The sequence below is a fragment of the Arachis hypogaea genome, chromosome 14 (genome assembly GCF_003086295.3).
Source record: "Arachis hypogaea cultivar Tifrunner chromosome 14, arahy.Tifrunner.gnm2.J5K5, whole genome shotgun sequence".
Taxonomy (NCBI): Eukaryota; Viridiplantae; Streptophyta; class Magnoliopsida; order Fabales; family Fabaceae; genus Arachis; species Arachis hypogaea.
The window spans coordinates 2676149-2801277 of NC_092049.1; the positions used below are offsets into that span (position 1 = coordinate 2676149).

The 125129-nt window shown below is 33.9% G+C and overlaps 10 protein-coding genes, 1 long non-coding RNA gene and 1 pseudogene across 44 annotated transcripts; 6 read left to right on the forward strand and 6 right to left on the reverse strand.

Annotated features, from left to right (window-relative positions):
* Positions 1 to 2679: 2679 nt before the first annotated feature.
* Positions 2680 to 5318, reverse strand: LOC112740568 (uncharacterized). The gene is made up of 5 exons (XM_025789221.1): positions 4853 to 5318; positions 3507 to 4700; positions 3191 to 3395; positions 2940 to 3106; positions 2680 to 2828 (listed from the first exon to the last, which is right to left on the reverse strand). The coding sequence occupies exons 1-5, from the start codon at positions 5316 to 5318 to the stop codon at positions 2680 to 2682; spliced, it is 2181 nt and encodes a 726-aa protein (XP_025645006.1).
* Positions 5319 to 14448: 9130 nt separating this feature from the next.
* On the forward strand, positions 14449 to 25522 carry LOC112740952 (SART-1 family protein DOT2). Of its 3 annotated transcripts, none has more exons than XM_072213573.1 (13): positions 14449 to 14778; positions 14914 to 15787; positions 17441 to 17564; positions 17655 to 17709; positions 19056 to 19169; positions 19248 to 19344; positions 19443 to 19509; positions 20130 to 20189; positions 20428 to 21040; positions 21387 to 21781; positions 22758 to 22978; positions 24246 to 24330; positions 24961 to 25522. In XM_072213573.1, the coding sequence occupies exons 2-13, from the start codon at positions 14970 to 14972 to the stop codon at positions 25033 to 25035; spliced, it is 2724 nt and encodes a 907-aa protein (XP_072069674.1). In that variant the 5' UTR covers positions 14449 to 14778; positions 14914 to 14969; the 3' UTR covers positions 25036 to 25522. The 3 variants fall into 3 exon arrangements, with proteins under 3 accessions (XP_072069674.1, XP_072069675.1, XP_072069673.1); XM_072213574.1 differs by having other exon boundaries at positions 14468 to 14778; positions 14964 to 15787; XM_072213572.1 differs by having other exon boundaries at positions 14487 to 14778; positions 14926 to 15787.
* A 728-nt stretch (positions 25523 to 26250) lies between these two features.
* On the forward strand, positions 26251 to 40846 carry LOC112740953 (DExH-box ATP-dependent RNA helicase DExH3). 2 transcript variants are annotated; one of them, XM_025789694.3, is made up of 19 exons: positions 26251 to 26678; positions 27129 to 27283; positions 27455 to 27542; positions 27640 to 27876; positions 28836 to 28931; positions 29645 to 29833; positions 30022 to 30181; positions 30281 to 30411; positions 31503 to 31673; positions 32544 to 32816; positions 33202 to 33396; positions 35462 to 35665; positions 36229 to 36298; positions 36396 to 36544; positions 37177 to 37485; positions 37589 to 37648; positions 39302 to 39454; positions 39554 to 39664; positions 39848 to 40846. In XM_025789694.3, the coding sequence occupies exons 1-19, from the start codon at positions 26502 to 26504 to the stop codon at positions 40316 to 40318; spliced, it is 3399 nt and encodes a 1132-aa protein (XP_025645479.1). In that variant the 5' UTR covers positions 26251 to 26501; the 3' UTR covers positions 40319 to 40846. The 2 variants fall into 2 exon arrangements, with proteins under 2 accessions (XP_025645479.1, XP_025645482.1); XM_025789697.3 differs by having other exon boundaries at positions 26309 to 26678; positions 27455 to 27563.
* Positions 40847 to 47182: 6336 nt separating this feature from the next.
* On the reverse strand, positions 47183 to 49447 carry LOC112740954 (multiple organellar RNA editing factor 8, chloroplastic/mitochondrial). The gene is made up of 4 exons (XM_025789698.3): positions 48906 to 49447; positions 48606 to 48703; positions 48442 to 48507; positions 47183 to 48227 (listed from the first exon to the last, which is right to left on the reverse strand). Exons 1-4 carry the CDS (start codon positions 49301 to 49303, stop codon positions 47461 to 47463), a joined length of 1329 nt encoding a protein of 442 aa, XP_025645483.1. The 5' UTR covers positions 49304 to 49447; the 3' UTR covers positions 47183 to 47460.
* A 5795-nt stretch (positions 49448 to 55242) lies between these two features.
* LOC140178797 (uncharacterized) lies at positions 55243 to 58167 on the reverse strand. The gene is made up of 3 exons (XR_011871724.1): positions 58094 to 58167; positions 57753 to 58020; positions 55243 to 57642 (listed from the first exon to the last, which is right to left on the reverse strand). It is a non-coding gene; the product is annotated as an uncharacterized lncRNA (long non-coding RNA).
* A 2903-nt stretch (positions 58168 to 61070) lies between these two features.
* On the reverse strand, positions 61071 to 66857 carry LOC112740955 (uncharacterized). Of its 28 annotated transcripts, none has more exons than XR_011870529.1 (13): positions 66763 to 66857; positions 66511 to 66636; positions 66364 to 66426; positions 66086 to 66152; positions 65860 to 65960; positions 64218 to 64262; positions 63840 to 64136; positions 63350 to 63452; positions 62608 to 62695; positions 62456 to 62505; positions 62284 to 62359; positions 62056 to 62151; positions 61071 to 61391 (listed from the first exon to the last, which is right to left on the reverse strand). XR_011870529.1 is itself a non-coding variant. In XM_025789701.3 (12 exons), exons 1-11 carry the CDS (start codon positions 66787 to 66789, stop codon positions 62089 to 62091), a joined length of 1047 nt encoding a protein of 348 aa, XP_025645486.1. In that variant the 5' UTR covers positions 66790 to 66857; the 3' UTR covers positions 61071 to 61391; positions 62056 to 62088. The 28 variants fall into 28 exon arrangements, 13 of the variants coding, with proteins under 13 accessions (XP_025645486.1, XP_025645484.1, XP_025645485.1 ...); XR_011870521.1 differs by having other exon boundaries at positions 66511 to 66645; XR_011870522.1 differs by having other exon boundaries at positions 62052 to 62151; positions 66511 to 66645.
* On the forward strand, positions 61085 to 61793 carry LOC112740957 (protein RALF-like 32). Its single transcript, XM_025789710.3, has one exon. The coding sequence runs from the start codon at positions 61085 to 61087 to the stop codon at positions 61439 to 61441; it is 357 nt and encodes a 118-aa protein (XP_025645495.1). The 3' UTR covers positions 61442 to 61793.
* Positions 66858 to 77675: 10818 nt separating the features above from the next.
* Positions 77676 to 79395, forward strand: LOC112740958 (probable xyloglucan galactosyltransferase GT14). The gene has a single exon (XM_025789711.3). It carries the CDS (start codon positions 77879 to 77881, stop codon positions 79331 to 79333), a length of 1455 nt encoding a protein of 484 aa, XP_025645496.1. The 5' UTR covers positions 77676 to 77878; the 3' UTR covers positions 79334 to 79395.
* Positions 79396 to 93679: 14284 nt separating this feature from the next.
* LOC112740959 (histidine--tRNA ligase, cytoplasmic) lies at positions 93680 to 98832 on the forward strand. Of its 3 annotated transcripts, none has more exons than XM_025789714.3 (8): positions 93683 to 93867; positions 94075 to 95498; positions 95824 to 96003; positions 96179 to 96436; positions 96941 to 97075; positions 97320 to 97601; positions 97804 to 97944; positions 98289 to 98832. In XM_025789714.3, the coding sequence occupies exons 2-8, from the start codon at positions 94167 to 94169 to the stop codon at positions 98586 to 98588; spliced, it is 2628 nt and encodes an 875-aa protein (XP_025645499.1). In that variant the 5' UTR covers positions 93683 to 93867; positions 94075 to 94166; the 3' UTR covers positions 98589 to 98832. The 3 variants fall into 3 exon arrangements, with proteins under 3 accessions (XP_025645498.1, XP_025645499.1, XP_025645497.1); XM_025789712.3 differs by having other exon boundaries at positions 93753 to 93989; XM_025789713.3 differs by having other exon boundaries at positions 93680 to 95498.
* Positions 98833 to 100973: 2141 nt separating this feature from the next.
* On the reverse strand, positions 100974 to 106773 carry LOC112740960 (uncharacterized). Of its 2 annotated transcripts, none has more exons than XM_025789716.3 (10): positions 106502 to 106773; positions 105107 to 105188; positions 104966 to 105031; positions 104522 to 104866; positions 103928 to 104177; positions 103746 to 103803; positions 102809 to 102895; positions 102564 to 102695; positions 102298 to 102436; positions 100974 to 101317 (listed from the first exon to the last, which is right to left on the reverse strand). In XM_025789716.3, exons 1-10 carry the CDS (start codon positions 106557 to 106559, stop codon positions 101092 to 101094), a joined length of 1443 nt encoding a protein of 480 aa, XP_025645501.1. In that variant the 5' UTR covers positions 106560 to 106773; the 3' UTR covers positions 100974 to 101091. The 2 variants fall into 2 exon arrangements, with proteins under 2 accessions (XP_025645501.1, XP_025645500.1); XM_025789715.3 differs by having other exon boundaries at positions 100974 to 101320; positions 106502 to 106750.
* Positions 106774 to 110122: 3349 nt separating this feature from the next.
* On the forward strand, positions 110123 to 112177 carry LOC112740964 (cysteine proteinase inhibitor A). The gene is made up of 2 exons (XM_025789721.2): positions 110123 to 110212; positions 111953 to 112177. Exons 1-2 carry the CDS (start codon positions 110123 to 110125, stop codon positions 112175 to 112177), a joined length of 315 nt encoding a protein of 104 aa, XP_025645506.1.
* Positions 112178 to 120196: 8019 nt separating this feature from the next.
* Positions 120197 to 121126, reverse strand: LOC112740963 (probable mitochondrial adenine nucleotide transporter BTL1; annotated as a pseudogene).
* Positions 121127 to 125129: the final 4003 nt, after the last annotated feature.

A 125129-nucleotide genomic window follows, 5' to 3' on the forward strand; every position in this document is an offset into this window, starting at 1 on the left:
CGTTCTTCTTCTTCTTGTTACTGCATGTTCTTCTTCTTTGTTATTGTCGTCATCAGCACCACCTTTTCTTCCTTTTTCTCTTCCTCCTTCTTTTTTCATTAGAATTTCTTTTTCTATTTCTTCTCCATCATTAGTTATCTCGTTGTTGAAGATAATGAATAATTCAGGTTCAGATTGTCAATTGAACCAAAACGTGATTGATTATTATTTTGAATCCAATCAACTGGCTGAGGTGTGGTTCAATTCAGAAGAAAAAAATGTAGTATTAGAGGAAATATTTTTTTGTATTTGCAGCAAATTTGGGTGTAACACGAAGATATTTGGGTATATTTTTATTCTAATAAGTTCTGCATAATTCAAAACTCTTCATCTTTCTCCTTCTCATCTTCTGCTGCTTTTCTTATTCATTTTTTTCTTTTTGTTTTACCTTCTCAAGTTTCTTCTTGTTTTACTCTCTTAACAAGAATAAAAAAAATTAAACAAAAAAGAAGAAGAAACATAATGCTACAAAATTACTTGGAAAAAGATGAACTTACATTCATTTAACTAAAAGAAATAAATAAATAAGAAAAAAAAGAAGAAGAAAAAATGCAGCATTAGAAGAAACATCTTTCTGTATTTGCAGCAAATTTGGGTGTAACACGAAAAAATTTGAGTCTAATATGAAGATATTTGGGTGTATTTTAAGAATTTTGGGTGTATTTTTATTCTGATAAGTTCTGCATAATTCAAAACTCCTCCTCTTCCTCCTCCTCCTCCTCATCTTTTGCTGCTGCTTCTTTTTTTTTTCATCATCATCACCATCTTCTTCTTCTTTTTTTCTTATTCATCTTTTCCTTTTTGTTTTACCTTCTCAAATTTTTTCTTGTTTTACTCTCTTAACAAGAATAAAAATAAAAATATCAAACAAAGAATAAGAAGAAACACATAATGTTGCAAAATTACTTGGAAGAGGATGAACTTACATTCATTTAACTAAAAGAAAAAGAAATAAGAAAAAGAAAAAAAAAAATACAGCATTAGAGGAAACATTTTTCTGTATTTGCAGCAAATTTGGGGTATCACGAAAATATTTGGGTGTATTTTTATTCAGGGGCGGAGTTAGATAAAATATTAGAGGGGGCCAAAAATATTTATACAATAAACTAAGACTAAAATAAAATTTTAAGGGGGTTAAACTGAAATTTATATATAATCTACATGTAAAAAATTAAAATTAGGGGGCCATCGCCCCCTTTCCTACCACCTGGCTCCGCCCCTGTTTTTATTCTGACTGCATAATTCAAAACTCTTCCTTTTCCTCTTTCTCATCTTCTGCTGCGTCTTCTTCTTCATCTTCTTATTTTATATTCTCATAATTCTTCTTGGGAGGAAAAATCAAACAAAAAAGAAAAAAAATACATAATGTTGCAAAATCAATAGAAAGAGAAGGAGGAAAAAAATGCAGCAACAACAACAATAGTAAAAAAATGACAATGAAGATGAAACACGTGAAGAAAAAGGAGGAGAAACGCAAAAAAGAAGGAGAAGAAAAAGGAAGAGGAGGAGGAGGAAAAACACAAAGGACGCTATGAAAACCATTGAGTAGCGCGCGTGTTGACACGCTCGTATGGGTGAGCGTCTTTTTTGTTGGATTTGGCCTAACTTGTATGACTTGTAAATCAAAATGACTTGTATGCGTAACACTTCTCAATATATATATGTCATTTTTAATGTGTATTTTTATATTTCAACATATATTTTATACTGTTGCTGAATTTTGATATTGACAATACGATGACGTTTTCGTGCCTTATTAAAGCTTGTTGTATTTCAGCATGGTGTGGAGTTAACTTTCACAAATATGACCCTTAGATTTGTTAAAAACACTTGTCTATATATAATTTTCACAAATTTGACTCTTATATTTGTTTCATCAACAAACACAAATTGGACACTTCTGTTTAGAACCTCGGTTTAGACATAGAACATCCATTGTCCGAACTTATGATAAGCGGTTGAGAGTGAAGTCTCCAAGAATTAGTTACCAAAATCCTGTCCAGTTTCTCCTTGGTAAGGCTGCCTCAAAATTATCGATTACTCCATGTGAACTTTCTCCCAACATATCCCTTTGTTGATAAGATTAGTAGTGAACTTTATAATTGATCTTGCTGACTTCATTTTCCCACCCTCTTTTCCATTATAACTAACAATGTGTTAAAATCCTCTACATTCATTGTGTCTTTATCTCCTTGTTACTTTACAATGACTAAAATACTCTCAAATTGATTTTTCTTTTAGCCGTCATCGGTATGCAAGTGAACAGTCACTACATCCAATTTCTTTATAGCAAATAATCTTTTTATTTAAAGTGAATGAAAAAATAGTATAACCCATAGTTGTAAGAACCGGACCGATAATCGAACCGGTCAGGTCACTGATTCACTGGTTTATTGGTTCAACCGATAAACCGCTGGTTGAACCGATAAAACCGGTTTCACATAAATAAAAAATATAAAATACTAAAAATAGTCATAAAATTGATAAATTCAAAATACATATCGTTAGTTCTTCACCAACATTTTAAAAACAAACAAGTTTCAAAGTCTAAATATAACTAATACAAAGATAAACATGAAAGTAGTTAATACTAGTACATTAGTATCTTAATTAAACACAATATGGATAACAATTCATAAACTAAATCCAAGGAGTGATTTCAAAGTCGGCAAGTTGCTCTTCATCTGACAAATGTGGAGCTACATCCTGATTGCTTTCATTTTGATTTGCATTTTCCACAGAATTATTAGCTCCATCTTCATCCCGATCATCTTCCAAATCCAATTGATCTAGCATTATAGATAATGTTTCACAAATCAAGATAAAAAATAATATAAAACATGTTATAAGGCATACAAAAATCATAGTTGATCAAAATTCATAAATAAATAAAAGCATACCTAAATCATCTAAAGGTGATTGAAGAGACATATTTGCAAGATCATTTCGTAAAGCATCAATTTCTTCAGGAGTTAAAAATGGTGGTGAATCTTCCAGTATCCATTCCGAATGATCCTCAAATGCATCAAGACAAATTGGATCATAAACTTGGTTTCTCATTTGGTTCCTATGTTATCAATATATTTCGTTACTCATGTGATGATTAAGATTTTAAAATAATGCTTTCAACTTAAAACAATCAAAAAAGTACCTTTGTTGTAACCTTAAGTTGTAATGAACATAAACAAGATCATTAAGTTTTTGATGCTCTAACCGATTCCTCTTCTTTGAGTGAATGTGTTCAAAAATACTCCAGTTACGCTCACAACCTGAAGAGCTACAAGTCTGGCTTAAAACACGAATAGCCAACTTTTGCAAATTTGGGGCTCCACAACCATAAGATTCCCACCATTGATCTTAACATAAAAAAACAGATAAATAATTTATCACAATCATAATATCACATAAAAAAACAGATAAATAATTTATCACAATAGTAAAAGACCAAATTTATGAAGAAATTTCACCTGGCATAACAGTGCTTCGTTCACGTATTGCAGAGGGTCTTCCAAAATCTTTCTCAGCATTCTTAAAGATCCTCTTCTCACTTGTCAGCTTAGAATTCAGTACAGGATCATCATAAGCATATTTCTCAATGACATCCAACAAGCCAGAAATCGTTTCTTTGTGCTTTTCAAATTCTCCAGCATTAAATCGAAAAGCTGGATTTAACCAATAACCAGCGGCATGAAGATTTTTCTTAAGTTGTGCATCCCAACGGGTATCCAAAATCTTCAAATAAGGATCAACAACCTTCTTTCTTTTCTGAAACCTCTTCACCATTTCTTCTCTAGCCTTATAAATAGCTTGATAAAGAAAACCCATGGCAGGTCTGTCTTCACTATCCACAATACGTAAAACACGAACAAGTGGCTCAGTAAGCTTAACAATATCAGTGCATTGACTCCAAAATTTAGAATCCAAGACTTGATCCACGAATTTCTTAGCTTTGGCTTCTTTGGAGTAAGCCGAGCTTGTAAATTCTCTAGAAGTCACCATAGCTCTCAAAGGATCCTTTTGAGCTAAAATACTTTGCAAAGCAATGAAATTAGTAGCAAACCGAGTTGGAGCTGGACGAAGTATTTCCCGCTCACCTGTAAACTTTCTCATCAAGAACAGTGGATAGCAATGATTATAGATATACTTAGTGATCAGTGAAGCTTGTGACACAGTTTGACTCACTTCTTGCAACTTCCCAATATCTTGAAACATCAGATTAACACAATGAGCTGCACAAGGGGACCAATATAATTTAGGAAACTCAGCCTCCAACAACCTTCCCGCAGCAACATAGTTTGCAGCATTGTCCGTTACAATATGCACAACATTCTCAGGACCAACAAACAATACAACATCCCTAAACAACTTAAACAAATTTTCAGCAGTTTTTGAGATATTAGAAGCATCAACCGACTTTAGAAAAACAGTTCCTTTAGGACAATAAACTAAAAAATTAATCAAAGTACGCCTACAACGATCAGTCCATCCATCGGCCATAATAGTGCATCCAGTTTGCTTCCAAATCTCACGATAACCATCAATCATTTTCCTCACATCCTCAACTAATTTACTCAACAAATACCCACGGACTCTTGGATAACTTGGCCCTTTATACCCTGCACCCATGCTTGCAATAACATCAATCATTGGCTGATAGTAAGCTGAATTAACCGCATTAAATGGAACAGAGGCATCCACCATCCATTTCGCAATAGAAATATCACACTTCTCCACAATTTCTTTGTTTGAAGAACGCTTTTGATAGTTGGTTGAGCTCCGGGTGTTGTTGCCGGTGGAAAATAGGATTGTAAACCTTTGACTTGTTTTCCTTTTCTAGAGTTAGGTGTTGGAACCCTGGATTTTTGTTGTTGTTGCATCTCATTACGTTCGATCTCGTCAAATTCTCTTTCAACATCATCACAAGCATTATAACTTTCGGCATATTGTTCTTGAGTTTTTCTTTTCTTGCTTCGAAGCTCTTCAATACTTTCATGGAATTGGTGTCTCACTGCAGCTGGCACCTTTCGACAAGACTCAACATCTCCTCCTTTTCCAGCCAAATGAAGCTTAAACCGATGAATTCCTCCACCCCTAATAAGCTTCTCACAATATATGCATAGCAGAATTGTTTTTCCAGACTCCACAACTTGTTTACAATGACCCCATGCAGGATCATTTTTTGCTCTATTATTGTTTTTTTGGGTTCCGATTGATGCATCAGCAGTTGATCCTTGTTCTTGCGAAGATGGTGTTTCTGATGGTGTATTCGCAGCAGACATTCTAAAAGAATATGGAGTAACAAAACCGCAAAATTATAAAACAATAACAATCCTAAATTAGTAAATTCCCTAGTTCCTATTCCCTATTCACCAAGACAGCAACCTTAAATGCTTAAATAGTTAAATTTCCTATTCAGCAAGACAAACATATTCATATTTCATAGATTCAAATCAAGCATATAATTCAACAGTTTCATATTTCCAGTACAAATCAACAAAACAAGTAAACAACAAATTTACAACTTACAAGTCAGCAAGGATATTCAGCTTAACAATTTCAATAAGCATATTCAACAATTTCATATTTCAATCTTTCAACAAGGATATTCAGCTTAACAATTTCAACAAGCATATTCATATTCATAACAGCAAGTCAGCAAGAAGTGTAGAAACAAAGTAAGTTTTTCACAGAACAGAGCGGGTGTAATGCATTTTTCACAGAACAATCATTAAACTTCTAGTGCAGAACAGAGCAGAAGCAGACAGCAGATTACAGAACTGGTCAACTGGAGCTTACCTGTTTCACAGAGTCACAGAGCAGAAGGGCGAGGCAACGGCGAGTTCGACCGGAAAAGCAACAGCGACTGGGCGAGGGCGACGGCGCTGGAACGGCGAGTTCGACTGGGCGAGGGCGACGGCGCTGGAACGGCGAGTTCGACTGGGTGAGGGCGACGGCGATGGAACGACGACTTCGACTGGGCGGCAACGGCGACTTCGCGGCAACGGCGAGTTCGCGGGTGGCGCCGTCGCGGGTCTGTATCTGTCTGTCCTGTTCCTACTCCCTTGGTTGAGTTGGTTCCTTCAGAGTTCAGACCGGCGCTCGGCGGTGAGACGAAGAGGATGACGGCGGGCGGCTGGGGGCTGGGGGCTGGGTGAGTGAGGTGAGGGACTGAGGGGGGCTTAGGCGCCGTTAGGGTTGGGGCCTTGGGGGGAAAAGGGGAAAGTGAAAACTGAAAACTGGGGTGGGGGGCTTAGGCGCCGTAGGACTTTTCTTTTTTTTTTTTTTTTTTAAAAAAAAAATAAACCAAAACGACGTCGTTTTGGAAAAGAAAAAAAAAAAAACATTTCCGAACCGGTCGGTTAACCAGAAACCGCCGGTTTTCCGGTTTTCATCAAAACTGGCCGGTTCAACCCGGTTCGAAACGGCTCTCTTCCTTATCCGGTTACAGCACTCAACCGGACCGGTTATAGGTCCGGTTCACCGATTTTCCGATCGAACCGGCCGGTCCGGTCCGGTTCTTACAACTATGGTATAACCTATAATTTGAATTTTAACATCCTCATTCCATTACCATCACTATCCTTCGTAACAAAACAAACTCATAACCCATAGGATCAACACGAAATATCTCCTTGAAACCAATATTATAACCATTGTTCTTGGTTTAGCTTAAGAACATTACCTCAAAGGAACAAGATTTTTTAATCCCTTTAATGTTATGACTATTCAAAAAAATTTTCAAAATCACACCATCATCTTTATAGCTCCTTGGGTGTCATTTGTTGGGTGACATCGTCTCCCATTGCTCATGTGATCATTTCTTTTTGGAATTGCTTCTTAACTCCCAAACTCTCCCCTCTCTTCTTCTGGCCTCTTCTTCCTTTCAACAATAGATCTATTTTGATTCTCTCTTGTTATTTGTTTAATTTTGAGTAATACTCCAAATAGGTCCCTAAATAATTCATGGTCGGACATATTTATCCCCAACAAAATTTAACTAAAATTTTGACTTTGACGCTTTTAATTATACACCAGATACGTCCCTATATCAGTTTGACCCGGTCAAGACATCCTACGTGGAGGTTAACGGGCTGACGTGTCGGATTAACTGCCACATGTCACTTCTAGGACAATTTGGTCCCCATCCAAGCTGGACAAAACGACGTCGTATTGGATCATGAGACGAACGACGTCGTTTCGTGGAGGACAAATTCGTCCCCACCATGGAAGGCAGAGTTGCGAAACAGCAATATTTTAAATGGGGACCTATCTGCCTATTCGAGGGGATCTATCTGTCCGATGATTATACTTCTATAGGGACCTTGATGATTGGATTTTTGACGGTTTAGAATTTCACAAATGAAATCTCGTTGCAAGTATAGTTTCTAAACCAATCACTAATCCTTTCATACAAAAAGTTGTCTGTCACTAACACAAACCCTTAAAATTTAAAACCGAAGTATTCAAACCTCGGGTCGTTCTCCCTAGGAATTACAATAAAGTGTCTTGTTATTGGTTATGAGTTATTTTGGGGTTTTGGATAAGAAGCATGAAAAGTAAATGGCAATGAAAATAAACTAACAACTATAAAAGGCTCTTGGCAAGGTATGAAAATTAGAAGTCCTATCCTAGTTATCCTTCTCAATTGTGATGAGAATTGTTCATTGCTACCACTTAGTTAACCCTTACTAATTAAAGGAAAGTCAAGTGGATGAATTGACTTGAGCCACAAGTCCTAGCCAACTCCCAAGGAAAGACTAGCTTTAGTGCACTCCAAACCAATTAGCAATCTCTCCAATCATCAATCAACAAAGGGATTAGATAACTCAAGTGTCACTAATTACTCTACTTAGGCCAAAAGGAACAAAATCTACACTAAAACTAGAAGAGGCATTTCAACAAACACATAGAGTGCAATAGAAGTAAACATTATTAATTGCAAGAATTAAAGGAATCTAAAACTACAAAGGCAAGAGATCAACAATAGAAAATCAAAGAAGAACAATTATTATGAATTACCTCTTATTGAATTGGAAGAAAGTAGAAGGAACAATACTAGATCTACAACAAAATATAAGAACAACATAAAGGAAATTACAATAAAAGAATAGAAGAAGATGAATGTAACAACAAAGAATTGAAAGGTAGAAGTATAAGAAAGCAAAGATTAAAACCTAGATCTAAGAACTAATCCTAATCCTAATCCTAGAGAGAAGTGAGAGCTTCTCTCTCTAGAAACTACTTCTAACTACTAAACTATGACTAATGATTAAAGTATGAAAAGTATGAAAAGTCTCCTCATTCCCCCTTCAATCCTTGACTTAAATAGCATCAGAAATGAGTTGGATTGGGCCCACAAGGCTTCAAAATTCGCTGGCCACGTTTTGCTTTAAGTGAACCAGGTGGCAGCAACGGCGCGTGCGCGTACTTTGCGCGTGCGCGCCACCATACGTATAGCAACTATGGCAAATCTTATATCGTTTCGAAGCCCCGGATGTTAGCTTTCCAACCCAACTGGAACCGCATCAATTGGACCTCTGTAGCTCAAGTTATGGTCGTTTAAGTGCGAAGAGGTCGGCTTGACAGCTTTCTGGTTCTTCCATTTCTTCATGAGTTCTCCAACTTTTCATGCTTTCTTTCTTCATTCCCTTGATCCAATCTTTGCCTCCTAAACCTTAAACCACTTAACAAACATATCAAGGCATCTAATAGAATCAAGGTGAATTAAATTTAGCTATTTTGAGTCCTAAAAAGCATGTTTTCACATTCAAGCACAATTAAAGGAGAATATACAAAACCATGCTATTTCTTAAATAAATATGGGTAAAAGGTGATAGAATCCCCAAAAATCAATACAAGATAAACCCTACAAATGGGGTTTGTCAGACCTATTTATCTGATAACCTAATGTTTGGGGACCTATCTGACCTATAATTGGTGGCATTACCCTCGAATATATTCATTGCCCTTTTTTGGTTTCATTGAAAACACAGGCTGATGTATCTCGACCTAGTAGCTTGCAAAATTTTAATCCTCCCTCTTATGACACTCAAATTGAAGATTCTCCTTCACATGCCACAAAAAAAAATGTCTCAGGCAATTCCAAAGTATGCTAATTTTGAATGACTTAATGCGTATGTTGAACGATGGCTTGGAAGAGAGAGTGAAGCAGTTGGAGAATTTGTTGTTGAAGAAGAATGAGGATAGCCAAGTTATGAAGAAGCATACTATTTTTGCTTTGTTTAGGGGTATAATAAGTGGGGGGCATTGGTAGTTGTAGTTGTGTTTTGTATGTATGTGGTGGCTGTTTAGGCAAATTTTAATCTGTGTTGATGATCAAATTGTTAGATTGAAATGTCTCATTATATTTAGATAGATATGCATGAAATCAATTGTGGTGAAATAGTATAAAAAAAAAAAAACACATTGCTTTTTGGTTTGTTTCATCCATTTATCAAAATGGTTACATAACTGATAATTAAAATATTGTAACCACACAAGTAGCTAAGTTCAGTAGTAACATAAACCAAATCTCACAAAAGAAGATTTATTTCCTTCAATATAGACTAAACCAAACCAACCCAAACAACAAAAGGTCTATTTCCTCCAACGTAACAAAATATGGTATTGGAATCCTTAAAAGCATCATTTCTTCGTAGACTACTTCAATCCCAGTGTTGGAATAAATTTAAACAATTTAGATGCTGTGCCACTGGTTGCAGCTGCCATGGTCTCAGCACTAACACTCTTCTGAGCCTTCGACGTGATTACTGTTTGCTTTGGACGTCTAAAAGGTTGCTGAGCCTAGAATTAACAAAATTATTATGAGGATGTTTCATACAGATTTCAACATACGCATTAAGTCAATTAAAATTAGCATACTTTGGGATTGCATGATATATTTTTTTATGACATTTGAAGGAGAATCTTCAATTTGAGTGTCATGAGAGGGAGGATTAGAATTTTGCAAGCTACCAGGTCCAGATATACCAGCTTGTGTTTTCAATGAAACCAAAAAAACAATGAATATATTTGAAGATAATGTCACCAATTATAGGTCAGATAGGTTCCAAACATTAGGTTATCAGACAAATAAGTCCCTATAGAAGCATAATCATTGGGCAAATAGGTCCCTCGAACAGGTAGATAGGTCCCCCATTTAAAACGTCGCCGTTTCGCAACGCTACCTTCTATGGTGGGGACGAATTTGTCCTCCACGAAACGACGTCGTTCGCCTCATGATCCAATACGACGTCGTTTTGTCCAGCTTGGATGGGGACCAAATTGTCCTGGAGGTGACACATGGCAGTTAACCTGACACGTCAACCCGTTCACCTCCACGTAGGACATTCTGACCGGGTCAAACTGCCATGGGAATGTATTTGGTGTATAACTAAAAACGTCAAGAACAAAATTTTAGTTAAATTTTATTGGGAACAAATCTGTCCAACCGTAAATTCTTTGGGGACTTATTTAGAGTATTACTCTTTAATTTTCTACCTTCCTTGACAAAAGACTTTCCTTCTACATCAGTTTAGCTGGAAAATGTTCCTTCAATTTGACGCAAAAGAAAAACATTTTCAACATCCAATCTGACCTTCCCAATTTCATTAATATCTCTACTACTGTTTTGTCTAACTATAATCTATTGCTTCACCTGACTCAGCACCTACCTTCTTTATGTTTTTTGAACCTCTTATTTCTCACCACCAATGTGAGAATTACCCTCCTGCACTGAGAGTATTAAATCCCTTGATCAACCTAACTGCCATTGGTTTTCTTGATCTTTCTTACCAACCATAATTTTTTAGGAATATTTGGGTATTATTTTCTTTATGTTCCTCGATTCTTCTACCAAACTGCTCGGCTCTCAATCACGTTCCCCATTTTTCCTCCTCTATCACTCCCTTGGCCGAAGCTTACAGAAACTTGTTGTAGCATATGGCTTCATGGCCAAGGTGGCCACATCAATTGACAAAAATTTTTAACTTTCTCGTACTTAATTTATTGCTCAATTATCTTTTAAGAGAAAGTTTAGGAACTAGTATTTTTGTTAAAATTTGGCCAACACTTAACAATCAAAGAAAAAATGATTAATTTTATACTATTAGATGTCATCTTACACCATTGAAAATATTAATAATGACTAATTGATGGCTAAACATCACAAATTCTACTAGCTCTTAGCACTCCTCATCTTTACTAGTAATTTTTAGAACTCTCCACAACAATTTGTGATATCTATATTGATCATTAACTTGAGATTTTTTTTCTACTTACTCTAGTAAACAAAAAAATCCCACCTCCTTCACTTCTCCCATTAACTCTCTTACTTTCTTACCTAATTCTTTGGATTTACAATGTTTTCGCAATCCCTATAACTAAATCCAAATAAGGACATGAGAAAATTTACTTTTAGCCATAAAAATGTCCTCATATGCCTCTTTAGATTTAAAATGTAATTTTTAAAGACCGATGGAGTCCTTTCTTTTTCAATTCGGCGAAAATTAATTTTACGGTATAGACGTTTATGACCTCCACCTATATGTCCTGCGGTAATGATTCCTCTGACATTACGGCCTTTATCACAACGATGTTATCCATAGTTCAAATTATTTCGTGGATTGGATTTGACTTGACTGTGTACGACTCCATTGTGTGTGCTCGAAGTAAAAGTTTTGAATAAATGTATCGCCATGCTATTAAATATTTTGATTTAAGTTCATTTCTTTTTAAGAGGTAGAATAGAATAACCCGGTTAAAGCGTAATGATCATACGTCTGTAATGCATTGTATGTCCCATAATACGTCGCATTCTTCTACCCTTTACTGGTAGTCGATGACTATTCATAGCTATTACCTTGACACCAAAAAAGAGTTCGACCCAATACTTTACTTTTGTCCTAGTTAATCCCAATTCGGCATTAGAAGTATATTAATTTTTCACCAATAACTAAATACTTCTTTATTTATATATACTGCATTTTTAATTCCATTCATATTTAATTTCATTCATAAATATTTTTTTTTTTGTTATGAATTCTAGTCTCTTAACCTTTTTCAAATCAATTTTATTTCAATAATAAAAAATTAAAATAAATTACTACCATGATTTAGGATGTTAAAGTCCTCTAATTGTCTCCAGATATAATATAGCACTACTCGCTGCCATGGCTAGACCCGATTAATGCTTAGGTGGAATGTTCACACTCAAAATTAGGAATTTAGGATTACTTAGCTAAATTTTAACATAGCAAAAAAATTCTATTAGGACACACTATTAGTACATTATCTATTTATTTATTTATTAAATAATAATAATAATAATAATAATAATAATAATAATAATAATAATAATAATAATTTATAGTAATAAATATAATGTTAGTTAACACAACAAACAATTTTAAATTTAAATAGACCATGCTCTTCGGCCACCTTCCTCCCTAGGCCCACCACCTCATCTGCACCTCATCAGCCTCCATTCTCCCTCAACCTCTTCTCTATAGAGAACCCTTTTTCGACCAGATGCCTCTTCAATCCGATTCGCTTCAAGTTCCAATTTTACTGATGCCAAGCTCCTTGATTCTCATGTTAGGGGAAGTCAGGTACCAATGGAAGTACGAGATTAATCGCAACCCTGAATTTTAGCTTTGGCAAGAAAATGAATTAGAACAATCCAAAAAAATCTCCATTACTCGCAGAAAACTCTGCCCTGATTATGAACTGAATCGAATCTAACCAATCCAAATTGAACTGATATATTATTTTAGTTTTGTATTAAGCTTTTGAAAAGGGAAAAAAAGAGAGTGGAATAAATTCGAGATCTCTGGGAAGAGAGTGTGCTGCACGGATAGGATTCAAAGCTACGTTGGAGAGGGAGGGGGAGGGGGAGGGATTAGGGTTAGGGGGTTGGCCACATTGACATCGTGTTCACCGGAAATGTGTCTGGCGAACTCGGGGCACACTTGTCAAATTTTAAAATTTTTTAAGGACTATTTTGTCAATAATAAAAGTCAGGTACAATTTTGTTAGCACCATAATCTTTCGGGTATCGATTTGGTATTTACCTCAAATAATAAAAAGTATGGTAAATATCCTTTTTGGCCACTAACCTTTTTTCCGTGAGACATCGCACACCTTAAGTCCTTAATCATCCTTAAAACTCAGCCAAACCCCCACCCATTAAGAAAAATAGACAGATCGACCTCTGCTATTGGTTAGTAAATAGTTTTCCGTTTGACGTGTCAGATTGAGTCTGATGTGTCAATTAACAATGTCAATGTCAACTCCAAATAGTTGTAGGGACTAAAAATTTCCTCCCTGCAAAAAGTAAAAAAACTCTCATCTTCTTCTCTTATCCACTTCTTCCCCCTTTTCTTCATCCTCTTCTTCTCCTTTTTCTTCGGCCAGTCACCATCATCTCCATCACTGTCATCATCGAGTTTCACTTTCACCACTATCATCTCCGCATCACCATCGCCGAACCAACCTCTCTTTTCTTCTTCCTCTTCCTTTCCTCTTCTTCCCTTTTTCTTCTTCCATCATGCCATATCTAGAACCACCATCTTATCCCTCTATTTCACCACTGACAGCCACTACCACTGTGGTTCCCTCTTCCTCCTCTTCTTCTCCTTCTCCTCCTCGCCCAACCTCCATCAATAGTTCGCGCCTTTCTGTCTCAAGCTCACTGAACCAGAGCTCAATAGCCCTCGTCCGCCTCAAGTCTCTGGCAGAGTCCAACTTCACTTCCTCTAAAGACCTCAACGCCGCCTTCAATTATGCCAAGCGCATCTAGCGTCTCGCCTCAAGTATCCCTAGCGTCACCATGATCCTCGCCGCCCCTCACCATCCTTCGCCTCACCGCTGTTAACAACTCCTCCTTCCTTGACTGGTACACCGTCCTAGATGCTGAGCCTTTCGCTTCTGTCTCCGTTCTCCGCAAGCGCTACCAAAAGCTGGCGCTCTTACTCTACCCCAACGAGTGCCCCCACATGGCATCTGGTATGGCATTTAAGCTCGTTGCCGAGACTTTTGGTTGTCCTCAAATCTTGTCTTCTTGCATATGCATGAAGTATATGCTAAATTATTAATAATGTATGTATTAGCTTTATTGATATTGTCAAGATTAATGCAAGAAATGTTTTAATTTTTAAGATTGTGGAGGTAGGTAGTAATGATAATGGTCTAAAGAAGAGAAAAAGAGAAGAGGAAGGAGAAGAAAAAAAAGAGGTAAAAAAAGAATGAAGAGTGAGTTTATCCCTCGCCCAACCCAAATCGATTAGTTTAAAAATGATTAACATGCGATATGTTTCACGAAAAAAAAAAAAAAAAGGTCAGATGGTGTTCTATTCAGCCAACGGCCCAACTCGATTGGGCTTATCACGGAAAACACTTCTACAGTAACACCGGATTTATATTTCCCTAAAATGTTGAGAATTAGAAATAATCCTGACAAAAAAAAAAAGAAAAAAAGAAATAACAAGGTTCAACCGTTCAAGAGAATTATCGACCCAAAAAAAGAAAAAACCGTTCAAGAGAATTGAAATTTAATTCTCTTTGATCCTTTCTTTCGTTGCATCCTTTGTTCTCAGCTCGCACTTCTAAAGTTCCCGAATCTCCGCCGACTGTGTGGCTGAGACAGGAACAGGCAGCATCGCATCTTCCCATCTCCGGCGACGGTGACTCTGTCTTCCAGCGGCGCAGCGACCTTCGTCAATTTGAAACCTCTCGAGAGAGGTAAGCTCTTTTCGTCTTCAAAGGGTTCCATCAAACTCTTCCTCTTCTTCGTCATTCAATGTTTTAAGGCATTCGCAATGTCCTTCTTTACTAGCTTTTCTAATTCGTTAACTTTAACTTAAGAATTCACTCTAGTTTTTGAAATAGGGTTGTGGTTATATATTAGTCTGGTTCTATCTGTAGAGGTTATCATGGATGTGGAGTGGTCTGAATCGCGGTACGAGGCCCGTGAAGGTAAAATTGATAAAGATGATTCTCCGGTGAGAGAGCAATATGATGATGATTTGGATGAGAAGTCTAGCAAGCACAGAAGTAAGGATAGGAAGAAGAGTAGCCGAGGAGATGAGAAGGAACATCATCGAAGTAAAGACAGGGAACATCCAAAGAGGACTACCGACGAGGCGAGAGAGGTAGAGAAGGACAGAGTGGCTGGCAGGGAACGGAAGAAGGAGGATAGGGACGAGCGTGAGAAGGACAGGGGAAAAGATAGTAAGGCTAGGGACAAAGATTATGATAGAGAGAAGTATAGGGAGAAAGAGCGCGAGAGGGACAGGGATAAGAAGGACAGGAGTAAGGATAAAGAAAAAGATCGCGAGGCAGAGAAAGAGAGTGATCGGGCACGCGAGAAGGAAAAGGGAAAAGAGAAGAGTAGGGATAGGGATAGAGAAAGGGACAAGGCGAAGGAGAGGGAGCGCGAGAAGCATAGGGATCGAGAGAAGGAGAGGGAAAGCTATAGAGATAATGGAGACAAGGATAAGGGGAAGGATAAAATTAGAGAGAAGGAGAGGGATACAGATCGAGATAATAAGGAAAGGTCAAGAGATAGAGGAAGTAGAAAGACTCACGAGGATGATTATGAATTGAGTAATGATGATAGAGCAGACTATGATGACAAGAGAGAAGAAGAGGTGGGCAAGATAGCAAAGGCTTCAAAGCTCAACGAAGATGAGAAAGATGGTGAATCCTCAGCACATCTGTCATCAGCAGAACTTGAAGAGCGCATCCTGAAGTAAGTTGATTTGTTCTTACTTGATAAGTTTGCTTGCATTTATTTATTTAGTTACTTATTTTTGTAGTTTGAACTCTTATCAACTGGTTTAATTTGCGATATAAGTTTGAGATGTATTGCTTTTTGCTTCTGGAAAGTTTATTACTATTGGGATTATGTTCATGATGTCAGGAGTTCTTTTGTAGGAAGCAGGAAATATGAAACTCTTTGTTTTAGGATACTCTTATTAAGAGATAACTTTTGATAACTTACGTACTACATTATAGAGAACGTTCAAAAGTATTTTCTTTGAAGTTTTTGTTTTTAAGATGTCGGTTAAGCAAATAGCATGTCTTGCCATGCTATCAAATCAGTAGAACATGTAACAAGTAACATTTAACATAGTGGAAAGATTTAAGGAAGCTACATAGAATAATACAATAAGTTGATGTTAACATCTAGTGCTTCTGTATTAGAACCAGAATAAAAGGAATGGTAAAGTCCTTTCTTTTTAAAGGTTAAAAAATGAATGTCATTTTGTTTTGCTTGGGTCTTTCTGCTTAATTAGTTTGTGTAGCGTCATTGAGATTGCTTATAAACTACACCCAATACTTTATTGCTATGTCATCACAAGGATGGTAGAATTCACTTCATTTTGTATCACCAGGTTGTATAGAATGCCATTGTAGAACTATCCTTTACTATAATATTTTTCTTGTAAGATAGATGGTTTTCATATTCCTAAAATATTCTTACCCTTGATATGAGTTTTGAATTATTTATTTTTTTGTTTTAAGTGCAAGGATTTTTATTGTATCATACATTCATACTATCATATATCATATAATTAAGGTAAATACATTTACCTCCTCTGAAGTTTGGTGCATTTTGAACCTTTTTCTAAATATATACATTGAACTCCTCTGATGTAAGTATTACTCATGTACTCTTTTGAAGCATAAGTAATGAGTAATTAATTAAAGATAACAGTGATTCAGCAAGGTATATGAATATGAATATTAGCCAAAAGTTTGTATATATAGACGGTAGACCAGTTATAATATGGAGGTTCTTTTAGCAGTAGGGAAGAACAAGGGAAGGCACTGAGGGAGTGTTATTTGTGGGTATTATAAGTACAGAGAAAGGAAGGTACTTGTCATTACTAAAACAGAAGTATACTCTTTTCCTCAGAACAAATCCATTTCCTTTCTTCTTTTCTTGAAACCTTCAAAATTCAGCTCAATGATTCCAGTCACCTGTTCCCTTCCCATTCCTCCCTTACCATTTGAATATTTCATAAAATAATTTTCTCATTGAAAAGATGGTAGAATCGCGTCTCAGGTGGTTTGTACATGTGGGAAGAAGACCGACAGAACACCCAGTCAGGAGGGTGGATGAGATGGAAGATGGACAAGGGGTGAGAGGCAGAGGAAGACCATCCATGAGATGGTCAAACGAGATCTACATGTAAACGGTTTCTCTGTAGACATGATACATGACAGAACTCAATGGCGTCGTTTGATTCATGTAGCCGACCCCACCTAGTGGGACAAGGCTTTGTTGTTGTTTGTTGTTTGAATTTTATCTGTCTTGAATGTTGATACTAGCATTTTATGTCAACCTGTTGGTTTATTGTTATATGAAATTTATTCTTTTGGCAATATTCTTTTTAAGGATGAAAGAAACGAGGACAAAGAAGCAATCAGAAACTGCCTCGGAGATCTCGTCATGGGTCAATAAAAGCCGTAAGCTTGAAAAGGAACGAGTGTTACAACGCTCAAAGATGTTTGAGGAGCAGGTTAGTTTCTTTATCTTCAAATACAATATGTTTGCAAATTGGTATTTTCACAATTTACATATGTAATCAGTGAAACACAATTTTTTATAGGACAACATTGCTGTAGAGGGAAGTGAAGATGAGGATACAGCTCAAGACACTGTTGGTATATTTCTTTCCTTATTTTCATCCTCCCCATCAATGAAAAATGATAAGTTGGAAACTTAAGGTGCGCCTGATTTGCATTTTCATCGTCTATTTTCATTTTCAGAATTTTCTGTTCTTAAAATTTGTGAAGGAAAAAGAGAAAACAAGAGGGGAAAACAGAAAATAGGATTTTATTGTTTTTAGTGTTTTCTCCTTTTCCTTCATAAAATCCTAAAAGCCGAAAACACTGAAAATAAAGACAGAAAATAAAAACGTGTGCCAAATGCACCCTTACTATTTCGAACACTCGATTTGTTGGCATTTTTGGAAAACCTTTAGGAAACAGCTGCAGACTTTTTATGTTAAGGTGTAGTTTCTGATATCCCAAAACCATAGTTTGGGTTAAAGCTTCAGGAGACAAGCATTGTTTTGAAATACTAAAACCATGTTTCGGATTTAAAGCTACAAGCATTTGTGCAAACCATGACATGGAGCTTTTCTAAATGCTAAAGATGATATAAGTTGGCTACTTCTGCACCTTTCAAATATGTGGATACAGAAAATTATATTGTAGATAAATGAGTTTAAATAATTAATAAAGCATAATGGATTCATTATCAAAAAAAATAACGGATTCATATAATTATCTAAGGAGCAGTATTTTAAGCATCATCACATATTTACTAAAAGATAGTCCCTTGTAAAATAAAATGATATAAAGAATGTTTAAATTATACGAGTTTCTCTCCTGGTGTGTGTGTTATGTGGGCAAATTCAGAGTCAAATTTACATATGTTTTTCATTGTCCTATAGCTGTTGTTTTATGAAACAATTTATTTAGCATCTTTGATGAATGTTGGGTGTGCCCTGTAACCCTAGTCCAAGTCCTGTTAACTGGGATTGTGGTAGTAGAAAAGAGGCAAAATTCTTGTGCTACTATTTCGACTATTTGGTCGGAGCATAATGCACACCCCTTCAATTACAGATCTTTTAGTAAGCATGCTTTATGGGATAGGATTAGATGTCTAGCATCTATTTTTGGTGTAAAGTTCTTGATCTTTATAAGGAAATCTTTTGTTTTGTTTTGCTTTTGTATAGGGAAACCCTTATCAAATTTTTTTTTTCTAAATAATATAAATTTTATAATTTCTCTATTCTTACAATTTCAAATATTGCTAAGAAAAATTATTCAAGAATAAAGCTTAACTTCAACGATACTGACACAATTATTAGTTGTGATAAACTCTGCAATAGAACTGCTACAAAATTGGATTTATTGTCATTTGAGACTCATTGATGATGCCGCATATCTCTGATTGTTGATAATTATGGGGTTAAACAATGTATGTTGACTGCATTTGGCAGATAATCTTGCGGGGGTGAAAGTTCTTCATGGCATTGAGAAAGTTGTGGAAGGTGGGACAGTGGTTCTGACCATCAAAGATCAGCCAATACTAGCAGATGGTGATATTAATGAAGGTACTCTAGTTGGTTCATTTTATAGTATTCAAGTACGAAATCTGTTAATGACATGAGTTTTTTGTTCTCACATGGCAGATGTTGATATGCTTGAGAATGTGGAGCTTGGAGAGCAAAAACGACGAGATGAGGCCTATAAAGCTGCAAAAAAGAAAACGGGCATATATGATGATAAGTAGGTTGACCAGTATATGTATTATTATTATTATTATTATGAAAATAAGGGTTAAAATATAAATCAGAACTTTCATGAAGCTTGGCTCTCAATTTCAGGTTCAATGATGATCCCTCTGTGGAGAAGAAAATACTTGCCAAATATGATGATCCAGCTTCAGAAGAAGTAAGCTTTTCTTTCTTTTTACATTCTGATGGTCTAGAGCACGAGTCACTGAAGTATACTAAGTATTGCAATTCCTGTTCTCTTAGGAGGGAGAAACAGCACAGCATAGATTTAAAAAAAAAAACTTTTAAGAATAGGAATATTACAATAAATTCCGAGAATTCAATAATACAGAGCACAGGCACTTTGAGGTCTTGTTCCTTCCTGCCTAAAAGAAAATGAAGAGAGGAGAAAAAAGGGGGAATCTTCTCTTCAATTGCTTTGATGAAGAGAAAATGAAAATTATTTCAGAAAATTATAGTAAAGAACAGGATAAAATTTAAAAAATCTCTCTCTCTCTCTCTCTCTCTATTTTTGTCTTGGAAAGTGGAGGTACCCTCACTAATATTTTTTTTTAAATTTCTCTTTTCACATCATTCTCTCACATTCAATTATAATCCCCCAATTTGAATATTCACATTCCTTTTTTGGTATACCACGTGGCCTGATACATTGTGACCTCTATTTTCCTTCCTAGACTAATGGAGAGGCCCAGGGGTCCAGCACATTCCATAGCCATAGATGTTCTGCGGATTCTTTCTTTCAATGCTTTGACTCCTCTGAGTTATTTTTTTATTCAGGGTATAACTTTGGATGAAAAGGGAAGATTCTCAGGTGAAGCCGAAAAGAAACTTGAAGAGGTTGGTTATGATTTTTTCCCCAGTTACATATATATGAAACATGTTGAGATCAGTTAAAGATAGAGATCGAATTTTCTGGGTATAGGAGCTTGCTATGACCAGAAGATTGTTTTCTTATCGTTTACATCGATACCTATCTATTATTCTTTTATTATCACTTCTTCCTCTTGGATACAGCTCAGAACTGTTTTGGTCACATGATGTATCTGATGCATATCCTTGTTATCCCTATTGCCAGTTGCGAAGAAGGTTGACAGGTGTTTCAACAAATACTTTTGAAGATCTTAATTCATCGGGAAAGGTATCATCAGATTACTTTACTCATGAAGAAATGCTTCAATTTAAGAAGCCCAAGAAGAAAAAATCTTTGCGCAAGAAAGATAAGCTTGACGTCAATGCCCTTGAAGCTGAGGCTATATCTGCAGGATTGGGTGTTGGTGATCTTGGTTCTCGGAAAGATGCAAGGAGGCAAGCTATCAAGGCTGAGCAAGAAAGATTGGAGGCTGAGAGGAGGAAGAATGCTTATGAGGCTGCTTATGCTAAGGCAGATGAAGCCTCCAAATTACTTCGTTTAGGACAAACAAACACTATGAGGACAGAGGAAGATGAAACTCCAGTTTTTGCTGATGATGATGAAGATCTTCGCAAATCCTTAGAAAGAGCAAGAAGACTAGCTGTCAAAAAGCAGGAACAAGGGATATTTGGTCCTCAAGCTATTGCAAAGCTGGCCACATCAAATCACAATGATGAGACTGTAGATGATCAAAACACTGGAGCCGGAGAATCACGGGAAAACAAGGTGGTCTTCACTGAGATGGAAGAATTTGTTGGTCGTCTCCAGATTGACGAAGGTAAATTACAATTGTGTATTTCTTATTTAATTATATCCCCAGAAGTGTGAGTTCCCTTATTAAATATAAAATCTAACCATTATCTTTCTTGTGCTTTAGACATGTTTTTGGATGTTCAAGATATTCGGATCAATTAGCAAGCAAAATGCTGTATTTGATCATAAGTATTCTCTGGCTTATACGAGTTCTGTTGTTCTTTTGACAGTCTTCTGTCGTGTTCTTGTTGACATTTATGTTCAGGGTGCAATAATTATGAGCAGTAAGCTCATGGAACTGTTGGAGAATAAATTATCTAAAGAGAAAGTTGATAATAGGTATATGACATTATAACTTTCTATTTTTTCAGAAGCACGTAAGCCAGAAAGCGAGGATGTTTTCATGCATGATGATGAAGATGCAAGTGCAAATGCAAATGCAAATGCTCCTGACGAAGGAAAGACTGATGAGGCTGGTGGGTGGACTGAAGTTAAAGAAACAAATGTGGATGAACAACCTGATTCAGAAGACAAGGAAGAGGTAGTTCCCGATGAAACTATCCATGAAGTAGCTGTGGGGAAAGGATTGTCAGGGGCATTGAAACTGCTTAAAGACAGAGGGACACTTAAAGAAAGCATTGAATGGGGTGGCAGAAACATGGACAAGAAGAAAAGCAAATTGGTTGGGATCGTAGATGATGAAGGAAAGGAAGAACAAAAGAAAAAGGAGATTCGCATTGAGAGAACAGATGAATTTGGGAGAATTGTGAGTCTTACATGTCCTTATCTTTTGCTTTAATTATAATTTTCTTTTCTAATATTATTTAGGTTCAGGGATGAAAAAAGATTCACATTAATTTGCATTGAATGAGCTGATACCAAAACATTACGAGTTTGACCTCAGTCTACTAATACCTAGTCAATGTTGCTGTTTTATAACTGAGTAGTTCCATATCAATTCATTTGAGCATAGAAATCCAAAATTTTAAGGGAGGATAACTAGGTGAAATGAAGCACTGTCAGGTAATCATTTTATTGGGGGAACATAAATAGAGCCCACAGTTCCCAGATGCAGTTGGTCTATGTCTGTATGCTCTATTGATATGTGTAGGTTATGGTGTGATTTCTTCTAATAGCCAATAGGAATGATGACATTTTGTAAATATGTGAGTAGTGCAATTCTTTTGCATGTATGTGTTAGGGACTTGGGTATTATGCAGTGTCCAAAGTCCAACATCGAATAGTATGAGATACTTGACGTTGTATTTAAGGGGAGTGGTTCTTCCATTTTAATAGTTAGCTTTAAGGTGTGGTTCCCCATTTTCTTGGGTGGTTAACAATGGTATTAGAGACTAGGTTGTCGGTGGCAAAGGGCTACCTTTAGGTTGGATTATGGTAAATACGAAATACGTCGGTTCTTTAGGGCCGGTGTGTTGTTAGGTACTTGGGTATTATGGGGTGCCCAAAGTCCCAAATCAAATAGTAAGGGATGGTTGATATTGTATTTAAGTAAAGTCGTTCTTCCTCCTTAATAGTTAGTTTTTAAGGTGTGGCTCCTCACCTTCCTTAAGTACTTAACAGCATGTGTGTATATTTAGGTTTGTGTTTTTATTTTTTGATATTTAAGTTTACACACGTTTGAGTATTTTTAGTCAATGCCTCGCACTATACATTACAATGTTTTATTTGGAAATTGTAGTGGAACATTAGATCTTAATTTGATTTCCCCTCTACTGCTGCAGTTGACTCCAAAGGAAGCCTTTCGGATGCTTTCTCATAAATTTCATGGTAAAGGACCTGGTAAGATGAAGCAAGAAAAGCGTATGAAGCAATATCAAGAAGAATTGAAGATGAAGCAGATGAAGAGTTCAGATACTCCCTCACTGTCCGTGGAGAGAATGAGGGAGACTCAAGCTCGATTGCAGACTCCTTACCTTGTTCTTAGTGGTCATGTCAAACCAGGGTATGTTCTTGACTTCAAAGACTAAAATTTGCTGAATTTTCAATAAAATTAGTTGTTATGTACTTTTAATAAAATTCCTGGATTGGTGAAAAAAGTTGGAGCTGCAATGAGGGACATGCTTTCTTAAATTGAGACTATAATTTCTCCCTTCCCCTAAAGGATACTTCTTTTTTCAGTAACATGTTGCAGTTAGAACACTAATGTTTGAATGCTTAGAACACCAGTTGCTGGTGTTAGTTTACTGTTCTATATCTCATTTATGGTTTTCTGTACAAGAGTTACCTAGATAATAGATATAGCATAGGTTTAGGCTGCTTTTTAAAAGTGTAGTTGTTTGGGGATATAGGTGCCCTCAAACAACACTACTCATCACCTGAGGGGTATTTCTATTATGTTGAAAGATTCCTTGTCAGATTACAATTAGTATATGATTGGTTTCCTGCTCCGTTTTCTACTTATTTCATTTTATATTTCCACATTATTACTCTTTTCAGAGCCTTCATTTCATGCTGGGATAAGTGTTTGGCATTGCATATTAGCAGTTCTGTAGGTGGTGAACTTGTTTTTGTTTGGCTACTTGGATAAAATTACTCTCATCTCAAAACATCAAAAGCTATCTCATATTTGAATTCCAATATACAGTGGAATAATATTTGGCTTGAAACATATGAGGGATGTATTTATTGCTCCGACAAATTCCTTGTCTTCACTGTACCAATATGATTGGATCCATGTCCATTAAGGGTTGCTCTGGAAAATGTATCCAATGAAATTTTTTCTCTTTGTCTACTGTCTGATAAATTCACTTCTCATTTCAAAACCCCAACTACTATAATAGTGTATCTTATGTTTGATTTCCAGTATTCACTGAAAGTCTAAATTGTTTTCAGCTTGAAACAAACTCTCTTATCCTGGTTTTGTCAGTGATAAATTCTTCTGTCTCTGCATCTGAACTCTCTCCGAAATTCCAGAACTACGTTTTCTTAAAGAAGTGTTTTACTGTTTTTGAGATCTGTTATGCTATCAACTAAGCTACAAACCTCAAAACCAAAACATCATCAGATTGTGCTGGCAGTTGGAATCTGATGAAAAACTAGTATTTTTCCTGACTGATATCCCAGTTAAATTAAAGTGTTTTTTTCCTGTATTGTGCACATTTCTGATAATTTCAATATTTAAATAAATATAGCAAATATTTTCATGGTAGGTTTTCTCTTTCTCTCATTTTCTCAGTCAATATACTCACGGAAGTTGTTTTTATTCACAGACAAACTAGCGACCCAAAAAGCGGTTTTGCTACAGTTGAGAAGGATCTTCCTGGGGGCTTAACACCCATGCTTGGTGATCGGAAGGTAATATAAAGCGTGCAATATTTTGTTCTGTCGTGCATAATTTTGCATTAAACCAAGAAGGAAACTACAATAAGGATATACATAGGTATAACTGCATCTCACCATATTTGTTGCATTTTCATTTTCTCAAGATTCTATTATATTATATTTGGTTTTCATTCCAAGTATTGTTATAACAAGCCCTGCCAAACTGCCATGACCTATGAATGTTCAAGTGTCCCAGTGAATTCTTGTGGTAGCTTTAAGCTAAAAGATATATGATTTTTTAAGGCTAGAAGAAATACATTTGAATGCTTACCCTTCAAAAATTGATATATCTTGTTTCCTGTATAGGTGAATGCTATTTGTAGGAATGTTTAGAATTCCTAGGAAATCTGAGACGCACTTTTGATTCGAGTGTAGAAGCATACTACTGTAATCTTGTTTTATGCACTGCTCTATGCTGATTACATTTGGAGCTTGTTCAGTATCTTTGATCCTGGAACTTCAAATCAGTTTTTAGTGTTAGAGATGGTGAATGTTATAGTTACCTAGCATGTGGTTGAGTCCTACCCATCTTTAAGCATAATTTGCATTCAATTTGAACAGATGCATATTTTCTTATTAAAGTTCGTTTTTCACTTGTTTCAGGTAGAGCACTTCCTGGGAATTAAGAGGAAAGCTGAGCCATCAAACTCCGATACCACCAAAAAGCCCAAGACTTGACTCCTTTTTCATCTAATTATGTTTATGTTATGCTAATAGCCTAATACATGACTGTATAATGCCTTCATCTATTCTCTTGCTGACAGCAGAGATGAGCGGAAATTTCATCCTGTTTCGGAACTTCAGATTTTGTTGGCAAATGGCAAATGGCAAATCATGATATTCTGGCAAGATGTCCATTGGTAACTTGAATGTAATTAGCTGTCTGAGACTGACGGCTGGGCTTATGTTTTGTCTCCTAAGATCCTAGATTCCTCTGTAAAAAAAGTTCTAAAAAAAGGAAGAGCTTCGTTTTAATCCCAAGCTAAATTTTTGGATATCATCTATCTTGGGTTGGAACACCTTTCATTCGTTTGTTTCTCGTGTACATTTACGAAGTAATCTATCTGCAATCATGGTATCGTAGAACTAATTGTGACAAATATTAATCTGGGTTCCTAATCCCATGAAAATTATGTCTTAAATAGAATGAATACTACTTTTGATATGAGCGTTTACAATTCCAATTATAAAGGATGTAAATTATTTGTAGGAATGAATTTTTTTTTTTCAATTATTTGGTAAAGTGTGATATTTTATTTTATATTTTTTAAGTGAGATTAAGAAAAAATATATGAAAGAAAATATTAAATGGTAAGAGATTATATTTTATCAAATAATTAAAAAAATTGTGAAAATTCACTTTAGGTACTAATCGATGAAACTTAATTATTATTTTTAATACTTTTTAAATGCACTTAAGTTGGATTACTAGTATTAGACCTAGAGAAATAATTTGGAACAAATTTAAATTGTTCCATCAAATTCAAATCGTTGTGCTTTTTTGTTGCTTTATTAATTTTTTTGGTTACCTAGGTATCTTTTATCTCGGTAAATTAAGGACTAATTTATTGTGGTACTGAACTTCATTTAAGAATTGGAAAAGTATAGGTAGACAATGAAAATACTGAATAATATGAACAATGAATATACTGGATGTTTAATTCACTGGGTGTGCAGATGGTTATCATAATATTAAGATTTAGGTGAGTAATTTAAGGTGTAGTGTATTTTTATTTTATTGAGCCAATTTTAAAGCATATTGTTTACAAAAGTTATTGTCTACCTAACAAAGTCAATATCTAATACTTATTTAAACGAACTAATGAGCTAACTATTAGATGAATCTAATTTGGTTTGTTGGTTTATTATTAAGTCTTAATTGGCATTAGATTAGGGAATCAAATTGTTTTCCGTATAATCTATAATTAAGCAACTCATTTTTTGAGCCTTCGATTCTAATTTTTTTTTTTTTTGCAAGAAAAAAAAAGGCCGATTCGACTCGCTACCTTGATCGGCGGGTTGGCTTGCCGTATTGACAGCTCTAAATTTATTACTTACTCCCACGGAGCAATCCACCTTATTCAGCTGAAACACTCAAACGGCGGTTGAAGGTAAAGCCGCATCGACATGCCTGAACCTCAACAATGCATACTTTTCTCATAGCACGTCTGAGGTGCCTCCATCTTCCCAAAAATCACCTTTCTGTTCCTTACACTTTCAAACTCAGATTCCAACGTTTCATTTCAACGCGCCTCTTCTCTCGTTATGCATTCGAGCAGTTCTCCGACGATGAATATGACTGCGATTTCGAGAACCACCACGTATCTTTCTTTTCTTAATTTTTATTTTTATGTCTCATTTTTTTGAAATATACTTTGGTGCTTGGTTTTGCTGGAATTCTATAATTTAATACTTTATATCTGTCTTTTGATTGCTTAAATCAAACAGAATTCGAATTTGACCTGAAGTTTGTTCTTTCATTACTGAAATCTTCTTGGCATGGCAACGTAGTTGCTATCATGTGACAAATGCTCCTTTTTTGGTTTTTTTAATTTTTGTTAAGTAGCGATTTTTTATTTGAAGTTAATGTTATGATGAATGTTTGCTTCTGATACTGTTTTGATTTAGCAGTGGAGTTGGAATTTTTGTTATTCTTCCTATCAATATTCTATTCTTAGTGATTATCTTCTGAAAACCATGATAAGCTTTGTCATAAGGTCATTATTTTGTGAATTCATTAGTTAAAAGAAAATGGATTGGTTATATTGCAGGCATCGTCCACAGTGGTCAACGTGGATGAATGGAAATGGAAACTCAGCATGCTGTTACGCAGCGAAAAGGACCAGGAGATTGTATCTAGAGACAGAAAAGACAGGAGAGACTATGAACAGATAGCTAATCTTGCCAAACGAATGGGACTTTACAGGTACATTAACAGATATTTATTTAGGCGGTGTGGAATGAGCTGCAAAGTTGTCCCATTGCTTGAAGTATCTTCACTTTGATTGACTTTTGATGGTTAAATTCAAATTGCAAATGAAGATCTGCGTGTTTTTATCAATCATTGAATGTTATTGTCATTTACTGTAAAATACAGTGAGTTGTTTGGGAAAGTGGTTGTTGCAAGCAAGGTGCCTCTTCCTAACTACCGACCAGATTTGGATGACAAACGTCCACAAAGGGAGGTAATAACTTGGGTTGGATAGGTATGGTGGGGTGCTTCAAATTATAACAAGATTGGTGTCAGCATAGAATATTAAACCTAATACTTCATTGTTGCAGGTGGTGGTTCCACTAAGCTTGCAAAGAAGGGTTGAGGGTTTGTTGCAGGAGCACCTTGATAGACTTCATTTGAATTCTGAAAAGGCAATTGGCAAGGGGGATTATGTTACACCCCCTGGTCAGGATAAAGATATAGATTTGGATGAAAATGCTGATTCATTTGTGGATGGATCTGTTATGGAAAAGGTTCTCCAGAAGAGGAGTTTAAGGATGCGTAATATGCAAAGATCTTGGCAGGTTTTGCTTTTTTTTGTTTAGTTTATTGATTCTGTGTTGCATATTTTCTTTGGTCTCACATGCTTGAATTAGTGAGTAATTGTCACAAGTGCGACTCTGTTGTGTTTATTCTTATAATTTGTTAATTCATTGCTCGTTTTGGATTTCATATCTGATTTATCAATTGAAAGGGGTTAGTTATTCCAAGTTAGAATACAAATGTTGACAGCTGAAGAAAATGCACCCTATATCTCACTTGATTCATACATGCCACAGGAAGAACCCTTGTTCTTATTTCCATTTTCTTGTCAACTATATTGTTGTTCTTTATTGTTTAGTCTCTTTCATAACCTGTGGTTATTTAGTATGAGGAAAAAGGAAAAATCGTTTTGTTAAAAAATATTTTTTTAATTGGTCATAATTGATATTGTTGCTGCTCTATTTCTTGGCTTGGAGCACTCTTGGTAAGCTTCTATAAAGGAAGTATTGTAATTGGCAGAGACTTTGTTAATCCAAATTGCATTTGCATTTTGCATTCCACCTTTAAAATTTTCCCTAGAAGGCTCACCGATTAAGGTTTTTGCTTGTCTGTGTTAAAAAGTTTTCAAATGAAGCCATTTGGTAAATGCGGTTCAATAATAATATCATAGATTCAGAACTCACTTTTCTCTATTTTGTCTCTCTTTCTCAAATTCTTGATAACTACTCTGACATAAGGTATATAACTATGATGTCTTGGTTTCAGTATGTTCTGTTCGGCCTTCTTTGTGTATATCCTCGTCAATCTCTGGGTTTTCTACCAACAACTCACATTGAATTGATATTCTCAGATGACATTTTAAAGTAAACAAAAAGAAAGGATAATACACATATTTTACTGCATGGCTGCCCTTATAATTATATTTTATGAAGTAGAATGCCCTTGAAGTAATTTATACATTTCCTTGGCTCAACATTATATATTTTGTACCCATTTATAGGACTCACCTGAAGGAAAGAGGATGCTGGAATTCCGGAAGTCTCTTCCAGCATTCAAAGAGAAGGAAGGTTTACTTCAAGCTATAGCTCGGAATCAGGTGTGTTTGCCAATTGTATTTGATAAAATGTTTTCCAGGATCAGCTATCTGTGTGTTTTATTAGTTTGGACTTTGAAAATCAACAGTGTATGATATTCAATTCTGTATGTTAATGCTTAATTTGGAAGATATGTACGTCGACATTCCTATCTATATCTATATTTATATATAATACAAAATAAGAAACAAATACAGCTTTTACTTGCAAGAACAATAATAAAGATTCAACATAGCTAAATAACTTAAGTCACATTATTTCCTCCTAAAGATTACTATGCTTTAAGCTTGTGAGAAATACCCTTTACCGATAATAAAAATAAGGAACACCATTAAAGATAGCTGAGGCAGTAGCTTGAAGTTTCCTAGCAATGTAACAATAGACACAAGTCCTCCAAGTTCAAGAAAATTTAAAATCCTGAATAAAGTAGTAAATTTACCATTGAAAAACTTTGAACTTTGAAACAAAAGGCTGCTAAGCTATGTACTTAATAGAATTCTCATCATGATATGCTGTTTTGAGACGAGAAGCAGGTTGTTTTTAACAATTTAACCTCATTTTGTAATTATTTAACTTGAAATCTTTCAGCTAATGAACTTCAAGCACTCCTGTCTGTGTTTGTAACTTTTCATGGGATGAATTGAAAGTAGTGAACAAATTTGGGGCTCCTATGCAATTAATTGATTCCGTATCTTTATGAATATTTGTCATGCAGGTGATAGTAATATCTGGAGAGACTGGCTGTGGTAAAACTACTCAAATTCCTCAGTATGTATTAGAGTCAGAGATAGAGTCTGGCCGTGGAGCATTTTGCAGCATTATTTGCACACAACCTCGAAGGATATCTGCCATGGCTGTATCTGAGAGAGTGTCATCTGAGAGAGGCGAGCCTCTCGGTGAAACAGTAAGCTCTGCCTTTTAAGGAAATGGACCAAAAGACATGCATGTAATGTATGGCAATCATGAATACAAATGTAATTTTTCATGCAGATAATAAAACATGGATATAAACTACTGTTTCTTTTCAATGGGTTTTTAAAATTGGGGATATCTTTGTGTTGCTGCTATACGACAACAGAGGTTTTTTGATAGGTTGGTTTCAAAGTTCGATTAGAAGGAATGAAAGGAAAAAACACCCATTTGCTCTTTTGTACCAGTGGTATATTACTTCGAAGGCTGCTGAGTGATCGAAACCTGAACGGTATAACACATGTTTTTGTTGATGAAATTCATGAGCGAGGCATGAATGAAGGTAGTTTCCCCTATTCACATAATTTTTAATGACTTACAAATAGCTAGGGAATTAATCAAGTAGGTTTATGTTTTCTAACTATGATGTTATCGCTGTCAGACTTCTTACTGATTGTGTTGAAGGATCTTCTTCCACGTCGTCCAGATTTAAGATTGGTTCTAATGAGTGCTACCTTGAATGCTGAGCTTTTTTCTAATTATTTTGGAAGTGCACCAACGTTTCATATTCCGGTATGCTGATCTCAAGTTTATTTTTTATTTGAGCTTTATTTGTATTGACTCTTAAACTTTCGAGTATATTGGCTTACCTATCATAGCTATTGGTTACTTATCTGTATTGAGCATGCATTGACAACTTAAGATATATGCAGGCGGTTGGGTGCATGCAACCTTATCTCCAAATCGATGCTTAATCTGTACTCCATTAAAGGCTATTTTAAACCATAATATATCAGTTCTATAATCTGTTTGTAACATAGGTCTTAGTGTGTACTTGTCTAAGCTTCCAAAAGCCCCAAAACTGTTATCAGCCAGAGTAAAATGTTCTGTATTCTGTTTGTAACATAGGTCTTAGTGTGTACTTGTCTAAGCTTCCAAAGGCCTCAAAACTGTTATCAGCAAGAGCAAAATGTTTTGTTTTGGAGACTTCAGTCATTTCCTTTACAGTGTCCAAAAGCTGACACATTCACTTTGGTCACCAATATTTGTTTAGAAAACTAAGCAGTTTTGGGTATCTCAAACTTGCTTGATTTTTCTACAGATTCTTTCAATGGTTTTTATTGCTTTTTAAAATTTAGAGTAATCCCCAGACACACTACATACTGTAGCAATAGAAAACTTCTACCTGAAAAGTTGTGAAATGTGATTAGTGCATAACATGATACTTTATATCATTTGCTTTTTGTTTCATGAGAATTTTACTACGGGGCATTTTAGTTACAAAGTTAGTTAATCTGTTGGCATGTGGTTACAGGTAGCCATACCAGTTTGTGATTTACAACACATGTATAAATTCTGTTTTGATGCTTCAAATTCAATATTGGATACAGTTTAACATTATTATAGTCTCGAGTTTTCCTCACTACTCACCCCTCTGCTTTTCTTTCTATGATTATGAAATCTAATATAATAGAACCAATACAAAGAAGTCTATTGATGGTATAGCTTACTAGATTGTGGAAACGAATTGTGAATCTGTGCATTCATCATTTCCTTTATAATACTACAATGCTTATATATCTCTTCCTGTAATTTTAGTTACATATGTGATTAATGTTTATTCATGAAAACAAATGTTTTGAGTTAATATGTTCATTCCTCAGGGCTTCACCTATCCTGTGAGAGCTCACTTCTTAGAAGATGTTTTGGAAATGACTGGGTATAAGTTGAATTCTTTCAACCAAATCGATGATTATGGTCAGGAGAAAATGTGGAAAACACAAAAGCAGCTAGCACCGCGAAAAAGGAAAAATCAGATCACTGCCCTTGTTGAGGTATGAAACTTAATTTGAATGACGGTTGAGAAAAGTAGTGAGGGTCTCCCAAATCCTTAAGTGAGAAAGATTTGTTGAGTAGAAACAAGGTTACTAATGTAGGTAGAAGAGGAGCCAGTGAGTATAATGTCATCAACATACACAAGAATGTAAGGATGTGTGAGGGGTTGCTTTCTTACAAATAAGGTGTCGCACCTAGTGTTAGTGAAACCGAAGCTACGAAGGGAGGCTTTGAGTGTCTCAAACCAGGCACGAGGGGCTTGTTTGAGCCCATAAAGTGACTTGTTGAGTTTACAAACAATGCAGATCCGTCTGAGAAGCCTTCGGGGTTCGGGCTTATTCATGTAGACGACTTCTGTTAATATCCCATTGAGAAACGCATTATTAAAATTCAGTTCCCCAGTGGCTAGCAATGAGTTAAAGCTAAGGTCAGAATCACTCAAATGGTGGCTGGCTTCACCATTGGTGAAGATGTCTCTGAATAATCCACACCAATCTTTTATGAACCTTTTGGCAATTAGTCAAGCTTTGAATTTATTAATGCTGTCATCTGGGCAGCTCACTTTATTACTTGCATCCCCCATCACAAGGTTTGGGTGCCAAAAAAATTGTATTTTAATTTTGGACTCAAATATCTTCTCTCGGAACACTGACAGATACAGCATGAAGTGTTCTTATTGTTTTACAAGTTCAATAGTATTCTGTGAATGATATGCAATTGTTTTTTTTTTTTTTTTTTTTTTAATTTAAAAGAAAAAAGAAACTGACCAAGCTTTTAGATATTCTATTTTCACTTAAAAAACTGAAACTGATTTCTGTGAACTGCATTATGTTGAAAAATTAAGATGTTTCTTTCGTAATTTTGGACAGGACGCACTTTCTAAATCGAGTTTTGAGAGCTACAGTTCCAGGGCACGTGATTCACTAGCAGCGTGGGCACCTGATTGCATTGGATTTAATCTTATTGAGGCCGTTCTGTGCCATATTTGTCGTAAGGAGCGACCGGGTGGTGTTTTAGTGTTTATGACTGGATGGGAGGATATAAGCTGTTTAAGAGATCAGCTTAAAGCACATCCTCTCTTAGGAGATCCGAATAGGATTCTGCTTCTAACATGTCATGGTTCAATGGCAACTTCCGAACAGGTTAGATATTTCCTTGCTCATACTTTTGGATGTCATTCCAATATCTTGTACTGCCTTACTCTTACTTTATTCTTTCTCTTTCTTCTGATTTGTTTTACTAATGAAACTGTCCTATCTTATTCTAATAACTAATGGAGTTAAGTTATTTCTCATTTTCTTAGATTATCTAATGTTTCACCATTAAAACTTGAATTATATAAAATAATAATGGATTGTTCTGTTTCATTGAAGTACTTTTTGGCTAAATGATGATATATAATCTGTTGTGTATTTTGAGGGACATATGTAACCTTTCCATTTTTGAAGGTTATAATTGATAATTGATGATTAATTTTTAATTTCGAACTAGATAAGTGATTTGTTCTTTTGTCTTCTATTTATGTAGAAAATCATATTTGAGAGACCACCTCCTAATGTAAGGAAAGTAATACTTGCCACAAATATGGCTGAAGCAAGTATTACAATCAATGACGTAGTATTTGTAATTGACTGTGGAAAAGCAAAAGAGACCACATATGATGCTTTGAATAACACCCCATGTCTACTACCTTCTTGGATTTCACAAGCATCTGCTCGTCAGGCAAGTATGCATTCTCCTAAGTTATGTTCGTTGCATTTTCTTTTATTCTAATTGTTACATGATTATTGACGATGCACTCCTATTGAATATCTCTGTATTGCCTATTACGTATTTTAATATTTTTCTTTTCTTTTTTCCTGATAAATATAGCTAGGTTATTCGACTGAAAAATAGTGTAGCCTTTTGTTGCTTCTTTATTTTATAAAAATGTTTGCAGTCTCACCCTTGGTGGCGGCTACTGTGGCTCCCTGACCTAGAAAAATCTGATTACAAGTCCTAGGTCACTCTCAAGAACTCATGTTCCAAGTCTGTCTACCCTTGTCTTCCATTGCCATTTACATTATAGGAACTGTGGTTAAAGTCTATCCACACTATCACTTCACCTCCATTGGAATTGTAGTGGTGGCGGTTTATCTGTGGAGGCTACCCACTGGCCATGTGGTGTGCACAGGTTGGTGTAGGTGAGTGTGGTGGTTGGAATGGAGGAGTAGGAGTAAGAGGGAGATGTTACTAGGAATGGTGAAGGAATGGAAAATACGGTTGAATTAGACAGAGTGAGATGTGCATGTAGTTTGATCTTGGGTTATTCGAATACCAATGCACCATCAACTATCACCTGCCTACAAGGAGATAGTTCAAACAGGCTGTGCTTTAGGGTTTGCTGTGCTTTAGGGTTTCCAGTTCAGTGTGTGACGAGAAGACTTAGCTGTTTGAGCTGGAAACTTGTTTGCAAGGGTTTGTGGAAGTTGAAGATGTCTCCAATGCTCCTTGAGGTCTACTACCTGATAGACATTATCATGCCATCACACTCTTGGGAGCTGGAATCCCAAATATTTGATCCTACTGGTGGTGCATTTTACAGAAAGATGGAAAGATTGTTGGTGATATGTAGAATTTAGTATTATGTTGCCTAGGAAAGGCCACTACTAAAGCCTTGTAATTTTAGTAAATAGCAAAGATGAAGGGTGGAGATGGTGTGGTTTACAGGGCTTTGAGCAAGGCACCTCAGCAAAGAAATTTTCCCAATCAGACTATAGATTTACTTGATTAGTTGAGAGGGACTAGTTGGTGAATGTCACCACAGGCTTCCTTTCTGATAAAATTTATTTTTCTATAAATAAATAGAAAATGTAAGCTGTTCTTGCTTATTGCTGTTCTGTATTTTCTCAATTGAAGGGAGTGACATTAGCTTGTACTCCACACTGTATCTTCTCAATTGGTGTTCAACTTTATTCTTCCATTTGATCCAGAAAATTTCATGTAGTTATTGTAATTTTTCTCCCAGATTTCCAGAAAATTCCCCAACAATATAGATGAATTCTATGGGGGCCAAGAACTTTTGGCAACACTTAACAATGTAGGTAAATTTAAGGTCATATATTCAAATAATATAAAGTGTGACCTTAAGTTTAGCTACACTTTTTAAGTGTTGCCAAAGTTTCATAGCCACCATAGAATGTAACTATATATATGTTAAAAATAAAAAATATTAGAAAAACAATCTAAATCTGATGGGAAAATAAATATAAGGACTTAAATAAAAGTTAATACCAAGAGATTGCAAAATAAAACCCTAGGATCATGTATCTGAAATACGTCCCTTAGGATCAATATCCATTTGGATAGACCCAGATTGCAATTTTTCTGTCGAGCTTTTTTTTGTTGTTCTATAAAACACAACAGTAGGATCTTTATCATCCCTTTTAGCCATGTTTTCACATGAATTTCAGATTGATTGGAACAAACACAAGTGAAAATCCAATTGAAATAGACACTAAATCTCCATATAGGAGCACCAATAAACTCATAACAAGCACACAAATCCACAAGACACGATCTTATTTTATGGCACGAGTAAAAACACCACAAAACTCATAATAAGTACTAAATCTCTAAAATTCGAAATGTTAAGAGAGCAAGAAACGGCTTCACCCATTCACAATTGAATGTTACAAGTAATTGTAAATGTTGAGTCATTTTGTGCTGTGTGTTCATATGGTATACTTGCGTATTGTATACGCCCACACTTGCAACTAACATTCTTATTTGGCTTCATTGATTGCAGAGAAGGGGTAGGGCTGGTCGTGTGCAGCCAGGAGAGTGCTATCACCTTTACCCTAGATGTGTTTATGAAGCTTTTTCTGAATATCAACTTCCTGAGCTGCTCAGAACACCCTTAAATTCGCTTTGTTTACAAATAAAAAGTTTGCAGGTTGAGAGCATAGGGGAGTTCTTGTCGGCAGCTTTGCAGGCACCAGAGCCACGGGCTGTAAGTGCTATTGTTATTGTCCCTATTTTATCTCTATTGCCTTTCTTCTGTATGTTAATATTAGATAGTTGTTATATCTGAAGGAAAATGTTATGCAAGAGATTGATGCATCATTGGTTTAAAACAATCATTTCTTTGGATGAAATTGTGAAAAATATTTAATTGAGGAACTATTTGCTGCTAGATCCTTCAATAAATATTGATATTCAAAGAATAATAATGTGTAGTATATTGTATTAACTTAATCAATCAATCAAGTGGTTGGTAAATTGGAAATAATTCTGGCAAGAGTTCCACTCATTTTTTTTCCTGCACAATCCATTTGGAATTCAAAGCTTTTCCTACTGTAAAATCTTTTGTTTGGACAGTTGTACTTAACAGGAATGATACTAGACGACATGCTATAACAGTACAGGTCTCCTACTATTTTGTCTCCTGATATGTGTATTATGTGTTCTATTATATGAAACTAGTGTCACTGTTTAGTTTCACTGTTTATTTCTATCCAGATTTGGGATTGTTAGGCTGTTTCTAAACTTTCCAACAAAAATTTAATGAAATAGGTCCAAAATGCTATTGATTTTCTCAAGATGATTGGAGCATTAGACGAAAAAGAAAGTCTTACCCACCTCGGTTAGTCTGTTAATTCTGTTCATTTGTGTTGACTGTTATGTGTCTGTGGCTGTTTTTATTGATTATAATTATTTCCTTTGTCTCTTTTATTCATCAGGGAAGTTTCTCTCTATGCTTCCAGTAGATCCCAAGCTAGGGAAAATGTTAATAATGGGAGCTATATTTCGTTGCTTTGATCCTGTTCTTACGATAGTTGCTGGCCTTAGTGTCAGGGACCCATTCCTTTTGCCCCAAGACAAGAGAGATGTAAGGCAGCTTATTAACTTTTGGTGCATTGTAAAATCTTAATCATTCGTATATATTGATTGGGCTGCATAGCAAGGCAATGATACCAACTCTTGTTTCAATCACTTTATGATCTAATTTTTTGGTAAAACTTGTGAGATTTTTATATGGAAATAATTTGAATGTGGTTTTATAAGTCCTTTTCGCTAATCACATTTTTAACATGATGTTGATAGCATGATCCTCTAATCACTTGCAAGCATAGCGACCTGCCTAGCATAATATGCTGGTAGTTAACATCAAATGCATTACTGATCTTATAAACCAAATGTGGGCTTGAGGAATTATTAACTTTTCTTCTCTTCGTTGACTGAGTTTGCATTTCCCATTTTGGTCACACAAGAACTCTTCTCCTGCATAAAATTCCCCCTTTCTTGGTATGTGATATTTGACGGTTGTTTCCTGTAATAGTCATTATATAATATGGTGGTGGATAATTGAGGCATTATCAATTATTTGATCCTTTCTCACTTTTTATTAGATATGCCAATTACCTTTTAGAGTTTGGCATATTATTGCTTGTTTCAAGCACTGATACAATATAAGTTTTAACTATTACTGAAACTAATTATGACTATCGTGTTTGTGTTCAGTTAGCCGGAACAGCAAAGTCTAGGTTTTCTGCTAAGGATTATAGCGATCATATGGCTCTTGTTCGAGCATATGAAGGATGGAAAGATGCAGAAAGAGAAGGGTCTGCTTATGAATACTGCTGGAGAAATTTCCTCTCTGCCCAAACCCTTCAGGCTATCCATTCACTTAGGAAGCAGTTTAACTTCATTTTGAAAGAAGCTGGCTTGGTAGACACAGATGCTAGCCTCAACAACAAATTGAGTCACAATCAAGCTCTTGTGCGTGCAGTCATTTGTTCTGGACTCTTTCCTGGGATAGCATCAGTAGTGGTGAGCGATTTTCTCTTGTAAAACTATTCTTTAATACCTATTCTTGCCTTAGAAGTTAAAATTTCATTGTTTGTTATTTATTTTTTAATTCTTCCTCTTACAGCATAGGGAGACATCCATGTCATTTAAAACAATGGACGATGGCCAGGTTTTATTATACGCAGTAAGTGCCAAAACAATACTTAGATGCCTGTATTCTTGTCGCTTTCAATGAATGTTCATTGGTTATCTTGTCCAACAAAAATCTGCCCCATATTTTTTGGAATATCCTTTCGCAGTCTAGGTTATTATTGAATTGTTGCTGCCCTTATTTGCAAAGCATCTCTGTCTGTGTGAAATGTGGCATACATTAATTTGTTGTCTACGTAAATATTGTGGGTGCTTTTTATTATTCTACTTTCACAAATATTTAGGCATGAAATTAACTATCATAGAGAATATTCTTTGCTTTATATTTCCTCAGGATCACAACCAAACCTTTGGGAGTCTTCGCTTGAAAACATTTGTTGCACTGGTTGATTTGTTTTTGGGTCTGTGTTTAACAATTGTTGTTGATATTAAATGAAAAAGTTCAATTTAAGCCTCTCTGGCTATCTTTTGTGGAAAACCTTCGGACTTGTGTTGCTCTACATTTGAGTATTATTACTTTATGGAATTATGGACACCAGATTCTTGTGGTATCAAGCTTTTAAGTGGCACCTTTTCTTATTAGTTGTTTTATATTGTATAATTATGACTAAAAGATTAATGCGTGCGTGTGTGCGCGGGCGCTCTCTGTGTGTAATCTAATCATGTTTGTTGTATAACGATTAGAATGAGTTAACTAAAATTAGAGATTTCAGTTCCATTTTCATTGAAATTACCTTGTACAATGTAATTTTACTTTAGGTAGAGTTTGTTTTGAGGTACTGAGACTGAGACTAAGAGACTGAGACTCAGTATCATGTTTGTTAGTTTAGAGACTGGTACTAAAATTTCTGTCTCTGTCTCTAAAATTTTAGTATTTCAGCACCTTCAAAAAGTAGGGACACAGGAGACTAAAATTTTTAGAGATGGAGACTCAAACTTTAATAACATTTTATATCTAAAATATCCTCATTTCAATTAATTAATTAATTCCAATTTTACCCTTTGTACAAATTAAATTAGAGTTTCATTCTTGTTTCAATTTCTGTATCCCATTTTGCACCAAACAGAATACTGAGATTTATTTCAATCTCTGTCTTTTAGTCTCTATCTCTCCGTCTTTCCGTCTCTATCTCTCTATCAAACCCTACCTTATAAATTAGTGCTGAGTGTGTAATGCTTTCATCTGTCTTTTTTGCATAGTTAAGCCAATCTTTTCTCTCTGAGACCAAACATTTCCTAGTATTTTCACCATCTTGGAGCCTTGGAAACTATTAACCTACTGTTGCTTTTACTTGAATATATCCTTGTCTCGGGATATTAGGATTGGAAAGTCATCCCTTTATCAGTCTCATTTGTTCTGCTCATGACTCTCTTTAGGGAGTTTATTTTAGATACAAAAAAAGACATTGAGCTGCCTAGGTTTATTCTTGTGTTTTTTTTATCTTCCTTGATACAATGTTTCAAATTTTAGATGGTATATTAGCATTGCATAGTTAATTAGTTATACCCTCTTTCTTATGATAATATGCTTGTCTATTAAAAGAAAAGTATTTGAAGTTATATTTCTCATCAGGTTTGAGCTGTGCTACCACTTGACAATTTTCAGTATATTATGAGATAAATTACCCTGTCCCTATATTATTTTTTTTTGTTTTTGCTCTTTATTTGTTTCTTTGATTTTGAGCAGAATTCAGTGAATGCACGTTACCAGACCATTCCTTACCCATGGCTGGTTTTTGGTGAAAAGGTGAAGGTCAATGCTGTCTTCATCCGTGACTCCACCGGTGTATCTGACTCAATACTCATCCTCTTTGGTGGCGCTCTAAGTAATGGGATACAGGTGACTTGTTCATTGATACATATGTATCTTTCTGCTGAACATGCGGCTCCATGAAATTTCAATACCTTGACATGCCTTTCCCTGATTTGATGGTTTTAGGCTGGGCATCTGAAAATGTTGGATGGGTATGTCGACTTCTTCATGGATCCTAATTTATCTGATTGCTATTTGAAGATGAAGGAAGAGCTTAATAAGCTTATCCAAAAGAAGGTTAGCATATATACATTTCCTTGTCTTTCAAATCCTTATTTAATTTTCAATTCAAGAAAGTACTGCAGGATGTCTGTAAATTTCAAATTCGTCTAATAAAAGTTATTGTTAACGTAACATAAAACGCAATTTGTGATTGCTGGTGAAAGTTACATCAAGAGTAACAATTTTGTGCTTATGCAGCTTGATGATCCTAGCATTGACATTCACAAGGAAGGAAAGTATTTAATGCTTGCAGTTCAGGAACTGGTTACAGGGGATCAATGTGAAGGAAGATTTGTATTTGGCCGTGAAAGCAGGAAGCCCAAGCCCTCTAGCGACGAGAATAGATTTACAAAAGATGGTACGAACCCCAAGAGCTTGTTGCAAACACTGTTGATGCGAGCGGGTCACTCGCCACCTACATACAAAACAAAACATTTAAAGACAAATGAATTTAGAGCATTGGTGGAGTTTAAAGGCATGCAATTTGTTGGCAAACCAAAGAGAAACAAGCAGCTTGCAGAAAGAGATGCTGCTATAGAGGCATTGGCTTGGCTGACTCACACCTCTGACAATTATCAACAAGAAGATGATAACTCTCCTCCTGATGTCACTGACAACATGCTGAAACTCTTGGGGAAACGTAGAAAATCAAAACGACGCTCTGGTTGATTGGTTTTCCCTGGTGAATGTGAGTCTAACTCATCCGTTTTATTTTTCCCTTCGTGATGAGTAGCAATGCATAATACCATTAAATGCATGATGGTGAACAAAGCAGCTGATATTCTTGGGTATAATATTCTGACCACAAATCACCCTAGTTTCCCTTTTATACCATAACTGATGTGTGAAGTTGTGAATTATATAGCCACAATTTTTTCTTGCTGTTGAAGCATTTTTGAGTTTCTTTAGAAATCCATCCAGGAAACCTGGCATTAACTAAGATCCAATTTATCTGATACTTTTCTAGAAGGGGGGAAATGGTTTGGGAACACAATTTATCTGTACAATATATAAATTTTCCCCTTTTATGGGGAGAAGGGTCGTTTGATAGGGGGAGTATATGGTATTTGACTTATGTAGTCATCCCTATTCAGTGAGATCAAGCATAGTGGTTTGATTTGATACAAATGGTATCAGGGGTGGCATTGCATATAACTTTTTGTAGCAAGAGTCATTGAAATCTATTATATTCTCCTAGTTGTCTGTTTCCACTTAATATAAAAAGTATTCAATTGTCTCTTAGAAATTATGTGATTTGCCTTTTCCGGAGGCTGTAAAGTGTAGAGCGTCAATGCTGGCATAAGTTAATCATGGTGCATGAAGTTACTAGAGTGATTGATCCTTACAAGAGGGAACACCTGCTAAACAACTAGAAAGGCAGAGCGATAGACGGAAGGTGTCCATTGACGGCACGCTACCAGATCCGAACGATGAGTCGCAACCCTACCAAGCTCCTCTGCATGATCCCTTTATTCTAACATATCTGTAACTGCCATAGCATCTCCAATGTCTTGTGTTGCGATCAACTATCTGTGACAGGGCGTATCAGATCTCGTTGCTGCTCTTAGCCAACAGTGCTGTTGTGGGTGCTGCTGCTCAATGCCAATAGTGTTGCTTGCAGGGTTCTGATGGACAGCCAGATCTGCACGTTCTACTCGTGTTCTACTCAGATCTACGCCCTTGAAGATCACAAAAACGTCAAAGATGGGGTTTATGTTTTTGGTGAATGTGAGGGTTTGAGAGTTTGAAGATGATAGAAGGAGGTAATTTGAGCATTTAGTGTAATATTTTAATGGAATCAATAAAAGTTTAACGTTTAGATATTTTCGTTAACCAAAATCTATATTTTACGGTAAGGTGAATTGCATTTTTTAATGAGTAGTTTTGTTATTGTTTTGAACCTTTGTGGTTAGATACCGTAGCTTTTCCTTATTAGAATTCTGATAAAATAGCCGATTTCTTACTAGAGTTTAATTCCTAGTTGTAATTCGTCAAATATAGTACTGGTTATGTACTTATGTTACATTTAAAAATTGTGCCAAAGGAAAGCGGGACACAAAAGTAATCAAATTTTAAGCTATTAAGATTGGTCTGGTAGTGAGGAATCTAATAATATATAGTAAGCAATTAGTTTGGATAGTTTGTATAATTGCCAAAAAAATTTGAATTTTCTTCTTAAAAAAATGCATAATTTGAGTTTGTTTTATTTTTTTTTTAAAAAAAAGTTATACTTGTATATACTCATTTAGGACGACAAGGAGTCTAGCTTTCCTTAAAGGTGTTGCTGCTCCCGTTCAGTGATGTAAAACCAAATGCAAATGCAAAGTATACTATCGTACTAATCTCTTTTAAGGAAATAAAGCTCCTCTCCCTAAACAACAAAAAAAAAAAAATGTTATTTAGTCAAATCCAAATATTCAACTACAAATATGGTTGGCAAATAATTGGTAAAAGTCTGTAGCTTAGATTATTAGCCTCTTGTATGATTTTGCATACAGTGTGAATTGAGAAGAAGAAAATAAATTGATTTTCATCATTTTTTTTCTCTTAATGTTGTCAAGTGTGATATTTTATTATATAATAGTTTTTATATATTTTTAAATTCTACTTAAAAGCGTGTATTTTTGGTGACTACTTAAAAGAGTGTATGGTAAGAGATTATATTTTATAAACTTAATTGGAAAACAATTTGAGAGTATCGATTTTTGAAAAAAAAAAAAAAGAAATAAAAGAAAGGAAAAGCAACAACAATGGGTTGGTTGTGTCCTCATTCCATTATTGAGTACTCACATAAAATCAATACACCACAATGACCTAACAATTAGTTGTATTTTCACTATTTTGAGAATTGGTGAAAACAAATGCTTAAAGAAAAAAGCAGCATTCACGCTTTCGAACATTTACCCACTTTTCAACAATTTGATTTGGTATTAGTATAAGTATCAATGGAACTCAAGAAGTCTTCATTAAATCATTAAGTCAAATTAAATGGAAACCAGACTTTTTTCTACCTAACTACCGACCACAGAGCAGTCATTGACTCATTGGATACTTTTTTTTATTTATTTTTGATTGTCTCCCAACTTAATAGATTAAGAATTAATGACCACGAGAGCTTTTTTATTGTAGTGTTACTCCCCACAAGCTCCACGCATTTCTAGGCCTTGTACACACTGCCTGTCACACTATGAGAGTAGGTCATGCCCGAAGTCGTTACCTTAATCGTAAGGAGGGAGATGCCGAAGGCAGGATTAGTGATTGGAGTAAAGTAATAAGATATCCGTACTGAAAGATGCGGCTGGATCACCTCCTTTTTAGGGAGAGCTAATGTTTGTTGCCTAGTTCTGTTTGACACGACTTCACACCCTAAAAGAAGCGAGTAACGTCTGAGTTAAATTTAGGGATGGAAGTTTTCTTTTGTTTCTCGGAGGTGAAATAAGACTAAGCTCATGAGCTTATTATTTTAGGTCGGAACAAGTTGATAGGATCTCTTTCTTTTTTTTTTCTTGCCCCATGTTGCCATACGAGAGCGAAAAGAAAAAGAAAAAGAAGGATGGGATTTTTCTTGCTTTTGGCATAACAGGCTATTAGCTCAGTGGCAGAATGCGTCCCTGATAATTCTATCGTTGTGTCTGGACTGTGAGGGCTCTCAATCACATGGATAATTCAATGTACTCATCGGCGCTTGATCCTGAGATGTGGAACATCCAAGGCATATTAGCATAGCATACTTCTCCTGTTCAAACCAGGATTTGAAACCAAACTTCTCCTCAGGGGGATAGATAGGACGATTCAGGTGAGATCTAATGTAGATCTAACTTTCTACGTACTCACTCATGGGTTCTGGGCTGTCCGGGGGAACCACCACGACTCCTCTTGATACGAGCACTGGTGAACAAATTGAGAACTGTCATATGCCAATTGATCCAATTACAAGAGCAAAAACTAAGAGAAACCAAAACAATGGTTAACTATTATGAAAAACCAAACGTCTTACTATTTACAAATTGCATTGAAGACTCTCGTTAGTCAAGTTGAATCAAATAGACATCACTTTATTAGTATTTATTTTAAGACTTATTTTATGTTTATTTTATGTTTATTTTATTTTGTTTATTTTAGGCCTAATTGTGATTTGACCCATTTTTATTTTAGTAAATTTATGAGTTGGAGTTTTAAACCTAAGAGGTATAAAAATCTCTACCTTGTAACCATTTTTTTTTTGATGAATGAAAATCTTTTTGAATTTCTTTTAGAAACTTTGGTATGAACAGGAGAGATAGAATGATTTTCTTAACTGTTACATTATGAAATCAAATTAAGGTAGATGAGTCATTTTCTTTGATTTTCATCTTATCTTAGGTTCTGTTCCGTATCTCCTCTCTTCTCGAGAATTCATACATCCCTTATCAGTATATGGACAGCTATCTCTCGAGCACAGGTTTAGGTTCGGCCTCAATGAAAAAAGAAAAACTAAGCACCTAACAACGTATCTTCACAGACCAAAAACTATGAGATCGCCCTTTTCATTTTGAGGTGATGGCGGGATCATACCATTCGAGCTTTTTCTTCCATACTTTTTCGGGGTTCTGAAAAAAATTTCAATAGAATTTTCCTAATCTTCCCTTCCCAAAAGGAAGAACTTTAATTTTTTTTTATACTTTCCGTAAAAATCAAGAGATTGAATCTAGCTATAAGAAGAAGAATGCTTGACTAATAAATAACTCATTTCTTGGTCTTCGACCCCTCAGTCACTACAAACACCCCCGATCAGTACAATGGAATGTGTCTATTTATCTATCTCTTGACTCGAAATGAAAACAAGTTTGAAAAAGGATCTTAAAGTGTCTAAGGTGAGACCAAGAGGGTCTCTTAGTGCCTTCTTTTTTCTTCTCATCAGAATCTTTTCACAAAAATTTGCCAAGGTAAGGAAAAAGGGAGAGCAAGCACACTTGGAGAGCACAGTCCCGCGGATAGTTATATGCTGTGTTTGAGAATGATGAATCGCTCTTGAAAAGGAATCTATTGGTTCTTTCCCAATTGGTTGGATTGGACCATAGGTGCGATGATTTACTTTACGGACAAGGTCTCTGGTTTAAGTCCAGGATGACCCAGCTGCACCAAGAAAAAGAATAGAAGACTTCCTTCATGCATGTTCCACTTGGCTCGGGGGGATATAACTCAGTTGGTAGAGCTCTGCTCTTGCAATTGGATCATTGCTATTATTAGTTGGATGTCTAATTGTCCAAGTGGTAATGATAGTTTCTTGTACCTGAACCGGTGGCTCACTTTTTCTAAGTAATGGAAAAGAGGACCGAAACATGCCACTAAAAGACTCTACTGAGACAAAGATGGGTTGTCAAGAACGTAGAGGAAGTACGATAGGTAGTTGGTCAGATCTAATAGGGATTGTAAATGGACGGTAGTTGGAGATGGCAACTCTCCTACCTCTGATCTTGGGGGAGAGGATCAAGTTGGCCCTTGCGAATAGCTTGATGCACTATCTCCCTTCAGTCCTTTGAATGAAATGCGGCAAAAGGAAATAAAATCCATGGATTGGCCCCATCGTCTCCACCCTATAGAAACAATGATATCATCCCAACGATATCTTCGGCATCCAAAGGGTTGCAGACCGACCATAGAAACCCTATTCAAAAAGCGAAGCACATCATCTATCTGCTCTTAAGTTAGGCAGTAAGGGTCGAAGCATGGCAATCACTCATTCTTAAAATCATAATTCTTAAGACCAAAGAGTCGAGCGGAAAGGGGGATCTCCATTCCCGGTTCTCTTATAGTTGGATCCTCTGGAACCACAATAATCTTTAGTTAGAAGGGGATTCCAACTCAGCACCTTTTGAGATTTTGAGAAGAGTTGCTCTTTGGAAAGCACAATACAATAAAAGTTGTAAGCTATGTTTGAGAGAGAGTTATTGTCTATCGTTGGCCTCTATAATAGAATCAGTCAGGGCCTGAGAGGCGATGGTTTACCCTGTGGTAGATGTCAGTGGTTCGAGTCTGCTTATCTCCAACTCGTGAACTTAATCGATACAAAGTTATGCTATATGATAACACCCAATTTTTCTGATTTGGCAGCATGATCTGTGCTATGATTTATTATTCATGGACGTTGATAAGATCTGTTTATCTAACAACACTTTAGGATGGCATAACCTTCAACTTACGGGCGAGGGTCAAACGAGATTGAAAATAAGCGTAGATCCGGAGATTACTGAATAGGTCAACCTTTCGAATTGCAGATGAATCCATGGGCAGGCAAGAGACAGCCTGGCCAACTAAAACATCTTAGTAGCCAAAGAAAAAGAAAGCAAAAGTGACTCCCGTAATAGTGGCAAGCACAATGGAAGCAGCCTAAATCTTGAAAACGAGGTTGTGAGAGAGCTATACAAGCATTGTACTGGGCGAAGCGGTGGAGTGTTGCACCCTAGATGGAGAAGGTCCAGTAGCCGAAAGCATCAGTAGCTTACGCTCTGACCCGAGTAGCATGGGGCACGTGGAATCCCATGTGAATTAGCAATGACCACCTTGCAAAGCTAAATACTCATGGGTGATCGATAGTGAAGTAGTACCATGAATAAAGGGTGAAAAGAACTCCATCGATGAGTGAAATAGAACATGAAACCTTAAACTCCCAAGCAGTTGGAGAATCCCAGCCCGGGGATCTAACCGCGTGCCTGTTGAAGAATGAGTTGGCAACTCATAGACAGTGGCTTAGTTAAGGGAAACCATTGGAGCTGTAGCAAAAGCGAGTCTTCATAGAGCAATTGTCATTTCTTATAGACTCGAGCTTGAGTGATTTATCTATGACCAGGATGAATCTTGGGTGAAACTAAGTGGAGCTCTGCACCAACTAATGTTGAAGAATCAGTGAATGAGTTGTGGTTAGGGGTGAAATGTCATTCGAACCCAGAGCGAGCTGGTTCTCCCCGAAATGCGTTGAGGCTCAGCAGTTGACTGGAGATCTAGGGGTAAAGCACTGTTTCGATGCAAGCCATGAGAGCAGTACCAAATTGAGGCAAACTCTAAATACTAAATATGATTAAAAATATCATTAATTTGAAAATGAGTGATAAAATTAAATTGAATTGATATAGTTTATTGAATGAAAGTCTTATTCATTATCACTATATATATAATCATTATCACATAATATCAAGGTTCTGAAAACTAGACGATCATCGAATCGCTCTAATCATTGTTTTACTGGTCTAACCGGTCTAACCATGGTTCAATCAGAAAAGCCATTTTAGAATAAAATAATAAATCATGTGATGCATACCCACATAGCCAAAATCATCATCACTACCCAGGCCTGCTAAGTTGTGAGGAATGAAACTTTTTTGAATTCAAATAAGACACTTTAAAGCTTAAGGACCAAAACAAGATTCTACCCAAACGTAAAGGACGAATTTAATACTTAACCCTAATACTTTATTCTAATCTTATATTTCAATTATGTTATGAATAATAACCAATAATCTGAATCGTTTTCCACTTCTCAAATACACAACCGGATGTAAGGGGAGATTTTGCATTATAAAATTATCTTCTCACATATACATTGAAAATTTCTCCTAGTTCAATTGCATTTTCGTGTACAATATTATCAAGTTTGCAAACAAATGACTGTATCTAGCCATCAAAAATTGTGAACTTCAATTCCATGACATGCAGGTTCATTAGAAAGTAAAGTAATAAGTGAAGTAAGACTAAACCCGAAGTTGTCCTCAAGACAATTCTTCTTTATCTACATTGCAGCACAAGAATTGCACAAGAAACTCTATCGTCACACCTCAGCCAGTGTACGTGTTCCCACCAGCCGGGCCTCTGAAATCCCTGTTTGGAATGTCTCTAGGCTGGTAGTCCCTGTTGGAAGCATTGTTCGACCATCCTGCATTTGGTGGAACCCCGCCCATGTTCTGGTTTGGTGGAACCCCACCCATGTTCTGGTTTGGAGGCACTCCTCCTCCCATGTTGCCGCCATAGTTATTCTGTGGCACACCTCCCATTTGACCATAACCACTGTTTGGAGGAGCAGCCCCTGTGTTAGGAGGTGGGTTGCGGGGAGGGTAGGCACCCGGTGCATTCTGTGGTTGGTATCCGCCAGCATTTTGAGCTGCATATCCACCTGCATTTTGAGGTGCATATCCACCTGGCCCGCCACGAGGAGCATATCCACCTTGGTTGTTGGGAGTGTATCCACCTGGGCCACCAGGAGGAGCATATCCACCTGGGCCGCCAGGAGGAGCATATCCGCCTTGGTTGTTGGGAGGGTATGCACCTGGGTTGTTGGGTGGTGCACCACTCATGTTAGGACCAGCACCAGCACCAGCACCAGCACCAGCACCAGCACCAGCACCAGGATTTGGCATGGGAGGCCTACCCTGCATGTCTCGGTTCACCACATTTTCCCTCCTCCTATCAAAGTTTCTTGACCTGTCAGCATTTCGAGGCCTGTCATTGCGCCTGTTCCTTTCATTTGCTCGGGCATTGTTTCTAACCCACTCCTCGTGATACTTGGGATCATATGGTACAGCTTGTCCATCGATGAAGGGTTCACCTGGTGATGGAACCACAAAAATCCATAATGCATTAGCCAATAGCCAACACCATAAAAATTAGGCATCATGACATACCATGTTATAAAGCCTAAGAATTGTTTAACTTGATTTCCAGTTGGGGAAGTACAAGAATTAAGAGAAAGAAACATAACAAGTGCACACGAGTATATACACAAATAAACATGAGCAAGGTGACAAAACAAGGAACCTTACCTCCATAATCTTTTTCCTTGACATTCAAATACGAGTCAGGAAGTACCCAACGAACTCTAGGCAACTCTGCAAATTTCAACCAAGAAAACAAAAATCAAAACCTATTAGCAAAGACAACATAAATAGAAACCAAAGAAAGAGAGTTGGGAAGCATATTTATTAACCTTTGATTTTGTATGAAAGTTCTTCGGATACAAGTGCCCCAAACGCAAAGTAGTGCCTAGTTGAAACCGAATATATCTTCATCCTTGCTTCTTCTTCACTACACCCCAAGAAAATAAAAATTAAAAAGATACCAAATGATCAGAGCTAAGAACGCAAAACCATTTTATACAACCATTACAATAATAATCATAAGAATCCTCATCTCAAATAGCAACAGACACACAGTTCCAAACTTTAACAGACACAAATAGAACCACAAAAAATGAAACTTAATAAACATTTAGGTTTCTGATTATCACCTTCCAATGACTTGAGCCAGGGTTTTGATGTAGGAATCAATGATCTCATCGCGGGTTGGGTCTCCTTCAGGCTTCTCCATGACGACGAGCCAGTGCTCGAAGTCGCAACCATCGAGGAGGATAGTTTCCTTCGGTGGACGGTTGGACCAGTTGGGGTTAGGGTCGGTAAGCGAGGAGGTGGAGGCGCGGGTGGAGAAGAGGGCGGAAGAGGAACGAGGAGGGAGGAAGAGGCTGCGGAGGGTGGGGTAGGCGACGGAGGCGAGAGGGCGGAGGCGGCGGAGGAACGAAGCAGAAGCGAGGGAGGTGGAGGTGGAGGTGGAGGAAGAGAGTGAGCGAGAGATGAAAGGGGTTAGGGTTAGGGATTTGGGGATGATTCGAGAGAAGATCTGAGTCGCCATAGTTTCGAGGAAGAAGAAGAAGAAAAAAGTTCAGAGCTCAGAAATGAGTGAGAGAGTTTAGGAATGGGGTTTAGGGTTTTGTTGATAGAAGGTGAGGAAGGAGTGAGGGGACTGGGTTTGTTGTTGTTCCAGAATAGTTATTAGAGATAGAGACCGAGAAATTAAGATTTATATCATCTTTGTTGATTTAAAGATTGGTACTAAAATTTTTGTCTCTCTCTTTTAAATTTTAGTATTTTAATACTTCCAAAAAGTGAGGATATAGGAGACTAAAATTTGTAGAGATGGAGGCTGAAACTTTAATAATATTTTATACCTAAAATACCTTTATTTCAATTAATTAATTCCAATTTTAACCTTTTGTACAAATTAAATTAGAGTTTCATTCTTGTTTTAATTTCTGTCTCCTATTTTATACCAAATAGAATACTGAAATTTATTTCAATATCTGTCTCTTAGTCTCTCTCAGTCTCAATCTTTCCGTCTCTGTCTCTCCACCAAACGCTACTTTGTGCAGTGGCGGAGCTTGAAACAAGATTTTGAGGGCAAAAATTTATAAAAATAATTATTCTTTAAGTTTGTTATTAATAAGATATTAAATAAATAATTCTATATGATAGATGATAATTGTCAAAATGATTTTAATATGGATCCCATTTAAGATAAATTCATCTAACCTCATCTCTCTGGTTTGGGTGATATTGCCAAATTTGAAGCCGTTTTCCAGGGTCTTATTCTAAAGAATTAAGGTCAAACTCATCGGATGCAACTCTTTGAATTTTTTAAAGTTGTATCTCATTTTCTTCGTGATTCATTAAAGTAGAAGAACTATTTACAGGTGTTGATATTATATAAGTTATATGTTCTCCTTCTTAAATATTAGTCTTCCTCTTAAAAAATGCATCAATTTTTTTATTTTCATCATTATTTATTTTGTTAGATTTTTTTTTATTCTTATCTCTTTTTTGTTAGATAATTTTTTATATTTGATTTGATTATTAGATGATTTTTTTTATTCTTATTTTTTTTGTTAGATAATTTTTTTGATATAATTTGATTTTATCTTTTAATTTTAATGTATTATGAAGCCAACAAATACCCACTTTAAAACTAAAAATTATTATGCAATAAAAATATGAAATAGGAATTGAATCTAGATACTCTAAATTATAGTAAACTATTTGAGTTAACTCAACTACTCTTTATTGTTTAAAGAACTACTATTAATTTTTTTATAAAAAATTTGGGGGATGGCTCCATTATCTTAATAAAGCTCGGCCTCTGACTTTGTGTCTTTTAACAAAATTGCATGTGAAATATAAAATATCTATATGCTACCCTTTTGGAATATATGTTATTTTCCAACATTTTTCTTTTTCATTTTTGTGTATTTAATATCACGATTTTTTTTAAAAATATTGGGCCAATTTTAGTATATTTGCTGAAAATGACCCATTTAATGTGTAATCAGATTTTATAGAAAACAAAAATGGAAGTGCCGAAATTGCCAAGTTCAGTTATCAAGCCCAAATGAACGAGGTGAATTGCGACTTCCCCAAAAAATCTGAGGGCAGCGTTGGAGATAGAGACTCAATTTCAATAACATTTTTGAAACTTGAATAGAAAATGGAGGGAACGCGTGGGTAGTCCGAAGGGCAAATTGATGGAGAGAGGACAAATGTCCACAATATAGCTAGTCAGGAGAGGGGATGCATGGCTGATTGGATAGATTGCTTTGTCTCTTTCTTCATAGGTTCACCCAACAAAGTAATTGAAAATTGGATGGCAAGTAATAAAGTCATTTTCATTTCTTTAGTTACTGAAAAAATTTTACAAAGAAGGAGGAAGAGTTTTATGGATGGTTTTAAGAAAAGCTTCTTTGGAGTAGTGTAAAATTTTAAATTTAAAATATTAAAATAATTCTGGTGTTTGGTGATTTCACTAAATTTGAAGAATATATTATTCAATTTTTAGATCATTCTATATATGTAAATTAATTTATTTAATATTAATTTTAATTAATGTTAGTGTTGACTGTATTAGTTAATATTATTTAGAGATTGTTAATATATTAGAATTTGTTAGTGTAGTTTAAAAATTTAGTTTAGTTAAGATATTAGTAAAATACTTCATCGCACTAATTTTTAAATGTTTGAATATATAGAGTAAATTTTTTTAAAAAATATTTTGAATTAATATAAAGTTGACATAATTAGTTAAAATTTAGATTTTGTACTTAAATTTATTTGTAATATATTAAGGTATAATAGAAATAATACGTGATTAATAAGAGTGGAATATCAAAAGTTTTAATTAATATTTAAAAAAAAATTATTACTAACGATAATAATATATGTTCGAACTTAGGTAGCGTTTGTTTTGAGGTACTGAGATAGAGACTGAGAGACTGAGACTCAGTATCGTGTTTGTTAGTTCAGAGACTGGTACTAAAATTTCTGTCTCTGTCTCTAAAATTTCAGTATTTCAGTACCTCCAAAAAGTAGGGACACAGGGGACTGAAACTTTTAGAGATAGAGACTGAAATTTTAGTAACATTTTATACCTAAAATACTTTCATTTCAATTAATTATTTCCAATTTTAACCTTTGTGCAAATTAAATTAGAGTTTCATTCTTGTTTCAATTCCTGTCTCCCATTTTGCACCAAACAGAATACTGAGATTTATTTCAATCTCTGTCTCTTAGTCTCTGTCTCTTAGTCTCAGTCTTTCCGTCTCTGTCTCTCCACCAAACGCTACCTTAGTGTATAATTCGATGGCAAACTCTTTGTCATCGCCTTTTGTGACATATTGAAAATATTTTTTGTATTATTGTTTTACCATTGACATACTTTATCTCGAATGGTATGAATTTTTTAATATTATTACAGAATATTTGTAAAGAATACTAGTCACTCTTTTCAATATCTGAGAATCTATTATTTTACAAATTAGACTTTTAGTTCTTCAAATAATATAGTAAAAGAAACAAAAATATTATATAGATTCTCGCACATAAATATTACATTTTCAAATGTTTGAAATAAAATTTGATTATTATAATATATTCTCAAACTAACCCTATCACTTATTTTTCTTTTTCAATATTTTTCTAAATTATAACCAACCGTAATAAATTCACAAAAAATAAAAACAAAAACAGAGAAAAAATAGAGTAGGAAAAGTAACAAGATAAACGCAAAACCTTGGTCCAGCCCTTATTAGCAGCTATTGTTCAAATTTTTTTGGCTTGAACAAATCGCTCCCAACATACACAGAGTCGCCCTTCTATTGCTCATGTTGCCTCCACCATCCCTCAAGTCGCTCCTACCATCTTCTTTAAAAAAAATTTCTGCAGTAATCATCCCCTCTTTCTAGTTTTTTTTTTTTTTGTCTTCTTCCGGCTCCATATAAGTCAGCAACGATTTTTGTTGCTTTCCAATATTCGAATAATAAACAAGTCTGCATCATAATAGGGATAATACCAATTGCAGTTTAATATTATAAAAAGGAAAATGCTAGGTAAACAATGACCTTTTTGAACAATATGAACAACGGGCCCTAAAAATTAGCCCAATTAGATTACTAACACAGTATACCCGTATACACCCCCTCCCAAATCCAAATTTTAATCATCTTAATTACTAACATCATAATCATCCCACCCACTCCCACCTTCTTTGACCAGTAAAAACTTTTCTCCTTCCCCACTATTCAAACGGCATTCAAGAAGTAGTAGCCTTTCCCTATATTGAAACGGCATTGACAAAGGAGGACCTTCCCACATCTGGCGCTTCTTCTCTGCATCTCGTCGTCCATCCTGCCCCTCGCCAAACCGACCATCCCCGGGGCGCCTCCATTGTGAAGACGAGTAGCAGCAGGCGAATCCCCCTGTTGCCGTCGCGTGGAAGTCACCCAGCCCCCACCCGCGTTGTCTTTTAACGGTCATCTCCCAAGGTTGAAGTCCCTGCATGTCCGCGCCGCTTGGAGTCTTCCTCGGACAAAACCAGAGCAACCGTGGTGCGTGTTTGCTTTCCCCTATTGAAGGTCAATCCCCCGATAGCCGTTTCTTCAAGGTTTAGATGTTCATAGTAATGTTTATGTTATGGTTGCATAGAAGGGTTTTGCTGCTCGTGGGAATTGCTGGGCCTGTTTGACTTCTTCAAGTGTTTATTAACATAAGGAAACTGAAAAGAATAATGATCCGTACCTGTTGTTGAGGATCCGGTTTTTCGCGTCTTGTTTTTTAATGGTTGACTGTATTTAGGTTTGTTTTGTCTCCGGATATTAGTAAGTTAGCAATTGGTGTGAAGCACGTGCTTAAAATTTGTTGCTTTGTGAGTTGTTTAATCACTCTAAGTTGGATGGTCATTTCTATACATGAATGGATGGTTGAATTTTTTGCACAGTTGTTTGAAATTTGGTTGACGATGTTAACTTTTTTTTTCCTTCCAATACCTAACCTAAAAGGGTGTCACATTTGAATAACTGTTCAATTCTCTGATTATGCATATTTGATTTTGAAGAGGTAGGTTTGAATTGGTATCCTGTTTGTTTATTTAAGGAAAAAATTGTAAGTATAATTTGGAATCAATGTACATTTTTCTAGTCTTAGCTGAAAGTGTATTTTACTTTTTTTTTCTCACATGTCTACTTGCATTTGATGCATTTGATTGGATAGGATCTAAATGAAAGTAGTTTTGGCATTGAGTTTGACCATGTAAAGACTCTATTTACATGTTGATCAGCGTATTTGACTACCATCGCAATCAATATTTGGGAACATTCTAAATAAACCACATTTAGACTTTAAAAACAGTGAGTAAGTTAGTATGAATAGTCCTTTTGACACACCAGATCGAAATAAATAGTGCGTTACCTTGAATTTGCAAGTTAATTGGTCCGTTTGATTTTTTTAATACTTGCAGCGGAAAAATTATACTAGATGAATGTTTAAAGTTGAGCATTGTGACATGATCTACAGCATTTAGGAAGCAATTGTTACTAATCTCTAGAGCCTATCAAATTGATTATATTATGACTTGTTTTGGTAACTTTCTTAACCAGAAGTTCAATTTTGACTATTACGCTTCCAAGAACCTTGTTTTACTTGATTTTCTGTTATCTGCCTGGGTACTCATACTGCGCACGACTTTGGGTGTTCTGCTGCTTCATGGATGCTTGGATTAAAGCGAACTATATGAAATTTGATGGAGTTTGGGCTTGATATTTTAGAATTCTTTTCTTTATCTGTTTTTAGTTCATGTGATTGACTTTTAATTTCTATGAATTACGGATGTTCAATTTTGTAAGAAATGATGAATGCAAAAAAGAGATGGCTTTTAGTGGTGGCTTCACTAGATATGAGTTAAATTGGTTGTAAATACTATAGTTGCATAATGTTTGATGTCTACATATTTATGATATTATTATTTTCGATCATGGATGTTGTAAAGACTCGTGTTAAACTTTTAAAAATAATACATAGTTATATAGAAATAATATTTTTTATGCGTATGAAATTTTCTAAATAATGCGAGCGGACTATTATACTACATGAATGTCAAAAATTTACGGTTTTAAAATGATCTAAATCATTTATGAAGCAATTTTTAGTGTTAATAATTTCTAGTGCCTATTAAGCAATTTTTATTAGGAATTGTATTGGTTCATTTTGTAATCGGAAGGCCATTTTTTACTCATTCCTTTCTACAGAGCCTGTTAAGCCCGATTTTTGGTTCTTTGCCTATTTACTTGTATTGCGCATGGCATTCTGTTGTTCTGCCGTTGATTTCCAATTTTTTTTTTAAATTACAACATAGTTAGTAATATCACATGGTGCACGAATGCTTAGATTAAAGCGAATTGTATGAAATTTGTTGCAGTTTGGTGATTGATTTATTTGATTTATTTTGTATATCTATGTGTGGTTCATGTGATTGACTTTGAACTCTATACACTATGGATGTTCAATTTCGTAAGAAAACATCATACCTAAATGGAAAAGTATTTTTCTGGTGGCTAACCTACATATGTATTAATATGGGAGTCATTACTATGGCAGCTTAATTGTTGATGGCAACATATTTATTTGTTAATCCTTCTAGAAATATGGGAGTCATTACATGGCAGCTTATGGTTGAATGTTTCCTGACAGGCAAGAACCTGCTCTGAGTTTCAGTTGCTGAATAGCATTTAAATAGAGAAAAAGGTTATCAGTGTTTTGTTATTACGAAGTATTGATTCCTATTATTTCTAATAACTTGTATTGTGTTTCTTAATAGAAATTAGTGGAGACGCGATGTTCTCGATGCTACATCAACGGGATGATTAACCACTTGCAAGAAATTAATACTGATGCGAAGCTAGCTGAGATTGACGCTGTTGGGTTTGGCTTTGTGAAGAAGATTCCTCACTGGGCAGTGAAGTAGAAGATAATGATTCAACTAGCCAGGGCTTATGATGTGGAGACAGACACACTTATAGTGGATGTCAGGAACATCCGAATTAATGCTGAGTTAATAGGGAGGGCGTTAGGGATACCCTATAGTGGTAAGCTCCTTATTTTTACTTGTGAATTTGTTGTCATATATGGTTCGGTGGGTTTTGCTCTTAGCTATCGTTAAATTTATTCTATTTGCTTGTTTCACTCTGAAATGTAGGTGTTGACATTCCAAAAATAGAAAAAAAAAAAAAAAAGAATCCGGCTCACCGGGAAATCAAAGAGTAATTTAAAAAGAAGACAACCACTAAGCTACGCGACTTTGTCTATGCCTACCCTATGGACACAGAAGCGGATATGATGAATTTTAGAAGGTACTTCATATTGGTGGTCTTAAAGATGTTCCTCTGTCCAACCAGTCAACAAACCATTTTTCCATGGCACATACCTTCAATTCTTGATGTCTCAGATCCCAGCAAATTTAACTGGGCACAGAAGACATTCAAGAGGCTGGGGAAAGCGATTGAAACACACCAAAATAAGAAGCTTGAAACTTGTGGCTGCTGCATGTTTGCCCTGATGGTAAGTTTAATTGTTCAATTACTTATTTAGCCTACTTGTGGTTATGTTGAACGAAGTAACCGATCAATCTTTCCATCCAGCTCTTGTACTTTCAGCGGCTAAGGCATGGTCCACTAGAGCGCTGTCGAGAACCAGAGCCATGGTTGACTACATGGACTGCATCAGAACTTGAAAAAAAGGCAACCAATGTCATTGATGAGGTACTAAGATGGATGATATATTCTCTGTTATATTATAATCCAACTAAAACAGTCAAAATTTTCTAGTATGGAATTTCGGATGATTGTTTCGTAACCTCAGTTGACCCTTTGATGTTACGGTCCTATAGAAAAGAGGGCAAAAGTTCGTGAGGAACCAAAATTTCGAACCAGGAAGAAGGGTGCAGAATACGCCTTTAAAAAAAAGAGCGGAAAGAGAGAATGCAGGACTAGAGCGGTTCATAAGGTAATGTGTCTGTTGAAATGCAAAGTACGTGCGACATTAATGTGTACATTCAGCGAGAATTTCAACAGATACATTACCTTCTGAACTGCTCTAGTCCTGCATTCTCTCTTTCCGCTCTTTTTTTTAGAGGCGGATTCTACTCCCTTTTTCCTGGTTCGAAATTTGGCTCCTCACGAACTTTTGCCCTCTTTCCAATGGGACCCTAACATCAAAGGGTCAACTGAGGTTACGAAACAATCATCCGAAATCCCGGAATAGAAAATTCTGACTGTTTCAGTTGGATTAGAATATAACAGAGAACATATCATCCATCTTAGTACCTAATCAATGGCATTGGTTGCCTTTTTTTCAAGTTCTGATGCAGTCCATGCAGTCAACCATGGCTTTGGTTCTCGACAACGCTCTAGTGAATCATGCCTTAGCCGCTGAAAGTACAAGAGCTGGATGGAAAGATTGAACGGTTACTTCGTTCAGCATAACCGCAAGTAGGCTAAATAAGTAATTGAACAATTAAACTTACCATCAGGGCAAACATGTAGCCGCCACAAGTTTCAAGCTTCTTATTTTGGTGTGTTTCAATCGCTTTCCCCAGCCACTTGAATGTCTTATGTGCCCAGTTAAATTTGCTGCGATCTGAGACATCAAGAATTGGAGGTATGTGCCATGGAGAAATGGTTTGTTGGCTGGTTGGACAAAGGAACATCTTTAAGACCACCAATATGAAGTACCTTCTAAAATTCATCCTATCCGCTTCTGTGTCCATAGGGCAGGCATAAACGAAGTCGCACAGCTGAGTGGTTGTCTTCTTTTTAAATTACTCTTTGATTTCCCGGTGAGCCGGATTCTTTTTTTCTATTTTTGGAATGTCAACACCTACATTTCAGAGTGAAACAAGCAAATAGAATAAATTTAACGATAGCTAAGAGCAAAACCCACCGAACCATATACGACAACAAATTCACAAGTAAAAATAAGGAGCTTACCACTGGAGGGTATCCCTAACGCCCTCCATATTAACTCAGTATTAACTCGGATTTTCCTGACATCCACTATAAGTGTGTCTGTCTCCACATCATAAACCCTGGCCAGTTGAATTATTATCTTCTGCTTCACTGCCCAGTGAGAAATCTTCTTTACAAAGCCAAACCCAATAGTGTCAGTCTCAGCTAGCTTCGCATCGGCATTAATTTCTTGCAAGTGATTAATCATCCCGTTGATGTAGCATCGAGAACATCACGTCTCCACTAATTTCTATTAAGAAACACAATACAAGTTATTAGAAATAATAGGAATCAATACTTCGTAATAACAAAACACTGCTAACCTTTTTCTCCATTTAAATGCTATTCAGTAACTGAAACTCAGAGCAGGTTCTTGTCTGTCAGGAAACATTCAACCATAAGCTGCCATGTAATGACTCCTATATTTTTAGAAGGGTTAACAAATAAATATGTTGCCATCAACAATTAAACTGCCATAGTAATGACTCCCATATTAATACATTTGTAGGTTAGCCACTAGAAAAATACTTTTCCATTTAGGTATGATGTTTTCTTACAAAATTTAACATCCATAGTGTATAGAGTTCAAAGTCAATCACATGAACCACACATAGATATACAAAATAAATCAAATAAATCAATCACCAAACTGCAACAAATTTCATACGATTCGCTTTAATCCAAGCATCCGTGCACCATGTGATATTACTAACTATGTTGTAATTTAAAAAAAAAAACTGAAAATCAACGGCAGAACAACAGAATGCCGTGCGCAATACAAGTAAATAGGCAAAGAACCAAAAATCGGGCTTAACAGGCTTCGTAGAAAGGAATGAGTAAAAAATGGCCTTCCGATTACAAAATGAACCAATACAATTCCTAATAAAAATTGCTTAATAGGCACTAGAAATTATTAACACTGAAAATTGCTTCATAAATGATTTAGATAATTTCAAAACCGTAAATTTTTGACATTCATGTAGTATAATAGTCCGCTCGCATTATTTAGAAAATTTCACACGCATAAAAAATATTATTTCTATATAACTATGTATTATTCTTAAAAGTTTAACACGAGTCTTTACAACATTCATGATCGAAAATAATAAAGTCATAAATATGTAGACATCAAACATTATGCAACTATAGTATTTACAACCAATTTAACTCATATCTAGTTAAACCACCACTAAAAGCCATCTCTTTTTTGCATCCATCATTTCTTACAAAATTGAACATCCGTAATTCATAGAAATTAAAAGTCAATCACATGAACCAGAAACAGATAAAGAAAAGAATTTTAAAATATCAAGCCCAAACTCCATCAAATTTCATACACTTCGTTTTAATCCAATCATCTATGAACTATGTGATATTACTATCTTTGCTATAATTTCAAAAAGATAAAATAAAAATCAACAGCAGAACACCTACAATCGTGCGCAGTATGAGTACACAGGCAGATAACAAAAAAATCAAGTAAAAACAAGGTCCTTGGAGGCGTAGCAGTCAAAATTGAACTTCTGATTACGAAAGTCACCAAAACAAGTCATAATATAATCAGCTTGATAGGCTCTAGAGATTAGTAAGAATTGCTTCCTAAATGTTGTAGATCATGTCACAACGCTCAACTTTAAACATTCATCTAGTATAATTTTCCGCTGCAAGTATTAAAAAAATCAAATGGACCAATTAACTTGCAAATTCAAGGCAACGCACTATTTATTTCGATCTAGCGTGTCAAAAGGACTATTCATACTGACTTACTCACTGTTTTTAAAGTCTAAAGTTGGTTTATTTAGAATGTTCCCAAATATTGATTGCGATGGTAGGCAAATATGCTGATTAACATGTAAATAGAGTCTTTACATGACCAAACTCAATGCCAAAACTACTTTCATTTAGATCCTATCCAATCAAATGCATCAAATACAAGTAGACATGTGAGGAAAAAGTAAAATACACTTTCAGTTAAGACTAGAAAAATGTAAATTGATTCCAAATTATACTTACAATTTTTTCCTTAAATAAACAAACAGGATACCAATTCAAACATACCTCTTCAAAATCAAATATGCATAATCAGAGAATTGAACAGTTATTCAAATGTGACACCCTTTTAGGTTAGGTATTGGAAGGAAAAAAAAGTTAACATCGTCAACCAAATTTCAAACAACTGGGCAAAAAATTCAACCATCCATTCATGTATAGAAATGATCATCCAACTTAGAGTGATTAAACAACTCACAAAGCAACAAATTTTAAGCATGTGCTTCACACCAATTGCTGACTTAATAGTACTCGGAGACAAAACAAACCCAAATACAGTCAACCATTAAAAAACAAGACGCAAAAAACCGGATCCTCAACAACATGTACGGATCATTATTCTTTTCAGTTTCCTTATGTTAACAAACACTTGAAGAAGTCAAACAGGCCCAGCAATTCCCACAAGCAACAAAACCCTTCTATGCAACTATAACATAAACATTACTATGAACATCTAAACCTTGAAGAAATGGCTATCGGGGGACTGACCTTCAATAGGGGCAAGCAAACACACACCACTGTTGCTCTGGTTTTGGTTTTGTCCGAGGAAGACTCCAAGCGGCGCGGACATGCAGGGACTTCAACCTCGGGAGATGGCTGTTAAAAGACAACGCGAATGGCGGCTGGGCGACTTCCACGAGACGACGACAGGGGGTTCGCCTGCTGCTGCTCGTCTTCACAATGAAGGCGCCCTCGAGGATGGTCGATTCGGCGAGGGGCAGGATGGACGACGGGATGCAGCAGAGAAGAAGTGCCGGATGTGGGAAGGTCCTCCTTTGTCAATGCCGTTCCAATTGGGGGTAGGAGAAGGCTATTACTTCCTGAATACCGTTTGAATAGTGAGGAAGGGGAAAATTTTTTACTGCTAGGTCAAAGAAGGTGGGAGTGGGTGGGATGATTATGATGTTAGTAATTAAGATGATTAAAATTAGGATTTAGAAGGGCATGTATACGGATATACTGTGTTAGTAATCTAATTAGGCTAATTTTTAGGGTCTGTTGTTCATATTATTCAACAAGGTCATTGTCTACCTAGCATTCCCCATCAATAATAATTAAGACGTTTTTTTTCAGCATCAGTGGCACATGGGAAAATAACACTGGCAACACTTTTGGGCCACAGTTTTATTGCAGTGCGTTCCACATGCGTACCACTAACGGTGGCTTCCACTTGCAAGTTGCATCTCTTTTCTATAAACGGGAGTTGTATATTCTTCCTCTATATAGTGCTTATTGAAGTGGAAGGAAACATCAAAAACACAAGAATGGATTCAGAATATACCATTAGGTTTCAGAATTTCTGTTGCTTCATGATAGTTAGCTATATGCATTTAAGTACAACTGTATTCTCGCAAACAAATCATGCATACACATACACATGCAATGGTTCTATAGCTGAATGCAACCAAGAATATGAGATGTTGATGGAATCGGAAATAAGCCGACGATTTCTGGAGGAAAAGAAGTATATTTCTTATGGAGCTCTTGGCAGAGATAAACCAGCTTGCAACGGTGGTGAACGTGGCGAAGCTTACAGTAAAAATGAAGGGTGTCTTCCTCCCCCTTCAAACCCTGAAAATAGAGGTTGCTCAAAATACTATCGCTGTAGATCTGATTCTTAAGACTGCAATTTTATAGAAGGATCTTAATATTGTTGATGAAGCATGCATTCAAATAAAGTTTCTAATAGTCTACTTTCATCATCAATTGTTACATCTATGCTACTAATCTCACCTAGTAAAGGTTGTATGTTTCTCACTTTCATGTCCTTATGAATGAACTTGTTAGGTGTTCTGATCATTAGTTAAGATTAGCCTCTAGGGAGAGTTTGAGACCCAATATTGAATTAAGGTACCACTTGTATATCAGTATATGGCTAGAGACAATTTGGGAATATAATAGAATAATACCCCAATTCAGTCTCTAACAAATTTTTAGTTAGACACTAGTTTTCAACAATTTTTTAATCACCAATTTAATCCTTAAATTTTTATTTCGTTAGACAAGTCAGTCTCTATACTATTCGTCTATATGTAGAGACTGATCTAAAAATTTTAAAAATTTTTAGGGGAATGATATTTCTTCATTAAATAAAAGGGATTGATTTTTCTAACTCTTCTATCAAAATTTGACATATAGATTGGTTTTACTAACAAGAAAAAAGTTAGGAACTAATTTAGTAATTAAAATTTGTTGACTGAAAATTTGTTAGGGACTGATTTGGAATCTTACTCACAGTTCAGATCAGGGTGCTTTGGCAATGCTGCTATCATCTATACTGGATTTTGCTTCCTTGAAGCCACATGGGTTGGCTTTTTCCTTTCTCCAAATCCTATATCAACTATTTATTTCTTTAGATAACTATTAACAAGAAGCTTTCATGCCTGTTCCGAATTGCATTCAATGGAACTTGTCAACTTGGAAATAAATGCTAGAGATGAATGAATGACTAGATTTGTATTACCCAATAAAAACGAACATTCCAAGGAAACCAACAACAGTATAAGCAAGAGCAGCATGAAAATGAGGGATGATATTCTCTACAAAATAAAAGAGCACAAAGTTTCAAATAATCATTACAAAAACTCGTCCAGCAATATTAATCCCTCAATTGGACATAAACATACAAAATGTACCCTAGACTCCCTTCCAACAGCCCCCTTTCCAGCTTCATCCATTACAAACTCTAGAAAAAAATGCAGTGGTCATGTGCAGATTTTCCAATTTGAACCAGGGAAAAAAAAAAAAAAAAAAAATTATGGATAGTTTGATTGAAGGAAGAAAATACCAGTATTACTTGGGTTTAAGCCTCCACACTTCTCGCACATTAGATGAACCGTCTGTGATTTCAGCAACCAGACTACTAGCCATCACGCCTGCTCAAATAAAGGGCACTCATGAAATCACAACAGCTTAATAAGTGGAAAGAGGAATGAGCAATGAACCAGTAAATATATCATGATGAAGATGGCATAGCATGCTTGATAATTCCCATTGCGCAATATGATCAAACTTTTGATACTACAAGAGGATATGAAATTCACAATTCTAAGATTAGGTGCCAAATAATAACTCAGACATAAGACTCCTTGTATGCGTGTAATTAGGATGGAAACCTAGGGGTGCGTTTGGATTGTCTTTTCACTGTTTTTTATTTTCAGAATTTTGTGAAGGAAAAAGAGAAAACAGGATTTTATTGTTTTTCCTGATTTCTCTTTTTCCTTCACAAAATCCAAAAAACAAAAAATACTAAGAATGAAAACAAAATGAAAACGCAAACCAAATGCACCCTAATAATATTTCAATAAATTAGTAGGGCTGTTATTATTATGAGTTGTTTGCATCAATGACTATTTTAATTTTTAAATTTTAGAACTGCTGAGTAACAAGATATACAAGATCAGAATAATTTTATTGCACTGATACAAAGTATTGGCGTCCCTGAATAATTTTAGAGGATTGGCACAACTGAATTGAGGACATATAAATTTTAAGTTTCTCAATAAACTAAGAAATGTAAAGATGCTCACCATCTTTCTCAACCACAGACAGAAAACGCCGAGTTCCACCACCTACTCCAAAATAATATTTCTTTGCGGCAAAATACAAAGTCCCATCAGGATGTCGGAGGCACTGTTAATAATTCAATAGATAAGAAAACCAATATGTTTATAATTAAAAAAATATACATAATTACACAAACAGAAAACGAACTTAAAGTACGTTGCAATGACTCGCCATAGAAAACTGTTGCTTTAGTTAATGACAAAGACTTTGCCTCAATGTGTTACAGAAGGTATAATTATGTATTTGTTGTAATATCAGCAAAAATATCTGAAGTTTTAACCTCAAAAGTCGCACATACATAATAGGTTCCAATCTTATATTAACAGCAACAACAACAAAACCTTATCCCACTAATGGTGTCGGCTACATGGATCAAATAACGTCATTGTGCCTTATCATGTATCATATCTACAGTAAGATCATTCACTCATAGATCTCGTGTATAAAACATACCTTCTTGATAAGATTATAGAGATTTTGGAGACTGTTGATTGAGTAAACTGTCTCTGCCATTAGAATAAAGTCATAACCAGCATTTTGATTGTCTTCTACATGTGTAGCAACATAAGGAAGCAGCTTATCAACTTCATTCCAGTCACCAGCATAAAAATGAACGTCTATCTTGTCACAATTTGTCAAGTTTGATGACAGTGGATGAGACTTATTGGAAAGATTTGAATTTAAATTGGGAATGGTGAGGCAACGTAGAACCTCAGCATTGAAGTCTTGAAAATGTACAGCAGCTGCCCCCTTAAGCAACCAGAAGAAATACATTATTATGTTTTCTGAATTAAAGGACTCTGATGCAGTGCAAGTTAATCATAGACTCACCTCAAACAATGCAAAGATTCCAGGCAGTCCATGACCACATCCAAGCTGAAAATACAATACAGAAACTGAGAGAGAGTAGGATAGCTTACACCAAAAGATATGCCTTATGCATGTCTTATTAATTAACTTCTATAAAAACTATAGATTTCTGAGAGAAAACCAGACTAGGCTCAAATGATCAGGTTGTCAAGTTCGCAGTTCCTAAGAACGGACAAGGGAGCTAGGAACGTAAAGCATAGGATCATAACACAAATGCTTCTACCTATTCATACACAGTAATATATATCAGTATATATGTACTTATGCAAAATAAAAAAAAACTGTGATATATCTAAATATATTTCATATATTTGTTTCAAAATTATTATTCATGTGAGTTTGTATTCTTTTTTACCAAAAACAAGTTAGCCATATATCAAAACAAAACAAACAACAAACATGCAGAAAAACAATAAAATTCTGAACGGGGAAGAAAAACACCAGATTGCAAAAATACATCTAGGAAGACGAACAGAACAGTAAGAACTGAAGGACAGCAAAGCAAGGTCATCTTCCTCATGGGTCCCCGTTGCACCTCAGCCATTAGGATCGTCACAGATCCCATCAATTATACTCCATCCTGCCACGGTGTCACCACCCCGGTTAAGTTGCATCCCGAGACACGTGGCAAGTTGCAGCTCCAACAACATCAAGCACCAATCAGTTCAAACTTGCTCTCTCTCTCTCTCTCTCTTGCAGCAGCAAGTAGGTACTGTGGTTCATTAAGGTAAAATTGGGGATTTGATACATTTAGATTGGGGAAAGGCCAGCAGGCTGGGGTTTTGTGCTCCCTACCCTGGCCGAACATCCAAAAATGAATGAAAAATCCAGAGTAAGTGTTGAGAACTGTGTTCTACATGTGATTTTGACAACCATGCAAAATATTGTGTATGCCAGGAAGAAAGGGGTGATTGGTCCAAGGCCAAAGGCTGAGAAATGAGATAAAGAAAGGAGTCCATTACTAGCTCACAAGGAGTGTGAAGGTATTGACTGTATATGAAGGAAGGGTATATGCAGCACTGAGGGAGAGGGAATTAGTTAGACTGCCAGTCAGTGAGTTACATTTCCAAAACAAATTAGCATAAATATTTTCATATATCTATTTTATGTTACTTTGTTTTCTACTCTGAGTCTCTGATCTCATTGTGGCAATGTGTAATATACACCACAGTATTTGATTTAAGCACAATTCAAGTGTCTTCAATTGATAGATTTTCGGAAAAGTAAATTTTATGGGATAGGATTTAGACCTTTGACCTCTATTTAGTGTAAATATCATAATCTTTCTAGAGAAATTTCCCTCTCCGATATTTTAAAGAATTGGAAACTTATGCTTTTTAGTTATCTTTTCCTTTTGTTTGTTTTCTACTCCTCTTGTAAACAGGATGTGGTATATCCCCTAGTCCCGTAATCTTGCATTAAAAAAATTCGTTCGCTTCACTTATAACCCTACCACTAAACACAACAACACTAACAATGATTGTGTTGAAGGAATAGAAGCAATGTATTCCAAGTACTACAAAAGATGTATGCCGCAATGATATTTTACAATAACATTCAGTGCAGAATCAAGACAACTAAATTCATAAAGGGGGAAGCCCACCTCTAACACTCGCTTGCCGCCAAACGAGATAAGCCCACTTTTGATATCACAACGAAGGGCTTTAATCAGATCAAGCGAACCTTCCCACAGCTTCAAACCCCCTAGAATCCACAGCCAAACATTTTTGGTAACCAAAGTGAACAAACACCGAAACTGCTTTATTAGCCAAACATGAAGATCAAGCAAGAAAAAATAAACAGAAATGCAAGGAACAAAATGTCACTACCTTCATATTTGCCAGGAACTAAGTCAGAGTTAGATAAACCAAAAACTTGTTGGGTATTCACTCGGCCCTGACAATAGTACATACGAAACAAATTCATCCACAGAAATCACATAACAATTAAAAAACTAAGCAACAATCTCACTTCTAAAATCCTAGGATCATGTTTGGATTTCATATAAAAAAATTAAAAAGAAAACTCTTCCTTTAATAACAAATAAGATAAGATAACCCAAATCCAAATACAAATAACGAATTGTAAACAAAGAAAGAAACTTTACCTTGAGCAAAGTAATTCCATCTAAATTTACTGATTCCACACTGTGTTTGACGGAAGAATGAACCTATTTGGATGAAAAAAATCCCCTTTGAAGAAACGGCACCATTTCAAAGCAACCGTTATAAAGAAACAAAAGAAGGAAGAAAACCTCAGAGGGGAGAACTTCAACGCAAGGAGGAGGAGGTATAGAAGGTGCTTGTTGTGCAGGATCGTCGAAAATTCCAAAACCAGAAGCGGTGGAAGAGAATAATTGAAACGTTTCGAAACTTGGTTTCTGAACATTCTAAGAGAAATGATATTACAGCAATAATAATGATAGTAATCAGAGTAAGTGCAACGCATGAATTGAATTGAATTAAGTTGAGTGGTATGAAGAAGGAGTTATGAATTGAATAGTGACCTCAGAGTTTGAGTTGGTAGCCGCCATTTGTTGAGCTTCTTCAGTGATACCACAGTAGCTGGCGCGGTTCTGCTAAATAGAAATGCTTTTATTAAAAATTTAGAGTCAATTTCCGTCCGATCTCTGACAATTATTTCGAAAGCACAACGAGGTCTCTAAAAAAATATCTAATCCGACTTTTGATATTTTTTTTGGGACTCATTAATTTCTATGACAAAAAAATTAATATTAATGTTTTTTGGCACAGAAATTTTTTCGTGACTAATTTTTTTTTATAGAGGTAGAAGTGATGATATATCTTAATATTGTAATTTTTTGTGTTTTTTAAAACTGTAAAAGTAGACAAATCGAAGGATCCGATTTCTGTACCTAAAATTTTTTAATTTTTTTTAAACACAAATCGAACGGTCCAATTTGTGAAGATTTGTGTACCTTTCACAAATCGGATGGTCCGATTTGTGTATCTCTCACAAATCGGACAGTCCGATTTCTGCTTTTCTAGTTAAACGATTCCATATATGAGTATAACACCCTAACAATCTACATTTAAAAAAAATACCACTACTACTTCAATATTAAAAATAAAAAATTTAAATTTTGTTGTCTTTTTAAAATAATTGTCAGGAATCAAATTGAATTTTTTTTTGTCAAAAATTTTGTCTTTCGAAATAATTATTAAAGACTGTTTTAAATTTTTCTCTATATAAGAGACCTCCTTCTTGAGTGTACACTGACACTCGAACAAAATATTTTAAAACGTCTTTTAATAAGAATATTTCATCCTATTAATCAATTAGATTATTATATATTAAATTTTTAATATACGATATAAATTAAAAATGTTATTATTATTAAAAAATATTATTATATTTTAAAATTATTATTTTAATTTTAATATTAATTTTTAATTTATTTAAAATTAAATTTTTAATAAAAATTTTATTAGAGGATTATTCTTCAAAGAAATCGATCTTAAAAAAATCAATCTCTAGTCATTATCCATCTGATACCTACACTGGTCATGAAAGAAATTAATTTCTAGTCTACTAAAAAACAAGATCTTGTTTTTGAAATAATCGTAAGTCATATTAGTCTTTTTTTTATTTGAAAAAATAGTTTCATTAGTCCAAAATTTTGGAAACATTTGAAAAAAAGTACAAAAAAACTTTTTTTGTGAAATCATATAAATCAGAAGTGTAAACTTCGAAACAAGCATAGAATAAATCGTCAACTTTTTACATAATCATAATAAATATAATTTTAAGACTCAAATTTTATGGTAAAGTTTTGTGTGTGAAAAAAAGTCGTCTTCACTTAGAAAAGGTTAACACTTTTAAGTTTTTTATTTTGGAGTATGTGGAAGAAAGGAGCGCGGGCGGCGCAACATGTGAAGGAGAGAGATAGTGGGTAACACGAATGAAGAATGAAGAAGGAAGCGGGAGAAAGGTGATGGTGGAAAGAGATAAAAAAAAAAAAAAAAAAAAAAGAGAAATGTAAAAGGGATTAGAGTTAGGGTTACCATAAGGTTAAAATTAAAATTTAATGAAAAAAGAAGGAACAAAAGTGAAAAGTTATGTGTCTTAAGAGTTGTGTTTTAGGATAAAGAAGAGATACTAAAGACACGTATTTGAGTATAGTTAATTGGTATTTCATAATTGTTTTGGTATAACTAAGTTGGATTAGTTTAGTAGTTAACTCACTAGTTTTCTTAAACAAGTGTTAAAAAGTTTGAATTTTATTTTGTGCATGAAATAATTTATTGGATAGCGACAAACCTTTAAATAAAGCGTCGATTCACGATGAATTAATCATTAACTTGTTAGGTTGGAGAATATGTGGAGGAAGAATTGTTTTGGTATTTATTTTGACAATTAATCTTTTTTTATATACACATTTATTTTAATAGACAACCTAATGGTTGATTTTGTTAATATCTTTTGAAAGGAGTAAGGTTGAAATAGTTAGAATCGATAGTTAGAATCTGTTTATAGTTGATAAAGACAGTTAGGAGTAGCCTGTATAGTAGGTAATCAGTCATAGCACTTGTAGAGCATATATAAGAAGAATAACTCTCTCACTGTAATAATATACAATAATAATACACTTACACTCTAGAAGTCTCTCTCATACTTTTTCGGGATAAGTATTGTTTTGGTCCCTCACGTTGAGGGTCGGAATCGAACCCGTCCCCGATCTAATTTTCGATTTAGAATCATCCTTAACGTTTTTTTTTTCGTATTAAAATCGTCCTTTTTAATTTTTATTCCTAAACTACCCTTCCTTTTTAATAAAATTTAAAAAATTAAAAAAAAATAAAACACAGTTAGGGTGGGGGGAGGGGAGACAGGGAGGGAAAGACCGGGGGTGGGGTGGGGTGGATGGTGGTGGGAAGGGGAGACCGGAGGGTGGGGGAGGGGGAAGGGGAGAGGGGAGACCGAAGGGTGGGGGAGGGGGAGACCGGGGGTGAGGTGGGGTGGATGGTGGTGGGAAGGGGAGACCGAAGGGTGGGGGAGGGGGAGACCGGGGGTGAGGTGGGGGTGGGGTGGGGGTGGATGGTGGTGGGAAGGGGAGACCGGAGGGGTGGGGGAGGGGGGAAGGGGAGACGGAGACGGGGAGGGGGAGAGGGGAAGGGGAGGAGGGGGGTAGGGGAGGGGGAGGCGGGAAGGGGTTTTATTTTTTTGTTTTAATTTTTTAAATTTTATTAAAAAGGAAGGGTAGTTTAGGAATAAAAATTAAAAAGGACGATTTTAATACGAAAAAAAAAACGTTAAGGATGATTCTAAATCGAAAATTAGATCGGGGACGGGTTCGATTCTGACCCTCAACGTGAGAGACCAAAACAATACTTATCCCTACTTTTTCTCTGTTCTTACACTATAGTTGGGGTCTTATATCTTTGATGGTATCAGAGGTTCAAATCCACAGCAATGGCGAAATCAAAAAGTAAAAAAGTTCAAGCGTTCACTAATCCAATAAGAATCAAACTCGATGGAGATAACTTCTTGCCATGAAAAGATCAGGTTGAAGGCACCGTTGAAGGATATGAACTAATAATAGAAGAAGATAAGAAGAATGGAAAGCTATTGGCAGAGTACAAGATTTGGGAAAGACAAGATACGCTAGTGAAAACATGGCTTCTTGCATCGATAACTCCCTCACTCATAGCTAGAATGGTTGGATGCACATACCCTCATAAGATTTGGAAAATGTTAGAGACATTCTTTGCTTCACAAAGTAGGACAAAAGAAAATTAATTGAGAATAAGTTGAGCAACATCAAGAAAAAAGGCGCAATGTGTGAATATTTGTTGGAAATAAAGAGAACAGTGGATGCGTTAATTTCAACAGAAATTCATATGAATGAAACAGAATGTGTGAATGCGATCTTGAGAGGGTTGTCTGAAGAGTACAACCCATTTATTACAATGCTCAATGCAAGGGAAACTCCAGTTACAGTAGATGTTTTTGAATTTATGCTTCTTGCTCAAGAGGAGTGCGTTGAGAAATTTAGAAGGTCAAAATTCATGGTGCAAGAAGATGTAGCATAAAGAAGGTACAACAGTGAAGGATTTGGTAGAGAAAATAGTGGACATTGAAGCCCAGTGATGGTTATAATAGAAGAACCGGTAGAGGTTATATGAATAATAATAATAATAATAGTTACCAGAATTTTCGAGGCAGAGGTAGAAGTTATGGTGCCTCAAGAGGAAGAGGCAGATCTTTTCAAGAAAGGCCTACATGTCAAGTGTGTTAAAAGTTTGGCCACTCAGCTTTGGAATGTTGGCATAGGTTCAATAAAGAATTCGCTGGTTTTGGCTCGCACTTTAAAACTGAAGCAAATCTTACAACCACAGATGCATTTGGGGCTCCTTCAACGGTGTTTGATCCAAATTGGTACCCTGATTCAGGCGCCACACACCATATGACTCCAGATGCTTCTCAGTTCACAGAGTGTCATCCATATAGAGGCAGTGAGCAAGTGCAAGTTAGGAATGGTAACTCTTTACACATTGCAAATATTGGTAGCTCTTTACTTAAGCCATTTTCTACTTCAAACTATTTTAAACTGAAAAGACTTATGCATGTCCCAGATTTAACCAAGAATCTACTTAGTGTTCATAAATTTGTGTGTGATAATAATGTTTGGATTGAATTTCACCCTAATACTTGTTATGTAAAATGTCAGGATTCCAAGGAAACACTTCTCCAAGAAATTGTTGATCATGACGTCTACGCATTTGGACCAAATCACAAAAACTTACCTGCTGCACATATCACCACTGTCAAAGAGAATGCTAATTTTCGACTTTGGCACCTAAGATTAGGTCACCCCTTTAATAATGTCTTGGCATGAGTCTTTAAGTCTTGCGATATTCCCTTTAAAGTTCCTGATTTGTTTTGTAATTCTTGTTGTATCGGGAAGTTTCAACAACTCCCCTTTCCTATTTTCACATCTAGATATCATAATCTATTAGAGTATACACATATATTTGGGGACCCTCTCCGATTCCATCAATAAATGGTTCTCGTTATTACATTCACTTTTTTTATGCATATTCTAAATTCACTTGGATATACTTATTGCACCACAAATCACAAGTATGTGCAATCTTTATGTAGCTTAAGATAATGGTGGAGCTCCAATTAGGTGTAAAGATTAAACAAATTCAGTTTGACAATGCAAAGGAATATGTTGCTTTAACTAAATCTCTCAGTGATGAAGGTATCCAACACAGGTTTTCATGCCCCTATGTTCATGAACAAAACGGCAGCGCAGAACAGAAGCACATACACATCACCACTATGGGTCTAACCTTGTTGGAAGAGGCAGGTTTGCTTATGAAGTTCTGGGGAGAGGCATTTGTAACTTCTGCTTACTTAATCAACTTGCTGCCCTCTGCTACCTTGAAATTTACCTCACCAAGCCAGAAACTGTTTGGCAAGACTCAGTCCCTAAATATGATGAAAGTTTTCAGTTGCTTATGCTTTCCCAGTACAAGACCTTACAATAAAACCAAGTTGTAGTTCCATTCTGAAGCATGTGTGTATCTCGGGCCTGCTCCATAATATATAGGCTTCAAGTGTCTGACAAGAACTGGTCGTATCATTATCACAAGGAATGTTAATTTTGAAGAAAAAGTGTTTTCCTTCAAAGATCCCAGCTATGGCTTCATTTCATCATTACCCAAACCTGCTCTTCCACCCACACCTATACCCTCTATTTCTCCTATTCCAAAATTGCCTCTCACAAACTCTCAATCTGAACCAACACCCCTAACACCAATTCAACCATCTACTTCAACATCACTTTTTCCAACTCAGCTCTTACTTAACCAACCCTCTCCACCCCACAGCCCACAACCTTCAACAAACTATCCAACCTCAAGTCATTCAAAATGCTCACCCCATGCTCACAAGAGCTAAGAGTGGAACCTTGAAACCAAGATTATTTGCAGCTGAGCTCAAGCCACTAGAACCAAAATCTGCAAAAGAAGCCCTCACTATTTCTTATTGGAAGCAAGCCATGGACAAAGAATACGCTGTCTTAATGAGAAATCACACTTGGGATATTGTCGAATTACCGCCTCAACGAAAAGCAACCGGAAACAAATGGGTCTTTCGTGTAAAATATCACCCTGCTGGTTCGGTCAATAAGTACAAGGGCCGACTTGTTGCTCAGGGCTTTCATCAGTGACTCAGTATTGACTTTAAAGAGACATTCAACTCTATAATTCATCCTACAACAATAAGAATTTTGCTCACTCTTGCTCTCTCTAATAATTGGCCAATCAAACAATTGAATGTCAATAATGCTTTCCTTAATGGAGAGGTTGGTGAAGAAGTTTATATGAAGCAGTCGTTTGGTTATGAAGTAGGAAATTCTAATATGGTATGCAAGCTCACAAGGTCGTTGTACGGGCTAAAACAAGCTCCCAGGGTGTGGTTCCTTAAGCTCAAAGGGGCGCTACAGAAACTTGGCTTTACAGCCACCAAATCTGATGTTTCACTCCTCTATAAAGCTATACCAACAACCACAATTTTCATTCTCCTTTATGTCGATGACATCATTATCACTGAAACTTTAGCTAGTGCAATTTCTGAGCTCATCAAATAGTTTAATGATAGCTTCTCACTGAAAAATAAGGGTAATCTTCACTACTTTCTTGAAAATGAAGTTCGGCTAGTTGAAAATGGTCTCTTGCTCACATAATCAAAGTACATCATGGACCTTTTAAAGAAGGCAAGTTTTGAAGATTGCAACCCTCTTCCCACTCCTATGACATTTAATTTAAAGCTCACATCCACTGCTGGTGACCTCTTAACAATCCGAGTCTCTATCAGTCCATTGTAGCCAGCTTGCAGTACCTTACTGTAACTAGGCCATAACTTACTTATCCAGTCAACAAGGTGTGTCAGTTCATGTGTAGCAACCACGCAAGCCTCACTGAAAAGCGGTCAAATAAATTTTGCGATACCTTCGAGGCACAACCACCTTGGGTCTCCATTTATAAAAGATGCAGAACTTCAAACTTACAGGATACACTAACTCAGATTGAGCCTCGGATATAGAGGATAGAAAGTCGACATCGAGGTTTTGTGTTTACTTGGGGCCAGATATTGTCTCTTAGTCATCGAAAAAGCAAGTCTCAGTTTTAAGAAGCAGTACCGAGGCCGAATATAAAGGGGTATGCAACCTAGCTATAAAGCTCTTAGCCATCAAGAAACTCTTGTTCGAAATTCGCATCGCACTTCCTGTTCCTATGATTTACTATGATAATCAAGGAGCTATCCAAATGGCTGCGAATCCATTCCAGCATTCATGGTCCAAGCGCTTCGAAATCAATCTATACTTTCTCAAGGATCATGTTGCAAAAGACAGGTTGCAAGTGCATCACATTCCCGAGTATGCTCAGGTGACAGATATCATAACAAAGGTTGTTTCGTCAACTAAGTTCTTAGAGTTTCGAAACAAACTTAGACTGCAGAGTTTAGCACCCTAAATTTAAGGGAGAATGAAATGAATAAGTTTGAGATAGTTAGAAGTGATAGTTAAAATCTGTTTATAATTGATAAAGCTAGTTAGGAGTAACCTGTATAGTAGATAATTAATGGGTTAAGTACGATTTTGGTCCCTAAGGTAGGGGCTGAAAATTTTTTTCGTCCTCAAACTTTTTTTTGCTACAAAATGGTCCCGAAAGTTTTACTTAGTTTTAAAATTGTCCTTTTTACTAAATTTATAATTTTTATTCCAAAAATACACCTAATTAAAAAAAATAAAAAATAAAAAGGAAAAAAAAGGGAACGGGTTAAGGGGAAAAGGGGGAGGGGGTCGCGCTTTGTTTGGGGGGGTTCCAGGGAAGGGAAGGGGGGAAGGGGGAGGGGAAGCGCCGCTGCTCCTCCCGCCGCCGCCGCTGCCGCTCCTCGTGTTCGGTCACACTAACGGGAGAGGGGAAGGGAAGGTGCCAAGGTAAGGAAGGGAATCACGCGAGGGAGAAGGGAGGCCGCTGTCGCACCGCGCTCGTCGCCGCCGTTGAGCCGCCTCGTCGTCGCCGTTCTGAGCTGCTTTGTCATCGCTAGATCTGCCACCGTGACGCTGACCGCGAAGAGAGAGAGAGATGCATGAGCTGAGGGTAGAGGAGGAGTGTCGCCGCCATCGCGCCAGCTGCCACCGCTGCCGTCCGTTGAACCCAATGCCGTCGCCGAAGCTCCTCTGCTGCTTCTCGTCCTGGATCTCGACACTGCTCGTCTCACGTCGTCGCTGCTCGCCGTTGCTCCTCGCCGCTAGGTTTCCAATTCTGATTCAGATTAACTTGATTATTCTGCTTCTGTTTCTGATTATTCTGCTTCTGTTCTAATTCTGATTTTGTTAATCACACTGTTATTGTTGACTCTGATTTTATCCTGGGTATTGATTCCATTGGTTTTCTTTTTCTATTTTTCTGTTTCTATTTTGATTCTGATTCTATTCTATTTCTCTGTTTTTCTGTTTTGATATGTTAAAATTTTATTGCTTTTGTATTCTTCTTTTATGTTTTGATTTTTTTATATTTGTTATTTGAAATTTTGTTGTTGCTGTTGAAATTATGCTGCTGTTGTTAAAATTGTAGTTAAAATTTTGTTGAAATTTTAGTTGAAGAAAAAGAAAAAGAAGAAATATGATTGTGATTGAGGTGAAGAACTGGAATTGAAATTGTTGTGATTGAGAAGAAGAATTGGTTATTTTGGGAAAGAATGGGAAGGGTATTTTCATCCGAATGACGATTTTAAAATTAAGTTAAACTTTCGGGACCATTTTATAGCAAAAAAAAAAGGTCGGAGACGAAAAAAATTTTCAGCCCCTACCTTAGGGACCAAAATCATACTTAACCCATAATTAATCATAGCACTTATAGAACATATATAAGCAGAACAACTCTCATTGTAATAATAATAATAATAATAATACACTTAGAGCATCTCCAACGGGCTAAATTTTGGAATCCGGTTATTATTTTGTCAGAGAGAAAAGAGAATTGGAGTATTGAAGTGGAACTCAAATGAGTTCCTTCACTCATTTCAAGACGAAGGAGTCCCTCTGAATGGGGACTCCCATTAGCCAATCCACACTTGCCAAATGACAAGTTAGGTAAAAAATAAAAATTGTATAAAATGTTAATTAATTAAATAGTTATGTTAATTAATTAAATAATTATATTAAATAATTAAATAATAATTAATTAAATAATAATTATAATAATTAATTATATTAAATATTGATATTTTTATTTAATTAATAATTTATATTAATTATTTAACTAATAGTTAATTAAGTAATTAAATTATAATTAATTATTAATAATTATAATAATTAATTAGATTAAATAATTAAATTTTTATTTAATTAATAATTTATATTAATTATTTATATCATAATTAATATTAAATATTATTTATATTTATATTATTATATTAAATTAGCCGTTGCAAAACTAGCCGTTGTAAAATTAGCCGTTAGAAACTAGCCGTTATTATGTTACCGTTATTATTAATAAATTAATATTTTGTTACTCTATATATACCACTTAAATTAATATTTTGGGAGAAGAAGATTTTGCACCATACCATCAATTTCTCCAAAGAAATGCCCAATTTCGAAATAGACAGCACCATAGACAATTGAAAGAGGACTTGATTGAACACATATGGCAATTTCACAATGCTTGTCTTCAACTATAGAGTTTAATTATGTTTTTCTTTATATTAAGTAATTTTACAAATTAGTGTAACCCGAATTATATATTGTGTATTATTGTTATATATGAATTTATTTAATATTAGAGTAAAGTATCGTTTTTGTCCCCAACGTTTGGGTAAATCCTATTTGTGTCCCTAACGTTTAAATTGTTCTATTTGTATCCCTAACGTTTGTAAAAGTGATTCAATGTTATCCTGCCGTCAAATAGACATCATGAGTGCTTTAGTTTGAGTTTTAAAAATCTCTTCTTGAAGTTAGAATACAAATGTCTGGAATAGAATCGATGATCTACTCCGAAAAATAACTCATCAAATGTTGAAACTAATTCCTACAACATTTACATAATTCACTTTTCTAGGGACATAATTGAATCTAAACACAAATAGTGGGTATAATATTAAAATCGAACACATCCAAGTGAGACCTAATTAAGAATGAATACATCCAAATGAGAATAATTAAAAAATATAATCTGATTTGTTAGTATAATTGATAGTAGGATAACATTGAATCACTTTTATAAACGTTAAGGATACAAATAGGACAATTTAAACGTTAGGGACACAAATAGGACTTATTCCAAATGTTGGGGACAAAAACGATACTTTACTCTTAATATTAATATCTTTTAATAGTGAATTATTTTTAAATTTAAATATTTAAATTATATTATTAAAAAAAATTAATTACATTAATTTTAAGTATTTTAATAAATTAATTAAGTGAGACCACAACAGGGACTAAAGTTAGTTCCTTCTAATAGAGAAGAAAGAGATGTTTTGAGTTCCTATTTACTGTTTATGACATAAAAGCTGATGTGGAGTTACTTTTTATGACAGGTGAACCATAAACAAAAAAGTGATCCTACGAAAAATGTCTTACACTCTAGAAGTCTCTCTTATACTTTTTCTCTGTTCTTACACTATAGTTGAATCTGATACCTTTGATCTTTTATTTTTAAAATTTACAAAAGATAAATAATATTTAAAAATTGGATAGCGCAACCAATTTTTCCTTCATTAAAGAGAAAGCATGGGTTTATCAATTATCTAGTATCTGCTATATCTACTATAAAATATTTATCTTTGTAACTAATCTTACATTAATACCAAGTTTTCATATTTAATGAATAAAAACACTGGATTCATAAGTATATTAATTCTTATTAACACACTAGTGGATATAAAATTCTTTTTTTTAATATGTAATGGAATTTTTTGTTTTGAAAAAAATTCTCCTATCTATAAATAATTGAAGGGTTTTGTTAACTTAAAAAAATAAGAAAAAACATAGTCATCAAAAAATAAAGTAAAAAAAAAACTTTTATTAAAAATTTATTTTTATTTTAAAATAAAGTATATATTTTGTTTCTAATATTTATAATTTTTTAAAAATATTCTTAACGTTTAATTATATTCAATTTTGTTCCTAATATTTTTTATTTATATCAATTATTCTGATATTAACTCCATATTAAATATTAGAAATAAAATTAAAAAATTTTAAAAATAATTTTGTCACAAATAAAAATATTAAAAATAAAATTAAAAAATAAAAAATATTAAAAAAATTAAATATTAAAAATAGTTTTTTAAAATTATAAATATTAAAAACAAAGTATATATTTTACACTTATATTTATTTAACTAATATCTTTTAAACACTTGTTCACCGGTGAATGATAACATTCTATCGTTGAGTTTTGACTACCCATCTTTGTCTAATTGTCTTTATGACCGAATCATCCCGAAAAGCTGAGTGAGATACTGAGATTGCATTTTTCCCACACTTGACAACCTTGCCTACACGTTTCTCTCCCAGTTTACCACTTTAACTACTTAAAGAGACCCTCTCCTCCTCCTCCTCCTTTTGTGATGATCAAATGGAAAAGCCATCAATAATGATCTCAAGAACCTGCTGCTACGATCACCAACTCCGCTTTGCAACCCTCATCTCTCTCCTCTTATGTACCATAATCGTAACACACTTCAATCATTCTCCTTCACTTGAACTAGTATTCAACAACAATGGAGAACAAGTAGATCCATGCCATGGCAGGTACGTTTACGTTCACCACCTTCCCCCTCGCTTCAACCGCTACTTGATTGACCACTGCGATTCTCTAACCAGAGGAACCGATAAGCCCAACATGTGTCCGTACATGAAAAACATGGGCTTCGGCCCAAAACTCGATTCTTCCGGTTCCAAATCGCCAGAGCTTTTCACGAACAGCAATTGGTATGAAACAAACCAATTCTCATTAGAGCTCATCTTTCATCACAAGATAAAAAATTACAAGTGTTTGACGAACGACTCGTCGGTAGCTTCGGCGATTTTCGTTCCGTTCTACGCCGGCCTCGACGTCAGTAGATTCCTTTGGGTCTCTAATCTGACGGTCAGGGATGCTTCTGGAAGAGACCTTGTTAGCTGGCTTTCGTGTCAAAAGGAGTGGAAAAGAATGTGGGGAAGGGACCATTTCGTAATTTCCGGGAGGATTTCTTGGGACTTCAGAAGACAACATAATACTTTGTCGGATTGGGGAAGCAACTTTAGATTCTTACCGGAATCCATGAACATGTCAATGCTGGCCGTGGAGGGAAGCTCATGGAACAATGATTACGCTGTTCCATATCCAACCTCGTTCCATCCATTGAAAGAAAGCGAAATTGTTGAGTGGCAGAGGAAGATCAGGAACAGAGAGAGGCCTCACTTGTTCACCTTCACCGGCGCCCCTAGGCCTGAAATCGAGGATTCCATTAGAGGAAAAGTGATACAACATTGTAGAAGCTCGCGTGCTTGCAAATTCATTGATTGCAGCTATGGCATTGGTAAAGAAAAATGTGAGGATCCTGTTAACGTTATAATGGAGTTTGGGGATTCAGTGTTCTGTTTACAGCCTCCGGGTGATTCTTACACAAGAAGGTCGATTTTCGATTCAATGGTGGCTGGTTGTGTTCCGGTTTTCTTCCACCCTGGCACGGCTTATTCGCAGTACCGATGGAATTTACCGCAGAATCGAACCAAGTATTCAGTTTATATACCTGTGAGGGATGTGAAAGAATGGAATGAGAAAAATATTAGTGTGGAGAAGGTGTTAATGGCGATTCCAGAGGATGAGGTAGTTGCATTGAGAGAGGAGGTTATTAAACTGATTCCAAGTATAATTTATGCAGATCCAAGGTCTAACATTGAAGATGCATTTGATTTGGCAGTTAAAGGGATTCTTGAAAGGATAGAGAGAGTGAGGGAAGCAATTAGGAATGGGAGAGATCCTAGCGTTGGTTTTGCTGATGAAGATCATTACAAGTACACATTTTCTGATCATAATCATAGCTAAAGTACTTACTGAACCTGTTTTATAATATTCTTCATTATTATATATAGAGTTTAATTTTGATATGTTGACAGTGTAAAGCGTTTTACACCATCGTATAATTATATAGGTTTTTTTAGAATAATTATTTACGTAATTAATATAAAAAATAATTATTATTATTGGTCTGACATTACATTACATAATTAATTATACGTATAAAATTATTTTATATTAACAGTATATCAAAATTATATATATATATATCCTACTATAACAACAGCAGCAGCATTCATAATTCATACTTCATGGTTCCTTTCTTGGTCTTAGAAAAATGTGAAAAGGAAAAGTAATATGACTGTTTTTTAGTACTGTACTGTAAAGTGTGCAGTTTTGAAATAAAAACTGGATCCCACAGATCCGGATGTTATGATTAAACATTAACACTATGTTTGGATCCATGGAAATTAAAAGAAAAGAAAACTTAAGGAAGGAAAATTGATGGAAAATGAAATTTTTTTTTGATTGGATCAGCGTAGAAATTGAATAAAAAAGAAAAATAGTGGCGTGAGGCCTATATCTAAAGTAGAAAAGGTACTAAAATAATTTTATTTGGTTATAATTTTTTTTTTTATACTTTTTCTTTCATTCAAACAAAAGAAAAATTTTTTTCTATTTTTTTTCATTCATTTTTTCTTCATCCAAACAACATAAAAAAAATAAACTTTTCCTTTTATTTTCTTTCCTTCTATTTTCTTTCTGTGTATTCTCTTTCCTCTCATTTTCCATCCTCAATCCAAAGAAAGTATAAAGGGTTTAGGGTTTAATCGCTCACATTAAAGAATAAGCTTTCATCATTAACGCCACCTAACCACTAGTTTGAATGATTTGAATGTTTAATATTTGTTCACTATTACTAGCTTCCCTTTTCAAAATTTTGAGATTATTAAAATGACTATGCTTTTCTCAACTAAGTTTTCAAAATACATATTGTGAGGAATTTAATCCCACTAAGTATTTAAAGGATTAAACTATTCACTAACTCCATCTGAGTTTTGTTGGTATCTGTTTGAATGTTTGATACAGAACCCTTGCATAATTTTTTGTTTTTTTATTTTCTTTCTAGAAAAAATGAACTCATTAAGTAAATTACATTTTCTATACTAATTATTATGGGATAATATTCTTATATAATGATAATCGATTAATAAAAAATTAGAAGAAACATCCAAATTATCTCCAAAAAATTTCAAGTTGAATACTTTGATTTTTAATAATTTTTTGTTGCTCTAAAAATTTTCGAAAAGTATTTCTGTTAGACAAGTTATCCATTTATCACTTACAATAGTAATTTTATAAACTTCTATAAAAAAAATGTTAGAAAACAAAATACCCAATCGAAAATTTTTTAAAGACTAATTTAAATGTGTATTCATAAAAAATTAATATATAAATTGTATTTTTCAATTAGTTAAACTTAATTTAAATGTCATTAAATTCTACTCTCTTATTTATCAAAGTATATTAATTTAAATGTCATAATAAGATTATTATTAATAATTTTTTAATATTTTTTAATAAATAATAATAAATACATTAAAAATTAAATTTTATATCTTTATCATAAAATCTTTTTTATTAATAATTTTAATATATATATATATATATATTAACTAAATTTATTATTATTTTATGAAGAATATTAGAAGATCATCAAAATTTATTATTTTTGGCCATCAATTAGTCATTAATATTTATAAGTGTATGTAAACTAAAATATGTTGTTGAATTATTTAACTAAAAAAATTAAATTAATAACTAAAAATAATAACAAAAAATAATAAATTCTGATAATTTTTTATTATATTTATTATTGAAAAAAAAAATATTTGGACAATACATCTTCCTTTTCTTTAGTTTTTAACCTTGGGTACTGTACTGAACTACTGACTCTAAGAAAATTACTGTTTGCCGACAATGATTTTGACTGGGAGTGTAGGAAATGGGATGCATGGAGATAGGAAATGGGATGCATCATGCATGTGATTATGTCTTCTGAGGCTGGTAACTCTGACACAAGCCAGAAGCCCAGAATGTTAGATGTATGAGGAGTGCTTTTTAATTTGAATATCGAAGCGAAGGAAGTGTTGGACTAGCATATGGAGAGGAGGGGTGTTTGTGTTTCATTTCATTGTAGGATTAGAGGAAGCAGAATTTGAACCCTATGAGTTGTGTCTTTCAAAACGTAAAAAAAATTATTCAGAACAAGAAAAACGGAGGATTCAAATTCTACGTTCAGATTTCAAATTCCATCAGCTACAAATCGGACCATGCAATTTGTGAAGCAAAATTTCATGACCAAAAAATTCGCATGGTTCGAGTTGTTCTTCCTTTGGCTCAAAAAAAAAATATCCCACATTTTTTTCTTATATGCCATAACTCCATATCTGGACCGATTACACCCAAACCTTCCATATTCATAAATTTGAGCCGTACGAGGAGCCATGACATGAAATAATGTAATGTACGGGGAAAAATTAACATTTTTTACCATAATTAACCTGTATTTTAGAACAACTGAAATCACTATACTTAAAATTTAATGGGTTTAGGACCCATAAGATTATCAATAATAAAAAGTCTTAATTTTTTTCCTTTCAATAAATATATTAAAATTTTAAATTTTTTAAATTTTTTATTTTTTTTATTTATAATCTTAATGTGTGTTGAAGGTGTGTGAGGGAAGAGGTAAGCAAGTTCAGATTCAGAGCCAATGAAAAGAGTTTTCATTATGACTTCTCTCAAGAAATGTTTTCAGTAACTGCTACAGTAACAAACTACATATGTATATATACTACGCTAACCTGCACTAACCAAACTAGGGAGAACTAACTAAGGCTAACTCTTTATAAATACAACAGCAGTATATATGTAGTATATATGTTATATCAGGTAATACCCTCCCTCAAGCTGGGAGGGTTGGACACAAAAATATCCAACAACCCAAGCTTGCTACACAATGTGTTGAACGGTCCTGGTGCCAGAGGCTTAGTCATGATGTCTGCCACTTGTTCATGTGTAGAAATTGGTAAAAGATGAATTAAGCCTTCTTGCAATTTATCCCTCACAATGTGACAATCAGCCTCAATATGCTTTGTACGCTCGTGAAATACTGGGTTAGTAGCAATATAAATGGCAGATTTACTGTCACAGTACAAATTTACAGGTTTACCAAGAGGTGCTCCTAAGTCTTTCAACACATAACTAAGCCATTGAGCTTCTCTGGTGGCCAGTGCAAGAGCCCGATACTCTGCCTCAGAGGAAGAAGCTGCGACGGTTACTTGCTTCTTGCTCTTCCAAGTGACAAGGGAGGAACCCACATAGAAGCAATAGGCTGAAACTGATCGTCGCGAGTCGGGGCATCCAGCCCAGTCAGAATCAGAAAATTCAGTGAGAGATAGATCGGAATTGGCCGAGAAGAATAGCCCCGCTGCTGGAGAGTTCTTTATGTACCTGAGGATCCTATGTGCCGCTTGCAAGTGATTAGTTGTGGGACAATCCAAGAATTGGCTGAGCTTGCCAATTGCAAAGCTTATATCCGGCCTTGTGTTTGAGAGATACAACAGTTTCCCAATGATTTTCCTATAATCGGAGGAATCAGGCAGACTATCTCCATCATCCTTGCTCAATTTTGCCCCATAGTCCATGGGAGTGAAGGCAGGCTTACAATGCTCAAAGCCAGTGTCCCGCAAGAGATCTAGAACATATTTTCGCTGATATAAAGCTATGCCTTTTGAAGACCTAGCAACCTCTAAACCAAGGAAGAACTTGAGATCACCTATGTCCTTAATCCGAAATCTGTCATGCAAAGTCTGTTTCACCCTTTCAATTTCAAACAAATCGTCCCCTGCCAACACTAAATCATCAACATAAACCAAAATGACTGTAAAGCCAGTACTTTGGGATTTAGTAAACATGCTGTAATCAGATTTACATTGATTATATCCTAACTCTAGCAAAACAGATTTCAGTTTGAAGTTCCATTGTCTACTAGCCTGTTTAAGCCCATATAGAGACTTTTCAAGCTTGCAAACCTGACCCGGAGCTATCGCAAGACCTTCGGGGGGTTTCATGTACACTTCCTCATCAAGCTCACCATGCAGAAAGGCAGTATTAACATCAATTTGCTTCAAATGCCATCCCTTGACAGCAGCCAGTGCCAAAACAACCCGCAGTGTTCCTAGCTTGATAACGGGACTAAACGTGTCTTTATAGTCAATTCCGGGGACTTGAGTGAACCCCTTTGCCACGAGACGAGCCTTATGTCGCTCAACACTACCATCAGGGTGATATTTGACCTTAAAGATCCACTTACAGCCAATCGCCTTCTTACCACTCGGAAGGGAAGTCAATGTCCAGGTTTTGTTCTCATTCAGAGCATCCAATTCAGCTCGGATGGCCTCTCGCCAACAAGGTTCAAGAATGGCATCTTCATAGCATTTAGGCTCAATGTTCAAGATAGCTAATGAGTATGCACTATGCATGGGTGAAAGAGATTTGTATGATAAAAACTTTGAGATGTGATATCGTTGATTGGAAGAAGTTTCTCTGTTGTGATTATTAGTAATATTCATGCATTTGTAATCCTTTAAGTATGCTGGTGGTTTACTAATGCGTGATGATCTTCTCGGTGTGGGGTGAGAAGATGGTGGTACATTATGATGTTGAATGTTTGAGTGAGTGGATTGTGCATGTACTGCTGGACTCGAGGATTCAATATCTGTGGGCTGTGTGGCAGTGTGTATGTGTGGTGTAGGTTGACTAGTGTGGAGTGGATTGGAAGCAGGGGTGTGCAGATCGGTTATGTGGTGGTCAAACAAATCATAATCATGCATGACGTGGGGTGTATTACGTTGCTGAAAAACTGGTTCTTGGGGAGAATCAATAGGCAACTGAGATGAAGCATTATATGGAAAATGATTTTCATAGAATTTGACATCTCGAGATACAAAAATTTCTTTTGAAATCAGATCAAGAAGCACATAACCTTTGGTACCCTCCCTAAAACCGAGGTGAACACATAAGACACAAATTGACAAAATCTAAATTTAATATACTTTTGGTTTGGTTATTAGTTTTCCAATTTTAGATGCTTACACATAATTGGTTAAAAATTAAAGTTAGTTGATGATACATTTTCTTCTTAGCTAGTAGTAATTTCAGGGGAAATGTTTGGGTAGAGAGTACCCTTGCCTTATTGGAAGAATTATGACACGCAAATAAATTTCTTTAAAAAGCCGTTTAATGTTAATTATTTATATAATCAAACAAAATTAAAATATTTAAAATTTACAAAAATTAAAAAATAATTGTTTTTTCAATTATCTCAGCAACTTAATTAACGATAAGTAATATAACCTGAAAAGAATTCATATTATCTAAATCTATTAAGTAAAAAAAAAAACTATTTATAAAAAAAAAAAGAAAAAATTTAAAAATAAATAATTAATAAAAACATTTAAAAAAAAATTTTGCAGACAAGATCACAAGAGAGACAGAGCATTGAAGAAGGTAGACCCAGTCTATTCCCCTTTCTATCGCCATTGATTAAGCATCTTTGTAACTGTGTTCTCTACTCTTTTCCCATGCCAGTTTCCAAGGGTGCCGCTAAAGAGTAAAGACAATGTTACAAATTGGTTATCAAATTTTAAAATGCATTTTTGTTAAATTAATTATTATATATTATAAAATTTTATATATTTTTCAGTAAAATAATTAATTTTTTATGAATATCTAAATTAAATCATTATATTTTTATTATTTTTTAATTATAAATATAATACAATATAAATTATTAAAATGATACTAAAAAATTTACGTCACAGACAAAAAAAAATTCTAAAAGATAGAAACGACAAATAAAAAATATTAAGTATATATTTTAAAAATTAAAATTTTATGCAATTTTTTTAAATATTATTAAAAAAAAGATAGTTTCAACTTTAAAATTTGAATCCTTCATTACTGATTCTCTTTCTTTAAGTGAGTATTTTAGAAGCATTTCATTTGGCCATGTTAAAAGAAAGTTTAATTACTCTGTTAGTCTTTATAGTTTCGCAAAATTTTCAATTAGTTTCCTATACTTTTTTTTTTTAATTGGTCCCTACACTTTTTTTCTTTTTATTTAGGTCTCTGTACGTCCCTATAAAATTAAGTCAATTACTACTAAGAGGGACTTAAGTGAAAAAAAAATTTGGTGCAGAGACCCAATTAAAAAGAAAAAAAATATAGAGACTTAATTAAAAATTTTACGAAATTATAGAGACCAACAGAATAATTAAATCTTAAAAGAAATAAGAATATAATTGGTCATGAATTAGCCAAGTTAGTTCTTACCACTCCAAAGTTGGTATGGATAGAAGATGCTTCAAACAATGTACAAAGTTTAGCTTGGTTAGATGTTCCTTGCCCATCCGAATGAAATTAACTCTTTCCCTGTCTGTCAAAAAAAAATTAGAGATTGGTTTCTGGTTCTAACAAAGCACTCTAGTTTCTGAAAGAAATAATATTAAATGGATCACCTTTGTCAAAGTTATGTCTTACTTTCTTTTGTGCCCTTGAATCGAGGAGGGGTGGCAGGACTTTTGTTCAAGTTCAACATTATACCACTATCCTAGGAGGGGAGTGATAAGGTGGTTTGGACAAGTTTCGTAAATTAATGGTCGGTGTATTAATTTTTGTTTTTAGAAAATGGTAGATTTTTTTTTAATGTGCGTTATATAGTTATACTCTTGAGAGGAATTTTATCATTCTCCTATACGGTGATGAAAACTAAAAATTATTTTTTATATTAGGATTTTTTGGGGGTTATGCAAGTGAGTGGAGTTAATAGGGATTTGATATTTATAGATCTTTAGCATATACTTTTATCCATAAAAAATAATCTATGAAGTGCACTTTGATATTTATAAATATTTTTGTGTATTTTTGTTTATCTCTACCACTATTTTAAAATAATGTTTCATTTAAATCACCTATTATATATATTTTTTTCAGTTTTTTTAATTATTTTACCATTTTATTTTTATTATTAAATTTGTATTTAACATTGTGTGTACCTGTGTGATATAATCTCAGTTTTAATTTTATTTTTTTCCATGTGATTTTATTTTTATATAGTTGCTATTATTTTTATAATTAGTTATAGCAAGTTTTTGACCCCAATAAAAGAGAAGGGAATTCTAATAAAAGTAAAAAAAAAAAAAAAAACAGCAACAAAATATACATGGACATACATTTCACATTTATTTTTATTTTTATCTACTATATCATACACAATAAAACAACAAACACTAACTACAAAATCATTTCTTTAGCATTACTATCAAGATTATTGTGAATTAAAATTTTATTACTATTTACCACATACAAAAACACGGTTATAGATGAAGATGAAGTAGAAGAACCAATTTCTACCTAAAAACTATAACTAATAAGAGAGCAAATAAAAAATTAATTGCCTAAACAATTGTAATCTTAGTGATTAGGTTATAGAAAATCAACATTCAATAGCAAAAAGTATTTGTTATCATCGTTGTTTTAATATCCATTTTTTGTGAAAAAATAATTATATTTTTTGAGTTATTTATCCAAACGCTAGAACTTTAAAATAAGTATTTTTATAACTAAAAAGTCCAAATACAAAATAACTTATTTATAAGCTACTATTAATAAAAATTCTTATACTTTAAGCTTTTTTTCCAAAAGAGCTTATTTAAGTTGTTTACCCAAACTGCACCATAGTACAGCGCAAAGCTACCATTCTTTGCAAAAATTGCTGACATAAGCTAAAGGAAAAAACTACCATTTGTACCCATAAATTTTGCGAATGCTGACAAAAGTATCCATCAAACAAGAAAACTAACGTTGTATCCATGAAAGATGGGTTCCGTGTGATAATAGTACTCAAACCGTGATTTTTCGTTGACCTTTTAATAAAATTTCCAAATTACCCCTTCTATCTTCTTCCCCAAATTTCAAATTTCACAACCCTCATCCTTCGTCTTCCTCTGCTGCTGCCAGCCACCAAAAAATTAAAAAGATTAAAAACTGTGGATTATTAATTATCTGAGGTTATTGTTCAAATATTATGAATTTGTAGATCTGGTGTAGAAAAAGAAAAAGAAGTTTAAAATTAACAAAAAAACATACATTTTGGTTTCTTGGTATCACTGTGGGAACAAGAGACACAGAACCAAGAGCCTTTGGGAACGGAAGGAAAGATAGGTCGGAGATAGTCTCGGTCGCATTTGTTGCAGAGGAGAAGCTTCGCTGGGAACTCACCGGAGGAGCAGCAGTTGCTGATGATGTCGTCGAAGCTGGGTTTGGGAGTGTGGGTCCTTCTTCACCCTGCATTCCCCTGGCCATGTCTTCGATCATACTCGACATGTTCAGAAACTCATCCTCATCAATGTACCCCGCCATCATCATCCCTCCTTGTTTTCTAGTACTCAAAGTGAAACAAGATCCTTCAACAATAACGTTATTACCATCACAACCTTCTAGAGGGTTCTGCGGTGGCCTCGGAAGTCTAGCCTGAGCAACGGCGGCGGTTACGATATGAATATCAGTCCACTAAATGGCATGAAAATACTCTAACAGCAGCTCCTTTTTCTACAGATTGACGGTGCTGAGCAGTGTTTGGAATTACCGTTGGAAAGAGAACGTGGCCACTTGCCTCTTGTTGGCTCTAGTTGCTGAATTCTGCTACTTATTGCTTTGGAATAAGAAGAACAACAATATTCAGGTTGAAGAGGTTGAAGAGTTTGACAAGAGTGTGCTTTCTTAGTGTTGTTGCATCCGAAGAAGAAAGAAACAAGATTTAGATTTGGAGAACAAATTAGAATTGGAATAAAGAGAGATGGAGGTTGAAGATAAAGGTTGGAGGAAGACATCAGGTGTTTGAGTCTTGAGGGAATAGTGACTGGCAGTGGTAGAAGAAGACGAAGGATGAGGGTTGTGAAATTTGGAATTTGGGAAAGAAGATAGAAGGGGTAATTTAGAAATTTTATTAAAAAGTCAACAAAAAATTACGATTTTAGTACTATTGTCACATAAAACCCATCTTTCATAAATACAACGTTAATTTTCTTGTTTGATAGATACTTTTATATGTGTTTACAAAATTTATGGGTACACTAAACTAAAATTTCATCACCTTTTGAAAAATATGGAGATAGAAACAAAAAAAGGGGAGACAGGTTTGACGATCTTTAATGCTCGTTACCTATATAAAATAGAATCAAATTCTTGAAGTAGTAGAAAAATGATCATAGAGAATGAAGTGGTGCTCTTTTCATAACCTCATTTGTTTATTCTCTTCCTCATTCTTTTATCTTAAAAGAAATATACTTCTTCGAGTTGTAATCTAGGTAGATTATTATTTTATATCTTAGACCATATTTCATTTTTCTAATTTTGAAAATAGTTTACGTTCATTTGTGATATTCTAAAAATATTAGATATTTTTTTGATTTTTTTAAGTAAAACTCAGATTAGCAACCCACCAATTTAAGAACCTTTGATATTTTTTTGACTTTTTTAAGTAAAATCTAGGTTTAATTTGGATAAATAGTTTAATTAAATTCCTTTTAACAAAATAGTTTAAATAATAAATGGCTATATTAAAAGTAGCTTATAAATAAGTTATTTTATGTTTAGATTTTTAGTTCTAAAAGTATTTATGATTAAAAAAAATAGTAGTATTACGAGAAAAGTCATTTTTTTTAACTTCTCTATAAGCTCCTAAATAGTTTTTTAAAAAGTTACAATTTAATTTTAAAAATTACACTAAACATTAATACTACTACTTTTTATAAATAAAAAACTAAAAAAATTTATTTTTAAAGTTTCCAAACGGACTCCTAATCTAACAACCTTAGATTTTTTTTGTTAAGCTTTTTCTAGACTGATCATTATTAGATTAGTATACGAACTGTATAAAAAAATCTATCCAGTGTAGTTCAAGAATGTTATCCAACGAATACAAACTCTTCTTAGCTTTACAAGAATGTAATCTTACATATCAAGGGGCGAATAGAATGATGAGAAAATTTTGAAGGGATGCATATTTCTCTTCGGTCTTATTCTTTGGCTTTTCATCACTTGATCAAGGTTCCAAATTCTTTTATATAGTCTTGGAAGCATTTAAGCACTCTTGAAGCCCTTTCTAATCAATGTCAACTTGTTCTAAAAAAAAAAAAAAGTATTAAAAGATAGGTGCTCCTTTGTGGTAGCTTTATATTATATGTTGCAGCAATTTTACAGAAATCAAAGTTTGGTAAGCTTCTATGTTTATATTTATCTGTCACTAATTTAGCTATTAATTCTGTGCTTGCTATAGAAGAAGATAAAATTCAACATCCAGTCTACTTTGTAAGTAAATCATTACAAAATGCTGAACTTAAATACTCAAAATTGGAAAAGCTCGCTTTAGCCTTAATTATTACAACACGACGTTTGCGTCACTATTTCCAAAATCATACAATTATCGTTCATACCGAACAACCGTTAAGATAGATGCTCTCTAAACCGAGTTGGCTGGCCATTAAAATATTTGTTTATTAGCTCATTTCTTTTTCCAATGATTTTGAAATTAGACCTATCTCAAGAGAGAATAATAGTCGTTCTGATATTTTATCCAAACTAGCAACTGTCAGACAAAGTTTCTTATACCGACTTTTTTATAATCTACACTAGCTGAGCCTAGTAACATTTGTTGTAAGTGTGATACATGATTTAGATTGGAAAACACCATATATTTCTTTTTACATGATTTAGGAATGGAAAACAAGTCAACTGTTGGTGTAATTGAAGGAATGGCTGGCTGTGATGCAAATAGATCCACTTCTTCCTATATATAAGTCAACATGGACATGAAAAATAGAAATGATTAACTATGTGCCAAAAGGAATAAAGAAAAAAATTTAGCACATTGAAGTAAAATGTGCAAAAAAGAAGGCAAGGCACATATTATTCTCTCTCATCAGTTCTTCACAATCACATATTAAAGCTTTAAAGAAGTGCAATTTATCTATAGATATGATTAAGAACATTTAGCATAATGTCAAAAATTGTGCATCCCTATTAATGATGGCATATCCCACTCATTATTGGTTCCCCTACCTGATCATTTTAGAAAGCTAACTTGTACAATTGAATATCATTAACATACTACTTCAGAAGATGAAATTGATATTGTAATTCATAATAAAGAACAGGTCAATAATGTTTATTTCATTTAAGTACTATTCAGTCAAACAATCCTAGTTGATAATGGAAGAGAGGTTCTGAGCTTAGGACCACTAATTAGTAGAGGTTCCTGCCTTTAAATCTGCAGGCAATTGCTGGTGCAGGTATGAGAAAACCAACTGCAGTCGTAAAGAGTGAAGAAATCTAATTCTAACCTGAGGTTGAGAACGTTCTCTCTGTACCACATACATTCACTTCTTGATAGTCATCATCATCAACCCACTTAAAATAATTGCAGTGATTGTCCTTCTGCAATTTTAGAAAGGAGGAAACAAAAAAAATCAAAAAATACCCAACAACACAGAACAAGATGGAAAACCGTTAACTTTTTTCAACACCAATTACCCGGTAACTTGGACATGCGTGGAACAATCTATTCGAATTCTCTGCTGTCCCAGATTTTTTAATCACAGTCTTCAACCCACAGAAACATGATTCGTCATGAGTCTTCAACCTCTTCGTTCGCATTGAAGCGTTACAACCATGACTGTCATGCGACGGATGCGACAAACCACCACCACGACCTCCATTTCCTATCTCCATTCTTGCAGTGAACCAACAATTATAGCTCCTACTGAAGTCTATGGCCACCGGAAGTGTTGACGGCAACTAATTTATCGTTGAATTTGGGATTAAGGTTTATCTACTCAAGGACTAATTTGACTTGATATAAAAGACTTATGTTGTCAGCAACAACAGGGTACAACTTGGCGTCTGCCACACTGACAGGTAACGACACACGTCAGCGAACGTTTGCCAACTCAGCGAAGGAGATGACAGAAGGATGAACATGACCAGGTTGAGTATCTTTTGGGAACGAATTCGATTAATTTTATCTTTCGGGGACGAAAATAGAGATCGAGGTATCTTTTAGAGACGATTTTGACTATTAACTCTATTTTTAATCCTTTTTCTCTTGCGTCTGGTTAGGTAAAATTTCTAGTTGTTGCCATTGATTTTCTTCTAAATAGATAGAGTCTTTGCCATTAGCCAAGATAATATTGGACAAGATGATATCCTTTGTTTGAAAACATATATTCTATAAATATGGAATACCACAGTATATTGTCATTGACAATAGTAAACAATTTGTTGATAAAAAATTTTTTGACTTCCTACATAATCTTAAATTATTCAACACTTTTTTTTTTTCTGTTGAACATCTTTAAACAAATAGATTGACAGAAACTACTAATAAAGTCATCTTACATGCTTTAAAGAAAAAATTAGATGATGCAAAGGACTTATGGACCGAACTAATATCATAAATTTTATGAAGATATAACACCACATCACACTCCTCTATTGTGGAGACACCATTTCGATTGGTTTATGGATATGATGCAATGATTCCATTAGAAGTTTCACAAGAGTTTATTCGATATCAATCTTTAGAGAAGAGTGATCCTAATGAGCCAAGACTTATGAAGCTTGATCTCATTGAAGAGGCATGCAATGTCGCCTCCTTAATAAGTCGAGCTATGTAATAGAAAATAGCTTGGCCATATAACCAAAAAGTTCAACCTCGGTCATTTCAAGTTGGCGACTTTGTACTTCGCAAAGTCGAACAAATGCGTAAACCACATGGTTTTCATTTTTTTTTGGTGCTTTTCATTTTTGTTCATCTGAACAATTTTTTTTGTTGTCTACGGTATCTCTCAATTCGACAAGTTAAGGATAAATTCATCACAGTTTTGAGCTTTATTTTAAGGTCTGTCGCTAGCTAATGGGTTAATGTATGCACAAAGCGAAATTCGAACATTCGACACTTGCTTAAACGGACGAATGAACTGACTACTCGATCAATCCAAATTAATTACTTCATCTTAACAATTAGTTCCACTCGTTGGTTCTACAACACGACTTTATCATCATCCAATCCTTACATTTTTTATTCACAGTTTTTATGAATTTTTTTCAGGTATGCTAATTCTTTTTCTATTCGTTTTAATTTTTCAGCCATTTTCTCGTAGTCTTTTTTTTTTTTTTTTTTCTGAACATATTCTGTTTTTTTCTTTTGCCACTATTTTCTCATTCATTTCATTTTTATAGACAATTTTTTGAGATTGTCCAATACTCATTAGCCGAGAACCCATAACCTGCACATCTACAAAGAGATTACTTTTTTATATATACCCAAACAATAAAGCTGTGTTCGATTCTAAGAATAGGATAATACAATATATTGAAAATAAGATGTAAAGAATAAAAACATAAAAATTAATATTCTTATATTTTTGTTTGGTGATAAACTAAAACAAATTATAAAAGTTTAATTTATTCTATTTTTTTTATTTAAAAAATTTGAGAAAAAATATAATAATAAAATATATAATTATAAAAAAATAATAAAAAATAAAAAAAATAATATTTCTTATTAACGTCTCTTTATCTTTTTTATCAGAATAAATATAAAATATATTAATTTAATATTTTTAAACATAATATCTCTGACTATGCTACTAAACAAACGTAGTATAATATACCAAGAAGTTAACAATATTATATATATAATATAAATATTTTAGTCATTTTTTATAATAGAGTTATTGTAGTTATTTTCTATAAAAAAATATTAATTTAGATCGGTTCAAGATTTGATTTATCAATTTTTTGGCCAAATTAATTTGTTTGATCTAATTTTATAAAAAATAACACAGTTTAATTAATTATATATATTAAATTTTAATTAATAAAAATATTATACATGTAAATACTGGTCTAACGCAATGTCTCCTGCATCGTTTACTAGCTTCCCGTTTACCAAATTGGTCGCACAGTGACATGTATGGAAAATGCTCGCTCTGTAGGGATTTAAATAAGGTGAATGCTATGGTATTTAAAAAGTGGTGTCTATTTACTAAAAAAAGTTAAAAAATAGTATTTAATTTAAAAGATATAACAATAAATAATTTTAAAAAAATCAAAATTTACTACAAAAAAATAAGTTAGACAAAATTTAGACTCTAACTCTAGACACCATAGAATTGGCCTTTAAATAATCCTCTCCAGTCAAACCATGCAGGAGTTTTTTATATTCTTGGTGAGCTCAATAATCTCATTAAGGCAGTAATCTTTTTCCCAATAACCAAGTGTATATATATAACCTAGAGTTTTGTCCTGCGAAAAGACTACCTAGATTAGATCTTAGGCTAGCATAATATAAACAAAATCCTATCTCTCAAGGAATACCCTTTACAATTACAAGGATTACTTCAATAGAGAAAAAAGTGTGACTGTCATAACTGGTACATTGTTATTCGTTATTGACCCTGATCAAAGCAAAACATGCTTTGTTGAATGTTAACAGGGTTCACAAACACTATCAACGTTCTCTCATTTAACTTTCGTGGATGCTTTATGAATTTCGGTGGTGTTCTAATTTTAGTTTTAATATGATAATTTTGGTTTAGTGTTCCCACTTCTCAGTTTTTATTTTATTTTTTGTGAAACAGAAGGTGGAATTGACGAAAAACCCAAACCCCTAAAACAGTAAAACCCTGCTTCCGTTGTCTCAAGTCTCAACCAGTTTCACCCTCCACCACTCATGGCTGAGCTCTGTACCGTTACACTCGGCGGCAAGGGCTCCTCCTTCTCCTCCTCCACCATCTCCGCCGTCGCCGCCAGCCTCGCCCATGTCCGCATCGACACATCCGCCCTCGACAGGCTCTCCGCCTCATCGTCCTCCGCAACGCCGTCGTTGAAGCACACCATCGCAATCCCTAGCTTCCTCTCCCTCTCGGAAACCAGAGCCTTCCTCCTCGTACTTCTCAACAAGCTCCTCCTCACTTCGTCCTCTTCCATTCGCGCCGACCTTCTTTTTCTCATTTCCGAATCCCTCAATTCCAACCCCAACACCTTCCGATTCGAAAACCTCCAAGTCACAGAAGACGAGTTGCTCGTTCTCAACAACGCTTCTTCGGCATTGCTTGGAGTTTCAGCTATTTTGGACCACCAATCCGCCGCATTGACGTCCTTCTCCGATGTCGCCGCTGCACTGTCCTGTGAGGCCTCGAAAGCCGACGTGACCGCCTTCAATTTGATGGATTCCGGTGATGGTCATACCTCCAAGGAGGAAGTCGGAGTCGCCAGTGATATGAGGGTTCTGCTTAACGGATCCAAGCTGGTGGGAAAGGAGAAGATTGGATCGGTTGCCAAGGTTCCAAAGATTCATGGAACTTTGAGGGAGCAGGTTAAATTGGTGCATTTGAAGATGCGAGTTGAGTTGAATTCGGGTTTTAAATTGGCTGAAATTCAGGCTGGTAGTGATGGAACTGAGCAATCTGTCTCCACTGTGCTATTGTCATTGGCAGCGGCATTGAGGGAACTTGGTGAGTGTAGTTTTCTGCGTGCTAAGAATAATTTGTTGTCAATAAGCAGTGATGATTTGAAATCGAGCATAGGCGAGATGTTTGGAAAGGAATGCCCCACTGATGCTAGCTTAGGCAGTGGTTTTAATGCGGCTTTGGGCTTGGTTTTCGAAAAGGACTACGTTAGATTTGCACACGAAGTCAACGTGCTTTTGGGGTCTGTTTGGAAGATTGTGGCGTGGGAACTTGTGACTGCCTTTGCTGTACTTGAAGGTACGGAGCTGAATGAAAAGTTTCAAGGGGTTCAGGGCAATGCAGAGAATTCAAAAGCAGACAAGAAGAAGAAGAAGGTTATTTTGGGCAAAGGAACTAGTTTGATTTTGCCATTGATTAAGGACGCGTTGCAGAGTAAAAGAGAAGCTGCTGTTCAAAAATCAGGGTTAGAGACGATGGTGGGAAACTTTCTATTGTTTTTGGATTCAGCTGAACCTGAGTTTAATGGATTTTTATTGAAGGTAAAGGATATTGTGGAAAGCAATGAAAGTAGAAGATTGCCAAAGATTCCAAAGGTAATTCTCTAAATGTACTTGTCAAGCTTACATATGTAATCTACTTAATTCGTATCAAATGCATTTGAGCACTTTTATGTGTGTTAATCATCGAAAGAGTAGACTGCTTGAGCTTGAGCTTGAGCTTACAAGGGGTGAAGCTATAAATAACATATATTCTAATTCCAATGGCTTGTGTTGCTGAGCTATTATTCATTTGTCTACTTTTATCTTTTTGGCCTTTGGTGCTGCTGTCTACAGATAATGGAATTGTTCTGTGTTTGCATCTGTTCCCACATGGGATGTGTTTTAGTCTTTCCTTGAGTATTGCAATACAAAATTTCAGGGAACTCGTGATTTCGCCAAAGAACAAATGACAATTAGAAAGAAGGCATTTTCAATAATAGAACAAGTTTTTGAGAGACATGGTGCCACAGCTTTGGATACCCCTGTTTTTGAGTTGCGAGAAACTCTAATGGGGAAGTATGGAGAAGATTCAAAGTTGATTTATGATCTTGCTGATCAGGTACATATATTTATTGCTGGTTTCATTTATAATCTTGCTTCTATATTTGATGACGTTCATATTTTATTTATCCTGACTTTGCTTCCATATGACTTTTATGTAGGTTATCTGTAAGATTGGTTTCTTCTTTTTCAAAGTTTATTTCATGCTAACTTGTAATCGACTTGTTTGACAGGGTGGGGAACTTTGTTCGTTGAGGTATGACTTGACAGTTCCATTTGCTAGGTTTATGGCCATGAATGGTCTGACATCTTTAAAAAGATATCAAATAGCTAAGGTCTACAGAAGAGACAATCCATCAAAGGGAAGATACCGTGAATTTTACCAATGTGACTTTGATATTGCTGGACCCTCTGAAAAAATGGCTCCAGACTTTGAGGTTGTTAGAGTTTTGACTGAATTGCTTGATGAGCTTGACGTTGGGGAATATGAGGTAAATATTTGTGTCATTTATTATGTAGACACAATATTCTTATGTTGTAGGACCGTCTTCTGTGCTCATAATTTGACATTGAGATCAAACATCATGAATTGTCAATACTTTTTGAAGAGTGGTTAGCAATGCAACAAATCTGAATTATACCCCTAGAAAATGTGCTAATTCTTGGGCTTATGTTTTGGTCCAGGATTTTTATTTAATATGTTCTGTGCTTACGGGCTTCGTTTTCCTTCAAAGTGCAATTGTTAACCCCCATTGTTATCAGAATATCAGTTCCTTTCTATGCCACTTAATCAATGATCAAACTACATGGAAGTTGATGTGGTCTTTGCTCAACCCAACTTTTGTGCTATATTTTACCTTTTTAATCCCAATCATTCCTTTGGATGTGACCGGCAATTGACTGTGGTTCTTGAAACTCTGTTGATTAATGTGTTCAGATTATGCAGTATATTTTGGTATGTGACTTTTTTCTTGTAACCATCGTATGTTTTGCAGATAAAGTTGAATCATAGGAAGTTACTGGATGGCATGATGCAAATTTGTGGAGTCCCGCCTGAGAAGTTTAGGACTATATGCTCAAGCATTGACAAGTTAGACAAACAGTCTTTTGAACAGATAAGAAAAGAAATGGTGAGACATATGCTTCTTCTTGTGGTTATTCGTATTTAGTATTTGCTTTTCTTCTAGTGCTGATAACTTACATAGGGTGAGTTTAGTATGGCTGTTACTTTTTAAATGTTGCTGATCTCTTAGGATAATATCTTTTCCGGTCCCCCCCCGTTGCTGATCTCTTAGGATAATATCTTTTCCGGTCCCTCCCCCCCCCCCCCCCCCTTTTTTCGTCAGTAACATGGTTTGTGCTGTCATGCTGCAGGTGGAAGAGAAAGGATTAACTGCTGAGACTGCAGATAGAATTGAAACTTATGTGAAAGAAAGAGGATCACCTTTAGCGTTATTATCTAAACTTAAACAAGAGGGCAGTGCTTTCTTAGAAGATGCTGGATCTGCTGATGCATTGAATGACCTGGAAGTTTTATTTAAAGCTCTGGATAAATCAAAATGCATTGATAAAGTGGTTTTTGACTTAAGTCTTGCTAGGGGCTTGGATTATTATACTGGAGTTATATACGAAGCTGTTTTTAAAGGGGGTGCTCAGGTAATGCATATGTCTTATATGTCTTCCATTTTGAATGTTTGAACTTTAGTAACATTAACGGGTAATCTTTTATTCTCGAAAATACCTCTATGTTGAATTTAGTCTTATGATAGTCATATTTGTGTATGCACACTTTTTTGTTCATCTACATAAGTTTTATTTGAATCTCTCTCGTATTTTGGGATTTATGGTTTTTCCACAGGTTGGTTCAATTGCTGCTGGTGGTCGATATGATAACTTGATAGGAATGTTTGGCTCAAAGCAAGTTCCAGCAGTTGGTGTAAGTCTTGGAATTGAGAGAGTATTTGCGATAATGGAGCAACAGCAGAAGGATCAGAACCAGGTAAAAGTCATAATGCTTGATAAGTAACTTCATTGGCTGTATATGTTAAATATATATAATTATTGATTCTTCTGAGCATGGAATATCATTTTGAAACCAATTTTGTTACAACATTCAGTGAACATTGATGCTATACCTGAATACAAAAAAAAAAAAAAGGAAAAAAAAAAGGAGAAAGAAAATACAAGCCAGCTAATGTTCCTAAATAACTTGGATTAGTACAGTGTTTGAGTGATGATGGTGGCATACTGGCATTGTCTAGCCAGTATTCCTATTTTTGTTTTCCCTTCTGTACCTCGCTTGTTAGTTCTTTATAACTTCAGATTGGTATTGTGATTCTTTAGGTGCCGCGGCCAAACAAGACAGAAGTGTTAGTGAGCATATTAGGGAATGACCTGACGCTAGCTGCAGAGCTGGCAGGTGAATTGTGGGATGCTGGTGTGAAAGCAGAGTTCTTGGTGAATAAAAGAAGACAGAAGCACTTTGACTTTGCCAAAGAATCAAGGATTCCATGGATGGTGATTGTTGGTGAGCAAGAAATAAAGGAAGGTGTTGTGCAATTGAAAAACTTGGAGGCTAGTAATGATGTAACCATTCCTAGAGATCAATTTGCAGAGCAAGTTCGAAGTCGGTTAAACCCATGAAAGGCATGGCCCCTACGGTATTGTTTTTCGGGTCAGCATTCATCCTCATAACTGGGATTATATTATAGCTTTTACCCACTCGATAATATTTTGTTTCAAGTTCATTTACAATAGCAATTATGGTTCTTTTTTTGGATAGGTCGGTAATTCCTTATTTGATTATAGATATATTGAGAATTGAGATTGTTATGTATTCGTTTAATCCAAATTTAGCCCGGTAAAATCGATGTGTTTTTATCCTCTAGTGCAGTCACTTCTCTTGGTCTTACCAACAATTCATGATTTCTTGTTTTTTTTGTGCAAATCTTGTTTTGGCCCAAGAATGTATACGCTTCTTTTCTATTTAATAAAAATAATATTTAACTTTATGAGCAGGATGTATAGAAAGGACAAAGTTGCAAAGATATCTTGCAGATTGGATATTTAGAATAAGGTAGTTAAATAATAATGCTTCTTATTACATGAGTTAGTTAGAATTGGCGCCAAAAGCAGTTAGTGCAGAATTAAATGATCCGTAAGTTATGCAATTAGACTAACTAAAAGACAATGCTATTAAGCATGTGTAAGATATTTATTGTAGGCATATTGTAGTATATAAGCTTGAGTTAGATGTAATGAGTGTGAATGTGTGATTTGTTCTTGTAAGTTTTATTTTCCACCTTCTAGAAATTCACATAAAAGTTGGGACAAACTCTCTCTTTCCTCTCTTCACTTCCTTATCTCATTTCCTTTTTTCTCTCAGTTCAACAACTCCTTGTTCTTGATTCTCTTCACTCATAGAATTCACATTTTTTTATATGGTGCGGTGAGAAAAGTTGAAGGAATCACAAATTGAGCATCTCTTGAACGTTGAATAGATCCAGAATTCTTTGAGAATTCAAACCAATGGATGATATTTCAACCTCATTTTCTTCCATTGCTATCCAAATGCTAGCAAATCTGGTGAATCAGATCAATCATATACAGATGAATCAACCTAGAACTCCAACTAATAAACGAGTTCTTACTTTATTCACCCTGGAGAATCTAGGAACTCCATTAATTGCAACATTGGAGTAAACAATTATCATGCATGGGAGAAAGTGATGTGGCGAAGAAGATTCAGTTTGTAGATGGATCAATAAAAACAGAGAAGAATGGAAGCGTGAGAACGATGAACACTTATGTGACTTCATGGATAGACTGCACGGAGCGTGTTATGGATAGATTGGTCGGCAAAGGATTTGTTGAAAGAACTACAACGCAGGTATTATCAAAGCAATATTTTTAGAATTGCAGAATTGCTCAGTTCGAAGAGGAATTGTTTGCTATGAGACAAGGAGACCTTTTAGGCTGACAAGATGCTGAGAATAATGCACAAAGAACAGAGACAGAAAAATTAATGTTCTTGTTTTTAGTTTGGTGATAAACTAGAACAAATTATAAGGAGGCAGAAGCTCCAAATATTGCACTCATGGCGGGAAGAATGGACACGAAGAATAGATACTTGGTGGATGTTTGTTATAGAAACATGGTTTTCGCCCAAATACGAGGGAGAGGACACTGAAACAGGGACATAGAAATACAAAATCTCGTGTTTGACAGATGAGACATGAACAGCCCCAAACTCCTAGGTCATTAACTCGAGCTACAAATCAAGTAGCATTCTCAATCACATTCTCAATCCCCTTTTTCTTGGTCACCCCAAACTCCTAGGTCATTGACTCAAGCTACAAATCAAGTAGCATTCTCAATCACATTCTCAATAACCTTTTTCTTGGTCAAGTTTGCACTAGATGATACTCGAACCGGAGACCTCTTGGTAAGAAAGGGGAATATATACCACTTGAACTAAGGCTCATTGGCATATTAGTTTATACTTGAATCATGTCTTTTTACTTGCCAACTACACACTCATGAAATTCATGCATGTGCACTTGCATCACAAGCACATACAAACAGAAACACACTTTGGCACCTTAGACTTGGTCATCCACCTTATCATAGAATAAATGCAATGGAGAAAGATTACGTTTTTCTAGACAATACTGAATGTAAAACCCTGTGATCCATGGCACTATGCCAAGTAGAAAAGACTTACTTTTCCAATCAATTCTGAACACTGGCCGTCTCGAATTATTGATGATGATGAAAAATTGTGGTAAATAAAAAATAAAAATATAATCAAATCAAATATAAAGTATTTTATTTCAAACACCCCCCCCCCCAAAAAAAATGTTTCAAATTAAAGAAAGTAGTAATTTCTTTTGCATGATTAAAAGAGACTCTTTTAACAGCTTCAATTTTACGAGATTCTTTTTTATTTATGTAAATCATCCAATGTCAACTACATCTAAACAAAATTTTACTTTAGTCACAAAAAAAAAAAAAAATAATAAAACAAAATTTTACTTTGCCAAACAACACTTCTCTTCTTTATTGTTCTAAATTAGCACATAGAAAATAGAACATATCAAATAAATATAAGGTCACATAGGATAACAATAAGAGGGAAAAATACAGTTTACAAATAATTTGCAGGTCTAGCTATTAGCAAGTGATTTTCTGGGGACAAGGTGGGTGGAACATATTTGACAAGCTCTGCATCTAACCCTAATTCTCTTAACCACATCAACCTTCCCATATCAATAATCCACTTGCACTTGAAACCCAATGCTGCTCGTTTAGGTGCTTCCATGTCTGCAAGGATTTTTTCAACTCCATCCACATAACCATCACCTTGCTCCTTTCTGCTGCCAAACACACCTTTAGTATTCCAATTTATAATGATAAGATTTTCATTACGATTAAGGATAAAGTATTGTTTTAATCCTTAACGTTTAAACTAAGTCCTAATTTCATTCCTAACGTTTGAAACATCTTTTTTTATCCCAAATATCTTATTTGGTTTTATTTTAGTCCTCAGGTCAAAATGAAAATTTTCTTTCCAAAAATACCCTTTTCTTCTAGGTAGCGGCAAAAATCGTAATTATAGTGGTCATAATAGTGGTTGTAGTGATTTCGGAGTAAGAGTGATAAAATAATAAGAGAAAAAAAAGAAGATAATAAGAGGAAAGCAGATATTTTTGGAAGAAAAAATTAATCTTAACCAGAGGACTAAAATAGGACAAAGTAAAATATTTGGGAACAAAATTAGGACTATCCCGTTAGAGACTAAAAGAGTACTTTACTCTAGGTTTATTTACTTGATGATCCCTAGAGTTTTACCTAATTTCTAATTAAGTCCCTATATTTCAAAATTTCGTAGTCAAGTTTCCATATAGTACAAAATTTAGCCAAGTCCCAATAGTTTACATGCTTCTCGTAAAACCCACCAGGTCACTCTAGACTGTCTCTAGTTTAAGTCCCGTGATCAAATCCCTATGCTATACCAAAATCCTCAAACAATATAGTTATTTATCATGCAAGATAGGGGTTTGATCACAGTTTTTAATCTAGATGGAAAACATTGTACTGTAGAGGGACTTGATTATAAATGGTTAAATCATAGGGACCTTATAGGAAATCTTTATACAAAATAAAAACTTAGTTATAAACTTTTAAAAATAAGGACCTAGTTGAAAACTAACTAAGATTATTAGAAATCCGGAGTAATTTAACCTTTTAAATACCAATATATAACACATACCTAGACTAACCTCTAATATGTTGCTAACAAGTATTGTGATGCTCAATTTTTGAAAATAAAATTCAAGAACCGAAAATTTACATTGATTGGAAATGTGATCTGAAATCAGTGGCATCAGGAAGATCTGAACCATGATTAGCATCTACAGCCCAGCTTGTAAACCAAGTAATAGCATGGAATTCTTCTTTTGTCATCCCCAAATTCAAGAAATACCTTTTATCTACAAGTGTTACAATAACAATAAGCTCAAAAGTCATAACCAACACAAATCATCACATCACATCCAGAATGTGGTTGAAATATACAGTTATTAACAGGCAAAGAAGAAGAGGGAAAAAAATTGTTACTTGTATAGTGTTTCCACTGGCAAAGATGGTGGCAGCATGTCGCGATTGCTAAACCTCCAAGATTTTTACTGACATCGCGTTGTCCACCATCATTATCTTTACTAACAGGAAAGCAGCATCTCATAGCCAAGTCTGTGATGATATAAAAATAAGAAGAAAAAAATATTGCATAGTCATTTATGTTTTCATCAATAAAAAATGACCATTAAATTCAAAAGAGTGCTGGTGTAAAAGGCCAAAATTACCTGTTGCATCCCCGCATAAATGTTTACCAATGGCCAGAAAAGGAACTCCATGCAAAGATTCAACAGCAGTCAAATCTAAATCCTCAACTGCAAAGTCGGATTGTACAAAGTTGTAGTGCAGAAAATTATATGATAAACAGAATACAAATAATCATGCAGTAGTACAGAAGTATAAGGAAGAAGAAATGAAATTGCACAAAATATAAATAAACCAAATAAAATTAGAAAACTTTTAAAATAATTGCAGCCTAAAAATTACTAAAATTGTGAGAGCAACACAGAACATCTAAAATAGTTTGGTCGTGTGTAAATATAACATGCATGAAAGTTAAATTTATAGGGAAATCAAAACCAAGTAGAACTCCAGACCAAGATAAGATCAAGAGAAATATGTATCGTTCTCATGCTTAAATTGTACTCACCCTATTCTGCAAACGAAGTATAATACACCCCAATTACCGCATACAGTTATCATAACTAATCCAATCTATCTTCTATAGCTTAAATATCACTATAGCAAACAGTAAGATCATCAATAAAACTAGCAGAATCAATAAAACAAGGATAGCCATTTTCAACTTTCAAGCCACACCCTAAACAAAGAAAGACCAACATTTTTTTTCCCTTCAAATAGAAAGCATAGCTAAAACATGAAAAGGAAAGCAATCAAATTTCCTAACATATAAAAATATAGCTCAACTCTGTACATTTATTTTTCTTTTGAACAAAGTTTCGAAAGCTGTTGAAGGTCATTGCATAATGATACATATACATAAATATATGTAATATATTACACCAAATCTTAAATCAATTATTTTAAGACAAAATCATAAGCGTCATCCTATGACTTCCTAAACATAGGAACATCGTGAAGGGTAATTCGACATTACAATTACAGATTCAGAAGTTTTATGACAAGAATACTAAAGGCTCTTACTGTCAATTCTCAAACGTTCTAATCTCAAGCTATCATTCTGTCGCAAAGTTCGATCGGCCTAGAAATAGCATTGGCATTGTGTAAATAGTATAAAACTAAGTTCAAATAACCCAAGAATATATCAAAATGTGTAATCAAGTTTTAGATTCAGCAAAGAGATAAGGTTCTAGGCTAAAACCTACCTTCAACTTGTATGACTTCCGCTCAACCAGGAAGACGCTTTTGATTCCATAACAATCTGCAAGCATTTGTGTCAAGTACCCTCTACCAGCTCCAAACTCAATCACCGCAGGAACAGGGTTCTCCTGTTTATCTGGTTCCTCGCTCTTGGAGAATTTTCTATTCAAAGAACTCCTCAATATACCAAAGTTTTCCAAGTTTCCCAGAATAGATGCCTGCTGCATTATATGTTTCTCCTGAAATGGCAATTTCCTGCAAACACGAGATGGAAATAGTAAATCAAATCCATTAAGTAAAAGGTTAACATCTGTTTTACCTTTCTACTTTCAAGTTGAAATCAATGGCATCATTTGTGATTTCAACTTTGTCACGTTACACGTGTAACATGTGTTTAATTAAACTAGTAGGACAAATAGAAGTAAGCTTCATGCTAATTGAATTATCCACTATGCATAAAAACGCTTTTGCTGATAAAACTAACCACTAGGGAAAAGTAACAAAGTTAAAACACACTGACACCATTATTTGAATCGAGACAACTTGGGGAAAAATCAAACACACTTCAATAAATTTCATGGTTTCACCACTGGCCGTACCTGTTTTCTTCTCCAGTTTTAATCCACATGCGGCAAACCTCTGGCATCTGAAACGAGTCCTGAATATCCTTACAGAAAGATTCATGAATAGACTCAATCTTTTCAAGTAAATTGCAAAATTCAGGCACACTCATATTATGAAGAGCATTCCTCTTCATTTCCGAAGAAACAGTCTTAGCCGGCAACCTTGAATCATCAACCCCTAACACTTCCTTGTCTTCTTGTTCTCCATCAGAACCAGCATTGATCCCCTTTCGATAGAAAGAATGGAGGGACAAGGACTGAACCTGTTTCAGCAATGGGCACCGCTTAACATGGCCTTTGAGGTTTTCTTCAAGTACTGAGCTATCAAATGAAGAATGCACAATAACCAAATTAAGAAGCCTTAATAAATTGTGGCAATGGTACAGAAAAAATATATAACATAAGAGGGAGAGAATGTACTGGGAAGGATCTATGGGGCATGGGATCCACTGGCCTTCGGACCTTGAGTTGTGATTGCCACAGTACCTAGGTCCATGAATCAAGGAAAGGTCAGAAAAATGAATCAAAAGCTAAGATAGAAAGAAATAGAACACAACTTACAAGGAATCACCAATCGGGGAGTTTGCACAAAATCGTTTTTTGTTGGGAAGCCAGAAGTTACAGCGCTTAGTCTCCATGATGCCTGTATTATCAGTTAACAATTCAAAAAGCTGGCAGACCTAAATTATGGTTAATTGGTTATATAAACCAGACCAGAAGTTGAATCAACAAAAAAAAAGTCACAGCAAGTCAACTGTAGGTTAGATGAAAATGAAAACTTTAATGCAAAAGAATGCAACGGAGCACAAAAAGAATAGAACAAGCAATTTTTCAACCACCTAATGAGATTAACAGAATAATTTAAAGGGCACAGTTGAGTTTGGAGAACAAAGTGAACAATCTAAATTATTGATAAGAAAATAAAGGAGATCAGTTGCTGCACATATATGGCATATTATGTGTGTGTTTATATCTCTTACAAAATCCTAAACCTTTATTTTTCTAAAAATTAAATGCACACCCTACACTTGAGAGAAGCCAAATTGCTAAAGAAAACACTGCTAGAAGTGTTACCCTATATACTCGAATTACTTGAGCAGGATGAATACAATAGAGCCATACCCACCCCAAGGGCCAAAATAGCCCTTTAGGATTTAAAATAGATTAACTCGTCTCTCACCGGACATATTGATCAATCATCATTTAATTTTTTTTTTGAAAAAAAATATTCAGAAGAAAAAAGTAGGCATATTAGTCCTCCATTATACGTTTACCGATTAAATAATCCATCACATTTTACAAATGGTGAAGGACAAACTTGTCTGGTCCTACTGACAAATTCGCCTCTCGCTGGACAAATTCAAGTGAGCATATTAGTTCTCCCTTACACATGTATGGATTTTGTATGAAATAAACAATCTATCACATTTTACAAATGGTAAGTGACGAACTTGTCATCTTAAATCCCAAGGGACTCCGTGTTCTTTGTCATGAACAAGATTGGGAGGTTTAATTTAAAGTCATTTTTTTCATATGTCTTTAATAACATAAGAGATGGACCAAAGAAATCAAAAGCAAAGATCACAATGCACTAGAAAGTGCTGCATACTGCACCAGATCCTCTGATGAAACTATGCACAACGTTAAGCTGAACTTTTACCCAATAAAAATTAAATGAATAAATAAATTGTACAATGAAATGGCACACCTTCACTATGTTCTTAGATTCTTATTATTGAAGAGTTCACTGTATATACTTTTTAGAGTGAGCACCAAACCAAGCAAGCAGGCTTATATCCAGAAATTAGTGAAATAAATAATGAAAACATAATATAATTTCACGTGAATTCCACTTTATTATTATTACTATAACAGAAGGAAACGGTTACAACGATTCCAATGATAAACGAAACCCTTGATTTGAACACGATAAAATAGAGGGCTTGGTAAGGTTACCTGAATAACACTCGCTGAAGCAGAGTGACAGTGACACTGCGATGGAGCGAGCAAACATATATGGAGTCGCAGATGCTGAACACAACCAAGGCCCAAGCCCCAAGGGAACCTAGCTGCTCCGCCAGAACTCAAATCGGCGTCGTTTCGCAAAAGTATTAAACTTGGTTGCTGAATAGCGTGGCATATATTTTCGATACGAATTTGACGAGAAAATACTCAATTTCGTCGTTGGAGTTACACTTGACACTTGATTTAGTTTCGTTTTGGCTAAACAATTTAATTAAAAAAATAATTTAAATAATAAATAATTATATTAAAAGTAACTTATAAATAGGTTATTTTGTATTTTGATTTTTAGTTCTAAAAATATTTATTTTATAAAAATGTGATAAAAAATATTAGTATTATAAAAAAAGTTATTTTTTTAACTTTTCTATAAACTCTTAAATAGTTTTTTAGAAAATTATAATTTAATTTTAAAAATTATATCAGATATTAATACTATTACTTTTCATAAGTAAAAAACTCAAAAAAGTTACTTTTGAAACTTCTCAAACGGCCCTTAGTCCTTGAAGTTTTAATTGTCTCAATTTAATTTCTAAATTTTTCAACGCGTTTAGAACACCTCCAATGGTGAGTTCCTCTTTGACTTTTTTCTAACATATAGGAACTCTAACCATTGGAGGAGAAAAGGAGTGAGTTCCTGCACAAGGATCAAGGTAAGGGAGTCCCTCTAAGCAAGGACTCAAATTAACCAATAATAACTTGCCATTTGGCAAATTATTATAAAAAAATAATAATATAAAATCTGAAATAATTAAATAATTAAATAATAATTAAATTAGTAATAATTATAATAAAAATTATATTAAATAATTATATTTTTATTTAATTAATAATTTATATTAATTATTTAAATAATAATTAATTAAATAATTAATTAAATTAAATAATTAAGTTTTTATTTAATTAATAATTTATATTAATTATTTATATTATAATTAATATTGAATATTATTTATATTATTATATTAAATTATAATTAATTAAATTTACTTACATTAAAAAATAAATTTAATTTTTATATCTTATAAAATAATTTTTAGTTGAGTTGGTTATTTTTATTTTTAAAATTTAAAATGCTAATGATATTATTAAAATTAGCAGTTGTAAACACAAAACTATAAATTAGTATAATCTCGAATTATATATTGTGTATTATTATTATATATGAATTTATTTAATATTAATATCTTTTAATAATGAATTATTTTTAAATTTATAAATTTAAATAATATTATTAAAAAAAATTAATTATATTAATTTTAAGTATTTTAATTAATTAATTAAGTGGGATCACAATAGGGACTAAAGTTAGTTCCTCCTAATGGAGAAGAGAGAGATGCTTTGAGTTCCTATTTATTATTTATAACGCAAAAGCTGATGTGGAGTTACTTTTTATGACAGGTGGGACATAAACAGGAACTGGGATGAGTTCCCTACTGGAGATGGTCTTAGAAACTAAATTAAAACAATTAAAATTTTAAAAATTAAATTGAGACTCGAATATAACTTCAAAACTAAACTGAATATTTTCTCGAATTTGACATGATCTAGTGTAGTAACTCGTGTCAATAAAGAGCGAAATTAGAATTTTTGTTTGGAGGAGTCCAATATAAAAAAAAATAAAAAATAAATAAATAAATTCGTAATTTTTTAGTTGGTAGATATTTAAATTTTTAAAAATTTTAAAATATATTAAATTTTTTTTTAATCTTGACATATTAATTTATGTTATTCATTTGAATTTGTCAAATTCAACAAAAAAAAATTAAACGTAATTTTTATTATATTGATTTGGCCGATATAGATACCCCGTAAGAAAATTTTTAAAATAGAATAAACTACGAATAATAAGTAGGATTAAAAAATAATTGATGATATTTTCAAATTGATTTTTTCATATTTGTCCATTTAAAAAAATTATAATATAGGTATTTGTATTATTTAATTTACAATAATCTTATTTTAGTCATATTATTTATAATTACAGCAATAAACCCTCCCGTAAAAGTATTTTAGCAATATTTTTAGTAATATTAGTAGCTGGTATTATAATTGTTTCTCTTTCATTCATGTCAGCATTTCGTACAGAAGTTATTATGTCGGTTATGGTATCCATGTCTTTTTCTAAAATAAAAACAAACCTTCAATCCATGACTAAAAAGAAAGGAGTAAGTAATACTTCATATAAAATCAATAAATTCATGATAAAATTTAGGATATAATCAAAAAGAAGAAAATGGCTAGCAAAAATCTAAGACTAAGATTTGTATGTTTGGTAAAAAGAAAAATCTTTTTCTTTAAGAATAATCAAAAATAGAAATTAATTAGAACATAAAAACGTGACTGAATTAGTCCTAATTACTCTTCGAGACGGAGACATATTGAATTTTATTAATCATATATGAAGATGCAATATAAATTTATATCATTTTAGTAATTATTCAAAAATAGTTTATACAAAAATATAACATAAAATAATAAAATATATTCAAATTAAATAGATTAGTAAAAAAGAATAAAATTAAAAATATTAATAAAAATAATAAAATATATTCAAATTAAATAGATAAGTAAAAAAGAATAAAATTAAAAATATTAATAAAAATAATAAAATATATTCAAATTAAATAGATTAGTAAAAAAGAATAAAATTAAAAATATTAATAAATATAAATTAAATAAATATTCTTTATACATCTATCGCACACAGATATATATACTAATGGATAATAGATAACAAATATTATTAAAAAATAAAGTTGTAAATATTTGGAAAGCACAAGGGTACTTCCAAGAGAAAGAAAAGGAAGACGGGGAGTACAAGTTTATGACCAACAAATGATTATCAAATGCATAATATATTGACATATTATGATATATGCTTATAATAAATACATAGAATAGAAAATATATGTTATAATAATTCATTTTTATCCATTAATGACTTAATTTTGACAAGAAATTTAGTTTTCATCAATTGGATAACAAAAAGACAAAAAAAAATGTTTATTTATATTCTATAATAAAATACTCGAGAGATCTAAAACCCATAATAAATTGAGAAAAATTAAAATAAAGATTAATGTCAAATTATACAACTTTTATTTAGTTGTGCATGACATGGCTATCACATTTATTATTTGACAAAAACTCATGATCTAGTTCTTGGATAGTAGATAACAATACTTAAGACGCATAGTGATATTTAAAGTCTAGACACTTAATTTTTATTTTAAAATATTTATCAAATTTGAAAAATGAAATAAGATAGAAAGAGTAAGCATTAAAACTGTGAATCTAATCAATTATTATAGAGTAGATGTTTACAAATTCGTACACTAATTCTAATATAAAAAGTAACAATTCTCTATAAGTATAACTTAGACCAGAAGACAATGGAAGACTAAGCGAACAAATAAACCAAAAATTCCAATACTAAGGCCGTACACAGTTTTAATTTTCCACGCGCAACTAATTTGACCAAATATATATATATATATATATAGCATTGCATGTTGTGCACCACAAAATTAAAGCAAAAAAGAGAGCAAGAAAATGTTGGGAGGGATCAGCACAGTGGAAGGAAGCCAGAATACGACTGAGAGCCTCGGTCGTTTTGCTGTTGAAGAGCACAATAAGAAAGAGGTCAATTTTTTTATTCTACTTCCCTTCTTTGTCTTTTTTTTTTTTTTTTATCAAAAATAGGAGACTCGAACCCGCAACCTCTTAATTGATTATGTGGAGATTATGTCATTTGAACTATAAGTCATTGACCTTCCCTTCTTTGTCTTGTAATTACATAATTGGTACATTTTATTTTCGTATTTATTTTATTTTTTAACTTTTGAAGAAATGATTGAGTTATTAGAGTTTAATTTGGTAGAATTTTGATTTTTTCTAAAAAAAAAATGGGATAAAATTATTTTAATTTGTTTTAAAGGGAGAGATTAAATTAGGATACATAGTTTAGTAGCATAACTTGGTATAATTTAGTCAATATTATTTTTTTTCAAAAATTACTCATTACCAAAATTGCAAATAAAATGTTAAATAAAATACTACATCTTTAAAGTAAAGTTCGGCTAAAGTATCATGTTTTATAATTAGAATTCTCTACTCCTTATAATTTTACTGAATTTTTAATTTAAGTTTTTATATTTTTTTTTTCGATTAAGTCTTTATACTATATTAGATTTTGTAACTAAGTCCATGCCGTGACAAAAATATTGAAATTAATAGAATATTTTATTAAACAAAATAAATATATTTAACACTTGACTGAATATTTTCTATAGTTTAACAGAACATTTCGTTAATTCTAATGTTTTTGTCATGGTAGGAACTTAGTTATAAAATCTGAAATGATATAGAAACCCAATTAAAAAGGAAAAAAAAAAAGTATAAGAACTTTATTGAAAATTCGATAAAACTATAAGAATCAACGAAATAATTAAACTTAACTAGAATCTATCTATCTATTTATCTACCTATCTATCTATCTATTTTTTTATTTATTTTATTATATAAAAATTAATACAAAGTTATTATATTGTGAAATAAACTTATGCAATATAATTACTTTTCATCGTGCCATATCAATTCTTTTAAATAGGTAACAATCATTAAAAAAAAGCTCTTATCATTAATCCATGTCATCTATTTTAAATAAGTGATAATTATTAAAAAAAATTATATTTAAAAAAGATTATTTTCTTAATAAATACTCTTAATTAATTGAATTTACTACCTATCATTAAATATTTTAATTATAAAGTAACAGCTAAATGCTATTACTATCTATATTAAAATAATAATAATAATTTTTAATTAAAAATATTTAAATTACATATTATTATGGTTTACTTATTATATTATCAACAAAACTATTACCACTATTACTTAATTGATTTTATAATTTTGCATATGAATGGTTAAAAATATCTCCAACCACTTTTAACTTTAGCATACGAACATCAAAATTACCCCAGAGTATATCATTCAACAAATAAACCAATATTCATATTTGTTTTGTAAGTTTATTTAGTGTTATATGTATAAAATAATCAAATACAACAATACTAAAAAAATAACTACAAAACATTACAAATAACGAACTTTGATTTATTATTCTGTAATATAATATTGTAAATATAAATAAAATGATAAATTTGTGTTATACAAGGTGGAAACTCAGGTGCAGTTAACTTTAAGTAAAGTTGATACTTGAGAATTGTTAGATAATTTGACTAATTTGACTAAATTTTCATCTAATGGTTCTTAGATATCAACTTCACGTAAAGTCGACTTTACCTGAGTTTTCATCGTTATCCAATCTTTCTTAACAAAATTGGTGATCATTTTGTTTGCACGTAAATTGTGGTGCAGAATACAGTTCTAGAGTTCATCAAGGTAGTAAATGCAAGGGAGCAAGTGGTGTCTGGAAAGCTCTACTACATTACCTTGGAGGCCATGGATGCTGAGAAGGAGAAAGTGTACGAAGCCAAGGTTTGGGTGAAGCCATGGTTAAACTTCAAGGAGCTGCAGGAGTTCAAGCTCGTTGGAGAGGTTGTAGCTTCTGATTGCTCTGGAGCCTGCGATCCTATTAATTAAGGTGTGTTTCAAATAAAACATTTTTATGATTAGCAACGAATTCAGAAAATTTTATTAGTAGGATAAAATATGTATAAAATGATAATAATTTTATAATTATATTTTATTATTATAAAATATAATTAATCTTCTAATTATTTAACTAATAAATTAAAATACTTATATAATAATTTAAATAATAATACATAACTTAGAATTTTATTCTTTTAAACTTGATATTTTAAAAAGATTGAATAATTCTTTTATTATTAATAAATTAAATATTTTATTTTTTATATATATTACTAAATAATCATTTAAAAATTTATGTCTTATAAGATTACGAAATTGATTTTTTATAATATTTATAATTAAATTTTTTTAGTTGATATCGTTATTACTAAAAAAACTAGAACTAACTTCAAAAGAAGAAATATCAATAGATATTCGTATATTTAGATGTTATTTTTCATTTTAACTATTTTTTTGTTGTTAATTAATATTATTAACTTTCAAAATTTAAATTATTAATGATAATATTTAACCATGTAATAAAAAAATATACAATAATATAATTACAAAATAAAATGTAAAATAATTGAATGAATTAAAAATATAAAAAAATAAAAATAAATCTTTAATTGAATCAAAAGAAATTAAAGATTGAAGTTAAGGAGTCTTACTAAGAGACAGAAAATAAAAAAAGAACAATAAGAGAAGAGAATTAGAATTTTAGAGAGCATAAAAAAATTATGTTTTTAGTACTTAAATTTAAATTACTGACTTAATTTTAATTATCTTTTTATTATTATTATTATTTAATTATTTTTATAATCAATATGATATTATTATAAAATAGTAAGATCTTTTCTTTATATATTATGAAAACAGAGATAGATTAAAAGAAATTATAATGGGATCAAATTTATTTATTGAGTGGAGACAAATAAATTTTTATTCCATATATTATATGTAACTCTATAAAATTTTATTGGGAGCACTTGTCCCACGCTCCCCAAAGTAGATCCATCCCTGTTTATGATTCATATTGAAAATGTCAGAAATTATTTTTAATATGGAGATGAAAATTGTATTTTGGTTAAATATTGATATTTGAAGTGTTTTATAGTAAGGTGAAAATGTAAAAAATATGTCAAACACGTAAGGTATATGTTGACTCTCCACTTATAAAATCCATTCATACGTAATTATACCAAATAATGCCATTTTTAACAAAAATATTAATATTTTTTTATATAAAAAATTAAACGAAAATAAATTATTGTATTTTGAAACAATTATGTAAAATAAAAATTTATTTGATTTAAAAATTAATACAGTGAATTAACGATTTGATTTTAAATCTTTATCATTTATATATTTATCATTTAATCTTTTATATTAATAACTAAAAAAAAATATTTTACAAACACATTAAATCATTTCAATTATAATCAAATCTTCTAAAATAATAAGAGATTTGATCTTGATTATATTGTTAATCCTATAGATTTAAAAAAATTAATTTTTAATTTTTATATATTACTAGTGTATGTTCCCGTACCTTGTACGGGATAATACATAAAATTATATTAAATATTTTATTAAAAAATTAAATAATATATATAGTAATTATTATTATAAATATTTTATAAAGTTATAATTAAAATTAAATTCTCAAAATTTTTAATATTAAAATATTAAAAATAATTAGTATTTATCTTAATTAATTTGAGTTTGTTAAGTGATCATCTCACTCGGCCGCTTAAACAACTATTAGGAGTTAGAATCTCGTTTTGTGTATATAGCAATCCATTGGCTAGCGATAAACCCTTAATAAAAGAAGTATCAATACGTGGTTAGACTTGGCAGGAGTTTTCGAATACGCAGGTACCCGACCCGTCCATACCCGAATGAAAAGGGTAATAACTTGATCCGAGTCAGGGCAGATTTTGCTCAAGACAGGTATCGTCGGGTTTAGGGTGTACTCGCCCCGAATATATACATATAAACACTTTTTAGGAATTAGGATTTGCCTCACATCACACATGATTCATAGCTTCAGTCTATACTCTACATGCAAGATAAACTCAATCATCCTCACCTAAAATTTTCTTCTTCTCGACTTCTTCACAAAAAAACTGCATAGCTCCTGTCATGTTGTTGCTGAATCCATCACCGCTTACCTATTCACAACTCCCATCTTCCTTCACAGCCAGAGACGGATCCACGTTTAATATAGAGGGGCATTTGCCCCCACAATTTTTTTTTAAAAAAAATCAATACTTATATACGTATATACCACTTATTATATTATATTTGTCTCAAAATAAAATATAAATAGTTTTTTTGTATTTTATGTTAAAAAATATTTTGTTAAACTTAATACATAATAATAATTATATTGTTAAATTTGATTTAGTATGAAAAATAAATAAATACACTCAAAAATTAGTGATAATTAATTATATTATATTAGTTAATTAATTAATAATTAAATTAAAACTTAGTTTTTTAATTAAATACAACTTAAATTATTAGTGATTTTTTAAAAATTATTTAAGATAAAAAAATATATTTATAATATAAAAATTATAATAAGTAGATTTGATAATTAAGTAAAATAATTGTTTAAAAATATATATATAAAAAATAATATTTAATCATGTTAAAAATAAAAAAAGGTCTTTATAAATATTTTTTTGTTATTTTAAATATTATACTATGTGCATAAAATTATATTTTTATTATTTTAAATATTATAATAATGATTGTGTGTATATTTCTAGTTCTTATCAATATGTATTAGATAGTTCTAATTTTAAATTTTGAATATATCTAAACCAATTTAGATTGATCAAGTGATCAACTTAGTCGTCCGCTTAAATAAGTATTGAGGGTTTGAATTCTGTCTCATATGTATAGCAACTCGTTGCCGGCCAATTGTAGATTCTTAAATGGAATTCAAATTCATGACGGATTAGTCCTTAACTTGTTGAATATCGTGGGAAGCAAAAAAAATATCTATACCTAAATTTTATTATATTTTTGTCCCCATTACTAATTCTCTCTCTCTTTCTCTCTCTCTCTCTGAGTCTGTTAAGTTCTTCTATTCAAACATTGATATTTAAATTATAAAAAAAATTGATTTTCATATTTTATAAAATATCAAGCGGTAATTGTAAATATGACGCTACTTAAAATTAAATAAAAAAAAATTTAAAAAAACTTAATTTTGTATAAAATTTACCTATAAAATTCTGTACCGAAAAATGAATTTAATTTTAGTATATTAATAATATAAAATATTTTATATAATCATTCAATTCAATTAGATTTATCTATTTAGGTCATTATTAAAAATAAATTTAAGATACCAACATACAATTACTTTAAATTAAGCAACGATTATCAATACTATATAAGAGACACTATTCCACTAAGAATGATTGCCATAATTAAGAAATAATTTTCCCATTTTCTATACTAATTAATATTAGAAAGTTTATATAATACTATATAATAATATTATCATTATCAATACTATATGATATCAAAATAAAAAAAAATTACCGTGCTAATATAATATTATTAATATTATATAAATCATCTTTGTATTTATTTTTCTGTGCGTATATAATATTTAATTAACACATTAAGACATATATAATATTTTGTTAATACATATATAATATAAAGTGATTTACAAATTATTATTAATTCGTATATAATGTATAATTAAATTTAATGAATTCAATTAGAATAAACAATAAATTATTTATTTTATTTCAGACTTTATAAATGAATAAATTAATTAACTAATATAACAAATTACAATTAATGTAGTAAAATTAATTAAGTAATATATATTATAATAAATTATATTAATATTTAAATATCTAATCAAATCAATTAGCTGATATAATTAAGTCATGGTAATAAATTGTATTGAATGAGTTAAAATAATTAAATCGGGAAACACTCTCCAGAACATGCCACGTCAGCTCCATCATTAAGTGCAGACATCCAATTTTTATATAATAGAATAGATTCCAAATGTAAGATTTAATTTAAAGATAAAATTATTTTGAAAAAATTCCACTCTCCTCCCATAAGAGATGCTAAAATGACACTCTCTTCCCCTCTATTTATAAAATATACATTTTTCTCCCTTATAACTTTTAAAAAACCCTTTCTTTAATCAATTTTAAAATTTTTGTGTTAACTAATGTTAACTTTATCTATTTTTTAAGAAAAAAAATTATTTTTTACAAAATTACCCTTTAACAAAAATTTTATTTTTTATTATTAAATTTTGCTTATCAAAATACCCTTTAATAAATTTTTTTTTATTGATTAAATTGTATTTTTACCAAAATATTTTTAAAAAATAATTTAATAATTAAATTATTTTTTCTAAGATATCCTTCAATAATTTTTTAATTATTAAATTGTAATTTTACCAAAATTTTTATTAACAATTATTTTTATATTTTACTATTAATTTTCCAATATCAATATATATTATTTTAACCTTAAATAAAAAAAATCTTACCACTATTAATATGTATAACAATTAATACATATTGATATCAAAAAATAATATTACCAAGATTTTTTTTATTTAATGTTAAAATAATATATATTGATATCGAAAAATTAATAGTAAAATATAACTATAATTGTTAACAAAAGTTTTGATAAAATCATAATTTAATAATTAAAAAATTATTGAAAGGTATCTTAAAAAAATAATTTAATTATTAAATTTTTTAAAAAATATTTTGATAAAAATACAATTTAATCAATAAAAAATAATTTATTAAAAGATATTTTGATAAGCAAAATTTAATGACAAAAAATAAAATTTTTGCTAAAAATATTTTTGTAAAAAATAATTTATTTATTTTTTAAAAATGAATAAAATTAAATTAGTTAACACAAAAAAATTAAAATGGATTAAAGAAGGGGCTTTCTAACAGTTATAAAGGAGAAATGTACATTTTATAAATAGAAAAGGAAAGAATTGCCATTTTAACATTTTTTAAAAAAGAAGAGTGAAAATTTTTTAATTATTTTTTATTCATAGAGATTATCAAAGAGACCATTACAGAAAAAAAAAATCAATTTAAACGTCATATTTCAAAGTTGCTAATATTCGTGAATTCATGATTGTTTTCCTAATTCCTGTGTAGTGTGTTGTAGGTTTTTACGTTACTCAAAAACAGGGCAGGATTATTGAAGAGATATGAAGCAATAAAAATGTGTATATTATTATAATTACATACATTAATATGTGTGTTCAACGTAACTATTCATTATCCCTGCAAATATGTAATTTAGTATGGTGTAATTCAAAATAACGTGGAATGTAGTGTAAATTGAAGTTTACTAGAAATGTATAGTGTTGTAAATCAACGTTAAAATCTAAATAAATATGAATTGAATATTTGTTCATTTGTTGCGATTTTATTTATTTTATTTTATTGAAAAAATTTAGAGACCAACATTTTTATTAAAATTTGATCAGTATTTAGCTCTCAAAAGAAAGGTGAATCACACCATTAGATATAATCTCACACTATTAAAAACACTAATAATAACTAATTGATGGTTATAAATTACAAAATCTACTGGCTTCCTAATACTCTTCTATTTTATTTTTATATAAAGAAAGATATTTTAATACAATTGAATAATTAATTCTTCGCAAATTATATTGACACCTATTCTATCATCTTTACTTGGGTTTTGAACTTATTTAGACGAGTTTTTTAAAATAAGATTTTGTTAAGGAATAAAGTTTTATATCCAAGCAAATTAAAATATTTTGTGCAGAGGGTCTCTCCTATCTGTTCCACAGAGAAGAATAGAGGCTAGAGTTTTCTGGTTTGAGGTTAAATCACAGATGTCCTAAGATCAACCACCTATTTTTTGCTGACGACTCAATACTATTCAGCCGTGCGACCGTTGCTGACTGTTAAGGAATACTGCGTACCCTACGGAACTACGAGGAAATTAGCGGCCAAGTGATCAATATGGATAAGTCATCGATTTTTTTCAGTAAAAATACTCCTCTTCCTATCCGAGATCAACTAGCTGCTATCCTTCAAGTCCCTCATGTTGGTAATCAAAACAAATACCTGGGTTTACCAGCAATCGTCCAGAGATCAAAAAGAGCGACTTTTCATTACATTAAAGACAAGGTTAATCAGAAACTACAGCATTGGAAGAGGTCACTATTGTCACCAAGTGGAAGGGAGGTTTTGATTAAAGCGGTGGCTACAGCTGTTCCGTTATATACGCTTAGTTGTTTTAAGCTCCCTGAGACACTTCTCAATGAACTGCAACGAGCCATGCTTCAATTCTGGTGGGGACAAAAGAGAGATGAGAAAAGATTGCAATGGGTGGGCTGGAAGACTACTTGTAGGCCAAGGATCCAAGGGGGTCTCAATTTCAAGGACTTGAAAGCTTTTAATCTTGCGATGTTAGCCAAGCAAGGATGGCGACTCTTAACTCGACCAAATTCACTGATATATAAGGTGTATAGAAGCAAGTATTTTAGGTTTACAGATTTTCTCAGAGCTGAGGTTAGGAATAGTCCCTCCTGGGGCTGGCAAAGTGTTTTAGAAGGAAGAAAAGTACTGGAAAAAGACATTCTATGGAAAATCGGAAGGGGAACTTCTGTCAGAATACGAGAAGATTCTTGGGTCTCCAAGTTTACAGCAATAACCCCTATCTCGAACCCTAACTCAACAGACCTCCCTCTAAGGGTATTAGACTTAATTCTCCCGAATAAACAGTAGAACCACAATAAAATAGCAGAATTTTTCAGTGCAGAAGTATCAGACGCTATCATCAACACTACCATTAATGATGGAGAAGATAAAGTTACCTGGATGAAGGAGAAGTCTGGCAGTTACTCAGTTGCAACCGGCTACCAGACGGCATTCCAATTTAACCACCCACCAGTTGAATACCTCCCTGAACGCTTCCGACATAAACAGATGTGGTCAAATATCTGGAAATTGAAGTGCCAACCAAAAATAAAGAACTTTATTTGGAAGATACTGCATGAAGGCATACCTGTTAAACAAAAACTTCACGAACGAATTCCTAGTGTTAACCCACTTTGCCCCAGATGCAACTTGACAGAGAAAACAGTGGTTCACTGCATCTGGACGTGTGCGGATTCAGTGGAAGCTTGGTAGACTTCTGGAATTACTGTGCTACCCTGCGAAGAAGAAGCATGGAAATGGTGGTTAGCAATTCAGAACAAAATGGGTCAAGCAAATCAATCAGAAGGAAGGAGAGAATTAGTTGCGAATTTGTGCTGGCAACTGTGGAAAGCAAGAAACGAGTGGATATTTGAACAGAAGCGCAAATCTCCATTGTTGAGCTTGGAAGAAGCACGAAGAGCAGTGAGAGAGAGAGAGAGCGTACAAGATGAAACTTTCCCCTTTCTTGTGTGCAACTCTGTCCGAGAAATATGTTTCTTTAGTTGGATCTTTTCCTTTTCTGTACCCGGTGTAAGTTATCCCAATTGGACTCAATGCAATAAATTTCTACTGTCTTGGATAAAAAAAAAGTTGTTATAGCTGTTAGGCCTCTTCTTCTTTTCTATTTCTTTTCTATTTTTTCTTCTTCTTCTTCTTTCTTCTCTTATTTTTCTTTCATTATGGTCGTCACTACTACCATCACTACATTCTCATCCTCCTCCTCTTCCTTTTATCATTTGATTTCTTCTTTTCATTCGTTTTTCTCTTCCTTCTCCATCATCATCATTATCGTTATTATTACCTAAATTTTAAATGAATGAAAAACAAAAAACTAAAAAAGTATTTTGTGGTTAGTCTTATGTACTCCTTATGTACTCTTACTATAATTAATTACTATCAATGTTAAACTAAAAAAATAATCTAGATAAGAGATATTAAATTTAGTGTTTGTAAAGTAAAAAAAAGTCAACTGATGAACTGTCTGTAAGTAGTATTGTCCGTTAAAATAATATTTAACTACTTCAAAAGTTTCTAACTATAATCAAATGGAGTGAAGAGAGACTTGCAAGTAAATGTGAATTCTAAAGTTAGAATGTGCTACTTCCATGTTTGAGAAGTACTTGAGATGACCAAAATCTTTTATTTTGAATCCCTTCAAGCCTTCTTCTTGAATCAATTCTGAAAGTGCAGCTGCTATATTTGGCGGACACTTACCTTTCAAAGCTCCCACCATTACAGACTTTTTATTTTTAGTTTGGCGGTATGACTTCTTTATTGTATCATACATGAAGTAATAACATGGCAGACTTCAGGGTAAATATTTTTACTCAATGCTCAAATTAGGATAGACTTCAACACTTACAGTCAACTGATCCTTAAGAATCTCAAGAGGGTGACAACAGAGTGTGTTGGCAATCCTATAGCTGTCCCGACCACAACAACAGGTGAAACTCAGGACAAAGATAAGTTCATGATGGAACCTATCTGCAACCTAGGGTATTCTTCCTGTTTCCGTCTGTCTTGGAGAGATGTCATTGCCCGTTTTATACACTCAAAGTGCCAAGCTCAATAGCCTGTGTAGGAATTATACGAAACATATTGATGGTGTTTCCAGCCCACAATCTTTGCCAACGCTACTCTTCTATAACCTGAACAAAGCTACCAGCGATATTTTTGGAGCAACACCAATCAACATTCTTGTTCTGATGGTCTCAAGAGGGGCAAGTACGGCTTTAGTCATGGCTGCTGCGAGCGCCCCGCTAACAAACTCGCCAACCTCCCTAGTCATCACCAGAAATTCTCGGAAGGCGTGTGCAAGTTTAGGTAGTTGAAAGGCGGAGTCTTTGTCGGATTTCATAATGATCAAGACATGTCTCCGAAGACACCCTGCTTCTTCACCTTCTTCTGCTATTCCTGAGAATGAGAGTGAAGGTGAAAGTGAGAGAGAGAGAGAGGGGAGTTTTGTTGACATCTTAGATCTTAGATAATAGATATCTTTATTGTAGAGTTTTGACAAGATTTCTGTCTCTGTGCAAATATTTATGCTTTTTGTTTTATAGTTGGCGGCGGTGGAATGGATGGTTGGTAGCTAGCTAGGGTAGGATTGCCTTGAATTCGGCCTATCACTAGTTAAATTAAAAGCTCAAGGCTATGGATGGCGCCTTTAGGCCTAGGCCAAGGCCTGAAACCAGTTGGTTAGGATAGTGCTTTCCTTTGGCATCTTCTAGATGTTCTATTTGAGAAACTTCCCTGTTTCTTATTTCCTCCGATCATATCTTCAAATTATATCAGTTCAGCTTTAATTTTAGTTAACCATACAAATCATATTGCTGCTAGGGTTTGCATGACTAAAAAAATTGGTTCTTTTCATTTTAAAAATTTTTAAATGGATGAAAAATAAAAAACTAAAAAAAGTTTTGTAATTAATGTTATGTACTCATTATGTACTCTAATTATAATTAATTACCATTAACATTAAACTAAAAAATAATAATCTAGGTAACAATTATCATTATTATATCGTCATCGTCATTTTCTTTATCGTTATCGTCATTATTATTATCATTATCGTTGAATTTTTGTCATATTAATGACGTCGTTTGATCCAAGATTAATTTGAATGTATTTTTGTTCATAATTCAGTCTTGTTTGTGTGCTTGTTTTCGAACTGAGTTTGCATATCGCAATCATTAAGTAATTTAGTCTAAAAACTAAGAAATTTATATGTACTTGTTATTGTATTTTTGTTCTGATAAATTTTGCATAATTCAAAACTCTTCCTCTTTCTTCTCATCTTCTTCTTCTTCTTCTTTTCATCATCATCTTTTTTTTATTCATCTTTTTTTTTATTTTAAAAAAATATATAAACTATAACTTCTAAACAATAATTTTTTATTTTTCTAAAATTTTATTTTTATTATTAAAAATTTTATACCTTTTTATACCTCTTTTTTTTGTTATTTTTATTATTAAAAATTTAAACTCCGCCTATGTTACACTTGCGGTACATGGCCGGTCCCAAACCCGAATAAAGAAGGAGGGTTGTGTTAGGTCTTCGACAACCAACATAAAAACATAGTCGAACCCCCATGACATGAATCAAAGACATTATTGCACTAAAGCTAGGTCTTTGCCCGAAAGCAACGCGTTGTATGGCTCGAGTACGGTGTCAAATGAGTAAGAGCCGCTACATCGGTGCCCGGATGTAGTGTTAAATGAGCAAGGGTTCCCGCATTTTCGTGAACAGACGAGGGTAAATAAGCTAGTTCACAAAGTAAAAGGTAAAGGTCGGAGCGACAGAAGGTTGAGATTTGGGACATGAAACATAGACACTCTAACAGGAAAGTCCATGGAGGTGGTGGACACCATGACAAGGAGGAAGATTAACATTATGTGCCTACAAGAAACAAAATGGGGTTTCAAACTTTGGTATACAGAAAAGGTGAAGAATAGGAATGGGGTTGGTATTATTGTGGATAAGCAGTGGAAGAAGAACGTAGTGGATGTCAAGAGGGTGAGAGATCGGATCATCTCTATCAAACTTGTGGTGGAGGGAGGTGTTTTTCATGTGATTAGCGCCTATGCATCGCAAGTGGGTTCAGACGAACAACACAAGATAAGGTTTTGGGAGGATCTAGAGAGTTTGGTCCAAAGCATACCTTCGTCAGATAAGATTTTTTTAGGAGGAGATTTAAATGGCCATGTTGGAAGAGAAGTGACTGGGTATGAAAGTATTCACGGAGGCCATAGTTTCGGAGTGATCAATGCCGAGGGTAAAACTATTTTGGACTTTTCCTCAACCTTTGACCTTCTCATCGCAAATACATATTTTAAAAAGAGAGACGAACATCTTATAACTTATAAGAGTGGCATGACAAGCTCTCAAATCGACTTCTTCTTGTTGAGGAGAATCGACCAGAAATTTTGTATTAATTGTAAAATTATCTCGGGGGAGAGTTTGACAACACAACATAGGGTGCTCGTCATGGATTTTCGCGTTGAGCAAAAGTTGAGGAAAAGACATCATACGAAAAATCCAAGGACGAGGTGGTGGCGGATAAAAGGTGACAAACAAAGAAGCTTCCTAAGACGAGTAGGAGAAGAGGCAAAGTGGGATGGGAAAGGAAGCACGGAAGAGATGTGGAGGGAGATGGCAGAAGTTATTAGAAGAACAACAAAAGAAAGCTTTGGTGAATCTAAAGGAATAGAACCAAGAGACAAGGAGTCTTGCTGGTAGAATGCAAGTGTACAAGAAAAGATAAAGATAAAAAGGGAGTGCTTTAAAGAGTGGTCTTTATACCGCAATGCAGATAATTGGGAAAAATATAAGGCGGCTAAAAAAGAGACAAAAGTGGTTGTAAGTGAAGCACGAACAAGAACATATGAGGGTCTCTATCAGTCTTTGGGCACGAAAGAAGGAGAAAAAGGTATATATAGAATCGCAAAGAGCCGTGAAAGAAGAACGAGAGATTTGGATCAGGTTAAGTGCATAAAGGATAAGGATGGAGAGGTGCTGGCTCAAGAGGAGAAGATTAATGAAAGGTGGAAGAGCTACTTCTACGAGTTATTTAATGAAGGACATAAGACTCTTCCGAGCCTTAGTCGGTTATGCATAAGGGAAGAAGATCAAAATTTTGACTACTATCGAAGGATTCGAGACTTCGAGGTAAAAGAGGCTCTAAAGCAGATGAAAAATGGCAGGGCAGTAGGACTTGATAATATCCCAATTGAGGTTTGGAAGGGTCTTGGAGGGAAAGGCATCAACTAGTTAACCAAGTTTTTTAATGAGATTTTAAGGTCAAACAAGATGCCTGATGAGTGGAGAAAAAGCACCTTGGTACCTATATACAAAGTTGCGAAAACTATAGAAGGATCAAACTCATGAGTCATATCATGAAGTTATGGGAAATGGTGATAGAACGGAGGTTGAGAAAAGAGACACAAGTAACAGAGAACCAATTTGGATTTATGCCAGGCAGATCCACCACTGAAGCGATATACCTGTTAAGAAGGATGATGGAGAGGTATCGTAATAATAAAAGGGATCTACATATGGTGTTTATTGATTTGGAAAAAGCGTACGATAGGGTGCCAAGGGAGGTCTTATGGAAGGTTTTAGAAAAGAGGAGAGTAAGGATCGCATATATTCGTGCAATTAAAGACATGTATGATAGGGCCACAACTAGTGTGAAAACTCAAGGTAGTGTGATAGAGGAATTTTCTATTGGTATAGAATTACACCAGGGATTATCCTTAAGCCCATATCTTTTCACATTAGTCTTGGAAGTACTCACAGAGCACATCCAAGAGCCTGTGCCATGGTGCATACTTTTTGCCGATGATATCGTGCTTATGGAAAAATCAAGGGAAGATCTAAATAAGAAGTTGGACTTATGGAGAGAAGCTTTAGAAGTGCAAGACGGAATATATGGAATGTAAGTTCAGTCTGAGAAGGAAAAACCCTAATATAGAGGTGAAGATTGGAGAAAACATCTTACCAAAAGTTAAAAGTTTTAAGTATCTTGGGTGCATCATACATGATAATGGAGAGATTGAACAGGATGTAAATCATAGGATCCAAGCAGGTTGGTCAAAATGGCGGAGTGCATCTGGTTTTATATGCGACAAAAAAGTGCTTTTAAAACTTAAAGGTAAATTCTATCGCACTGCTATAAGACCGACTATGCTTTATGATACGGAGTGTTGGGCAGCCAAAGGGGAGCACGAACATAAGCTGAGTGTGGCAGAGATGAAGATGTTGAGATGGATGAGTGGTCATATGCGATTGGATAAAATAAGGAATGAAGATATAAGAGAGAGAGTTGGAGTAGCACCCATTGTGGAAAAGATGGTTGAATCGCGTCTCAGGTAGTTTGGACATGTGAGAAGAAGATCGACAGAACACCCAGTCAGGAGGGTGGATGAGATGAAAGATGGATAAGGGGTGAAAGGCAGAGGAAGACCTAAGAAGACCA

Excerpts from the sequence above, each read along its gene's own strand:
- LOC112740568 (XM_025789221.1), bottom strand. The coding sequence starts at position 5,318 with ATGTCTGCTGCGAATACACCATCAGAAACACCATCTTCGCAAGAACAA. Across the intron at positions 4,701-4,852 it reads AAAAGGAAAACAAGTCAAAG|CTTACTATCAGCCAATGATT; the intron begins GTTTACAATCCT and ends CGGTTAATTCAG. Across the intron at positions 3,107-3,190 it reads AACTTAAGGTTACAACAAAG|GAACCAAATGAGAAACCAAG; the intron begins GTACTTTTTTGA and ends TTGATAACATAG.
- LOC112740952 (XM_072213573.1), top strand. The coding sequence starts at position 14,970 with ATGGATGTGGAGTGGTCTGAATCGCGGTACGAGGCCCGTGAAGGTAAA. Across the intron at positions 19,510-20,129 it reads ATGATCCAGCTTCAGAAGAA|GGTATAACTTTGGATGAAAA; the intron begins GTAAGCTTTTCT and ends TTTTTTATTCAG. Across the intron at positions 20,190-20,427 it reads CCGAAAAGAAACTTGAAGAG|TTGCGAAGAAGGTTGACAGG; the intron begins GTTGGTTATGAT and ends CCCTATTGCCAG.
- LOC112740953 (XM_025789694.3), top strand. The coding sequence starts at position 26,502 with ATGCATACTTTTCTCATAGCACGTCTGAGGTGCCTCCATCTTCCCAAA. Across the intron at positions 27,543-27,639 it reads ACAAACGTCCACAAAGGGAG|GTGGTGGTTCCACTAAGCTT; the intron begins GTAATAACTTGG and ends TCATTGTTGCAG. Across the intron at positions 39,455-39,553 it reads CTCTAAGTAATGGGATACAG|GCTGGGCATCTGAAAATGTT; the intron begins GTGACTTGTTCA and ends TGATGGTTTTAG.
- LOC112740954 (XM_025789698.3), bottom strand. The coding sequence starts at position 49,303 with ATGGCGACTCAGATCTTCTCTCGAATCATCCCCAAATCCCTAACCCTA. Across the intron at positions 48,704-48,905 it reads CTGGCTCAAGTCATTGGAAG|TGAAGAAGAAGCAAGGATGA; the intron begins GTGATAATCAGA and ends CTTGGGGTGTAG. Across the intron at positions 48,228-48,441 it reads CAAGGAAAAAGATTATGGAG|GTGAACCCTTCATCGATGGA; the intron begins GTAAGGTTCCTT and ends TTCCATCACCAG.
- LOC112740957 (XM_025789710.3), top strand. The coding sequence starts at position 61,085 with ATGGATTCAGAATATACCATTAGGTTTCAGAATTTCTGTTGCTTCATG.
- LOC112740955 (XM_025789699.2), bottom strand. The coding sequence starts at position 66,789 with ATGGCGGCTACCAACTCAAACTCTGAG. Across the intron at positions 66,427-66,510 it reads TTGAAGTTCTCCCCTCTGAG|GTTCATTCTTCCGTCAAACA; the intron begins GTTTTCTTCCTT and ends TCATCCAAATAG. Across the intron at positions 66,153-66,363 it reads ATGGAATTACTTTGCTCAAG|GGCCGAGTGAATACCCAACA; the intron begins GTAAAGTTTCTT and ends TACTATTGTCAG.
- LOC112740958 (XM_025789711.3), top strand. The coding sequence starts at position 77,879 with ATGGAAAAGCCATCAATAATGATCTCAAGAACCTGCTGCTACGATCAC.
- LOC112740959 (XM_025789713.3), top strand. The coding sequence starts at position 94,167 with ATGGCTGAGCTCTGTACCGTTACACTCGGCGGCAAGGGCTCCTCCTTC. Across the intron at positions 95,499-95,823 it reads GATTGCCAAAGATTCCAAAG|GGAACTCGTGATTTCGCCAA; the intron begins GTAATTCTCTAA and ends ACAAAATTTCAG. Across the intron at positions 97,945-98,288 it reads AGCAGAAGGATCAGAACCAG|GTGCCGCGGCCAAACAAGAC; the intron begins GTAAAAGTCATA and ends GTGATTCTTTAG.
- LOC112740960 (XM_025789715.3), bottom strand. The coding sequence starts at position 106,559 with ATGTTTGCTCGCTCCATCGCAGTGTCACTGTCACTCTGCTTCAGCGAG. Across the intron at positions 104,867-104,965 it reads TGCCCCATAGATCCTTCCCA|CTCAGTACTTGAAGAAAACC; the intron begins GTACATTCTCTC and ends TTCATTTGATAG. Across the intron at positions 101,321-102,297 it reads AGATCACATTTCCAATCAAT|CAGAAAGGAGCAAGGTGATG; the intron begins GTAAATTTTCGG and ends TGTGTTTGGCAG.
- LOC112740964 (XM_025789721.2), top strand. The coding sequence starts at position 110,123 with ATGTTGGGAGGGATCAGCACAGTGGAAGGAAGCCAGAATACGACTGAG. Across the intron at positions 110,213-111,952 it reads AAGAGCACAATAAGAAAGAG|AATACAGTTCTAGAGTTCAT; the intron begins GTCAATTTTTTT and ends ATTGTGGTGCAG.